General features: G+C 43.3%; 2 protein-coding genes across 3 annotated transcripts; one reads left to right on the top strand and one right to left on the bottom strand.

Annotated features, from left to right (window-relative positions):
* The first annotated feature begins 472 nt into the window (after positions 1–472).
* Positions 473–71366, top strand: Cdhr3 (cadherin related family member 3). Its single transcript, XM_090332225.1, has 19 exons — positions 473–567; positions 18169–18374; positions 22910–23075; positions 24722–24819; positions 32577–32671; positions 33880–33984; positions 39550–39698; positions 42180–42369; positions 49058–49229; positions 51739–51841; positions 52800–52898; positions 54348–54574; positions 57105–57276; positions 59519–59769; positions 61976–62157; positions 64587–64600; positions 66589–66620; positions 68585–68633; positions 70126–71366. Exons 1-19 carry the CDS (start codon positions 510–512, stop codon positions 70446–70448), a joined length of 2691 nt encoding a protein of 896 aa, XP_090188351.1. The 5' UTR covers positions 473–509; the 3' UTR covers positions 70449–71366.
* A 42717-nt stretch (positions 71367–114083) lies between these two features.
* Sypl1 (synaptophysin like 1) lies at positions 114084–135718 on the bottom strand. Of its 2 annotated transcripts, none has more exons than XM_090332971.1 (6): positions 135613–135718; positions 135143–135214; positions 125043–125167; positions 123335–123542; positions 115908–116093; positions 114084–114342 (listed from the first exon to the last, which is right to left on the bottom strand). In XM_090332971.1, the coding sequence occupies exons 1-6, from the start codon at positions 135661–135663 to the stop codon at positions 114211–114213; spliced, it is 774 nt and encodes a 257-aa protein (XP_090189097.1). In that variant the 5' UTR covers positions 135664–135718; the 3' UTR covers positions 114084–114210. The 2 variants fall into 2 exon arrangements, with proteins under 2 accessions (XP_090189097.1, XP_090189098.1); XM_090332972.1 differs by having other exon boundaries at positions 135622–135715.
* Between the last annotated feature and the right edge of the window lie 8461 nt (positions 135719–144179).

A 144179-nucleotide genomic window follows, 5' to 3' on the forward strand; every position in this document is an offset into this window, starting at 1 on the left:
TTACAATCGTCTCAGGGTTCTTTGGCCCCCTCCCCTTTTTGTCAGTCATGGCGCTTGAAACCCAGGGTCTGAGTGCTGTCCCTGAACACTTTTGTCAAGGCTAGCGTTCTACCACTTTGAGCCACAGCTCCACTTTCAGTTTTCTGGTGGTTAACTGGAGATAAGAGTCTCAAGCACTTTTCTGTCTAGGCTGGCTTTGAACTGAGATCTTCAACTCTCAGCTTCCTGAGTAGCTAGGATTACAAGCATAGGCCACCAGCGCCTGGCTTCTTCGCTCTTCTGATTTCTCTTCTGGAGCTCTCTGAGGAGACATGTGGTGTGACTCAGGCTGCTTGACTGGCCTCTACCGTACCATGCCATCATCCAAGCAAGTGATCAAGCAACAAACAATCCTGTGCTGTTTGGAGTCTCCCTTAGTTACCTCTGTTTGATTTCTTGCATGGCAACAAAGCCAGACTGGGGAAGCTAGTGAGTGGTGCCTAGAATAAGTTGCTGGATTCAGATCCTGGATGCCATCAAGCATGTGGGGATCAGTCCTTCTCTTGGCTCTCCTGGGGGCCACAGCAGGTGGGAACTTTGCTTTGGGACCTTGCTGGGTCTACTTGGCTTGCAGGATATTCATGTAGGAAAATGTCCCCAAAGAGCACATTGCCTCTGAGACTGGGCTTATCTGCAATGATGAATGAGATGGATAGAGAAAAGAGATGGTCAGGAAACACAGTGAAGTCTATATTGTGCAAACGACACTTTCCCACTTGGCTTCACTGGCCTGTGCAGAAAGCACTTCTCAGATCTAGGCTTAGATAAATGCCTTTCAAGTTAAGCATTGTGAGAGTGTTGCATCAGCTTTTATGATGACTTGTGGCCCTTCACTAAAGCCTGTGTCTAAGGATAAGTTGACCCCATCATCTATTGGGAAAACTGAGGAACTGAGCATTGCCTTAAGCAAAGCCAAAGCCATCTGATAGAAGGGCCAAAGCTGCTACTTGATGCTTCTAACCCTCCCTCCTCCTTATTCAAGAGATTCAAGAAACTTGGATGATTTTTTAAAAAAATATTGTCATCTTGGATTATTGAAATGAAGCTTTTAAAATTAAATTTTGCTTTTTTAAATAGGGAGTATATGCATAATGTATGGAATTCAATCAGGTTAATTTGCAGGTTGATTTAGGGATAATTTAACTCTTCGATTAGTTATGGAGTAACTTCAAGGAGTATGTGGGACACAGTAGATCCTTAATAAGTGGTAGTGATTATTATTCATGATGTTTGTCCTTACTAATTGAAGAGTGAGATCTTCATTTGTTTTCAGGAGTATTTTAAGGTTTCCTTCCTACAGATCTTGCACATTCTCATCATGGTTATTTCTAGTTCTTTCACATGTTTTTTGTATTTATTTATTTATTTTGCCAGTCTTGGAGCTTGAACTCAGGGCCTGAGCACAGTCTTTGAGCTTCTTTTGCTCAAGTCTAGCACTCTACCACTAAGCCACATTCCAGCCTGACCTCCTCTTCCTCCTCTTCTTCCTCCTCCTCTTCCTCCTTCTCCTCCTTCTTCCATTCACAAATGAATATTTTCTTCCCCTATATCTTCTATTAATTTTATTTTATTATGTATGTATGTTTGTTTGTGTCAGTACTAGAACTTGAATTCTGGACCCTGTGCTATCTCTTGGCTTTTTCTGTCAAGGCGGGTGCTCTACTATTTGGGCGATACACCTCTACTTCGAGATTTTTGCTGCTCAAATAGAGATACAATTCTTCCAGACTTTTTTGCCTGGGCTGGCTTTGAATCACAATTCTCAGATCTCAGCCTAGAATAGCTAGGATTACAGGACTGAGCCACCAGTATCTGGTTTTTCCTTTCATCTTTTACATTCTGTTGTTGAATGTTTGGAAGTCTATTAATGTTTCTTACAGTTTATAATTGTTTTCCAGCTAGGTATCATGTATTTTCCAGATTTGGAATGAATGAACAATTGCATTACCCTTTTCCTATTTTCTCTTTCCTGCTTCTTTCTCTTACGTAATTGCCAGGCTGATACCTCCAGACTTGCTAAATATCAATAAGAGTATGCATTCCTGTCTCATTTCTCACTAAGCAGGAGGCTAGCTTCTGGTATGAGAAATGTTTTAGATGCCAAGGAGACCGTTTTTATTCTTATTTTGTTTAAAACATCTATTTCTAAATTAAAGTGGATTTTGAAGTCAATGCTTTTTCAAGATCTTTGCAAGTGAGCACTTGCTTTTCCTCTTTGATCTTGCTAAGAAGGTAGAGAAATCACTAGGTCTCCTCACGCTGATCTCTCCTCATCTGGGCATTGAGATTCTGTGGAGGCAGGTGCATCTGTGAGCCTGTAGCAGCCAGACTCCTGCTGAGAGTAAACATTTGCAGTCTTCCCTGAAATTTGGGCTTTTAAGGGCATCATCATTTGAGTTAACAAGTGACATTTATCATCATCGAGAAAAGAGTGAGGTTAGGCAGAGCTCAGGGTCTCATACATGGACACTGTCATTTAAAACTTGGAACACAAGGTTTGCAGAAAATATATGGGTTTCTCCTAGAAAAGTACATTTGAGTCCCTCCCTACACTTGCACAGGACAAATCCTAGATTTGGGGAGAATATCTGGGATGTAGACTGTTTCATCACTCATCTTATGTGAGTCTGAAAACCTGATTGATCATGATTCTTTTTCTTTTTTCCTGGTGCATTTTTTTCAGGGCCTCCTGCTTATGAGGTAAGCACTCTACAACTTCAGCTATCACCCCAGGCCTTTTGCCTTGAATTTGTTTTTATTTTAGGTAGGGTTTTGCTTCTTCCCAACACCCAGGCAACCTTAGACTTTGGTCTTCCTGCTTCTTGTGTACTGAAACTATAGAAATGCACTCCCATCCCTGGCTCATCCTTTGTGATAGAGTCCTTCGTGATAGAGCTAACTTTTGCTCAGACTACCTTCAAACCTTGGTTCTCCTATTTCGACCTCCCGGATAGTATGTGTCATTTAACTGTAGTTCAAAGCCAGCCCAGGCAAGAGAGTCTGAGAGAATTTTATCTCCAGTTAAGAAACAAAATAATAGAAGTGGAGGTGTGGATCAAGAAGTAAAGTGCCAACCTTTTGTGAAAAAGTCAGGTGACAATTGAAGGCCCTGAGCTCAAGCCCAGGACTGGCAAAAAATTTCAAGAAATAAGAAGTGAGTCATATGCTAGTAGTGCATGCCTATAATCCTAGCTCCTCAGGTGGTTACGATCTGAAGGACTGAAGTTAGAAGCCAGCCCAAGTAAAGTTTGAAAAGTTTGTGAGATTTTCTCCATATTCCAAATAGACAACAAAAAAGCCTGACTGGAGGCATGGCTCAAATGGTAGAGTACTCACCCAGCAAGGAAGCTGAACAAGGTTGAGGCCCTGAATTTAAACCTTGGTACTGACAAAGAAAGAAGGACAGAAAGAACAGAGAAAAAGAGAAGGAGTGGGAGAGGAGAGAAAGAAAACAAGGAAAGAAAGAAAGGAAGGAAAGAAAAAGAAAGAAATAAAGGAAGGAAGGAAAAAAGAAAGAAATAAAGAAAGGAAGGAAGGAAAGAAGAAAGGAAGGAAGGAAGGAAAGAAGAAAGGAAGGAAGGAAGGACCTACCATTGTGAAGAATGAATGTCATTATCATGGCAGGGCGTTTGTTATAAAAGCTAAGCCTTTTTTTTTATAAGCCTATGTTTTATAAGCCTATGTTTTACTGATTGTTCTATTTTTAGCAGGTAGACCCTAGTCGTTTTGAATTATTGTTCTTGCCATTACTACCACTATTTCTTTAATAGCAAAGGAGTTGGAGAAAATGGGAAGAAAGATCCTGGCCTGGCTTTCTTTCTTGACAGTATCTGCAGTGCATCTGCCTTAAAGTTTTTGAATTCATTTGCACAGTTGTGGCACATGTGAGCTGGAAAGCCGGGCCACCAGAAGAGTAGAGCGTTTTTACAGGAAAGGTGTGTCCTATAATCGCCTGGCTTTCCCCATACTAGCAAATTGCTCTGAAGACACTGGATCTATCCACTCCTAAAAATCCTCCCTCACTTGCCTTTCAAAACATGACCATTTGAGAATCACTGTGAAAAACCCCTCCAGATTACAGGGGGTCAGGTGGTTTGAGTAAGAAGGCCAGTACTTCCCCAGAACTCATCTTTCAGATCCAGGTCATATTAAAGATGTCAGTGCCACAGAAGCAACTGATGCAGACCCTACAAAATAAGCCAAGTGTGGGCTTCATGCAGTATTTTGGGAGTGGTACTAGTCTCCCCCATTCCTCACAAGTTGGTAGTCAATGTCATTTTGGTCATCTCTGGTTGAGAAGGTAGAAAACCCTTGTGTTCTTAGCAAACCTCTTATACCTAGGCTCCCAACAAGCTCATATTCTTGCACAGTTTGTGTTAGCTTCTAATCTCCTCTTCCAGATTTAGCATTTGACTTGAAGGTCTGATTTCCTCTCAGCCCTAGAGCCATGCTACAGCAGTGCTGCCAGGTCAGGGATGTACATATGTCTCACAGGTGCATGGCACATGGCCAATCAACTGCCTGTACTGGGAGTGAGCACCTATGTGGTAAGGCAGGGCCCACCTCACCCACACCGAGTGTGTGATCTCAGGTACGTGTGATCTCAGACAGCAAACTCTACATCCCAAGCTCCCATCTGAACCAGGTACTGATGGCTCATGCCCAGCATCCTAGCAACTCATGGAGGTGAGATCCAGAGGATTATGGTTTGATGCCAGCCGGGTAGAAAAGTCCACAAGAATCCATCTCAAAAATAACCAGCAAAAAGCAGAGTTGGAGTTATAGCTCAAGTGACAGAGCTCCAACTGAACAAACAAGCTGAGCAAGGGAGAGATCCTGAGTTCAAAACCCCATTCTTAGCCAGACGTGGTGGCTCACGCCTATAATCCTAGCTTCTGAGGAGGCTGAGATCTAAGGATCGCAGTTGAAAGCTAGCCCAGGCACTAAAGTATGTGAGACTCTTATCTCCATGTAACCACTAGAAAACCGGAAGTGGTGCTGTGGCTCAACGGGTAGGGTGGTGGTAGCCTTGAGCTGAAGAACTCAGAGATAGTGCCTAGGCCCAGAGTTAAAAAAAAAAAAAAAGACAACACCATAACATTCTTGCCACTCCTTCTACCCCCCCACCAAAAAAAAAAAAAAAAAAAGAAAAAGGGCTGCCATCTGGAGGGAAGCACCTGGCACAATGTCTGGTGAGTAGGTGTTTGATAAATGCTAGTGCTTACTTGTTTTAATCTGTTCATCTGGGCTGCGCACTACCTTACCCCCAGGCTATTTCTGAGAATAAAACAACCCAGTAGTTCATATCGTTTCTTTCTGACTAGGCATAGGTCACTGAGGAGGGTGGGAGGGCCAGGGGAGTGTGTGGGTAGGAGGGTGGAGGGGCACAGCCAACCTGTCATGGGACTATGGTTGTACTTGACCTGATGAGCAGTGGGGACACAGCTGGAGGGAATGGAAGAGACCTAGGGAAAAGAGACCCTGAGGGAATTAAGCTGATGGAAAAGAACCAACTACTTCGCACCGGTATCTTACCCGTTTAATCCTAGCTAAAGATGCTGAGATCTGAGGACCGAGGTTTGAAGACAGTCTAGGCAGACAAAACTGTGAGATGCTTATCTCCAATTAACTGGCAAAAAGCTGGAACTGGAAGAGTGCTCCAGTGGTAGAGTGCCAGTCTTGAGAAAAAAACAAAAAGCCAAGCAAGAAAATAAGGCCCTGAATTTAAGCCCCAGTGTTAACACAAAAAAGAAAAGAAAAGAAAGAAAGGAAAGAAAGATAAAAGAGAAAGAAAAGAAAGGAAATGGACCAACCAAATCAATCAACTGCTTTGCTCAGTTGGAAAACTCTTTTTGGAAGTATTTTGTCTCTCAGTGCCCCAAGCACATTCTTCCTCCTAGTTTTTTATATTTTTTGACAGTCCCCAGGCTTGTACTCATGGCCTGAGCACAGTCTTTGGGCTTTGCGAGGCTAGAGCTCTGCCACTTGAGCCACAGTACCACTTCTGGCTTTTTCTATATATGTGGTACCAAGGAATGGAATTCGGGTCTTTGTGCATGCTAGGTAAGCACTCTACTACTAGGCCAAACTCCCGGCCCTCTCCTAGTTTTTATTGTATATAATGCTATAATGTGAAAGTCAATTTTAATAGATTAAAAGATCCATTCCTATTCACGTCATTCTAAACCTCAGCAGTTTGGACATCTGCATCCTTGCACAATCCTGTCTATAAAACTTGATAATTCTGAGGGTAATTATAACTTAGGCATTTAGTCTCTAGACTGAAAACTGTGTCTACCAATGGGCTAATATTCTATTTCCTTGAATTTTTAGTTATCCCTCTGCATTCTCTCCCCACTGATTTTTTTTTTTCCAGTCCTGGGGCTTAAACTCAGGGTCTTGAGCTTTTTCAAGGCAAGTGCTCTACCATTTGAGTCACAGCACCACTTCTGTCTTTTTTTTTTTTTTAATGTGGTAACAAAGAGATGGGACTCAGGGCTTCATTTATGTTAGGCAAGTACTCAAATGCTAGGCCACACTCTTGGCCTTGAATTTTTCTTTTGTTAATGGCATCTTATGTGCCGGGGTCAGCCGGCAGCAAACCAGGGTTTGCGGATTGGGATTCCTGAAATAGGGGCAAGGACTAGGAAAAAATAGAAGAGAGACAAACAGATGGAGTTCGGGAGGACTACAGCCCAAGTCAGCAGTCCAAGAAGACTGTGAGCTCCAGACTGCTGCCTAAGACTGTCCCGTTTATTTTAAGTTCCGACCTTAAATACTCTTCTTAAAACTAGGGAGTTGCCAGAGGCTACATTCATACAAAATAGTAAACAAATCACATATAGGATAATTGAGAAAGGATTAACATTGCTTAAAGTCATCATGATAAGAACTGATTGACATAGCTTAAAGTCATCATGATAAGATCAGATTGACATTGCTTAAAGTCATCATGATAAGAACTGATTGACATAGCTTAAAGTCATCCTGATAAGAGTTACTTCCTTGTGTATACCGTTGTGTAGGTCCAAGGTCAGGTCCAAGGTCATTGACCCCACAGTCGGTCCCCAACATCTCCCCCGTCTTTCTTTTAAAAGATGCGACTTGCTTGTCTTAGGTTGGGTGGATCGCTGACTCTGCCTTACCCGTCATGGGGAACTTCTTCAGATCAAGCTGAAGGCCCTGTCTTAGGTTGGTCAGAGAGCGTCCCCTCTTATCCCATCCTTGACTGCGATTCCTCTCGGGGGGGAATTCATCCATCTGGGGCTTAGATCTGCGGAGTTGTTCGATTGGTGACTGTTGCAGATGTGACCATTGGACGGCTACTGGCCATAGGTGTTGATTTGTTCCCAACCATAGCTTCAGTTGTCACTTTACTTGGAGTAGAAACAACAGCAGTTGGCTTGATATTGGCTGTTGGTGGATCTGAAGTGCTGGCAATTCCTCATTCTTCAGAAGCTGCAGTCGTTTTCAACGTGATCAGTCTCTGCTGTTCTGGGACCTTACTAGTAGGCTCTTGAGGCTCTTTTTTCGGCTCTAAGTGCCTCCCTTGATGCTCTCGGAGTTCTCTCTCCAATCTACTGATTCGACCTTCTAAATGGGACTTAAGAGCTGTCATACAAGCATCAAGTTCATTTTTTTTTTTTTGCTGATCTAACATTCCATTCTCCCCCCTCTTTAAAACAATGCAATAATTCAAACCTAAATGATTTTCTTGATTAAACCTTGAACATGTTCACTCACTCATTCACACACATTCATACTCAAAGATTTTAAAGTGCACAAAATTAATATTGGCCATTCATTTTCCGGAAGTTTGTGTCAAGAGAGCTTTGCCAATTTTACTCTTGCAGGTGAGAACCAGGTTCAAAACAAAACTTTAGAAAAATCATAAGGATCCATATTTAAAACTGGTACCAATTTCAAAGACAAAACTGGACAAGAAAAAATATGTAACATGAACAAGACAAAGAAACAGAGACTTTTACACTTAACACAAAAACATGAATTCAGGTCTTTTCCGCATTACTGGATGCATTACTGGAGGGTTGGGGGTGAAGGTCCAGTGGGTCGCTGCTTGGATGACCACTGTCACTCTCCACAATCCGAACATAGCGTTCGGGCAGCCAGCGGGCATCATTTTCTTCCTGTGAGAAAACACATACATGCCCTCTACCCCAGGTTAGAACAGGATCTGGTCCGTGCCAAGCACCAGTTAGGGGATCCTTCCATTTTACTAAGGCAAAAGCACGCTGCTCTCTTTTTTCCCAGAATCGCTGAGCAGCAGATAAATTATTTGAATCCAGATTCAAAAAATTTAAAACAAATAAAGCATGATTAAGTATATTCACAGGGGTAGCGGGATATGACTCTCCTTTCTGTATTTTAGCAATTTGATGTTTTAATAATCCATTAGCTCTCTCCACGATGCCTTGACCTTGAGGATTGTAAGGAATGCCTGTAATATGAGTGATATTATAAGAATGGCAGAAGGACTGAAATGCTTGGCCTGCATAGCCAGGGCCATTATCTGTTTTTATTTGCGAGGGAATCCCCATCACAGCAAAACATCGAATGCAGTGAGAAATACAATGTTTAGTAGCTTCCCCAGCAAGGGGGGTGGCTAGGATAAAATTAGAATAAGTATCTACAGTAACATGAACATATTTTAATCGGCCAAATGATGGAACATGTGTGACATCCATCTGCCAAATGTGATTAGAAAGCAGTCCTCGTGGATTTATACCTAAATGAGGAGCTGGTGAGAAGGGCACACAGTTGGAGCAAGTTTTAACTATTTGACGTGCCGCTTCTCTAGATAATTTAAACTGTCGGCGCAAGGCTCGGCTGTTTTGATGATGGATGGCATGTGACTGCTTAGCAAGTTCGACTTGAGTTAAATAAACTCTGGTGCCAGAATCAGTAACTGCGTTACCCTCACTTAAAGGGCCAGGAAGATTAGTGTGAGCTCGAATGAAGCCAAAAAAACAGGGGTGGTTGCGAGAACAAAGCAAAGTTTGTACTTGGCGAAATTGGGTCTGGATATTGGAGTTAGTAGTTCCAGTAAAGGGAACAGTTTCTATGACTTGAAGAGCACGAATTACATATTGGCTGTCTGAGTATAAGTTAAAGGGCTCGTCTTGTAACAGGACGAGTGCTTGTAAAACAGCCTCTAACTCTACCTCTTGGGCAGAGGAAAAACCCGTAACCCAAGATTGAGTTTTCCCATTAATGGTCAAAGCAGCCGTTCCATTAGAGGATCCGTCTGTAAATACTAAAGCGGCAGAAGATAAAGGCGAGGCCCGTACTATGGAAGGAAATAGGAACGTATGACACGCAGCAAATTGGAGGAGTTTGTTAGATGGGTAGTGATGCAAAATTTTTCCCGTATAATTGGCCCAAGCAATGGCCCAAGAATCGCAATGGGCGAATAGCCAATCTTGTTGTTGTGAATTATATGGGACACAGATAAAATGAGGTTCCTGACCTAAATATTTACGGGAATCCACTCGGCACATATGTATCAGATTAGCTACCAATTCGTAGTAGGGGGTCAGCACTTTGCCAGGTGTTGATGGTAGATAAAGCCATAAAAGTGGGCCATCCTGCCACAATACAGCAGTTGGGGAGTGAGAAGTAGCTAAAATGTAAACTCCCCATGGTTTAGAGTAGTCACAATAGTTCACTTGTTGCTGGGAAATTGCCTTTTCTACGATTTGGATGGCCCTCTCGGCGTCGGGATTTAAATTGCGCAAGGATGTAGGGTTGGTATCTCCTTTTAAGAGATCAAAGAGGGGTTTTAACTCTCCAGTGGACAGCTTTAAATAAGGCCGAAGCCAATTTATATCTCCTAAAAATTGCTGAAAATCATGAAGAGTTCTTAGTGTGAAGTTTTTAATTGTATTTTTTGGCTTTTAAAATAGTGTGGGCCTAATATATGGCCTAAATACGTAAAAGGGGGATGTTCCTGAACCTTTTCAGCTGCTATTATAAGGCCAAAGCGGCTCAGATCTTGCTTTAGTTGTCCAAAGGCTTGTCGTACGACGGTAGGGTCAGAACAAGCCAACAAGATGTCGTCCATATAATGAACAATATAAACAGAAGAGAATTTTTCACGGGTGGAAGAAATGGCTCTAGCTACAAAACTTTGACATAAAGTTGGGCTATTTGCCATGCCCTGTGGGAGCACAAGCCAATGATATCGCTTCATGGGTTCTTTAAAATTAACAGAGGGGACGCTGAAGGCAAAGCGCTTACAGTCTTGAGGCGCCAGGGGTATAGTATAGAAACAATCCTTCAAATCTATAATAATCTTATAAGTATCCTTTGGGATTGCCATGGGGAAAGGCAAGCCGGGCTGTAAGGCTCCCATCAGTTCCATAGTTGCATTTATCTTTCTCAGATCCTGTAACAGCCTCCATTTACCTGACTTTTTCTTTATAACAAAAATTGGAGAATTCCATGGAGAGTTAGAAGGGGCCACATGTCCCAAGTCTATCTGTTCCTGTACCAGCTGCTGAACTGCAATGATCTTTTCTAGAGAAAGAGGCCACTGTTCGACCCATACCGGTTCTTCCGAGAGCCAATTTATGGGATCAGCATGAGGGGCAGGACAAACAAACAACAGCCCCCGTTAAAGAATACCCTAATCCTTGTCTCGTAGGGTGAGACTGGGGTTGGAGTGGCTCTAGCTCCCCCTGTGCTGCTCGGCCTAGTCCCCTAAAGGGGAGGAGGCCTTGATCAAGTAACTGCTTAGTGACCGCAGCACTAGGACTAAACATATACACTCCTATTTTTTCCATGATATCACGACCCCATAAATTAATTGGCAGATGATCCAGGACAAATGGCTGAAAATGACCGGAGTGCCCTTCCTCATCTCTCCAAACAAGGATCGCACTGCTCTGCTGTGGGTCAGTTGCTTGCCCAATCCCTTGTAGGGAAGTCATAGAGGTTGTCAGGGGCCATTGGGCTGGCCAATGCTTTTTAGATATTACAGACACATCCGCTCCTGTGTCTAATATTCCTTTAAAGGGTTTTTCTTGTATAAATATAGTCATCTCAGGCCTCTCTTGTTTTATGCTTTGTACCCAATAGATATCAGAGGATCCAAATCCTCTCTGTCCGCATGGGGCAGAAGAATTAGCAGTCTCCCCATGAGATAAAGGGACAAGTATTAGTTGTGCTAATTTTTGACCGGCTGGGATTGATACTACGTGTTTCGGGGCAGAGGCCATAACTTTGATTTCTCCAGTGAAATCCTGGTCAATTTTGCCAGGTGTAATCTGTATCCCTTTAAGGGCTGAGCTACTTCGCCCTAACAGCAATCCAGCCACTCCCGGGGGAAGGGGGCCGAAGACTCCCGTGGGGAGAGCTTGTGTCCCCATCTCTGGGGTCAATACTGAGCAGGTGGAGGAACAGAGGTCCAATCCTGCGCTGCCTGGGGTGGCACGGAAGAGGCTGGAGACTGATTTTGGGGGGTTGTTAGAAGATTTACTTGTGGCCGAGAAGAGGGAGGGACTGCCCCATGGTTTTGCGGGGCCAGAGGCTGGCCCCTTCTCCAGTTTCCCGAAAACGGGCGGCCATTGCGATCTGTTCTTGACCTGCAATCTTTAGCCCAGTGCTTCCCTTTACCACAGCGTGGACATGTGCCAGGTAATTTTTCTCTCTTTAACCTGGCCTGGCGTGGGCATTGCGTCATCCAATGTCCTATTTGTCCACAAGAGAAGCAACGCCCTGGGGGTCTAGCAGCCCGGGCCTCTGGCCTCTGGCCTCTATATTTTAGAAATTCAGTAGCAGTCTTTCCTTGAGGAGCGGCGGCTAAAGTAAGGCCTTGTACATGGGAGGGTCCAATATCAGCACATAGTGAAATAAAGTCCGTGATTCCTCCCTTATTCCTATGGGGTCTGATAGCCGCCTGACAGGCGGCGTTGGCATTTTCATAGGCTATGTGTCTAACTATAATATTCCTTGCGTTCTCATCTTGTACTAGGTGGTCTGCAGTCTCCATTAATCGAGACAAAAATTCTAGATAAGGTTCATTCGGTCCCTGTTTAACTTCTACTAAATTTTTTGTACGATTGGAATTACGTAACCTTTTCCAAGCCTCTTTCGCCGCAGCATTTATTTGTAAATAGGCTTCCTTTGCATAACCCAATTGATCTTCGGTGTTTTTATAGATTCCCTCTCGTAACAACTGATCAAAAGTGTAAGGCAGGTTCTTAGACCTATTTGTTTCAATTTTAGCCCGACACTGTGCAGTGAACTCTGTCTCCCATAATAAGTACTCTCCCGCACTAAGGCATGCTCTGGCAAGCCGCTTCCAGTCATTTGGGCATACAATACCAGCACACGCGGCCTCTAATATTACTTGAGTAAAAGGGGCAGTTGGCCCATATTGGGAGCAGGCACTCTTTAAATCCTGCAATAGTTTAACAGTAACAGGTTGATGGTATACTTGTTCATCCTGATCAACTAAACTAGGGAAGCATCGAGGCTCTGAAATATCTTCCCTCTCTCTAGCAGCCTGAGCCAGGTTTAATTGCGATGCACTGTGCCTGGTTGTAGTGCCTGTTAAAAGGGACTTGTTGCTAGGGCCTTTAGGCCTGAAAGGTTGGAAAAGGGATTGAGGCTGTAAGGCTGCAGCCGGAGGCGGTGGGTGTGAGGGATAGGATTTAGAATCAGAAACCATAGTGGCCTGAGGGTAATATCTCCTTCCTACTTCTGGAGGGGCTCTCTGCTCTATCCCCATTTTAGATAGTAGATGTAGCATTTCTTCTAACCTCTTTTCTATTGTAGCTATCCGGTCCTCCATCGGCTCATCATAACTTTCCTCCCTCATATTAAAATTTGAATTCTGATACTCAATATCTACTGGTTGTTGTTCCCTTTTCAAGATCTCACTTAGACTCTCTTGGGCTGCGGCATATGGCTCAGTTTCAGGTTTTTCAGAAGGGTCCTTTAATTCATAAAGTTCCCTTAATTCAAATTCAGCATTCTCATGTTCAGGATCTATGCCTTCACTTACTAAATTATATACATCAATAGCCTCTACTGGGGTCTTTTCGGGGCCATATACATTATAATAATCTTTAATTCTTTTTCCTATCCCCTGCCAGGCTTTTTGGAATTCCTCCTCTATAGACCTCGGGCATGCCTCCTCGAGAAACTGTAGGAAGCTCTGAAGTGCCCCTTTTTCCACCCACATTCCGTGGGCTTCAAGTAGGCCTGTTAAGATCGGTAAATATGACATATAGCTATTAACTTGACCCATAATTTTTTCTCCTGACTATACACTCTCCTAATAGTCCTACGACGTGTTACTCACCACAGGGGGGGGGTCCTTCACCTTGTCCCAGATTTTCAGGTCCCTGTTCGGGCGCCAGTTGCCGGGGTCAGCCGGCAGCAAACCAGGGTTCGCGGATTGGGATTCCTGAAATAGGGGCAAGGACTAGGAAAAAATAGAAGAGAGACAAACAGATGGAGTTCGGGAGGACTACAGCCCAAGTCAGCAGTCCAAGAAGACTGTGAGCTCCAGACTGCTGCCTAAGACTGTCCCGTTTATTTTAAGTTCCGACCTTAAATACTCTTCTTAAAACTAGGGAGTTGCCAGAGGCTACATTCATACAAAATAGTAAACAAATCACATATAGGATAATTGAGAAAGGATTAACATTGCTTAAAGTCATCATGATAAGAACTGATTGACATAGCTTAAAGTCATCATGATAAGATCAGATTGACATTGCTTAAAGTCATCATGATAAGAACTGATTGACATAGCTTAAAGTCATCCTGATAAGAGTTACTTCCTTGTGTATACCGTTGTGTAGGTCCAAGGTCAGGTCCAAGGTCATTGACCCCACAGTCGGTCCCCAACACTTATGAAATCAGCCTTTCCCTGTGACTGGCTTGTAGAAATTCCACACCATTCAGTAGATGAACCATTCTACTGTCCTGCTCACCTTTGTCCCTCCTTGTTCCCAGTGGCTGATGGTGGTCAGGGCAGGCAAGCTGGCTGTGAAACACAAATCTTGGCTTTGTTATTTACTGTAACGTGAGGACAGTAATACACATCTGAGTTGGTGTTTTGAGGAGCAAATGAAAAAAAATCTTACATTATAGGAATGTGGGAGAAAATGGTAATTATATTAATTTTCTAGGGCATAAATTGAGTGCTTAAAACAATCATTCATTTATTCTCTCTCTAAAAAATCAAGGTGTCAGGATTAATTTTTTTCCTTGGCGGTACTGGTACTCGAACTCAGGACTGTATTCTTTTGCTTGGTTCTTTCAGCTCATAGCTGGCTCTCTAACCCTTGAGTTGCACCTCCAATTTTATTTCAATTTGTTTTATTTTATGCCAATAGTGGGGCTTAGAACTCAGAGCCCTGTACTGTTGCTTAACTTTTTTTTTATTGTAATTACTAAAAGGGTTACATGATATTTGCCAGATAGAAGGTGCATTAATTCACATACATTGATACCCTTTCACATGTCTTGGTACCCATTTCCCTCCCCCCCCACACCCCCCACCCGTCTTGGTTTTCCCCCCTTCCCTATCAAATTTCAAATATCCAAATACAAATAAATTCAATATATCAGATAACAAAGTGAGATACTATACCAATATGAGATAACCAAGGGACAGCAAAGGAGATGAGAAACAACATAGTACATTAAGGACAACAATCATTCATTATATGGCTTTTGTTTCAATATCCTGGAGGTCCTTTCAATTAGCTTCACATTATATGGCCTTATGTATCAAGATTTTGCTCTATTGCAGATCTCTGCTAATAGAGCCCAAGGTTTCTACTGATTATGACGAATGAGGGAAACCATTGAGCCTAAGTTCCTTTGAGTCTGGCTTACTTCACTTAATATGATTTTTTCTAAGTCTTTCCATTTCCTAACAAATGGGGCGATGTCCTTTTTTTCTGACAGCAGCATAGAATTCCATTGTGTACAAATACCACAACTTGTTGATCCACTCATCAACTGAGGGACATCTAGGTTGGTTCCATATCTTTGCTATGGTGAAAAATGCTACAATGACCATTGTTGTGCTAGTGGATTTAGTATGTCCTTGTTTCTGGATGGTTGGGTAAATGCCAAGTAGTGGAATTGCTGGGTCATAGGGGAGCTCTATGTTTAGCCTTTTGAGGCACTGCCACACTGCTTTCCATAGTGGTTGAACGAGTTTGCACTCCCACCAACAGCGTAGTAGTGATCCCTCCTGGCCACATCCCCTCCAGCATCTGTTGTCATTCGTTTTCCTGATCCTGGCCATTCTAACTGGAGTGAGGTGGAATCTTAGAGTTGTTTTGATTTGCATTTCTTTTATGACCAGAGATGTTGAGCATTTCTTCATGTGTCTATAGGCCATTTTTGTTTCTTCTTCAGAGAAGACTCTCTTTAAGTCTTTGGCCCATTTTTTAATGGGATGGTTGTTACTTTGGAGGTTAGTTTTGGAGTGATTCAATTTTTTGAGTTGTTGATATATTTTAGATATGAGGCCTTTGTCCGTTGTTTGGTTGGTGAAGATCTTCTCCCACTCTGTAGGCTTCCTGATTAATTTACTATCTATGTCCTTTGCCATACAAAAGCTCTGCAGTTTAATGCAGTCCCACTTATCCAGCCTTTCTCTGATTTGTTGTGATTCTTGGTCCTTATTAAGAAAGTTTCGACCTGTGCCAAGGAGGCCTAGTGTATCTCCTATTCCTTCCTGTAAAGTTTTCAGTGTGTCAGCTTTTACCTCCAGGTCTTTGATCCATTTGGAGTTAATTCTAGTGCAAGGTGACAAAGAAGGATCCAGCTTTAGTTTTCTACAGGTGCTTAACCAGTTCTGCCAGCACAACTTGTTGAAGAGGCTGTCTTTCTTCCATTCTATTTTTTTGGCTCCCTTGTCAAAGATTAGGTGGCCATAGGTCTGTGGTTTAATATCTGGGTCCTCAGTTCTATTCCATTGGTCTTCAGGCCTGTACCTGTGCCAGTACCAAGCTGTTTTGAGAATTATAGCTCTGTAATAGAGTCTAAAGTTTGGAATTGAAATTCCTCCAGCGCTGTTCTTTCTGCTAAGAAGTGTTTTTGCTCTACGGGGTCTTTAATTATTCCATATGAAATTTTGGATTGCCTCTTCTATTTCTTTAAAGAATGACATTGGGATGTTGATGGGTATTGCATTGAATTTGTAGATAGCTCTTGGCAAGATTGTCATTTTCACAATGTTGATTCTTTCAATCCAGGAGCATGGGGGGTTTTTCCATTTCCTTAGTTCTGCTTTAATTTCCTTTTTTAGGGTTTTAAAGTTTTCGTCAAAAAGGTCCTTTACATTCTTAGTTAAGCTAATTCCTAGGTACTTTATTTTCTTTGAGGCTATTGTGAAAGGAGTTTCTTTCCTGATTATTGCCTCGTTCCTCTCACTGTTGGTGTAAAGGAAGGCAGTTGATTTTTGAGGGTTGATTTTATAGCCTGCTACTCTTCCAAAGCTTTGAATCAGCTCAAGGAGCTTGGGAGTAGAGTCTATAGGATTCTTTAAATACAGAATCATGTCATCTGCAAAGAGGGGTAGTTTTATTTCCTCTTTCCCTACTTGGATTCCCTTTATGCTTGCTTCTTGCCTTATTGCACTGGCTAGGAATTCTAGTACTATGTTAAAGAGGAGTGGAGAGAGTGGGCATCCTTGTCTCGTTCCTGATTTTAGAGGGAATGGCTTTAGATTTTCACCATTAAGTGTAATACTTGTTGCTTAACTTTTTTACTCAATGCTGGTGTTCTACCACTTGAATCACACCTGGAGGATTTGTTTGCCCAAGGCTGGCTCTAAATCAAGATCCTCAGATCTCAGCCTCCAGTGTAGCTAAGATTACAGGTGTGACTCGCCAGCTGGTGATTCTTCCTTGACTCTAATGCATCTTTCCAATCTCTGCCTCATTTTTTTCTCTTTTTTTTTGGGGGGGGTGGTCATGGTACTTGAACTCTGGGCCTGGGTGTTGTCCCTGAGCTCTTCAGCTCAAGACTATCACCCTACCCCTTGAGCCACAGCGTCACTTCTCATTGTCTGGTGGTTAACTGGCGATAAGAGTCTCATGGACTTTAGTGCCCAGACTGGCTTTGAACGGTAATCCTCTGATCTCAGCCTCCTGAATAGCTAGGATTACACCATGCCCAGCTCTCTGCCTCATTTTTGCAGCCTTCTTTCCTTGATGCATGTCTCTGAGTCCACCCTTCCTACAAAGATTGTAGTCACTGAATTTAGGACCCACTGAGATCTAATTGACTTCCTCTCAGTTAAGTATACATCTCTGTACCTAGACTCTAGTTTCAAAATAAGTGCGGGGTGGATGCAAATCTTTGGGAGATATTCTCTATTCAGCTCACAATACAAGTGGGGGATTCTGGTTGCTGTTTTCATTACTGAGTCTAGAAGAGCATCCTGAGGTCTAGGTCTTTACTGGAAAAAAAAAGAACACCTACATACATTGTCTTCATTTGTCAAATTCCCCATCTATAATGCAGCCCAAGGCAACTCATATGTCTTCCTGAACTGCTTTTCTCACCTGGTTGACCCTGTCGTCCTGATGCCCAACAGCCTAGCATCCAACAATAGCATTGTCCTTGACAATGGATGTGGAGAGATCCACCATGATTTTGGAGTTCTCTAGTCAGTTGCACTTAGTTATCAGGTGACCCATGAATTAAACATTGGTACAGAGGAGTTTACTACCTTTAGAAACTTCTGTGCCCTTACAAGAGAGAGGACACCATTCCCTAACTACAACCACAGCCCTGCAGTATGGGCTTCCAAGGTCAGAGGCACAGCGTTTCTCTTGCTCTCTCTCTTTGTTGGAGAGAAAGGAGGAGGGAAGTGGGCAGGCAGAGGAAAGCAGCAGCTTTGTTTACAGAATGACAGCAGCAGATTTCATGGGTGCTTGGTGAGGTTGTTTCCTTGGCTCCGAGGTCACATGACGACATCTAGCACTGGGCAAAAGCATGTGGTCCTGAGGAGTGACCACAGCCATTATTTCCAGGAACTGAAGCCACAGACCAAGTTGCTAAGTTTCCTGTTCCCAACAACAACAACAAACCTTTGTGTTTCTGTATGTTTGCATCTTTTTAAATCCACAGGAGAAGCACTCCACCTTATCCACTTACCTGCCACCAGCAACGTGGCAGAGAATTCTCCCCCTGGGACTTTGGTGCACAAATTCTCTGTGAGTCTGTCGGTGTCCGGATCACCTGTGCTGCCAACATTTCCCCTGATAATCAACTCGAATCCCTTCACTGAGGCTGAGGTGTTCACAGTAAACAGCATGGCAGGCACTGACTTTGAGGTAAGAGGCCTCTTACGTGCTCTCCTCACCGTGTGCGGCCTGCAGACAGGAAGGCCCAGGGCTCACACCTGCCTGCCTTGCTTCTGTTCCCCTCTGTTCAACTTCCTCTCTGGTAAGATTCACTAGCTCTGTTTGGGGGCCCCCTTGTCTTTGAACATTCTTTCTCTACTTGAGACAGTCTCCATGACATTGCTACAAATGACAGGCTTCTTATTCCCCCATGCAAAGAGCCTGCACCTTAAACCAGGTGTAGGTGAATGTTGCCTAATGAAGTGCTTGGGATGGGGTAGGCTGGGTACTGATTGTCAAAGTCCAGCCCTGAAGGTTGGAGGTATGGCTCAGATGGTAGAGCTCCAGCCAATAAGTGAAAGCATCAGATACTGAGTTTGAGTCCTGGTCTTGGACCAAGAGAAAAAAACAAAACAAAACAAAAACAAAAACTCTCAAGCTCTGGTGGCCTTCTATCTACTGACTCTGCTTTTTCTATGATTCTGTGATATTTTAGAAGGAAATCTAAGAATTGGCATATTTAAGATGCAAGATGTATGCCCTTTTATAAAAATATAAACCTCTAAGAAAATGAAAAACTACACCTCTAAGTCTAGTTTTCCCTTCTACTCTGTGATGTTCCCTCTGCAATGTTTTCACACCCAATAATTGATACTGAAGAGCCCTGTCCATTTTCTAGTTTACTGAGTCCTTCCCCAAGTCCATCCCTCCCTGTGGCACAGCCGTCCTGCCCTTGCACCTTAAAAGTCTTCCAAGGATGCCTTTGGGCCCGGGTGTCAGGACTTACTTGGACTTTGGGATTCTCCTCCATCTCCTTCCTCCATGGCCTGGGCTCCCCCCTCCCCTGCCCTCTGCCCTGCAATTTTCATCCACCATGCTTGCAATCCTCATAGGACCCAGTGGACTCAGGCTGGCCTGGTCTGGCTGAGGGTCATACCCAGCTCATCAGTAGCATCACTGGGGAGGCTTTCGAAGTCTGTGTGGGAAGGAATGTGGCCGGTAGGAAGGACTCCCGATCAGCTGCTCTGGGCCCTCTGCCACGCAGGGAATGTATGACTAACATTTTCCACCTCTGCGTCTAGTGCTGCGGGTTCTGGGCCTTATCTGCCCTGTGTACCTACCCTGTTGTCACCTGGCTTGCCTGTTCAGCTGCTGCCTGTCTGCTCCTGAAGCCTTGTCAATAGCTCTCACTTACAGAGCACATCATATATGCCAGGGACTGTGGATGGTGCTTTACCTGTGTCTGCTCCCATAATCCTCAAATCCATCTACTGATTCTACTGTTTAGTATCTCCTCTTTTTCACAGATGAGGAATATGACACATAGAGAAATTAGGAATTCAAAATTGTTCTAGGTTGCGCAGCAAGAAGGTAGCTGAGCTAAGACTAAAACCTAAGCAGTCTGGCTCCAGAGCTCTCATTATTATTTTTTTAAATAGCTTTGTTGAGATGTTAATTCACATGGCATATTATTTGCCCATTTAAATTATAGATCAGTGGTTTTTAGTATAAAGTCATGCAACCATCGCCACAATCTAATTTTACAAAAATGTCACTACCCCAATATGAAACCATGTCACCATTAGCTGCCATTCTATTCTCAGACGTCACTCTGTATCCTCCTGATTCCTGGCCCAACCCCTAAGTAACCACAATCTGCTTTCCATTTTTATGGGCTTTCTATCCTGGACATTTTGTATGAGTATAATTGTCTAGAATGTGGTATGTGATGACTGGCTTTTACTACACATGAAGTCTCAAGGATCACTCATGTAACATATACCAGAAATTCATTCCTTTGTATAGCTGAATACTACTCCATTATAAGCATGCCACGTTTTGTATATCCATTCATTAATTGGCAGACATAAGGTTGTTTCCACTCGAGAGATCTCAACCTCTGTGGTCTGTTGCCTTCAATGATGATGATAAATCTCCTTCAAATCTGAAGCACATAACATTACCACCATTTAAAATAGTACTTCGTGCTGTTGGATAGGACTAAGAGACAACAAGTCTAACTATGTGGTCCAAGATTATATAGTCATAAAAGATGAAGGAAGAATTTAGCAATCAGTTTCTCCAATTCCTAATATCAGGCCATTTCTTCCCGGCACCTACCTTTCCAACTCTCATGTGACTTAAGCAGGCCATGACTCGTTCAAGTCCAAGAACTCTTGTCTTATCCTAACTTTTTGAGACAGACAAATTTCTTAACCTTTCAACTAATCTAAGCTCAAGTAAGCAATGAGTTTTCCAAGTCCCAAGCCCTTATAGCACATGGCTGAAAGGTGGCAGCTTTGAGATCTGATTCCAAGAATCCTTGTCTGTGTCCCCATCCTGTGCTGGCTCACTGTTGCCCAGCAAGAGAGATAGACCATGGGTGGGGCACAGAAGCTCATGACTGCAATCCCAGCTACTCAGGAGGTAGATATCTGGAGGACAGTGATTCAAGGCCAGCCCAGGCAAAAAGTTAGCATGATCCCATGCTATGGGATAAGCTGGATGTGATGCTGAGTCCCTTGTGTCAAGTTCCTGCACCTGAGGATCATGGTCTAGGCCAGTCATGAGAAACCCAATATGAAAAACAAGAAGGTTGAAGGCATGGCTCAAGTGGTAGAGTATCTGCCTAGCAAATGTGAGGCCTTGAGTTCAAAACCAAGAGAGTGAGTGTGAGAGAGAGAGACAGAAACAGAGACAGAGAGGCTGAGAGAGACAAAAGCAGACAGAGACTGCTGTGGCAGGTGACTGATTCTGAGTAAAGTTCATTGAGAGCCAAGTTAGAAAAGGCTGCATGGAGGAGGTGGTAGGTATCATTTTTGATTTCTCCAGACCTAGACTAGTTGGGAGAAGAGAAGGCAGTTGGGAGTGAACACATGCAGTGGAGGGAGAGCTTGTTGACAGGTTCAAACCTCAGTACTGGCAGAAACAGTATGGGGAGGAGGAGAGAAGGAGAATCTGTTCTGAATCACATGATGCTGATCCTGGCTAAAATATACTATAACAGAATACCACAGAGTGGATGGTTTATGAAGAAAAGAAATGTGTCCCCCCACTGACCAAAGGCTGTGAAGTCCAATACCAAGATGTTTGGTGAGGGTTTCCTTGCAAAAACAATCACATGACAAGAACACACAGGAGAGCAAAAGCAGGGACCACGTCACAACCTAGAAGCAGAACTTACTTTTATTACAACTGACTGTTTAGCTGGGCATGGTGGCTTATACCTGTGATTCTAGCTACTCTGAAGGCTGGGATCTGAGGACTGCAGTTCAAAATCAGCCTGGGCAGGAAAAAAATCTGTGAGTCTCTTATCTCCAATTAATTAGCAAAAAAGCTAGAAGTGAAGCCATGGCTCAATCGATAGATTGCTAGCCTTGAACAAACAGACAAAGCTCAAGGGCAGTGCCTAGGCTCTGTGTTTGAGTCCCAGGACTGGCACAAAGAACAATGAAACCTCAGTTCTCAAAATAAGCACATCAGTCCATTCATGAGACCTTCTGATGACTCACATCCTTACAATGTCACAGTGGCAATCACATTCCAACCCTGGGGTTCTGGGTTAGTCATATCTTGAAGGACTCTGGGCCTTCTGGAGTTTCAGAGGCTAAAGTGGAGGTAGAAGTCTGCCTGGCCACAAGGGATCCTGCTGGTATCTTCTCTAGATTCTGCTAGTCCTCCCACCTCTCTCAGGGTTCCTTACATCTCTGTAAAACCCTTATGGTTCAGGAGGCAAAGTTCCTGGCAACAGAAAAATGCAGGGAAAAGGCACCAAAAAGGTGAACAGGCATGTTATGAAGTTAATATTCCTTGTTTGTGCACATGTTTATTTCTTCTTGGGAGCAGCCTTTGGAAAATTAGAGTGTGAAATGCAACTGTGATTTCAGGGAAGCACAGCACCCTTTCTTTTTCTTTTATTCTTTTTCTTCTGTCTTTTTGGTGCTCGTCCTGGGACTTGATTGCAGGGTCTAGGCACTGCTCTGAGCTCTTTTGCTTAAGGCTAGAACTGTATTACTTGAGTCACAGCTCTGCTTTCAACATTTTTGGCAATTCATTGGAAATAAAAGTCTCATGGACTTTTCATGCCCAGGCTGGCTTCGAACCTCAGCTCTCAGCTTCCTGAGTCGCTAAGGTTTACATGGGTGATCCACACATACCTGGAAGAATCATTTCTTAAGAAAAGCCAAGCATATTCGGGGTACCTAAGTGTTCTGCATCAAGGGGCCAGCACCCAAGTTGTGGTAGATTTTGAACATTCCAGGCTTTCTGTCTCTGGTCAATTACAGGGGATGTCTCCTGAATATTTTCCTTTCCTATTAAAGGCAGAATCCCACATGGGAGTCTCTTTTGTGAAGTGTCATTGGGCTTCTCTTGGAAGGGCTAAGACAAAATAACTCCTGACTGAAAGAAAAATCATCTCCACAAGGCTGGCTCAGGCTTTCCTAGGAAGGTCCCTTTGCAAATCACATGCATACCAAATAGCTCGCCATTCATTCGGTTGCTAAGAATTTTGCATTTTGTTATAGGTTGTCACCACTGGGAAGGCACAACTAGATTTCGAGACAGGACCACAAACATTTGATTTGCAGATTTATGTGAAGGATGACGCTGGTGTCACCGACCTGCAGGTCCTGACTGTTCAGATAACAGATGTGAATGAGCCACCTCAGTTCCAAGGCAGCTTGGCAAAAGGTAAAACACACGACACAGGGACACAGAGAGGCAGGGACAATGGAGCCCAGACGGTGGCATCAGGGAGGACCCTGGGGGGACACAGCAGAACAGCACAAGTAAATAAACAAGCAGCTGTTTCCTTGGAAAAGGCAGCTGCTTAATGAGCAGGGGATAAATGAAATGGCCTCGGGCTCAGCCCAGCAATCATGCCATCCAACCCTTCACAAAAGCCCCCACATCTGTGGCTCCCTCCATCCCCTCCCAGTTCTAGGAGAACACGGAGAGCCAGGGAACTCACGTGGATCATTCTAGACCTCAGTGTGGCATGTGGACTCTCCCTTGGGTATCTGCCACAGCTTAGGGACAATATAAAGAACTGGCACCAAGGGGCACTACTTAGAGCAACCTTCCTGGCTTTGAACACCAACTGTGTAGTGACAATCTCCAAGATTTGTTTCAGTACAGGTGTTCCCCTAAATTCCTCACCCAGACACTCACCTATTCTAGCCAAGATCACCTGGATGTTAAACGTCTTCTCCAACTTAGGGTGCCCCAGACCAAACTCTGGACACCCCCTGCCCATCTCCCACTCCACCACTCTCTACAGTGTCTTTCAGTTTAGTCAACAGCAACTCCAAGCTCAAGCTCAGGCCCAAGATGGTCTGGGTCTGAGTTCTAATTTTACCACTTAGAAGCCGCAAAAAGAACTTCGTAATTTGTTTAGGCTTCAGCTTCCTCACTTCTAAAGTGCTAATTGCACTAAAAGAATAATGTTGATATCCCAGCATGATTATGTCAGGTGTTGATGGCTTACACCTAGCTATTCAGGAGACTGAGATTTGAGGATCAGGTTCAAAGCCAGCCCAAGTCTTGTGAGGCTGTTATCTTCAATTAATCAACAAAAAGCTGGAAGTGGAGCTATGGCTCAAAGTTGGTAGGTGGACTAGCCTTGTGTGGAAACAGCTGAGGGACAGCAACACACAGCCCCTGAGTTCAAGCTCTAGGACTAGTATACATCCACCCAAACTCATAATAGTTACAATATCTTCTATAACACTATTGGCTTACTATGAATGTAAAAAGAGAAAATATATATTGAGTCCTCATCACACGGCCCCCTACAAAGAAAATTCTATCAAGAATGTGGCGGCCCATCAGGCAAGGTTGCTTGCACCTGCCTCCCTTACACCATCACCAAGAACTGTGGTGCAGTTTTGGCCCCTTCCCTGAGCCTCCGTGCGTTTCTCTGGCCATCTTTCCTCTGTTCTGTGCTTGTGATGAGCCCTTCATTGCAGGCGGCCCTCCCTGCTGGGATGCTAGGTATACTTCAAAAGGTTACCTTGGCAGGACTTGGGAGCAAATCGTGCTTTAATGTGATCCTGGATCATGGAGAAGCTAAGGCACTGTGGCTGCATCCTAACTCTCACCTATCCTCACCCAAACAACAGCCCCCTCTTCCTTATCCAGGTCACACTCCATGGAGAAAAATGACACCTTTGTACTTCACTGATTGCCATAAATGGATCTGTTCCCACAAGTAGGCTGCAGCTTTGACTCCAGGCCTTTGTTGACCCCTGCCCCATGGTGGAGTTCAGCTGCCTTGGACCCGGTTTTCCCTCTCTAATGAATGTTCCTTATGTATTTCCTTTTGGTTGCTGGCCCAGGTTTAGAGCTCTATGTAGCAGAAAGAGAAAATCCTGGGTTCATTTACCAGCTTGAGGCCTTTGATCCAGAAGACACAATTCGGAACCTGCCACTTAGTGTAAGTCTTCCTGGCAAACAGCAGAAGGATTTGTTTATGTGGGCCTTGACACAGGAGTCTGGTGTCCAAGGCAGGTAGGTGTGGGTGGTGGCAGCTGGGGCTAAACTTTGTTCCCTTCTGGAGCAGATGCTGGGATAGCTGGAATGGGTCAGGAGTTTGGAAGACAAATGCTCCAGCCTAGTGTCATGGCCCTGTGTGATCTCAGACAAACTCTTCATCTCTCTGAGCATCTTTTTCTTCATGAGTAACACAGAAAGAGTAATAGCACAGGATTATGAATACTAGATAATATATGTAAAGCCACTTAGTACAGGGCCAGGCCTACCAAAACTGCTCCATGTTTTAAATTTTTAAGCTGGTAAAAAAGAAATTGACCTGTACTGTTTTAAAAGGAAGTATGAAGAATACACCCAAAGCCAGACACTAACATAACCTTGACAAGAGTCAAAGCCAAATTGCTTAGAGCCAAATTAAAGTGAGAGAAAAAAAGGAAAAATGAAAAAATAAAAAAAGAGAGTCCTGGGCCGGGAATTTGGCCTAGTGGTTAAAGTGCTTGCCTAGCATGCACGAAGACCCGGGTTCGATTCCTTGGTACCACATACATAGAAAAAGCTGGAAGTGGTGCTGAGGCTCAAGTGGTAGAGCTCTAGCCTTGAGAAAGTCCAAGGACAGTGCTCAGGCCCTGAGCTCAAGCCCAGGACTGGCAAAAAAAAAAAAAAAAAAAAAAAGAAAAAGAAAAAAAGAAAAAAGAAAGTCCTAGGGAGCTGGTCTGATAGTTCACATCTGTAATCCTACTAAAGAGGCTGCGAGGAAGAGACTCTTAGTTAAAGGCCAGCCCATTCCAGCCAGAAAGTTTATGAGACTTCATCTCAACCAATAAAAAGCTGGGCATGATGGTACACACCTGTCATCCCTGTTGCTTAGGAAGCATTGATAGGAAGATGGTGGTACAGACCAGCCCAAGCAAAAAAGTGAGATCTATTAAAAAAAAAAAATAAGGGCACTTTTAGAAAGGGGATGGGACTGGGGGCATGGGATGGCTCAAAACGTAGGCTTGAAGGGTTTTGCCTACCTAGCAGTGCAAAACCCTGAGTTCAAACCCCAGTACTACAAGAAAAAAAAAGGGGAGAGCTAGCTGAAGGAACAGTTTGAGACAGCTGGTGCCTCTTCTGTCCCCTGTAAGGTTGACTTTTCTTAATGGAGCTCCCAGGAGCAATTGAATACCGCCCCCCTGAACCCCCACTCTGCCGTGAAGTCTCTTTGTTGCTTGGCTTGGATGCCCACAATCCTCAACTGCCCTGCGCATGCCCTGTGAACACGCTGAGGCTAGGCAGCTCTATCTGGAGGGGTAAAAGAAGCAAATTCCACCCCATCAATGTAGAGCCAACAGCTCTGCTGCTCACAGGCCTTACCCAGAAGGTGCTGATTCAGCACCCTTTTTCCTTTTTTCCTTTTCTTTTTCTTTTGGTCAGTCATAAGACTTGAACTCTGGGCCTGGACGCTGTCCCTGAGTTCTTCAGCTCAAGGCTACCACCCTACCCCTTGAGCTACAGCGCCACTTCCGGTTTTCTGGTGGTTAATTGGGAAACAAGAATCTCAGGGACTTTTATGCCTGAGCTGGCTTTGAACTGTGATCCTCAGATCTCAGTCTCCTGAGTAGCCTGGCTTCCTTTTATCCTTTTAAAAAAAAATGTAAAAGGATATGGTTGGGAAGAGGTGACGCTGCCCAAGATACCTTGTACATAAAACAGACACGGCTGATTGAATCCCCCTCGTATAAACTATTTGAAGACAATAATTTAAAAAAAAAATAAAAGAATGTAGTTGTACATCATTTAGACCAATATTGTTCAGTGTTAGACCTGGCTTGTGAAACACTCTCAGCTCATTTCTGGTCTGACCCTCCTCCTATCCACCACAAGACTGGTAGCTAGTGTGTGATGCCCAGGCTGAGGCCTAGCTCGAGCTCCTCCTCCGTGGGTCCTTTGAGAAGTGGATGTAGGTGGATTAGGGACTCAAAAGCCAGAACTGGAGGTGTGGCCCCAGTACAGGCACAAAGTAATAACACTACTACGAATAGTACTACTACTAATGGTAATAATGATGATGACGATAGGCTCAAGCATAAAGAAGAGTTACATCTCCAGCATTTCTTTTTTTCTCCCTGAAGAAAATCTACCTCCCTTTACCCATCCCCTGCCCTCCCTCTTCTGGCCTGGCTTTCCGCTGGCCCTGTGACTGGAGCAGAGCCTCCCTGGAGACCAGACATTAATAGGTTTCTCAGCTGGAGGCAAAGTGATCTAGTGCAGCCATCCTTCCATTAAGGGACTTTCTCTGGCCCTTCTATTAAGGAAGGGCTTTGCATAAAATGAGGTATGCTTTGTCTTCACCAGGGCAGATAAAGGATTAAATTAAAAGAGTAATAATCTAGCTAGCTGCAAGGCTAGTGGGAAGACAATGCAGAAGGCATGCTTGGGTCATCTTTGTGGCTCCAAGAACTGGCAGCTGTAGTCTTTTGATCTGTCTGAGAGTAAATGATCATTATATGCCAAACCTGGGCTTTGGCAAGGTCCTGGATGGATAGGACCTTTGGCTGGTCCATAGTTGAGAGGGGAACTGAGGATCTTTACCTGGGCCAGGTATCTGCAGCGAGAACCAAGATTTCTTGGCCATCTCCTGCTCTTTTCTTTTTAACTTGTTCTGGAAATTCTGCTATTGACCACCTTTTCCTTCTTGAGTAACAGCACCCCCACAACAAATATCCCTGGATCCTGCTTTCTCAGCCTTCCTTGTGTCTGCCTATCAACTCCAGTCACAACTAAAAATCCTGACAAAAGGCATCCATTTTCAGGTTCTTCTTAAGAGGCTCATAGAAAGAAAAGGAGGAAAAGGCAGGGTTCAGATGATCCCCATGCCAACATCATGGCTGCCTCTGGTGGGAATAGTTAGGAGAGACACTCAGCTGAGGGTCATTTTCCTGAAGAGCAGCAAAACTTGAGTCTTGTACTATAGGATCCAGGCTGTCCATGACAAAGAAATGTGACACTATCACATCTGTAGGGTTGTATGTTAAGAAAAGGTTTTGGGCCCAGGCACACCTATGATCCTAGCTACTCAAAGGGCTGAATGCTGAGGATCATAGCTCAAAGCCAGCTAGGGCAGGAAAGTCCACAAAACTCTTATCTCCACTTAAGCTCCAGAAAACCAGAAGTGAGCTGTGGCTCAAGTGGGTAGAAAACCAACCTTGAGCAGAAAAAGTTTAAGGGGCAGACAACACCCTGGCCCTGAGTTCAAGCTACAGTACTGGCATACATACCAAAAGAAAAAAAAAAAAGCATTTGGCTTTTGTCCACATGTTTCTTTAAAACATTTAAGCAGTTGTCTATAACCCACTTATTTTACCTTACAGCCATACAACTCAGGAAGGATCTGGGTTAGGATTAGCTGTAGGCAGTAGATTTTCTTCCTCCAAGGCTTCCTTCTCTCTTCTCTCCTCTACCTGTCACTGGGGGGTGGGGGGGGAGAAACTTGCAGCAGGACTGTGGCTTTGCATGGTATGGACCTTACCACCCCCCAGCTGGAAGACCCAGGGACATGCTAGGGGCCTCTGGGATGCTTGTCTGGGGTCCTATGCACACAACTTAGACAGCCTCTGGCATTCTCTGGACTTGGGCAGAATCAAGACTCCCTTGCCTTGGGAAACTTGCTGTATTGTGTCCTGGGAGTTGACTGCTCTGTTAGTAGCTGGGAGACTGAATCACTTGGGTGACCCTGACTGCAGTAGGAGGCCACCCAAATGTGGCATGCCCCCCACCCCATGTTCCCCCTCCTTCCCCCAACTGACACTCCTAGAAACTGGGCCAGCTTCCTCTCAACATCCCCTCTTCCCTACACAGAAGGCACATAGTTAGTGAATGAGGCTAGAAGTGGGGGCTCCTTGACTTCCTAAAGAAGCCTTTGTGTCCAGGAGCCACAAAGGGGTCGGGAACAAGGAGCCTGGGAGGTGGGGAAGCGCCTGGTCAGCGGGGGATGGGGAGCTTGTCTGACAAGCATCTGGGAACTGAATTGATCTGATGACTCAGGACTTTCCTCAGCCAGGACTGGGGCAGAGAGGGGGCTGCGGGTGCTTTTCATTCTATTTAATTTCTGTTTTCCAAGAATGAATATCAAGGGAGCAGATTTGATTAAACAAGCCTGTAGAAAGGGGGAGAGAATGCCAGGCTTTACAGAACGCTTTACTGAGTCGCTGGCAAATGGCCCACATGACACAATATTTTTAGTCTATGAATATTAGCTCTTTTCTAAGTACGTAACTGCCATTCCTATGAACAAAGCATGGAGGTTCAGGGGGAAAAAAAGGAAATGAACCTACTGCTAATTAAAAAAAAAAAAAGATTCAAGGTTCCAGGAAACCAGGCTCTTCCTAGAAATTGAAAATGCCAGTGAGCCTAGTTCTTTGTACCATTTCTATCTACTGCTGTCTCCTCTTCTCGCCCCTCCCCTTCTCTCCTTCCCTCCCATTCTTCTCCCCTCCCCTTCTTTCCTCTCCTCTCAGTTCCTCAGAATTTGTTGAGATTATAGACCAAACTGGAAGCTTCTGATCCAAATCAAGCATTACCACATATAGAGTTTTACAAAAGGTTGGGCCTGATGTCTTTTGTTGTTTCAAGATTCTTCTAAGGTAAAATGTCTTGCGTGGATGGGGAAAGAACAAGAAGGAAACCTCAAATATTTGTGAAGTTTTACAACGAATATTTATTGAGAACTTAGTATTTGATTCCCCCCTCCCTCCATTGTGCACTGAGAATGTGGCCGTGAAAATGAAGGCTGTTCCTTTAGGATCTTACTTTTCTTTTTCTTTTTCAGACTACATAGCTCAGGCTAGTCTTGAACTCACAGCCCTCCTATCTCTGCCTCCCAAATGGTGAGATTACAGGCATCTTCCTTCCTTCCTTCCTTCCTTCCTTCCTTCCTTCCTTCCTTCCTTCCTTCCTTCCTTGTTTTGAAGATCAAACCTAAGGTCTTGCACATGCTAAACAAATGTTCTCCCTGAGCTACCCCCTCCCAGGGTTTTACATTTGAACTGGAAAGTAGCTGACGTTTATTGTGGATTCACTGAGGCGTAGGTCCTGTGGAAGCACTTTATACAACCACCCAGAGCTGGTAAGTGATGGAACCCGGTTTTGAATCCAGAAAGTCTGGGTCCAGAGTCACTAAATTTGATTTCTATCCCAATCTTTGATTCATGTGTTCCAGATGGGTCTGAGTCTTCCTTCTCTTTTCCCATTACACCCCATCTCTCTCCCTCTGGAACCCATCTTTCCCTGCCATCTTTTTTCATGCCCTTGGTTGACCATAGTCCTCAGAGTGGCAAGACCTTATGCTGCTTGGGACCAACCTGAGTGACTACTAGGAGAGCTAGCGCCTAGAACTTTTCAAAACACATGTGGAAAGATAACCTGATTCGGGGGCATAGAATCAATGTGCCTCATAGGTCTCTAAAACCTTTCTTCCAACACATTCTGCTTGGGCATCAGATTTATAGATGTGTGAGGACTTCCTACAGGGAAGGATCAGCTCAAAGATATAAGATTGCTCTGTGTGTGGGCAACTGCAGGCCCAGGCAATTGCTCCCCAGGCTGGAAATCCAAGAGTCTGTAAGGAACTTGGAATGTAAACACTATGTGTTGGAATCCTGCCAAGTTGTTTATACGATTTGAGGGGGCTAGGAGAAGGATATATCTTGGCACTGCCCAAATATTTCTTCTTCAAAAGGAGCAGGAAACAGCTAAATGACCCAACCAGAAGGATTTAGTAAAAATAAACCTATAGAATAAAATGCTATGCCATTTAACGACCTACGCTGTAAAATAAGATTTAAGACTATGGGCAAATGTTCAAGATACAAATGAAAGGAGCAAGTTTTTATCATCTTCATTAGAACATCATCTTAAGAATCTGGAGGATATATCTTTTCTTTTCCCAGAAAAGAAAGATGGCTGTTCACTAGAATGATGAGAGGGCGCAAGTGGCATATACTTTCCTGTCTTCCTCAATTTTTGCATAAAAAGTATATACATGACAACCAGAGAGAGAGGATTAAATAACATTTAGAAAGTAAACATTTTTAAAGAGGTTTAAACACCTTATGTTGGTCCTCAAAGAGACCCTTTATCTATTTTCTATATCTTCTCTTCTGGTACTAAGGACTCTACAGCAATCACACAGCAAACTGGTGGGTTGGAGAACTTGTTCCACGATATCTCTTTGATTCTAGACTTCAGGGGCTGTGGCTCTACTTCCAAAACTTCCACTGATTATCTGATTCAAAGATCTAAGTCCTTGAGGATAAATCATCCCTCATCCTCCTAGAAAATAATGAAACCTTCTAACCTTAAAGCCATCTAGGAAGAAATGGATGGAAACATCCAAGTCCCAAATGTTGCAGTAGTCCTTCAGATTTTACAGTGAGCATTTTCATTTAATTCCCTGACAAAACCGAGGAAACATTGGTGGGGTGGTCCCTAAGGATAGGCACGGAAGGGAATTATCCTAGATTGTGGCAAATAGTAGATATTTACATTAGAACCCAGCTCTTCCTACCCAAGACCTCCCCTCAGTTTTCTTGACCCCATGGTAGAGTTGTGGAAGGAGGAAGCAAGCTTTTTTCTTCTTTGTACTAGACTTGGGCTCAGATCCTGAGCACTATCTCTGAGACTAACACTCAAGGAGTGACTTGAGCCACAGCTTTTTGGTGGTTAATTAGAGATAAGGGTCTCATGAACTTTCTTGCCCAGGTTGATTTCGAACTATAATCCTCCCTTCTCAGCCTCCTGAGTAGCAAGGATTATAGGCATGAACCATGGTACCTAGCTGAAGGAAGCAATCTTGCTGAACACTCTCAGCTGTCGTTCTCCTATACGCTGGCTCTTTGTGGGCTGTACACACTGAGCACTAGAAGCCAAGAACAGCAAGATTCCTATGTACCCAAAGCTGTGGGAAGGACTTGCTCGGTGGCCACATAAAATAGCATTGGTAGTCGTGGCATGTATTCCAGAAGACAGCTATTGAGGTAAGACTGCAGATGCTCAAGATGCATCCAGTTCAGTGCTGTGCTAATGTGGGGTAGTATGGTCTAATCAAAATCTGTTAAAAACTGACTTGAGTCAAAGCTTGAATTTGTTTGGGAGCAGACCTGAGACACGAGGGATGAGGAGGCTGGATTCAGGCAGTGCCTGCCCAGGCCATGCAAGGGCACTGGGAGCAGCTGAAACATGACCCAATGACTCTACACAGGGCCAGATGTTTAGACTAGTGGGTCTGAAGGCTTTTTGATTCAGTAGTCATTAAGCCTGCACAGTGTCTGTTTGTATACTTTCTCCTGACTCATTGAAGATGTTCCATGAGCTAGGCATGGGTAGCTCATGCCTGTAATCCTAGATGCTCAGGAGGCTGAGATCTGAGGATTGTAGTTCCAAGATAGCCTGGACAGGAACATTTATGAGAATCTTATCTCCAATTAAGCACCAAAAAGCCCAACATGGAGTTATGGCTCAAGTGGTAGAGTGTTAGCTTTGAGCAACAAATTCAGGGTGAGCGTCCAGGCTCTGAATTCAAGCCCAGGACTGACACACAGCCACCAGAAAAATACCAGTTCCATAAGCCAAGAATAAAAGATGGAATCCAAACAAATACATCTGGGATAAGGTGAAGGGATGCACTGACAATTTTGTTGTTCCCTCCCCTTTCTTTTAAAGTACTTCCTGATCTCTACCTCAAACAACTTTGGAATGTCTGCTAATGGCACCCTCTTCTCCACAACAGAACTGGATTTCGAAGCAGGACACAAGAGGTACCCTTGCTGATGGCCTTTTCTGACAGCCCTTGCCCTTTAGGGAAGGGACATGAAGTGTGCGAGAGGGGCTGGAGGGCAGCTGGGGTCCTGGGCGGCCTGCTGTCATGCTGAGCTCAGTGACCAGTGAATCCAGGGAGAACAGGGAAGAGTCAGTTATTTGGACAGCATCATTCTGTCCTAAACTGTTCTGTCCAGTTCACAAGAAACACAGTTTGGCAGCCGAGAATTTAGCCTAGTGGTAGAGTGCTTGCTTAGCATGCACGAAGACCCAGGTTCGATTCTTCAGTACCACATACATAGAAAAAGCTGGAAGTGGTGCTGTGGCTCAAGTCGTAGAGCTCTAGCCTTGAGAAAGTCCAAGGACAGTGCTTAGACCCTGATCTCAAGCCCAGGACTGGCAAAAAAAGAAAAAGAAACACAGTGTGAACAGTGTGGCCTCATATCAGGAGGACTGCTCACGCCCTGTGGGTTAGGGGAGGCAGAGGCTGGAAAGATCCTGGGGGGTGTGAGGAGACAGTGGGACTAGCAGGCCTCTGATAACAGGCCAGGCTTGGAGATAAAAGCCATAGATGGGCCTAGGGTGAGTCAGTACTAGTCCACAACTAGGGGAGTTAGGGAATTGGGATGTAGCTCAGTGGTAGAACAGTTTCCTACCATATCTGAAACTCTAGGTTCTGTCTCCAGCACTATATTTTTTTTGAAAAAAGCACATGCTGGTATCTCACACTTGTCATGCTAGTTACTCAGAAGGCTGAGATCTAAAGATCACAGTCTGAAGCCAACAGAGGTAGGAAAGTCAGTGAGACTCATCCCCAATGAACCAACAAAAAGCTAGAAGTAGAACTGAAATGGTAGCACCAGCTTTGAGTGAAAAAGCCTAATGAAAAGTGAGGCCCCGAGTTCAAGTCCCAGAACACACACACACACACACACACACACACACACACACACACACACACACACACACGTGCTTCCTTTGGAGTAGGTGAGACAGACACTTTCAGGATGCTGAGAGGTCCATGACGTAGAAAGCATGGCTGGCCGTGAAGAACTACTCCAGGCTGAGACACGAGGGAGTGGGCTGGGTGGTGGGTGGGCACAGCAGCTCTATGAGGGCCTAAATGGGAATAGACTAAAGGGGGATTTGCCTCACTCCCCCGACCCCATTTGAGGCTGTCTCAGCAAAGCTTGGTTTTCCCCAACAGTTTCCCCCTGGTGGCCGGAGTGAGGGACAGCGGAGGCCTCAAAGCCTCCACAGTGCTGCAGGTGACCATCGTGAACATGAATGATGAGATCCCCCGCTTTACCAGGTAGGCCTGAGGGCCCACAGGGGGCCCTTGGCTCCAGCCCAAAGGAGACACAGAGGTATGTGACCTTCCGTGTTTTTCTCTTTGGACCTCTGGAATTCCATGTTCCACCTTTGCCCCCCTGGTTACTGTACCCCCCACATTCTCACACACCATGGGATTGTGGGATTGTGGATGTGGTGGGGGAGGGGGGACGCCCATGCTTCTGGAGTGTGGCTTGCCACAGTTATCTGTGTGAATACAGAGCAGGGAGCTGCATAATGAAGTGATCCATGTTAATAATAGCAGAATCCTCAAGTGTACCCCTTCAGTCAAGACTCCATAAAAGCCACTCTTAGCAGCCAGTCATCTTCACATTGAACAGAGGTCTGAATGGAGCCCAAGGCTGCTGCAGGAGGCAGAGTGTACCTGAGTTCCTTCCTGCCCTTGTGGATGGAGAAGGACATCTGGGAGGGGGCAGGGGTGTGTGCATGTGAGCTGCACAGGCAGCAGAGGTGAGAAGGGTGAGTGCAGGCTGTGGGAGAAGGCTGGCACTGCCCCAGGTCCAGAGGGAGAGGCCAGCCTGCTGTTGATGGGGATTAGCGAAGGGAAGATGGAATTCTGTGCTAGCAAAGGACTCCCCCTCCCCCAACAGCCTGGCTTTCTGATGTCTGCTGTCCCAAGTCCTGAGACAGATGCAGGAGCCAGCCACAAGGAAAATGGCACAATTGCTTTTGTGGGTTGACACATTAATGGCTGCAAATAAATTCCACATGGGATACTCAACTCACAAAAATCCTTTTGGATACAATTATTTGTTGTCGATTTAAAAAGAAAAAAATTATTGTAAAAGCTATTGGACTGAGCCAGGTATGGTGATCCATGTCTATAATCCCAGCAGTTAGGGAAGCTGAAGTAGGAGGATCACAAGTTCCAGGCCAGCCTGAGCTACACAGTGAGCACTTCATCTAAAAAAAAAACCTCTCCCCAAACCCCAAAACAGTAACAAGAATAGAGCCATTATGCCTGGAAGGAGGTAGACCACTTGCTAAATATTCTAAGGTTGGGAAGTACTAAGGCTATCTCACTCCCAGGCTAACCTAGTGCCACTCTGCAAACACAACAGGACTGAGCAGCTTCTGGATGTTCACACTGTCCACTGCCCATTACTGGGTGGAGGCAAAAGGCAGATAAACTCTCACATAGCACTTCTCTTCTGCTTACTGCAGGGTGAGGCTCGGGAGAGCACCCTGTTTCTACTGCCATGTTGTTCTAGAAGCTCACACTAGGCAGTGAACAGTAGTTGTGCATCCCCGCCCAGACTCACATGCAGGTACTGGCCCACGCAGCTCTGTGAATTCATCAGTAACACTGCTCTCCCTACCCCCCACCCAAGGAAGATGCTGGCTATGGGTCTGGAGCTGCCCAAATTCTTGTTGCCCAGTCTGGCAGGTGGAGAAGCAGAAAAATAGGGTTGCAAAGGAGGAAAATAAGTCCTCCCCCCCGGGGAGAGGCAGGACTTGGAAACCATCTGGCTTCAGCTCTGTCTTTCAAAATGCAGTAAATTGACCTTCACAGAAAGGAAACAAGACCTTGGCTGGTTTTGGAATCACGCAGAGGTCAGCCTAGAAGTCCTGGGGTCTCACATTTGGTTTGCAATAGGAATCTATTAGGAACTGTCATCATACTGAGACTTGGCCTGTGGGACTGTCTGTGTTCGTGTCTCTGTGTGTTATGTCTGACTCAAAAAAAAAAAAAAGTTTGACTCTATTTCAGTGTTCCATAGAGGGTGGCCAGGGTGTGTCTGTAGGAGCCTTCACTCTGGAAAGGGGATTTGGGGCAGGATGCTTCATGACTTTGTCCAGGCTGTCCTGTTTTAGGCAGTCTTCTCCTTCAGCCATCCACGGTTTCCAAGGATCCCCCATTGTCAGATTAGGTGCTGCATTACCAGCTTGCATAATTTCCTTGGCATTCTCATCTTCCACTCCCTCTCCTCCCCCACCCCCAAATCAGTGCTAACACCAACCCGAAATTATTTAATTCAGGATCAGAAAGTTAAATTCTTGAACCAATTCAAGCTTACTGATTGTGGCAGAGCAATAGAAGATGTAGAAACAGCCATTCTCTCTTTGCTACTGCTTAAGCCTCTGCGTCCACACATTGCATAGCCAGTGCCATTTCAGTGGCTGAAATGTCTCACTCATTTATCCCTGGGTGGTGACAGATGTCTGAGTGCTTTGTGGAGGTTTGTCACTTACAGTGGGAATCTGTCATTATTATAGGTGAGTGCATTATGATAAACAGTTCCTGACACATTTACCCTTTGTGTGAGATGCTGTTTGATATTTTCTCAGAGCACTTTACTTCAGGTGTTAGCAGCTAGGTCTTTCTCATTTCCTTTGCATTTGCTCAGAGCCCTCTTTCCCCTGGTGCCTGGCAGTGCCGGCACACTTTAGGCCCTTACTGAATACTCACTCATAGGGATATAGTCATCTTAGCCACTTAGTACCATTGTCCATGAGAATGACCATTGGCTCCCCATTTAGCCTTCACCTGGGCTCTGATCAGGGATGATGGAGAAAACAGGAGCTCGAGGGTATAGGAATGTGAGTGAAATCAGCTTCATTAAGTGTACTTTGGGAGTAATCTTAATTTGGTCAGACTTTTATGTCTGAAATATATATAGACACACATACATATATATACATATGTATAGTGTGTGTGTGTGTGTGTGTGTGTGTGTGTGTGTGTACACCAGTATTGATTGAGACTTGAACTTTAACTGAGCTCTGGCTCTTAGCTTTTTAACTCAAGGCTGGATCTCTATCACTTGAGTCATAGCTCCATTTCTAGCATTTTGGTGGTTAATTGGAGATCAGTGACCTTTCTACCTTGGAACCTCAGTCCTCAGATTTCAGCCTCCTGAGTAGGTAGGATTGTAAGTGTGAGCCATCGGCTCCCAGCTACTGAACACTACTTTACTTCATCCTGCATCTTGGATCCTCAAATCAAAAAGATCAAAGATTTTCTCTTTTACCAGACTTATCAGGGCAGCCAAAGGGAGCTTGGGTGAGCTGAGGAGTGCTGTCATCACCGGTGGCCTGAGCAGTCCCCTTCCCAGGTTCCTGGCCTCCTGGAGCATACAGTACACACAGACCACAGAAGCCCTCAGAGCAGAACCCAACAGCACTTCACTGACTGAGCCAGATTGCTCTGCGATAGGCAGTCTTGTGTTCTGTTGATGGTTAGCAGTGCTGCTGGCATTGTCTGTGTCCCAAGAGCGTGATCTCTCCCCAACCAAGAACATGCCCAGATATTACCCCTCCCATACACGCATGTATACACACACACACACACACACACACACACACACACACACACTGGGAAGTACTTCCTAGAAGGAGGAGAAGAAGGTAGAAGGACAGGATTTGTTCCCCACATGTCCTCTGTCTATGTGAGGGAAGCGGATGTCTCTAGTTGTCAGCTATGGCATTAATATATAAGATTGTGCAAATCCCCGGACATCTTGTGAACACACCGATCTTCTTCTGGGGTCTGGGGTCAGTGAGCAGGCCTGGGGCCTGCATTTTAAGGGCTTCCTGGTACACTGGTGCTGGTTGGACTGGCAGTCACTGGGAGAACCAGAGCAAGGCTTTATGTAGGTAACAAGGCATGTTTATGATTCCTTTGTTGTACGTTAACAGTCCACTCCCAAGGACAAAAGCATTAGAAATGGCTCTCACTGAATGGTCCCAGGCCTTGCCTGGCCCTTCAAAGTCATAAGAAACAGGGCTGCCTGTCCCTTTCCTCTGACTCTGGTTAGGGTATCTGTTGCTCCTGCCTCTTAGACTCCATCCATCCTGAAGCCATCATGGTCAGTGTCATAGCCCCCCTGAGGCAAGGATGTAGCAGGACAGTGGAAAGACAAAGAGTTTGCTCAGTAGGAGAGCAACAAAGCCCAGAGCGCTGGAGTGACCCTCTGTGCTGACTAAGGTTACCTGTCCCTTGCCAGGCACTTGTGACTCACAACTGTAATCCTAGCTACTTAGGAGGCTGTGATCTGAGGATCATCATTCAAAGCCATCCTGGGAAGTCTGTGAGGTGCTTATTTCCAGTTAACCACTGAAACCCAGGAAGTAGAGTTGTGGCTCAAGTAGTAGAGTGCCAGCTTTGAGTGAAAAGGCTAAAGGATAGCACCCAGGCCCCATTATCAGCACCAAGATAAATAGATAGGTAGGTAGGTAGATAGATAGCCATAGAGCACATCCAACTGGTACCCCTAACATGTAGGGAGCAGCCTGCTGGCATGGAACTGAGCATTTTATTCTGTTTTTCTCAGTTGTGGGGCTTGAATTCAAGGCTTGGGTGCTGTCCCTGAGTCTCTTTGTGCTTAAGGCTAGTGCTCTACCAATTCAGCCCAAACTCCATGTCTGTTTTTTGAATGGTTAATTGGAGATAAGAGTCTCATAGGGACTTTTCTACCTGGGCTGGTTTTGAACTGCAGTCATCAGATCTCAGCCTCCTGAGTAGCTGGGATTACAGGTGTAAGCCACCAGCACCTGGCTTGGCATGGAACAGAGTGAGAATCCAGATGTAGCCTTCCTCTGCATGCTCCTGACTGGAGCTCTCTAGCTATTGGTTAGGAATGTGGTGACAGAGCTATGGGAACAATCCAAGCCCCAGCACAAATGCAGCCATTTGGATTCCTTAAAGAAACACCCAGGTGGGAAATGCCAGCTTAGGCTACTGGGAAGTGAGAGATAACTATTGGCCATCACGCAAAAGATTTTGCTCAGCTAAGGGACTTTCTGCAAAACAATATTTTAGAAACAAGTCCCTTTGCTACATTCACACTTACTGTGGTTCGCCACAGGTATAGACTCACACCTTCCAGCCTTCATGGTCTTCTCTATAGCACTGGAGGCCTGAGGAAGGTGAGCCAGTGGGTGATTGGGAGTTATCTGGTCTCACATTCACCTTATCTGCCACAGACAGGGCATAGGGGTTGGGCTGCACAGTTCAGAGCCTGATCTCAAGGTTAATGCAAATAGGAAAGGTGCATAGTCCTCTATCCTCAGGCAAAACATAAATAAATAAATGACAAGGAAGAAATGAAAAGTGAGCAAAACTGCTAGGATAGAGAATGTCTCTGGCTCCTGCTGGATTTGTGGGGTGGGGTCCAGGCACGAGGGAGGAAGCCTGCAGTTTTGGACATGAAATCCAGGTGGATTTCTTTTTTTTTTTTAAAGAGATTTTACAAAAATTTGGAGAAGGAGAAAAGATAGCTAGATATGCCAACTCTCTTATTTTGAGCGATGCTATTGCCACGGCCCGTCTGAAACGGCACGAGGCAGGCATGTGTGGAGAGAGAAGCTGGTGCCCTGGCACTTTCTTTTTAGCCACAAGATGGTGATCTCTGGCACCACAAAAGCCAGTCCTCCCTCCTCTTGGCGCTGGTCTCCGTCAGGAATGTGAATGCAACTTCCACAGCTCAGTGCTATATTTAATACTCACCAAAATACCCACCACCCAGATCGCACCCTCCCCTACCCCTGCCAATTAGCAATGTCTGCTGTGTTTCTGTTTCAGCACAAGGAGAGTTTACTCCCTTCTCGAGGAACTGAGCCCAGGAACCATTGTGGCCAATATCACAGCGGAGGATCCCGATGATGCGGGCTTTCCTGGCCGCCTCCTCTACAGCATCACTACTGTGTGCAACTACTTTGTGATAAACCAGTGTGAGTCACACACAGCATCCTTACATGCACCCTCCAATCCACACAATTGGATTGTTTTGACGGTGGGGGCCGTCTGTCTGTCTAGGCTCATCCTCGGTTACCAGGGAAACAGGCAGTTCATGTGGTATTGCAGAGGCTGAACAGGAGCCATGGAGGATGGCTTGGGTCATTCTTCACCTTTGTAGAGGTAGAGAGGTTTCTGTTCTCAATCACCATTAGGATCATAGTTGAGACCCTTGTAATCTGACTATACCTATAAAAGGCAGATTAAACCAGGTGCTGTGGTTGATGCCTATAATCTCAGCTACATAGGAGGCAGAGAACAAGAGGATAGTGGTTCAAAGCCAACTTGAGTAGGAAGTCTACAAAACTGCATCTCAACCAATAAAAGGCAGGCCTGGTGGTTCATGTCATTGCATTTACATAAAAAAGACAAATAGAAAGATCATAATCCAGGCTGGCCCTGAGCAAAAACTTGAGACCACACACACACACACACACACACACACACACACACACACACACACACGGGAGATAGCTGAATTGGTAGAACACTTGCCTAGCAAGTTCAAGGCTGTGAGTTCAAACTCTAGTACCACTCAAAAGAAACCAAAAATAGATTAACAAAAGCATGCAAATTTATGAGTTTTATGTGACCCAGAGTCTTCAGAAATGAAGATTCAAGATACACTGAAGACTGGGCATAGTGACCCACTCCTATAATTCCAGCTACACAGATGGCAGAGTAAGGAGGATTGTGGTCTATTAAAGCAAAAAGAGCTAAGAGCTAGGGGAGTATTCAATAAGTAAAGCACTTGCTAACAGTCCTGAGTTCAAAACTGAGAGAGAAAGAGAGAGAAGCACATTTGATATTATATTTGTTGAATTATGGAGCACAGGAGTGTAATCTAGCTGTGTTTCGTGTCCAGGATGGGGATGCTGCTTTCCTCTGGGCATAGACAGGGTGTTCCTACTTTCAGATACCCCTAAATCTTTGGAAGAGAGGATCTATAGCATTGCTGAAACTAAATGAAGATAAATATATAATAGCAAAATTTCTAGTGGTCATATTTGAAAAAGAAAAGAGAGATTATAATTATGACACAAAACATTATCATTTCAACATATAATCCATATTTAAGAGATACTGAGATGGTTCACATTGTTTTGTTTGGTACCAAGTCTTGGCAATTTCTTGTGCATTTCATGCTTAAGGCACATCTCTATTCAGACTGGCCCTGTTTCAAGTGTTAAAACAGCGGACAGTAGTGTATGGAACCATTCATCCCAGGCAGTGTGCCACATGATCCACAAGTACTCCAACAGAAGTGGAAATGGAGACCTGAGGGGAAACACAAACAGCTAAGTGACTTGTTCAAGGTCATAGGCTGGGAAGCACAGAAGCTATGCTAAACTGGCTGACTTCTGAGCCTGCGCTCTTAGCCTTGAGCACACTGGACTCCTAAAGGACGTTGCTTTACATGATTCTGTGCAGGCCAGCCCGGAACAATCCCAGAGAAACAATGTGCAGCCCCGTAGGCTTTAGGGCAAAGTATACCAACTTCCCAGTGCCTTGACCTTGAGGACTTTGCTCAGCAAATAGTAGGAATGGACAGTTGTTGGCTGAGAATTTGTTCACTTGAGCTTTTAGTGAGTCCACTTAGGGCTTTTTTTTTTTAGCATCTTATTTAACTTATTTCTGATTCTAAACAACAGAAATAAGGGTGAATCAATCAAACAAACACAAAGGAGTCACTGGGTCACAGTAATAGCAAAAAAAAAAAAAAAGACAAATGAAACTAAAAAAAGAAAGAGTCATGCCAGGCATGGGTAGTTCATGCCTATACCCTTAGTTACTCAGGAGGCTAGGATTGTGAGCACTGAGGATCTAAGGATTGTGGTTCAAAGCCAGCCAGGACAGAAAAGTCCATGAGACTCTTATCTTCAATTACCCACCAGAAAACTGGAAATGGTGCTGTGACGCAAAGTAGTAGAGTGCTAGCTTTGAGTGAAAGAGCTTAGGGATAGCACCCAGGTCCTGAGTTTAAGGCCCATGCCAGACATAAAAAAAGAAAAAGAGTCATCAGGTCAGGAAAGATGAGAGCTAGCCCTGCTCCCGGGACACAGAGGCTCTGTGTCCCCCACACACTCTGCTCTTAACTCACCTGACTCTCCACGCATGATTCTTACTTACAAATTCTCCAACAGGAGAACCCAGTGCACCAAGCTGGAGACAGCTACCAACCGTGGGCAAGGCAAGTGGCCCAGCCCTGAAGACTAGGGTGAAAACACTCTAGGGGGATCCTATCAAATACTTCAGTAAATGTCAAATATAGGAGGAACTCAGTATGAATTTTCTAAAAGGATCTGCCTCTGCCAGTTCTAGGTTTAGGATGGTCTTCCCAGTTTTTCCTAAGTTTCTTTGTACCTTTGACTCTTCATTTGTTTGCAAAAGATCACATTCTCTCCTTTGCCGTTTAGTGACTGGTTCAATTCAAGTGGCTCAGCGGATAGACCGAGATGCAGGTGAATTAAGACAGAATCCATCCATCTCTCTGGAGGTTCTGGTAAGGGACAGACCTTCTGGGGGCCAGGAGAACCGTATTCAGATAACCTTTATTGTGGAAGACACCAACGACAACCCCGCTACATGCACAAAGTTCAGCTTCAGGTAATCATATTTTGAAACTGCTGCTGGACCCCGTACTTCTTGGGTGGTCCTTGGTCCTTTGGCTTGTCCTTTGTCTCAAGAAGAACGGAAGAAATATGGGAATTGACAAAATGGCCTCACTGAGTAGGCACTGTCCAATTTTTGTCATTTGATTTTCTTTGGATCACTTCTTTTTTTCTGATCCATGTCCTCTGTCATTTTTTTCCCTCTTTGTTCTTTTCCTTCTCTACTGTTAAGAGTTATTCTTTATTTTGCTCAGTTGGTGAAAAACTCCACAGAGACTTGTTAGGCCTCTCTGGACTGCACCTTTTCTTTATTTATTGCCACCAGCGCCAAGCTGATGCTGTTTGTTAGCAGTTCTAATAGATGCTTGAGACTTGGGATTAGTAACTGAAACTCCCAAAGAAATGCATTACTAGTAATCGGCATAAACCACACGAAGCAGCACTTATTGTAAAAATGAAACAAACCATCTAATTCATGGTGTACAACTAACTTAATTGAGTCGAAACAAAGGGGGGGGAATGTAGATACAGGTGGTAGCTCAGTCATTCTGTATATTGTCTTGTTCTTTGTCTTATAATCTATTGGTGCTTATTTTAAAATAGAAGCCTTTGTGATTCTTCTGGGTTAATATGGAGTTTTTTGAACAACAATCTTGTCTTTCTGCTAGCTATTTGGTTTTTAAAAAAAGAAAGAAAGAAAGGAACAGAGTAATGCCCTGGTTTCCAAACCAGCCAGTCACTGGTTTCCTGGAGGTTTAAGGCAATTCTTCTGTGGTAGTGGGGGTGGGCTGGGGAAGTGGAAGCCTTAGCAGTGACTTTTGTAAAGAAATTGTCCCAAAGATAGATCTCATCTCCATTGGACAGCCTTCCCTGACTGGTTTAGTCATTTTCCTCCAGGTGGCTTTAGATACAAACTCAACACATAGTATGGCCCCACAAAAGACAAAGGCCTTGATGAGCACAAGTGACTGCTGTCTGTAATCCCAACACCTCAGGAGGCTGAGATCTAAGGACTGCAGTTCAAAGCCAACATAGGCAGGAAAGTCTGTAGAACTCATATCTTTGATTAGCTATCATAAAAACTGGAAGTAGAGCTGTGGTTCAAGGTGTAGAGCACTAGCCTTGGGCACAAAAGCAGGACGACAGCATCAGGCACTGAGTTCAAGCCCCAGGAACACAACGGGAGGGGCAGGGGAAAAAGATAAAGTCCTCTAGGTAAAGATTGTCTGGATAAGCAGCAACAAAATAACACTATTGCATTTTGTTTGTTTGTGTTGTCAATCATGGGGCTTGAACATTGGGCCGAGGCACTGTCCCTGAGCTCTTCAGCTCAAGGCTAGCACTCTATCATGTTGAGTTATAGCATCACTTCCAGTTTTCTGGTGGTTAATTGGAGATAAGAGTCTCAGGACTTTCTTGCCTGAGCTGGCTTTGAACTGGGATCCTCAGATCTCAGCCTCCTGAATAGGTAGGATTACAGGTATAAGCCACCAGCACCAACTTTATTGATAATATTTTTATTGTCTGTACGTATTTCCTTATTTCTCCCACGGACATGGCCAGCATGGAGTAGGAAATAAGTGTAGCCCTGAGTCAGCAGCACACTTGTATTTGCTTCAGGACACATTCCAGGATACATTCTCTGCTCTGTCCTGTGCCCAGCAGCCTGACTGCCACAGGTACCACATGGCTCCCTTGTCCTCCAGAGTTTGTTGGCCAATTGGGAGCCCAGTAAGAGGGAGAGAGTGAGGTCTGGGTATTTATCCCCTGCCTCCCTCTGTGTCCTCTGGATGCTGAAGGGCTCAGTTGTTACGAGGCAGCTGTCTGCACACAGCACGGTTCCGGGCTGCCCTTAGCAGTGGCTGCTTCCACCATTGGTCTCTTTGGGTCTTGAGATAGTAAGGACGCTCCAGTCTCATAGCCCTGAGGTATTGTACCATCCCTTTATATTTCCACATCCCCTGTGTGCTCTTTTACTGAACTGCCCACAATTATCCTCATTTGCCACCTGTGCTCCAGCAGAGACCCTGATAAGCTCAGTCACAGGCCAGCACATGTCATAGGTTCCTATCCCAGCCTAAGCCTTCCTTAGATGAGCAGGAATGGTTGCCCAGGGTAGCCAAGCTTCTGATTTCCTCACCATTGCCACACAAATCAAGCCCACCTTCTGTAAAGAGAAATCCTGGCCCTAAAGATAGAATAGAGATGATATGTGGACTGACACATGAAAAATCCACATTTCTGCCATCACTCTTACGTAGTCCCAGGGCGCCCTGGAGACTCCCTCTTAGGTTCTATCTTCCCGCCCTTCCTGTGGCCCTGACCTGACAGGTGGAGGCGGAAGAGTGAGAAGTCAAAGTCTTGGGCATAGATTCCTGGCGTGGACTGCGCTGTCTCACGCCTCTCCCTGTGGCGTATCTCTCTGTTCATTGCCCATTTGTGGCTTCCTGGGGTGCAGAATCCCCTGAGGTGCTGTAAGGATAGTTCTCAGACTTGTGTTCTTCATTAGCAGGTGAAATTACATTTGGAAGGTCCTACAGCACCCAGGCAAGCCCATACCAAACAGGCTCTTGATCTCTCCAAATTAGTCCTAAAGGCCGATACTAAGTAACTGGACGAAGTCGTATTTATTAGTGAAGCTAATTTCTAAACTACGCTCAAGTCTCTCCTCGGGGTGACCTGTAGCCGGCCGGCCTCGGTGTGGGAGAGGTCTGCGGGGCAGGCACTGGCAGACCGCCCCCACCCCCGCCCGGAGGCCCCCGCGCACCCCCGCCGGGCAGGGCTCAGAAGCTCCTGGCCCTGCGAAACAAACGCATCCAGAAATGGCGCCGCCCCCGGCTCCCACACTGGTCCCTGAATACTGATTGCTGAAGTTTGTGCGAGCCGGCCAGGAAGCAGCGGCGGGCCGCGCGCCAGCATGGGGCCGTGGAGACCCGCGCCGAGGGGCGGAGCGCGGCCCGAAGGAGGCCGGCGCCCCCTGCTGCCCCTCCGGCGCTCCTGCAAGGTTCCCTGCCCTGGGTGACGGAGGCCCCGGCCGCTTTCCCAGGCTGGTGATGAATGAGCCCAGCGCCCCAGCGGAGGCATCAGAGGCGCCCAGACAGCATCGGCTCAGGCTGTAAATTGCCAGGCGCTTGTCTGAAAGCGCTTCGCAAGCTCTTTGTGCGCAAGGGGGCGGAGAAGGCTAGTGATTCAGAATGCAGCTGGGCACACTCACCCCCGCCTAGGGAGGAGCCCCTTGGTCAGATGGATGGGGGCCAGGGCAGCTTGCCTTTGAGTCAGGGATTGATGGATGAATGGGAGTGGCTTTCCAAGCCACACAGTTAGGGGGAAAAATAGCAAGTGTCAGGGAAGAATGATAGAACGTGCCTGGGCTGGAGATGTAGCTCAGACCACATGTCTACACGTAGGAAAGCTCTGAATTAGATTCCCAGCACACACACACACACACACACACACACACACACACACACACACACATCATCATCATCATCATCATCATCATCATCACCATCACCATCATCGCAGCCTCCCCGAGTGTGTAGAGTTGTTTTCGAGATCCAGATCCCCAAATGAATGTCATTGATTGAGTTTAAAGCTCACAGTGAATCTGACAGACATTAAGAGATTCATATCTGGTGGGGGAAACTTTTTTGGACCAGTCCTTGAAACCACTATTCTTACCCTGTAAATGAGAAAAGTACTGTATGCGTCTTGGAGAGAAAGGGATTAGAGAGTGTTTTTAAAGTACTCCTATGATCTGTATGCAGCTGGTGTTTAATAAGTGTTATCTATCCTAAGTATTTACTACATGTGGGATCAAAGCAGGAAATGCAGGTCCAGGCCTGTTGAAACACAGATGTTCTCTTTGCTAGGAGGCAAAGTGGAGATTCAGGTACCACTGCTTTCTCCTCGGCAAACAGGCCTCCCTCCCCCTCAGCTACAAGACCATTCTTTCTGTTAGAGCTTCCTCTGCAGTTGCTGAGCCTCAGACCTATTCAGCTGTCTTTAGAAGAGGCCATGGAATGTAGAAGGGGCATATTTTGGTTGCAGAGAGAAGTATACAGGATTAAAGAACTTAACCCAGGCTCTTTTAACATGGGTGTTCTGAAAACCAGATGCCAAGACAAGATTAATTATGTAAGGCTTTGAATTGGGGGAAAATACCTGCGGTAATGAACAGGAAAGAGCTGGATGGGACTGAGAGTTCAGTGGGGTTTTTGATCAGACTAGGGTGAAAATCTGGCCTGGGGGAAGAAGAGAGAGAAAAAGTGGTTGGAAATGTTCCAAATGACCATGCAGCCTAAAATCCAATTCACCAGGAAGATTGAAGGCATGGCCCAAGTGGTTTGCCTAGCAAGTACAAGGCCTTGAGTTCAAACCCCAGTACCACTAAAAACAAACAAACAGAAAAACCACCAAAAGAGTCCTGGGATCAAAGGCAGAGGTCATAGGGCAGAAAGAGCCTGTCATAGTATTTCTGCCATACCCAGTTATCAGTACTTGCTTCAGACTTGGTGCTGGATTTCAGAGCACAGCAGCCACCACCTGCTTTCAGCTACATTCCCGAGTTGAAAGTCTTCACCATTCTCATGGCAAGCACAATATATTTTTTCCATATATTTTTTATTGTAATTAATTATATTTGCCAGATAGAAGGTGCATTACTTCACATACATTGATACCCTTTCTCAGCACAAAACATTTTTGCAAGTAATTCTGCTAAGGCAAAATATGATTGAAGTAGAGAACAAAAACTAGCTACAAATTCCTCCATCGGTGTACTATTCCCTTGTGATATGACTTTGCTAGTCCTCAATCAAGAGGTGGCTCTCTATTTGAACTTGGGCTTGAGCGTGTGAATGCTTTGGCTGCTGGCACAGTCACAAACACAGGCCAACGGGGATTGCGGATGGCATGTGCATTGAGACTTCATTTCTCTTGCTACTTTGGAACACTGGGAACTCCCTATGAAGAGCCTAGACCAGCCTCTCAGAGGATAAAACACAGCAAGGAACCATCTTCCCCACACCAACCATGGGAGCCACCTTAGTTCTCTGGCCTCAGCCAAGTTGCCAGTGACCATGGAGCCTAGCCAAGCCCAACCAGGATCAAAAGGACTCCAGATAGTATGAGAAAGAAATGCCTGTTTTTTTAAACTGCTCAGTGATATAGCAAAAGCTAACTGTTATGATCTATGCCCATTTTATAGATGGAGAAACTGAAACCCAGAGGCATGATTAAGGCCCTTGATAAGTTGAAGCCTACAAGTGTTAGCCTTCCTCAGTCCCCCATACCAACCTAGACTTGAGCAGAGGCTCTGAGTTCAAGGTAGTTTTATTCATTTCTATTACTTACTAGCCATTAGGTCAATTTCAGGAGCCTAAAATTCAACCAATAAAAAAACCTCTTTTTGAAGGAATGATAGTAAATTACTTAGGAGATGCAGAATACAACTCCATTGCAAGGCAAAGTGATTTTTCTCTAATCAGACTATGAACTCCTGCAGGCATGGGGGTGAAACTGATAGTTCTCTTATGTTCATTCATTGAACAGACATTTATTGAGTGTTTAAAGGACAAAGCAAAGATCTCTGCCCTGGTGGAGTTTATATTCCAGGGGATACAGAGACAATAGACAGGAGATATAAGTAAAATATATGGCATGTTGGATAATGACAAATGCTAGGAATTCCAAATTGAAGGAGGCATGGAAGAGGAGATGATAGGAGTCCCTGATAATTTAGGTAGGGGAGCCTCACTGAGGAGATAGCATTGGGTTAGAAGCTAAAGAAAGTGAAATAAGGTAGGGCATTAGTCAAGTTCCCAACACAACAACAAATACCTGAAGCAATCAACTCATAAGGAGAGAACGTTGTGAAGGTTTCAGTCCATGCCTGGATGACCCCATTGTTTGGGCCCGGGGTAAGGCAGTGAGTGCATCATGATGGGAACATGTGGTGGAGCAGAACCACTCACTTCTTGGCCAGGAGAGAGCAAGGAAAAGGTGTTGGAGAGCCCACAATCCTCTAGAAGGTTTGTACACAATGACCTGCCTTTCTCCCATTAGGCCATACCTCTTAAAGACTGTACCATCTTGCCAAAAGTACCACCCTAGAGACCAAGGCTTTTGGGGGCTAAACTATCACAGGCAAACTTAATGGATATTTATGAAGAAAGTATTCCACAGCCAGTATAACCACCCAGAGCCAGAGGCTGGTAACAAGTGAAGGAAGCACCAGGAGGCCCTGGTGGCTGGGGGCGTGTGAACAAGGAGAAGCAGGAAGGAGATGAAGACAGGTGATGGGCAGCACACCAGGAGGGGCCGGGAGGTCAGTTAGGACCTGGAATGAAATCAACATCTCTAGGTTTAAAAAAATGGGCGGGTGTGGGGGGGATGGTAATGGGTACCAAGACATGTGAAAGGGTATCAATGTATGTGAATTAATGCACCTTCTATCTGGCAAATATCATGTAACCCTTTTACTAATTACAATAAAAAAAGGAAAAAAAATGGCTAGAAGGAGGTAAATGCAGAATCAAGGAGACCAGTAGGGAGGCTACTGTAATAACCTAGAGCTTGCTTTGAATTGAAAATGAAGTAGAAATGACTTGTCTAAGGCTTCAGTTAGAAGGAACAGTTACCCACTTGTTCAGTGAAAATACTGAGCTCCATCTTTCCTCCAGTATTAGAGTGACAGAAAGAGCAGCCAATGGGACATTGCTTCTGGACCTGAACAAGTTCTGCTTTGATGATGACAGTGAAGCACCGAACAACAAATTCAACTTCACCACACCATCTGGAGTGGGGAGCAGCCACCGATTTTTACAGGATCCAGCTGGCTCTGGGAAAATTGTGGTCAGTTTATGGTCATTGCCTCATTAAAGGGCACCAGGGGAGCTGGTCAGGCATGCACAGTGCTTTTGCCACCCCACAGAGAGACATTTCCGAGGTAGCCCCCTCTCAGAGCCACTGTAACTGACAAGCTTAATAGTGGGTTTGTGTCCCTGCCTGCTCTTTATTTCACCCATGTCCCAGAATTACTCATTAGGCATTGCTGTGCTGAGGGCACTAAGGACTGGATTCTTCCTTTTGAAGCTTGAAATGGCGTGCCTGCTTAGTGAGCCTTTATAGACGCATTAGTGCCCTTGGAATGCAGGCTCTTTTGTTTATTCGAGTGCTCATTCCTCAAACGAGGTGTGAGGGAGAAAAAGCAGGGCCAGGGTCATGAATTCATCTTGATAGATTCCACATCATAGAACCAACCAGAGACCCGAAGAGGAATGAGACAATGAGGTATGAAACTATAAAAGTATATCCAGTGCCCATGCAGAGTTGGATGGCTGGGCATGGAAGGTAGGCTTGGCAAACCATGAGAGACCCTTACAGGAAAGGAAAGGCAGGGAGAGCGTCTTGAGAATATTTGCAGCTGAGACAAGATCTGAGAGAGGAGGGAGGGCAAGCAGCACACATCCTTCTTTCCACTCTACCCCTCCTTCTCTACTGTCTCTACTAAGTCCTCCTTCAGTCCCCAAGAGAATCTTACCAATTTTATTTATAGTGTTGTATTAAAAAAAAAAACATTTCTAGTTGGATGCTAGAGTCTCATGTCTGTAATCCCAGCTACTCAAGAAATTGAGATCTGAGGATCAAAGTTCAAAGCCTCCAAATAGACATATCTGAGAGTTAAAAATATATTTTTTCTTTATTGTCCAGGTAATGTATAGAAGGGCTGCAGTCACTTCGTCAGGTAGTGGGTATATTACTTCTTGAACATTGATACCCCTTTTCATGTTTTTGTCCCCCTTGCCCTCCCCCAACCCTCTCACAATCATCTTGTTTTCCCTACTTCCCTTCCCTGCTTCAAATAAACAAATAAAGGTATATACAATGTACCAGATAACAAAGTCAGATACAGTAACCACCTGAGATTAACCATAAGAGGAAAAAAAGAGAAAAGAAATACCTGCACAAAGTACATTGAGAACAACAATCACAAAGATAAACCTCTTGTTTCCATATCCTAGAGTTCATTTTGTTTAGTCTCATCCTATATGACCATATGTACATATCTTTTGAGCCATTGTGATCCTTTACTAGGAGAGTCCTAGATGTGTACTAATTATTACAAATGAGGGAAACCATGAAGGGTATGTTCTTTTGGGTCTGGCTTACTTCACTTAATATGATTTTTTCTAAGTCTTTCCATTTCTTTACAAATGGGGTGATGTCATTCTTTCTGATGGCAGCATAGAATTATGGCATCTGGGTTGGTTCTATATCTTAGGTATGGTAAATAATGCTGCAATGGATCATTGTGCTAGTAGGTTTAGTATGTCCTTGTTTCTGGACATTTGGGTACATGCCAAAGAATGCAATTGCCCGGTCATAGGGGGGTTAGTCTTTGAGGAGTCTCCATACTTCTTTTCAGAGTGGCTGAATGAGTTTACACTCCCACCAACAGTGTAGTAGCATTCCCTTCCGGCTGCACCCCTGCCAGCATCTATTGTTATTAGGATTCTTGATAATAGCCATTTTAATTGGAGTGAGGTGGAATCTGAAAGATGTTTTGATTTGCATCTCTTTTATGGTTATTTTTCTCTTCAGAGAAGTCTCTTTAAGTCCTTAGCCCACCTTTTAATGGGATGGTTGTTCCTTTGAAAATTTGGTTTTGAGAGATTCAATTTTTTGAGCTGAAGGTGTATTTTAGATATGCAGCCCTTGTCTGTTGTATGGCTAGTGAAGATCTTCTCCCACTCTGTGGACTTTCTGAGAGACTCTTATCTCCAAATAACCTGTAAAACACTGGACTTAGAAGTGTGTCTTAAGTGGTAGAATGCTAGCCTAAGCTAAGGATGAACACAAGGCCCTTAGTTCAAGCCCCAGTACTGTTACAAAATAATAAGAAGAAAAAGAACACATTTCTCTGTTTCTCTGGTTAGGAAATTAATCTGTGTTTATTGCAGAAAATATAGAAAACAGAAGCACAACACTATGTGGAGATAAATATGGTCAACATTTAGTTTATTTCCTTCCTCTCTTTTCTGCACATCTATTGTGTATATGTATACATGTGTGCATGAATAGGCTAAGGAATAGAAAATATCCCTAAGCAAAAGGTTCAATATTGTATTTTATTTCAACACATCTGAGGTAGTGGGCTTTTGCCTTTTGGGTCAGAGTGCTGGGTGAGCATCTTTGTACAAAGATCGTCTCTGGTAAGTTCTGCTGGGTAAATTGGTGCACAGCTCCTCTAATGCATAGGTGAGTGCTTTCCAAAAGGATTGTGGCAATTTGCATATCCACTCATAGTGTTTGGAAGTACCTTTGTCAGCTCCTATAACTTCATATCTCTGTTTTAACCTAGTTGATTGGGGATCTGGATTATGAAAACCCAAGTAACCTAGCAGTTGGCAATAAATTTGTGGTGATGACCCAGGTGCAGGACATGGCCCCTCCTTACTACAAAAGCAAGTATCGTTTTGACTTATTTCATGTGCATCTCCGGTGTGCTTTTGATGGTATTGTGCTAATCTCCATCCTACTAGCTGGGCTTTAAGGTAGGAAACCCACTTTCTCTTTCTTTAGGAGGGCATGCCAGTACTGGGGCATGAGTTCAGGGGCATGAGTGTCATGAGTATGAGCTCAGGGCCTTACATTCTTGCTTGACTTTTTCTGCTAAAGGCTGGTGCTCTACCACTTGAGCCATACTTCTACTCTCTGCTTTTTTGCTAGTTAATTAGAGATGAGACTCGTAGGTTTATGTGCCTGGGCTGCTATGAACACTTGAGCACAACCCTGAGATCTCAGCCTCCTGAGTAGTTAGGATCACAGGTGTGAGCTATGAGCCCCAGAGCTCCTCTTGTTTCTTGACTGATTCACAGAGGGTCTTTAAGAGTCTCTCTGCCTCCAGTCTTACTCTTTCTAGTGCAGCTTCTCCATTTCTGTCGGTGGCTTTTCAGCCAATGCAAACGCCATCATAGCACTTAAGTGTGTCCTGTAGCTTTCAAGCTCAGGTCCAAACTCTTGCTTAGCATGCAAGAACATTCATTATCTGCTGTTTAACTCTAGCTTCAGATCCCATCCCTTCCCCAGCAGCTCCCCATCCTGCCCCACTTTTTCCAACTAGACCACGTAGCTGGGAAGATTTCTGAATGAATCATGCAGTTTTATGCTGTGATATTTTTGTGCATGCCTAGACTTGCTCTCCCAACCCCAATTTCATACAACTCCATTTGCCTCTGTCTTTGTGAAGTTCAGCTTCCAGCTCCTCCCCCAGGTACCCTAAACATCTTGAGGGCAGGACCCACCTGATCTGATCCACCTGCATCCCAAAGCCTGCCCTTGCAAGATGCTTTTTAAAATGTTCAATGAACAAATGGAAAAGTATGGGTCACAATTTAAACTTGTTTCTATTTCCATTTTTAGATACTATCTACATTTCTGTACTAACACACCCAGAAAATGAATTTCCTCTCCTCTTTGCTAGCCCATCGTATGTATTTAATGTGTCAGAAACAAAACCAGGTAAGTAATAGCCAAAACATATACCACAGCTCTCTCTGGGCTCACATCAAATGCATGTCCCACAGAGGGGAAATCTCAAGCCAGAGGCCTCCAGTGTGTTTTGCACAGCAATTCACAGTGGATTACCATTTATTGCATCTTTAAAAAAAATTGTCCTTGCTGTCATGGAACCCTTCAGGTAAAACTTGGATTTTGAAAACTGTTTATTAAGCCATGCTTCTCTGGATCCCCTGATTGCTTCTTTGTCTACTTGTCTGATTCCAGAATCCTTCCCTTTTCTATCCTACGTTTTCTCCTGGTCTCCACTGTGTTTTTTTTCCCCAGCTCATTCAGAGAATTGAAGTGTCCAAAAATAGCCAAGGTTTCCCATTTCTCTATTTCTTTCATCTAAAAACAAAATAAGGATATTTTTTTTTCTTCTTCTTCTTGGGCTCACTAGAAACTTCTCTCTCATACTCCTTTCTCTCTTTATAAACTTTGATTCTGGTAGACCCTTCTCCCACTGGGAAAATACTTGCTGCTTCCAGCTTCTGATTATCCCCATCTCTCCTCTTTGAAGGCAACACTGTCAGCACTTCTGTGTGATCCACTATATAAACATCCAAGTACAACAGACTTCCCCACAGGCTGGCACTTTGAGATATGGATACTTGTTCCATAGTTAAGAAATAGTACACTCCATGTAAAATTTTCTCTATTTTATTCTTTCTTTATGATACTCTTTATTTCTTGACATTAACCTTTAAAGCAAAGTACAAAAAGGGAGTCCAGAGAAAATTCTTTTTAATTCCTTTCACCTTACCCTATGTGAATAACACATTCAATAAGAATAGAACATCAAAAAGAAAAAGAATAGAACATCATATAAACCTGTAGCCCTCACTACAATTATTTTTGACTACCTATTCTGGGTCATATTCGTGGTGCTGGACTATAGAACTCAAAGAGAAAGTACTGTGGAAAGGAGAAAAATTTATGAGAAAAACTATAAAACAAACAAGCCAAATCTCCAGTAGCTTCACCAATGGTATTTGTGAAATAAGCCAAATAGGGCTGTATTTTAAAAGGTACTCTCTGTAGATTTCTTCATCTTGTTTCTAAGAGCCATTCGTGCTCATTGAAGAAGATGGGAAAAATACAAGAGTTATGAAGAACTGTGCTGAGAGATGGGTGTGTGTGCATGAGTGTTCCTTGCACTGTTGTTTTCCATGGCAACATGATCAGAGGCTCTGTAAAGGCCAAGAATTGTCTTTACACCTTGTGGCCCTGCTTGGACCACCAGTAGGTACTCACTAGAATTATTTGAGTCTAAGAGAAACTAAGGATAAAAAGCAAACAGAGTTTGAACAGCAACTCTTTCTGCCCATGGCTGTAAGGGCATCTGTTCACATATCAGTCCCTCTCCACCCCATGCGATCTGGACTAATCACAAGTACTTTATTCTTCCAGCTAGGACGCGGGTGGGACAGGTGCAGGCAGCTGACAACGACTACCCACAGAGCAGCATCTCATACTCCATCTCCACCGGAGGAGCCAGCTCCCAGCACCCCAGTATATTTTGGATAAATCCCAAGACAGGAGAACTCCAGCTAGTCACCAAAGCAGACTATGAGACAACCTCCATCTATGTTCTTAGAATCCAGGCCAGCAATGACGAGAACACAAGCTCAGTCACTGTGAGTGGGACACCTGGTTTCACTTAAGTCTCTATCACACTCAGGCAGCTACGCCAGTGAACAACCTCACAGGCAGTCCTTACAGAGGTGAAGAGAAAGCGTCATGATGCCCAGGACAGAAAGATTCTCATGTGTATTTAAAGCCGGAGTTTGTGGCTCACTGGGAGAAGGGTTGGGATTAGTGACCAAACACTGGGTTATCTGTTCAATCCACAAAACCACTTTGTGGGACAAGGATCCTCCTCTGGGCTTTTGCCTTCCCAGTGGGCTGTGGTGAGAGGCACACTGCCAGGAGATAGCTGTGACTCTGTAGTTCTGTATCATTTCTCAAAGAGCAGTTTGGCCATGCTGCACACACCAGATGGAACAGTTCTTACAATGATGCTGTTAGTCTGCTTTGTGTAAAGAAAGGCTGACTCGGGGCTCATATATCTGGAGGTCACATCTATGATTAGATTGGCCCCATTTGAGTGCTCACATCTCCAGCCAGGAAACAGAGTAAAGATAAGCCAGGACCCCACAGGCCCCTTGAGAACAGGTTCCCAATGACCGATGACCTCCTGTGGGTTTCCTGTGTCCCACTGGCCCTCCCTCTGGATACCAGATGGGCTTTTGAGGGGACACTCATCCAGACCACAGTCATGTCTACTACCTGGAATTGTGTTTCCAAGCCCTTGATGCCCCTGCATCTCGTGATGGGTAGAATGTCACTGAGTCATGTGGGGCCTGAGGCCCTACATTACTAACATGCTTCCCAGAGGTACTATTGCTTCCGGCCCAGCACCACACGTGGGGTAGCACATAAGGGTCACTTAAGGGCCTACCCGGTCTGTGGGGACAGTGGGAAGGATAGAGGAGGGCCCCATGATGCCTTCAATGATATAACTCTTTCTTCTTTCCCATTAGTAAAGTGAAAAGGTATAAAGGCAAATGGACTCTTGGTCGCAGCAGGCAATGCTTGGAGGCAGTGCTTGATTGGCTCCGAGTCAGGGAAACAAGTTCATTTTTCAGCTTTTATTCCAGTTGTTCCAGGGAGTCTGAGCAAAGATTGTCTCTGTTTCTGTGATCCACTGGTAGGAAGTCACCTGATTAAACCAAATACCCAGTTGTCCAGTTCTTCTGGTGACTTGCTTTTCAATTAACGGGATCATGTTTCAACTGAGGCATGAGGCTCGACCTTGCTAGTCAAGCAAAGTTAGAGATAATTGCAGTTCGTTAGGTTGGAGGTTCTTCTTTACTTTTTTTTTTTTTTTTTTTGAGGAAAATGAATGAACTCCACTTTGGGAGCTAACTAGAGTGAACATTTCAATTCATTCCTGGGCTCAGAAATAGCTGAAACCCCCACATTTTGTAGATAGAATATGACTCAAAATTGATAAGCATTTTAAAAAGTGTGATGAGCTAAATGATCACATAAGTCCTTTTCAGGACTGACATTCTATGATTTGTGCTAGCAGGCATTCTGGTCTCCATGATAATTCACCCTGCATAAAAGGCCACCACAGAAGACGAGAGTGGCCTTTCTTGTGGCAGGTCAGCTCCTGGGCCCCGTGTGGGGCTAATAACCCAAGTTACAGATGAGATCTGGCCTTCACCAGGCCCACTGGCTCTAGCCCACTGCTTCTCGGCCTTAGTTGCATAGTAGAGTCAACTGGGGAACATAAGACAAAGTACCTGTTCCTGTCTTAGAGGCTCCAATCATCTGGTCTGACATGGGTCCAAGAACATAGAGCCAACATTCAGAACCATCCCTGCGTACACCAAAGACAGAAGGTGAACTTCCCACTCACAAGGAGAGGCAGACAATGAATAATGGGTCCCTCCAAGTCCATAACTATTGCTAGAGAAGAGCTCAGTCATCTTCTGGGAACTGGTTTTGCCCAGAACCACATGTATATGGAGAGACGTGTGTGTATGCATTTTATGTACTCATATGCAATGAAGATGGCAACAACATTTGAGGTAGGACAAAACTGAATTTGAATCCTAGCTCATCTACTTATCAGCTGAACAGTCCTAGGTCAATTATCTGCTCTTTCTCAGCTGCCTTCCCTCACCTACCAAATGGAATGACCATGGTACTTCTCTCACATGGGGTTAAGTGAGACAGTCTATGAAAAGAACAGTTTGAACAGAAGCTGGCACCCAATTAACACAGTGAATTGTAGCTCTTAGAATGACAGCCTCACTGGCACCAGTGGCACATACCACTCATCCTTGGGAGGCTGAGATCAGGAGGATTAAGGTTTGAGGCCAGCCTAGGAAGAAGTACCTTCAAGACCCCATCTCAGTGGCAGAAGTTGAGCATGGTGGTACATGGAGCTGCCATCCCAGCAACAATGGGAAGCTTAAAATAGGAGGATTACAGTCCAGAGCTGGACTGGGCTGGGCAGGAAGTAGGACTCTATTTAAAAACTAACCACTGTGTGTGTGTGTGTGTGTGTGTGTGTGTGTGTGTGTGTGTGTGTGTGAGAGAGAAAGAGAGAAAGAAAGAGAGGAAGAAAGAATGATCACCTCCTCATTCGTCTAGGTTACTGTGAACATCATTGGGGAAAATGATGAAAAGCCAATGTGTACCCCAAACTCTTATTTCCTGACTATCCCTGTGGATCTGAAAGTTGGCACAAATATACAGAATTTCAAGCTGATCTGTACGGACCTTGATTCCAGCCCCCAATCTTTCCGCTACTCCATTGGCCCAGGTACACAGTACTTGATGTTATGAGAGTTGTCCAGAGAGGCCTGTGAGACCCGATTACCCAGGTCAGCTCACATGTTGAGCTAGGCACAGTATGTGCTGGGTTGGGGAGGGGTGAGGTGGAAGGACATAGTTTGGATGTAGAAGGGTGAGGAGTCCAACAGTTGTATACTGCCCTGTGCTTTTTTTTTTTTTTTGCCTGTCCTGGGACTTGAACTCAGAGCCTGGTGCTATCTCTGAGCCTCTTTGTGCTCAAGTCTAGTGCTCTACCATGTGTGCTACAGTGTCATGTCCAGATTTTTTTAGTCCTTTCTTGAAAATAAAAGTCTCCTGGGGACTTTTCTGCCTGTTCTGGCTTTGAACCCCTAACCTCAGATCTCAACCTTCTGAGTAGCTAGGATTACAGGCGTGAGCCACTGGTGCCCAGCTGGGTAGGCTTCTTGTAGTTTCCTGCCTCACCAGTTTCCCATGTCCTTTGCATGTATGGCTGTAGAAAGGCATAGAAAGTGTGAATTCCATTGATGGTGGATTCCATCCTCACCCTCAGCCTCAATTCCTGAACTATATTATAAGTGCTAAATCACATTTGTATAGTGTTTATTTTTTATTTTTATTTTTGCCAGTCCTGGGCTTGAGCTCAGGGCCTGAGCACTGTCCTTGGACTTTCTCAAGACTAGAGCTCTACCACTTGAGCCTCAGCAACACTTCTGGCTTTTTTTTCTATGTATGTGGTGCCAAGGAATCGAACCCAGGTCTTCGTGCATGCTAGGCAAGCACTCTACCATTAGGCCAAACTCCCGGCCCCTGTATAGTGTTTTAAAAATAAAATAGTCCAATTCTTCAACCACCCCTTTTCCTGAAAGCTTAGAGTGGGGGCAGGGAATCCCGGGTCTCTTAGGCTAATAATAGGTAAAATAGATTAAATGCATTTTTTTAAAACATGTCCTCAGTAATTCTCTTCTGTGCCATTCATTTTCTATCTTTAAAAATATACCATTGTGGGGAGGAAAAAAAAAAAGAGCACCCCTCAATGGAAATCAGACCAAAATAGCTCATCTAATGAAGTGCAGGGGCCAGAGATTTAAACCCAAACAAGCAAAGCAATTCCATACAGAAGAGTAAAAAAATCCATCTTGGCCTCCTGCTGAGCTCTGGCAGAGCAGGAACCTGAGCAGTAGGCAGCCTGTGAGCTGATGTGTCACAAAACCCAGGGGCAGACACTGCCTGGAGACTGCAGTTGCTGGAGATGGAAATAATCCATACTGAGAACCCTAAGGCCTTTACAGAGCATTTTGCTGCTAAGGGAGTAAAAATTGCATCATCTCCTGCTCCATTTACTGGATTGCAGTTGGTAATGAGTCTGGAGCCACCAGAGGAGTGAGCAAGAGCCAGGCGCAGGCTGACAGCCTTCCTGCCCTAGGCTCTCTGAGCTCTGAGCTGTGAGCCTAAACAGAGCAGAGTATGGTGGGAGAGGTAAGATTCAAAGGGACCTGGGGCTGCAGTCTTTGCAAAGCAAGAAGGCACTGCAACCAGTGTGACCAGCCAGCTTCCATGAAAGGCATGGAGTGAACGTGGGCTATGACATGGGAAGTAATCTTCACTATCTTCTTCCCATCCATTCGCTGGTCCAAGTGTTCCATAGGTGTTTACCAAATAAAAGCTCAAGGATTAGCTAGCAGGGGCTCCCCAGGATTATGAAACCTCTGTGGCTAGTGACATCAGGATAGCTCTCTATTGTCCTTTCCCACTCATCAATTGGGAACAAGAATTTCATGAAATTTCTGATATAGCTAACGCTTCAGTATACCTGACCCTAGGACCTTAGAAACCCAGTGTATACCTGCTGAGTGGACATTTGAAGAAAGGACCAAATCCAGTTTTCTTGTCTGTCTGTATGTCTGTCTACCCACGTATCTAATCTGTTTGTCTGTCTGTCTGTCTGTCTGTCTGTCTATCTGTCTCCTTTTGTGCTGATACTGGATCTTGAACTCAGGACCTCTTACTCTCATTTGCCTTTTTTTGCTTAAGGCTCATGGTCTACCACTTGAGCTGCACCTCTGCTTCCAGCTTTTTGGTAGTTAATTGAAGGTAAGAGTCTCATAGACTTTCCTGCTCGGGCTGTCTTTGAATCATAGTCCTCAGATCTCAGCCTCATGAATAACTAGGAAAACAGGTAAGATATTAAGCCTTTATTGTGAGCTCTCCTTCCTCCTGTTGGCTAACACCCTGCATCTAATCTCATTTAGGCAATGTCAACAATCATTTCACCTTTTCTCCCAATGCTGGCTCCAATGTTACTCACCTGCTGCTAGCATCTCGTTTTGACTATGCCGGTGGTCTTGATAAAATTTGGAACTACAAACTACTTGTCTACATAACAGATGACAACTTGTTGCCTGGCAGGAGGAGAGCAGAGGCTCTTGTTGAAACAGGGACAGTGACTTTAAGTATTAAGGTCATTCCCCATCCAAGCACAGCTGTCACCACAATTCCCAGGGTAAGAGATTGGGGGACCTGCATCCCCAGCCACCTGCCCTTGCTATTTCTGTCAAGGCTGCTTTTAGCCCAGAAAAAGTGGGGGATAAACTGAAAAGAGTCGAATCATTTAGCTGAATTTGAGTGGCTAAATTGTGTGGTAGATGAAGAGCTGAGCAAGGCCTTGGCCTTCTAGAATTATTAACTTCCTTTTCTTGTAAAGAGGGATGTATATTTATAGAAAGACCTGTGATAGGTTAAACATTAACTGCCCCTGGCATGGGAGCCAATTTTCATAAGCATGGGGTTAGATGCTATCTGCACAGCCCCTTCTCTGTTTTTCCATAAGAGCCATTGGCTATCAATGCCCACAAAGCCTGGAAGCTAGCTAGCTACCATCTGCTCTTTCCTATCTCTTCCCAAAGGTCACTATGTGTACTCCAATCTACTGACAGTGACATAATTGCATTATGCATCAATCACTTTGGTGAATAAGCCAAAAAATGGTCTCTGCGCTCACAGAACTTAGGATATAGGTCAGAGTGTCTCCAAGTTTAGTTGCTAGACCAGCAACACCAGCACTCCCTAGAAACATACTTTAAAATGTAGGTGTTTTTCTAGGTATGAGATTACATCTGTAATTCCATCTATTATTCTGGAAGTAGAGATAGGAGGATCAAAGCCTGTGTAAAAGTTAGCAAGATCCTAACTCAAAGATGAGCTAGGTATTGTGATTCTCTCCTATAGTTCCAGCTCCTCTGGGAAGCAGGGATCGGCTCAAAGTGAGAGGCAAAAGTGAGAGATCTTGTCTGAAAAGCAAAAGTTTGATAAACCAAAAAGACTGGGGACATTTGCCTAAATCACCATTACTTCCTGGGAAGGATGTTGGAACCTGGAATCTCCAAACCAGCAACTTAAGTTCTCAGAATTTCTGATGTACACTAAAGTTTGAGAGCCACTGACCTAGAAGAGGAGGCTAATTACAAACTAGTATACCAGTGAATAAATAATTACAGATTATGTTCAATGGTAGGACAAATCTAAGCAGGTGGTGCAACAGAATCAGGATCATTTCCCCTGTCCCCTCCTTTTGTCCCATTTCCTCCTCCTAGTTAAGAACTACCCACTGGTAGCCTGCCATATGAAAGTAATCAGAACCATGGAAAATTACCTGTGGAGGATAAACTTCTGCCTCCCAGAGTCTTGCCAAGGGCTAGGTAATGCTTCTCTCTCCTGTGTTTCAATCCAGTGAGTAGAGACATATGCCTTTCACACAGCTGTGACTAAAACACCTGATAGGAGAAGCTAAAAAGAGGAAGAATTTGTTTTGGCTTGTAAATTTAGTGGGTTCAGTTCATGTTCCCTGGTGTTACATGTTTGGGCAGAGCCCCATGACAGTAGAACTTTGTAACAGAGGAGGTTCTTCACCTCATGGTAGACAGGAAGTCGAGAGCCAGGAGGGTCTGGGGACCAAGCATAACCATTAAAAGCATGCCCTAGTAATCTACTTTCTGCAGTTAGTTATGCTCTACCTCCTAAAGTCTCCAGAATCTCCCCCCAAAATAGGACTGCTAGCTGTAGACCAAATAGTTGAGCACATGATCCTGTGGGAGATAGTTCATATTTGAAACAAGCTCCAAGGACTTCCAGTGTGGAAAGAGCTAGAAATCCCTATCCCACCACCACCCTGAGTAAAGAATTGCCTGCCACCTTCTTGGGGGTACTCATGACCCAATTGTGACATCTCCAAATCCCGAAATCTCCATAGCTTGTGTGTTATCTGTCTCCTACTCAGGGAAGCAGATGCTGAACTTGGTGTGATCCCAGCCCACTCATCTGGCAGTGGCAGCTGTACAGAGTGAATACTGAAAAGCCTACAAGGTGTTACAAAACAACGTTCATGGCTCGTGTCTTCTCAGTGAGAGACAATGGCTATATTAGTCCCTGGATTATGCTGTGCCATGGCAGAAAAACAACCAGTGGATGTTTTAGCTTTAGGAAAGAGAAAGACAGTGAATGAAATCAAGCCAGGAGTTGCTTTTCATTCACTAAATTGTCTGGGTTTGGACCTAGTGGATATTTGCAAAGTCTATAAATAAGGGGATGGATAGAAACAGGAAGATTGTAGCACACAGATGTCCAATTCACAATGCAAGTGCAGTAGAGATAAATACTTGACCCAAAGGAATATGGTGTGTCCAGCTCCCCTCCCCTCTCTGCCATTCAAGCCCAGAATCACCTACCAGATCCTCAGGGAAAACATCTACTCTTCATCTGCGTGGTATGTGCCATTCATCATCACTGTGGGCTCCATATTGCTCCTGAGTCTCCTGGTGACTCTGATCATCCTGTTGGCCAAAGCTATCTACAGACACTGCTCCTGCAAAGCTGGGAAGGACAAGAAACCTCTGTAAGTTGCTGGTGGGCTGGGCCTCTACCCCAGGATTTCTGGGCAGAGGAACGTGCCTGGAATGTAGGAAGACAGAAATGGAACTGCCCTTGGGCCCAGTGTACCTTCCTTGTTTCCTGTGGGACCAGGAAAGATCCCTTTAGTTTTCCCTGGCAACCTTTTCCCACCTTGATGGGATTGCAGGGTCAACAGTCTTTTAGGGACCTTGCCCTGGATAAAGGCTTGTTTGTAGAATATTGACAGGAAAGTATAGTATTAAAAGGAGCATAAAGCAAATGCAGAATTTGTTCTCAGTGACTCAGCTGGGCTTTGTATGACTATTGCCAGGGAAACAGGGTAAACCCAGGCCAAAATTCTCTCCACCCTGCTCTCACCTGTGCATGTACATGCTTCTCATAGTGAGAGCCTACATGGTGTCCTTGCCTGACTAAAGCAGAGTAGTGGCATGAGGTGACCACAATGCTGAATTGTCACCAAGTTCTCCCAGTTTCAGGGTTCTTAGCAGCTCTCACAGACCAATAATGAGGGACTAAACTTGCATTTTAGAACTAAACAAGGCATGTCCTCAGTTCTTAGCTTCATTATTTTCTATGGTTTGGGGCAAGTGAGAACCTCTGTAAGCTTCAATTTCCTTATTTGTAAGGCTAACCAATTTAATAAGTCAATGCAAAAAAAATAAGTAAAAGCACTTAGAACCACTCCTGATTCTTAAAAAAAATTTTTTTGCCAGTCCTGGGCTTGAGCTCAGGGCATGAGCATTGTCCTTGAGTTTTCTCAAGGCTAACACTTGAGCCACAGCACCACTTCTGGCTTTTTCTATGTATGTGGTACTGAGGAATCAAACCCAGGTCTTCGTGCATGTTAGGCAAGCATTCTACTACTAGGCCAAACTCCTAGCCCTATTTAAAATTTTTGTTGCATTATTTTTCAGAGTTAAGACCTAGTGAGATTAAGATTCCAAGTTTAATCCTATGTCCAGATATCTTGGGATATGGGCACCTCTAAATTCCAAGATTCCCCAATGGCAAAAATAAGGAGTGATAAGGCCCATATGCTTTTTAAAGATATTTGAAGACGAGCTGTTACTAGTCAGTTATTTTAAATCTATAGATGAAAGACTTCATTAGTAGAAGAAAGTGCATTGCAGTTTGCCATATTTATTGAGGAGGTTTGTTGCCAATGGCAACCTTGACTTCAAGGTAAGAAATCATTGAGCAGCTCCTGAAATTTAAAAGGGCATTTCGTTTGGACTCAGCTCACAAATTGACTTCTAAAAATTCTGATTGTGAAGAAGAGACATGTAAGCTTATAAGGATGGTGAGGGTGGCTGTGTCTTGTAAAGGTGGCTATGCCTTGTAATGGAATTTGGGTAGAAGATCCTGGAAGACACATGTGTATGACTCATGACTCATGTGCAGCCTATGGCTACATGATAAATATGCACCTTGAACCTGGTTGTTAAATATTGTTTTCAGCATGATCAACTTAGGGAAAGTAGCTAGAAATTCAGTCTTAGACCTGGCCTCCCTGAAAGTTAGTTGGTTATACAGCCAATATTTGTCAAAAAGTAAGTGATCAGTGACTGATTAAGAGTGAGGGAAAGAATGACACTGTACAAAAGGAAATGCACTCATTACCTGATTCATGTAATTATAATTGCTCTGGCTGAGTACTAGTAGCTCATGCCTGTAATCCTAGTGACTCAAGAAGTGACGTCTGAGAATTATGATTCAAAATCATCCCAGGCAGGAAAAGTCCACGAGACTCATCACTATTAAACTGTAAGTAGAGCTGTGGCTCAGTGATAAAATACTATTCTTGAACAAAAGAGCTCTGATACAATACCCAGGGCTCTGAGTTCAAGCCCCAGAACTGACAAAATAAATAAATAAAATGAAATAATAAATCCCTCTGTAGATCACCTTTATAATAACAATAAATAATCACAAAAGTAAGGGAGCAAATTACAGTCATAGAATATTAGAAATCATAATTCTCATGGACAGGGTTTAAATCCAGTTCTTCATGGTACAGGAAACCAAATTGAACAGCCAGTCCTGAACCTTCCCTGCCATGAGCAAAGCCCTTTACTCTGCTTTAATGAGGAGAAAAATGGGATGGGAAGAATTATCAGGCAGTCTGCCTGCCATGGTGATCATGCTCTCACCAGAGACATCATTTTCCCTGGATTTGAAATCCAGGGATTTCAAATGGCTTCAAATGTGTCAAACCCCAGAACCTCCCTAGTCCAATGACAGAGCTTCAGAGGTGCCACCTAAGCCTCTTCCTGGCCCCTTTTCAAGCCAGCCTCAAAAATCCTAAGGGACATGGATGCTCAAGGGATCTCATATTATTATGTGTGTTTCTATGCAGAATAGTTTCAGATTAATTAATTAATTAATGTGCATCCTCTTTCCCTCTGTCTATAGGGCAAAGAAAGAAGGTATGTACAGTGTCTTTTGATTGTTTGTAGGGTTTTGACTGCTATGTTGTTCTGAATAAAAGTGGCTCTAATTCAGAACCAATTAGGGCATAGGCATGTCCTGGTGGGTGCTTAGCTGCATCACTGTAGGTAGGGTAAATCAGAGGACAAAATGTTGCTGGAACATGGAAGGGTTGGGTACATGATGTCTTTGGTCCACTCTGCCCACTGTCCTGGGTCCTGCCTGCTTCCTACCCAGCTTCAATCAGATCAGCTTAAGCACCTACATCTGTTCCTCACCAAATTGGACTGGCATAAAAACTCTCCATGGGGGTGGGGGTCCAGTGGTACCTGCCTGTAATCTCAGTTACTTGGTAGTTTAGGAGTAGGAGGATCATAGTCGAAGGCCAGCTCTAGGCATAAACTCGAAACATTATTTTTTTTCTAGAAAAGACAGTATAAAAGAGCTGGTGGCCTGGCTTAAGTGGTACAGAGCTTTCCTAATAAGCACACGTACTGAATTTAATCCCAGTACAGCAAAACAAAACAAAGCAAGGCTCACTGATGTGTTATGCACAAGCAGTATCTACTTGCTGCTGCCTGAGGGGCAAAACCCTGTGCATTACTACTGAGCACATGCCTCCTCTGAAAGAACAAATGAGATTTCATTTTCGGGTTATAATGGATTTGATCAGTTTCACAGACTAGTTAGAAAGGGAGACTGAGGATAGTGAAATGGACCAGAAAGTTGGGAAACTGAATGAAGTCAATATGAGACCTTCAGGCCAAGAAGGCCTGAGTCTAGCCAGTGAATTATTGCCTCAAGATGTGAAGAGAAATATGATACAGATTTGAAAGTGTTACTTTAAAATGTTTGCCTGTGAGTCCATTCATACACATGTATGTATGTCCCTCTGATATGCTGAAAGCACAGCTAAGAAATATTTAAGTTTTAATTGTAATGGTTATTGACCATAGGAATAAGGTGATTTTTTTTTTGGTCGATTGTGGGGCTTGAACTCTAGGTCTGGACGCTATCCCTGAGTTCTTCACCTCAAGGCTACCGCCCTACCCCTTGAACCACAGAGCCACCTCCCTAAGATGATCTTAACAATGAAATCTCCACATGCTAGCTCCAAATTCAATGACTTTTTTTTTTTTAACCAGTCCTGGGGTTTGGATTCAGGGCCTGGGCACTGCCCTTAGACATTTTTTACTCAAGGCTATTCCTTTGCCACTTGAGCCACAGTGCCACTTCTGGCTTTTTCTGTGTACGTGGCTCCAGGAAATTGAGCCCAGGGCTTTGTGCATGCTAGGTGAGCATGTTCCCACTAGGCCATATTCCCCACCCAGCTCAGTTACTTTTTATAAAATGACGTAGGAAACAGATGCAAAAAAAATTTCCTGTGTTATGAATAAGTAAACAAACCTTCTTTCTCATCTCTAAAGCCATTTGAAAGTTGATTTTCTACCCAATATCCCATAATAATAATAATGTGTTTGAAAACTAAAATTGTACAGGTATGCACACACGTATGTATGTATGTATGTATGTATGTATGTATGTATGTATGTATGTATATGTGTACTGGTTTTTTTTCCTTTTATTGCCTTTATTGAGATTTAAACTCAGTATCTTGGACTTGCTCAGCTTACATTTTACACTTGAGCCATACCTCCAGCCTGACTTTTTGCTGGTTATTTTGGAGATGGAGTCTTGAAGACTTTTTGTCCAGGCTGGCTTTGATCTGTGAGCCTCCTGATCTCAGCCTCCTGAATAGCTAGGATTACAGGCCTAAGCCACTGAGACCTAGTGTATGGGTGGGTTTCTTCTGAGAAAGTGGAAAGCTGTCACCTGCCATGTTGACCGATAGAAAAATGCTTTGCTTTTTCCGTAAGACTGAGTTTGCAGTCTGTTTGGGGGAAATCCCATGGTGGAGATAGAAGTTTCAGGATCATTTGATGCCCAGGTGGCTGCCTGTTACTTCTACCTGTTTTCTTCCCTGCAGACAGGAAGAACACGAGGAGTGAGGTGATGGTGGTGAGTTTGTGGGGCTTGTGGTAACCTGGCTGGGGTTGGGGGGGCTGTCTCCCCTCAAGTCTCACAGGGCTGTTTATTATTCTGGGAGGTACAAGCATTTGGCCCAAGGCCCAGCTTACTGCACGATGAGCTCCTGATAGAATTCCTTCCCTCCACTGAACATGTCTGGGACTGTATTTGCAGAAGCACTGGGTTTCATAAATATTGAGTAGTGGTGTTGATTATCTGCACCAGCTCTCCAGCAGAGTGTGTTGGGGGAGTGGAGTTTATCCACCAGAACCGGTGCTTCCGCTCTCAATGGGATTTAATCTTTCTTTACTCTTCCACAACCTTGCAGAAAAGCTGTAAAGAAAGAGCCCTGCTTGGGGCTGAGCTTGCTCCGTGGCTTAGCCTAAATGACCTTGGGGATTGCTGGGCCTCTTTGAGGTTCAGATTTCCTCTTTTGTGAACTGGGGAGGAAAGATACCTGCCCTGAGGTAACAGGTGGGAAAATATTTGGGAATGAGGTGTCGCACAACTGAAGCTCAGAAGTAGCTGGAGCCTTCTGACTCCACCTCACCCCCTTCTACTTTCTCTTATGGAGCCTGAGGAATTCTTTGGGAAGTGACTCCCCCACACCTCCAGTTCTTCCCTCCTCCCATAATAGAACTTTGATCTACTCCAAGACATAGACATTTGGTAACTATGTGCAGTAAAGACACCAATGCCAGGCACTGAGTTCCTTCTTTAAGCAGGTCACCTTAGCCCTTCTGTGTTCGATGTAGCCTACATGTGGAACAGAGATTAGTCTCCAGAGATTCTGTCGGAGAGAAGTCCTCAGGCTTGACATTCAGAGATGGCTATAGAACGTGCGATATTGATCTATTAAACAAATTACCCCTCTCCCCCATGACTGCAAGAGGTGTCGCTGCTTAGATAATAAGATGATTCTTGTGATCCTTATTTCCTCCGGCCTCAGAGCTGGGGAGCTGTGGGAAAGAATGGAGGTGATCTTGCACATGATGAAAACGGACTTGAAAAGCTAAATAAATTCACACGCCCTTCTCAGTAGCCTGCTGAAAACCCTGGCCCAGCTGGGTACAGTGGCTCACATCTGTCATCCCAGCTAACTTGGGAGGCAGAGATGGGAAAGATTAAAGTTTGAGACCAGTCCCCTCTCATCACTAAATCAGGCTTGGTAGTACAATCTGTAATTGCAGCTACACAGAAGGCAAAGTAGGAGGATTGTGGTTTAAGGCCAATCTCAGCAACCCCCACCCCAAAGAGAGACCCTATCTGAACAATAACAAGCATAAAAAAGGTTGGTTGGGGGATAGGGGAGTAGCATGGGCTCAAGTGGTAGAGTATAAATACAAGATCCTGAGTTCTAATCCCAGAACTGCTGAAAATTAAAAATCCCTGACCTTGAGCCTGTAAAGGGCATGCTGTGAAGGAAGGGGGTGCCCATGGGGTCAAGGATAGATTTCCCATAGAAATCAGGACCTGGAAGGGAGTTCAGAGATGGCACCATGTGGCTTAGGTGAGGGCAGACAGTGGTAAGCATGTCGGAGCTTGCATGGGAGTTTCTGGGGACTCACCTGGGTCTTTACAGACTTTGCAAGTCTGTCTGCCTATGACTTCACCAAGGCAGTGCAGGCCTTTACCTGGCATCATAACTTAGAGATCACTTCCTTGGGGGGAGGCTTTCTTAACCCCTGTTCTGGGTTGATTGTCTTACCTGTGACTCATGGCGTCCACCATCCCCTATCACAGCCTTGTGACTGTGTGACAGCCCTGTGCGTCACTGGCAAGTGTTGTGCAAGCAGTCATCACCCCCTGCCCTGTTCACTACGGTGCCCCAGTATCTGGCATTGAACAAATCTTGTTGGGAAGCTTTGGGAAGCACCTCAGACTAGGGGGGATGGGAAGTCCCGCCTGGGTGGGGCCACTGCAGCATTGTACTTGAAGTGGTTTCTTCTCCTCAGGAAATGGTCAAGACCAGCACCATCTTTGATGGAGAAGCTGTAGATCCAGGTAAGGCCATGGCAGTAGCACCTGCAGAATGCTTTTCAGAGCCCTTGAGGCCCTGTCCAGGCTCTTGCTTTTCACTGGGTTTGCCGTGGCATTCGACCATGTTGCCTGTGGTAAAGGGTTGGCCCTTCTGAAGCTAAACTAAAACTTGAGATGAGCTCTGGACACAGCTGGCATGCAGATGTGCAGGGGCCGATCCTGGGTGTCACCTCATAGGCCTTCCACCTGCAGCTCCCCCTGAAGGACTACCCTTCTTTCTTGCCTTCTTGCCTATTTACAAACTGGTGAAGTGGTGAATTCTAGAACTCGATTTTTTTTTCCTGCTCCTTGGTACTTTCTGGGCTAGTGTCTCTGCAAGGGACACTAGGATGTCATATCAGGAGTAAAAGGAATGGCAAGTTTGGCTTCTATTTTCCCCCCCTTAGGCCAGGGCCAAGAATTTCTTCTTGGTCAGCACGATGAACATAAGGTAAAGCTGGCCTCCAGAGCTCTCATTACCCCCCCAACCCCCGGAATCAGCTCCAAATTGAGCTCCTTCACACACATCCCTCCACTTACAAAGGCTCAATTATAGACAGGAATAAAGGGAAGGAAACCAAATTCAGAGGCAAGTGTGCTGGCTCTCTGCCACCCTCATAAGCAAACCGCTCTGGTCTGGAAAGGAGGATGGCTCCTCTCCAGTGAGAAGCTGCTGCTGTTGGAATTAAATTTCCCTCTATTATTAGGTACTTGTTACCATAATGCGCCCACATTAGCATAAGTGCTGCTGGGATCCTGAGCCCAGAGGCCGCCTCAATCCTTATGGAAGTGGCAGGAGCCTGGGCCTTGGCCCTCAAACCCAGCTCCCAAAACAAAAACCAGGGGAAGACTTTGGTAGGTTTTGTGTGCTTGAAAGAAGAAAAAAAGACAACATGAGCCAACTGGCTTAATGTGAACAAACACATCAATTAATGTCTGCTGGCTCTGACACAATAAAAAGGGTTTCCTCCCCTCCTCTCCAGCCGGGCCAGGGCTGTGTGTCTGTGTGTCGGCAAATTTCTGCCAAACTAACATAAATAAAAATCAAAGGCTTTCCCTCCTTACTTGTGAATTCCTTCTTATGGCAAGGATTCAAGGATCTTTTCAAACAAACAAGATAAATCAGAACCTAAAGATCAAATCTAATCTAGACAATGGCCACAAGGAGTTCAAGTTTTCACGTTGAACTCATCTCGTATGTGAGATACCTTTGAGCAACCCCCCATCCCCCATTTTTCTCATTCTAGAGGTATGTCAGGTGCTGCCTCTGAGGCCTGAGCTGCACAGCCTGGGAGGGGCAGACTGGGAAAAAGATTCTGCAGCACCTGAAATTCACACTCCTTCCAGAGCACTGCAGCATTGCCTGGCAGTCAGAATATAGCAGGGGTGGGGGTGGGGGAGGAGGTGAAGAAGGCAGACTTGTTTGAATTCTTTGATGTAGATGATTGTTGTATTCTTTCTACCACCCCCCCCCCAGTGACTGGGGGAATATATGAATTCAACTCCAAGACCGGAGCCAGAAAATGGAAAGATCCACTTACCCAACTGCCCAACTGGACAGAGCTTAGCCCCTGGGGAGCTGCCGCTGGCTCCTGGAGAATTACTGCTGGGGACGTGCCCGGCCCACAAAGGAGAACCCATGACCTAGGAGATGGGCAGAGGGGCAAAGCACAGACAGAGGATACTGAACCAGGTTTCCGAAGTGGAGATGGCAAGCTGGGCATCCCAAAGAACAGAGACTCAGCCCTTGCAAGCAGGGCGAACCCCCAAACTACACAAAGGAATATTAATGGCATATAGTGTCTGGGCCCACTGTGCAGGCCAGGGGAGGGGCTTATGTCCCTGGGGTGCATCATCTTAAAATTTAGGGGGACAGGAGTGGGCATGGTACAGGTAGCAGGGGTTCAGACATCAAGGGGACCAAATGGAATGCTTGATCAAGATGTCCCTCTCTCGATGCCTCCCTCCCTCCCTCTTTTTCTGCCTCCCTCCCTCCTTTTCTCCGCCCCCCCATCTCTTCTTTACTTCCTTTCCTTTTTTTCTTTTTGGTACCTGTACTGAGGCTTGAACTTAGGGCTGGGGCACTGTCCCTTAGCTTTTTTTGCTCAAGGTTGGCTCTCTACCACTTGAGCCACGGCTCCATTTCCAGCATTTTTTCCACAATTAATTGGAGGTAAGAGTCTCATGGACATTCCAGTCTGGACTGGCTTCAAATCACAGTTCTCAGATCTTAGCTTCCTAAGTGAAGAGGATTACAGGTAGAAGACACAATACGATGCAGTTTGACTTTTTCTGAGATAGCACAAGAGAAATTTCTCTTGGGGTTTAGGTCAACAAGGGATATTAACTTTTGGATGTGGACCTCCTGTGCTCCTTCTTTGCACTGGCTGTTCAGAAACTCTCTTCAGCCCACCTTATGACCACGATGAAAGATTTACTTTTACATCTGCATTCAACCAATATTCCTAGTCTTATTTGATCCTCTCCCAGATTTCCCTTATAAATATGGGGAAAATGCCACATACCTTTGTGTGTCACCTTAAATCTTTTTTCAAAAGCATAGAGGCAAAAACAAAAAAAGAATAGAAGTAAAAAACATGACTAACTAATGAGTTGTTCAGCTGGGAAGAAAAAGACATGGTATACACTTTCTTTTATTTCATGTTTTACTGAAACAAAACTTATGTTCAATAAAGCAAGTAGATCTAAGGTGTTCAAGCCGTTAGGTAGTCTTCTCACCTCCCAGAGACCACTAGTCTGATCTTTATCTTTGCCTTTTTTGAATTTCACACCTCATTGTGGAGGTGATCAGCTTTCTCCAGTGCTGTACCTGATGTCCTTGAGTAATTATACCACAATCAATCCATTCTGCACCCTCGCCCTTTCACTATAACGCCTTGCAGTGCTTTGAGCTCTCTTATATGGTTTTTTGTCATTTTTCTGGAACATGAACACTAGGCTTCTGAGCATGTACCTGAGAGAGGCATTGCTGGAGCAATGGCTTTGTCCAAAGACCTTCAAGATGGTGGCTCCAGTTTACACTGAGCATCCAGGATACACTCAGAATCCAAGATGGAAGTTCCGGTCCTTTGGGATTATCAGTCCTTTAGGTATTAGCCATTCTGGTTAAAATGAGCCGAAACACTACCATGCTTCCAGCTTTCCATTTCAATTGGAGGCCCTGCATGACTCTCAGTGGAGACGCATGGGAAGTTCTACCCTGTCCAACATCTCAAACTTGTCCCTGCCTGAGGCAGGCATAGCACTGAACTGAGAGTGAAAACTTTCCAGTGTGGGCCTAGCACAACCCCATGAACTTCAATTTACCTTCTATCCTACTCTCCAGCTGTGAGGGCCCTGACCTCTGAATCACAAGAAATGACCAGGCAGGATCTTATCAGAGAGGGTCTCCTTCCTGTAGGGGAGGCCAGTGACACCCCCTCTCTGCCCCCCCCAGTCCCGCAGTAGCCTGGAGCAGGGGTAGCAGATTCACCCCACAAATGAAGGCTCCCAGAGAACCCTGAAGTTTACCAAGTGCCTGAGTTAGTGTGACTTCTCCCAAAAGAAATATTTGTAAAAGGCCCTGGCCTGGCCTAGACTGGGCAGGATTTATTCATAAGGGGTGGTTGCAGGGAACTCCCTGCCAGGGTTTTTGGCAGAGGCAAGCTGAACTGTTCCGTGGTGGGGGTGAAAGTGGGTGATGTGGTTGATTACCCATTTAAGACTTTTCATGTCCATGGGGCCCTGGTTGAAACGACTTCCTCAAAAATGCTCAGCTTCTTTCTGTGCAAGTAAAATGAGGCTCTGTAAAGGCTGATGGGAGTCTTAACAACTGTTCATAGCCCTTGCAGGTGATTAGAAAAGTGTCTAGCAGTGTCCTGCCATTGCCTATGAGGATAGTGCTGGGGCTGAATGGCCAGGAGGAACTTCCCTAAGGGCACACTCGGCTGAGCATTCACCCCAGGCATGGTGACAGCAGGGGAAGCTGAGTGTCCTCCAGGCCCACTGTGGGATGGGCCCACAGAGACCTGAGGAATGGGGCTAAGGAGGAAGCAGGAGGCCTCCAAAACAGCCCTCCTCCACCCTGACCTGTGCTTTTGCTTATTTGGCAATCTGTGACAAGGAAATCCAGAAGACTGACGTCTACCACAGAGACCATGTGGTTTCTGATGTTTATCAGGTTGAAAAGAAGAAAAGAAAAAGAGTTATCTGAATGAAATGAAGCTAGCAACCAAGATAGACCTGGTGTTTTCCCACATTTCTTCCAAGACCTTTAACTATGTAGGAGTTGTTTGTTGTCAGTGTTCATGTTCCTTAATCTGCTACATTGCATCAGGGCAAGCCAGATGCTGGCGACTCGCGCCTAGAATCCTAGCTACTCAGGAGGGTGACATCTGAGGATCATGGTTTGAAAGCCAACTCAGGCAGGTTAGTCTGTGAGACTCTTATTTCTAATTGGTCACCAAAAAGCCAGAAACAGAGCTGTGATTCAAGTGGTAGAGCTCTAGTGCTGAGAGAAGAAGCTCAGAGACAGAACCCAGGCTGAGTTCAAGCCCCAATACTAGCGCGCGCGCGCACACACACACACACACACACACACACACACACACACACACACACGAGTATGTTAATGGTGGTAAATGACCTTGAGCAAAGTAAACAGGGTCAGAGGTGAGAGAGGGGGAGATGACCACCTTAAATGGATCCACTGGGGGTGAGAGTCAACAGCAAAAGTGTGAGAAGGAGCCTTGCAGATACCTGGGTAGAGCCTTTTGGAGAGAGAGCACCAGGACAGGAGCCCATGGAGGACTGGTGAAGAGGATGAAGGCTAGGAGCGCTGACTACTGGGAGGGTGCATGGGGAGGCGGCACATGTCTGTGTGTGTGGAGTGCTGGGGATGTGTGGCTTTCAGCATGTGTGTGGGAAGTGGGCCGCACACAGTGTATGGAATCACGGGCCCCCACTGTGTAGCTTGTGCTCTGAGTGTGGTGAGGAGCCATCACAAGCTTCTGAGCAGAATTTGGCATTCTGAAGCATTCCTGACTGCCAGTGTAAGACTTAAGGAAGATAGTGGACAGAGTAGAAAGAAAGGTATCAGTGAGGTAGCTGTTAGATGAATCTAGATAGGACATGGCTTGGGCCAGCAGTAAAGGTGGAGGTGATGGAAACCTTTCACCCCACCTCCACCCTCTTTGAGGCAGGGTCTCAGATAAGACAGACATTTCCTTATTCCAGCCTCTGCAGCAGGGTTTAGACACTCACTCGAGCATCTGGTTGCTATTGGTGAAGAGAACTTCCTGCCAAGATTCCCACCAATGCTCCTAAGGAAACAAGCACAAGCTCTGATTCATGCCTTTCTGGTCAAATGCCTGCCACCAGGAGACCCGAGCTACAGGAAACAACTCCAACTTTTGCCTATGATCTCTCAGAATGTAAATTCTTTGGAAATTTATATGTTTGAGGAGACAAGTATATCCTAGGAAACTGAAGCCTTGCATTAGAGTCGTTTGGAGACATGCCCTCCTCACAATGGTGCATAACCATCATTCCTGGTTTGGTGTTTGGAAAACATCCCTGGAGTCTTGAGATCAAAGCAAAGAGTGCTCACAAGCCTTTTCTTCTTGCTATGTGATATGTGCTGGGTGAAGCTGGCTGGAGCATGGCGTGAGCACCCTGCTGCCCTCCTGAGCCCAGCATATGGTGGAAGGCTTTACTTTTTTGCAGAACAGCCCATGGCTGCCACAGCGCCTCCAGAAACCGCACAGCTGAGGGAGGAAAGCTGGTTAATGTGATTTACAGTTGGAGCTCACAAGAGCCTCACTCCCACCCTGCCCATTTCATGTGTTCATCCACAGTCAGTACACTCCAGCTGGCATGCTAAGGGTCTTTTTTTTTTAAGTAAGAGGTTTTTTTCTTTATTGTGATTTAATCTGCAAACCATAGAACTCAGTGGGTTTTCATATACCACAGAGTTGTACAAGCATCACCACAACATAATTCCTCAAGTATTTTCATCACCCCAAATAAAGCTCACATCCACAAATAGCCATTCTCTGACCCAGATACTGGTACCTGCTAACATTTATTTTCTGCCCCTATGGATTTACCAATTCTAGACAGTTCATATAAATGTAACTGTATAGAATTTGTTCTTTAATGTCTTGTTTACTTCATTTAGCATGTTTCCAAGATCCATTCACATTGTACATGTATCAGTATTTGATTCCTTTTTAAAGCTGCATAATAGCTCATAGCCCAGATATACCACATTTTGTTTAGCCATTTTTTGATTGATGGATATTGATTTGGATTGTTTTTAGCTTTTGGCTATGATGATGATGATGATGATGATGATGATGATGATGATGATGATAATCCTACAATGAATAAATCTTCAACAGACAGGTAAACACACAGAAGTTCTTGTGTGGAAATATGTTTTCTTATCTCTTGGGTATACATAGGAATGGGGTTACTGGGTCTCGTAGTACATGAGAAGCTGCCAGACTACCTCCCACAATGGCTGAATCCTTCTACATTCCCACTAGCAGTGCACGAAGGTCTCATACGCTTTATTTTATAGACATATCAGTCACCACCCACTCGAGGCTGTGGAATGGAGCATTCAGTCCTTCCCAGGTCCCATCCACTTGGTTTGAGGGGGCTGAGAATGGTCTAGATCATTCGGTGTGGCTGAGATCCACTGTGACAGCTTTCCTTACACCTGAGCAATCTACAAATAGGTCTCTGTAAACCTCTGCCTCACTTGAGCTGGGCCCTCTCCCCACACGATCAGTAGTCTTCCACAGACACTGCTGAGTGTCCTAAAACTTGAGGATTATCTCCATTTACACATGAGAAAAATGAAATTTGGAGAGATTAGGACATGTATTCTAGGATGGGCCAAGAGGCCAACATACATGCATCTCCTCTTTGTCTATGTGGGACTTAGCGATGGCCTTTGATTTGTATTCTGGTGGGAAAGGATATCACTTGTTTGGACACCCTCCCCCCCCACATACACACATCAATCGATCTCTGAATGAATACTCTCTGACCCACAGTCCATAGGGCTTCTCATAGCTATAGAAATCAAGCCTTCACAGATACACAACAACACATACTGCTTACAACAACCCATACTGTTTAGATCATCTTCTACAAAAAACAAAGCATGTTTGAAATAGCCACTGGCCTCCCATAGTCCCTCCAAGCCCAGCACACTGCTTTGGGCAATGTGAAGTGCAAAGCATCTTTCTTTCTCTATCTGTTGCTCAACAGAGTAAATCTCATCTTTGTTGTGAGTATTCAAGCATCCCCCAAGGCCAAGAGGGTGATTACATCAGGCCTTTTCCTCAAGGCTGATAGGGCTGCAGTTACTCGTGTTGACCAGCAGGAGCACTGTCCACTTAACCTGTGTGAGTGGTCCAGCAGGGGAAAAATCCAGCTCTGCCTTCTTACCACCTTTGCCCAGCCTTTCCAGTGTGCCTGGCCTCAGTGCCTACATGGTGCAGCTGCAGGAAGTCCAAGGTCAAGATTTGGGCTTGTGGCCCTCCCCACAAAACCCACAGCAGCAATGTGGTAGCTGGAAACCAGACAGTGTCATACCAAACCTTTTGGAGAAGTATATGGCCAGCTCCACCCACGAGTGGCCTATTCCCGGAAGGCCCCAGGACAGCTTTCATAGCAGCTTGCCAAGAAACCTCTGGCTATTGGCCAAGGCAGCTCCCAGGCTGGCTCTGAACAAGTTCACTACTGACACAAGTAGAAAGGCTATGGTGTTTGGCATCTCTGAAGACACCCTTGAATTTTGTCTCCTGGCATGTCCCTTGCCCCAGGTTCAGGAGAATGACAGCGACAAAGAAAGAAAAAAAACAAAACAACAACCTTTGTTTGGCTGAATGTCAGTGAGCCTGTGTGAGTGTGAGTGTCACTGCAAGTAGTCATTAAAACCACTTTACATGTATCCAAAGCCTGCTAAGTGCCAGGCCACCTGGGGTCCTTTGCATTCATTTGGATGTCTAATGGAAGCATCTATGCGCATTAGCTCATTCACACAGGAAAAATTGAGGCTCCCAAAGGGCAAGTGACCCGCCAAAGGTCTCACAGCTAGTAGGCGCAATAGAAAGCAGGATCTGAAAACAAGTCTGACTTCTGATCTTCTCTATGTATGCCTAGGGTAGGGTCTGAAAAGGAGAGAGAGAGCTTATCCTGTCAGGATTTCCCCCTCCCCTCCTGCTGCCTTCTCTTCTTCCTGCTTTGTGAGAAGAGGTGAGGCTGAGGGCAAGAAGCAGAAGGGAAGAAGGAGGACCTTACAAACTAGTTTATTTAGGAGCAGTAGTATGGGGGCTTTGTAACTCATGAGGGCTGAAGGAAGGTCCTGGAATAGGGACTTTGACACTGAGAAGCTCATCAGTGTCACTGGGCACCAGGAGAGAGAGATAAAAAGAAAGAGGGAGGGAGAGTGGAAGGACAGGAGGAAGAGAGAGACAAGAGGGGGGAGGGAGGAAGAGAGAGAAGGTGAAAAGGGAGGCAGGGGGTGGGAGAGAAGGGGGAAGAAGGTGGGCAGAAGCAGAGGCAGGGGAGGGGGTTAGTGCCAGAACTCTGAGATTCCCTGCAGGGGGGACCCCTGCCTGGTGGGGGAAGGGGACTAGCAGGAGCAAACCGCGGCCTTCATTCTGTCAAGCAGGGCCAACAAAGGGCAGTCAAATCACAGGATTTCTCAAGAAATAAAAATTCCTAGCACACCCCTGGGTCCTCTGGGAGAGAAACTGACAACGTGTTGATTGAAAACAGTCTGAGCTGGTGGCTCTTGCAGGGGAAGGCCTCGCTCTCATGAGCTCACAGCGACAGCTAGTGGTCGTCTGAGACACCTGTCATCTCATCGGAAATGGTGCCAAGGATAAGGCCACAGGCCCCATTAGGTTCCTGAACAGACATTTTCTCCTTTCCTTTTGCTGTCAGAGCCTACATCCTGCAAATGCATCTGCCTTCTCCTCTTCATGGGACAAGATAGAGTTGTATGTGACCAATTGACTGCATCATGGAGATTTTTCTGAAGTAGTTGTAGCAACGACTTATTCCTGTCATTGGTTAAATATAACTAAAAATATTTAATGATGTTATCTTTATTTTTTTTTTTTTTGCCAGTCCTGTGCTTGAGCTCAGGGCCTGAGCACTGTCCTTGGACTTTCTCAAGGCTAGAGCTCTGCCACTTGAGCCTCAGCACCACTTCCAGCTTTTTTCTATGTATGTGGTACTGAGGAATCGAACCCGGGTCTTCATGCATGCTAGGCAAGCACTTTAACCACTAGGCCAAACTCCCGGCCCTAATGATGTTATCTTTAGATGACTCATACAAATGATTTTACCAGTGAGAGATTTTATTTTGTTGGATTATGTGTTCAGACTACACTTCTATAGTAGGTCAGAGACCTCAGATTCTATAGTGATCCTGATCAACAAGTCTGATTAACTCAAGGCCTTGAGTTCAAATCCCAGTACTACCACCAAATGAAAGTTGCACACACTAGTGTGTTGAGATTTTGTTGGTCTTTTTTTCACCCCTCACTCCATTTAAGTTCTGACTCATGACGTGTCTGAGGGTTCTGTAGAGGAAGAGTATGTTTTGAATAACTGATACTCCAAAACCATTTCTTCACAGAAAGCTCTTGGCTTCTGTTGGAACAGTAAGTAGCCATGGGAGGAGTCAAAGAATTTAGTCCTCAGAAAGAGCTGATAGAGTATTCTAGACTGTGAAGGGATTGGTCAGACTTGGAAGACTTTTATCAGGAGTTATCATCTTTAACAACTCAATTCGATTGATGGCTGGGGGCGCGGGTGGGTGGGGCAATTTGTGGTGAAATAGTATTTATGGGTTGACACGCCTAAGATGGAACTTTATCTTAAAGAAAACATGAGCTTTTGTGAGCCTATCCTTTTGGGAAGGAAACTACTATTCCCTGGCTAAATTTCATTCAAATTATGTTGTTGTGTGAACTGGGTTCCTTTTGTTGCAAATAGAGATTTGCAGACTTACCATGAGGCCACATGTGAAAATAAAAGGTCTTGCCTTGATTGCTTTCTCTCTAATAGCAAAAACTGCATCACTGAAGACCAGGCTCTTTGTCTCTTTGATCTTGAAGAGAAGATGCACAGAAAGAAGTTAAACCGTGAAGATGTTGAAGACAAAGAAAAGCAGAGCGCCTGCCAACCAGGAAAGGTCCCAAGGAAGTTTGGCCTAGTGGTAGAGTGCTTGCCTAGCATGCACGAAAGCCTGGGTTTGATTCCTCGGTACCACATACATAGAAAAAAGCTGGAAGTGGTGTTGTGGCTCAAGTGGTAGAGCTCTAGCCTTGAGAAAACCCAAAGGCAGTGCTCAGGCTCTGAGTTCAAGCCCCACAACTGGAAAAAAAAATTCACCACCTGTGTGGTGTCAGGATTAATAAGGTGTCTAGGAGAGAGCAATGTGACTGTCAAGATCATCGGTCACAGCAGTGCTCAGATCCAACCAGAGGCTCCATGCAACCTGCAGGAACTCTTCCTGTGTCACTTAGCCCCACTGACTGAATGTCTGTTCTGGTGTACACACTGTGGTCCCTGTTAGGGTCTAGTCCCCCAATATTAGGGTCCGTGATCAAAGGAATGAGTCTGACACAAAAGCAGAAGTTAAACAGAGTTTTATTCCGCGCCTAGCATCGAGAATCATACTGACCGGTCAGGGCCATCTCTAAGATGTGAGTGAGAGAGCAACCCTGCCTAATCTTACAGGCTGCTTTTATAGACCATCAGCCATGTGGTTGGGCTGGCCATACACAGGTGGCCAATGGAATTCAACATAGTTGATTGATGGCTGGGGCAACCAGTGACACCTTTGCTGTTTGAACTGACCTATCATCTCGGTGGGCTTCTGGCGCACTGCTCTGACGACAAAGGAAAGGGAGGGAGTTTCCTGGCAGGCCAAGGGGGGGTAAGGTGGGGAGGAATTGGGGAAGTCCCTTTTAGTCCAATCAGTCCTTTATGTGCAAGTCTTCCTGGGACAATGGATCATGACGTGATGCCCAGGGCCCACATGCCAGATTCTGACTATTCAAGGCCATCGAAAAGGAGACAGAACCTCTGTGGAATGAAAGGTTTTTGCCCTGTTTATCTGTTTATCTCCAGAATCTGAAAGAACCTGCTTATTTGAGATATAGCATACTGGGTATGGGTATGATAGGTGTTTATAGCTCAGCATCATAGGTCTGTGCATTGAGGTTTGGTTCCCAGAATGGCACCATTGAGAGATGGTGGAACATTAGAAAGTACACCACAGGGAAGTTTTTAGGTCGCTGGAGGTGTGGTTCCCCAGGCTCTTCTTCTTTTTTAATTTTTTTAAGGCTTCTTGCCAGGAGGTGAGTAGTTTGTGTGGCCATGTGCTCCTCACTATTGTTTCCTGGCAGACCCACCAGAAAATCCCAAAATGGATCTTCTCAGTCTTGTATAAGACCCCCTCCTCCATGTAAGCCAGGATAACTTATCCTTATAAATTACCACTTACCTTTAGCCTACCTCTTATAATGACACACACACACACACACACACACACACACACACACACACACACACACAAAACCAACTAACACAGCCATGCTAAGAGTACTCCCTCACCAGGATGAAGGCCAACATTCAATTACTATGCTAGTGAAGACTGAAGGAGAGCTTGGGCATGGGGGATTGCATGCTGAGAACAGGGCTGAGTGTGAGAGGAACAGGAGCTCTGAGATGTATCAGGGAGAGACATACATAGAAGCAAGTTTCTGGCCAGAAATAGGAAGCTGAATATAGTTCATAACTACAGAGCCTCAATTTCTTTTACTCTGACCCAATAGAGACTGAGCCACTAACAGTCTTTTAATACCTTTTCCTGTTAGAACAAAATTGAGTAAGTCTTATTAACAAGTGTTGAACACTTGTATCTACGTATAAATGAAGTGAGTTCTACCCTTCAATTTTTCTATTATGTGTCTCATCAAATTCCTTTGTAAGTTCATTTGAGATAAATTCCTCTTATATGAAACCAGAAGGGCTCTGCCTAACCCAGCAGCATACATCCGCATACAAGATTTTTTTTGCAAACTTTTAAAGGGTTTAAATTATATCCCTACTTAGAGCATTCACTTAGCTACTCTTCCAGCCCATGTCCTGTTTTTTGTTGTTGTTTTTTTTCCTTTTTGCCAGTCCTGGGGGCTGAACTCAGGGCTTGAGCACTGTCCTTAGGCTTTCCTCAAGGCTAGAGCTCTACCACTTGAGCCTCAGCACCACTTTTGGCTTTTCTATGTATGTGATACTGAGAAATCAATTCTGGGTCTTCATGCATGCTAGGCAAGCACTGTACCACCAAGCCAAACTCCCAACCCCCATGTCTTGTTTCACGGATAAGTGTTATGCTCCTTCTATATTTGAACAGAGCTTGTCCCCTCTGAAATTCATGAAATCTGATTGCTTTTTGGGGCAGTGTTGGGAGATGGGAACCTCCTGGAAGATATTTGGGTCAGAGAGGCAAAGACCTCACAAATGGACTAATCTCTGACTTCTAGGAATGCTTTGACTGTTAGGGGAGTATGGCTCCTTTTTCGCTCCTCCAGATGTGTCCACTTTCCCTTGTTTGCCACCATCAGTGGTAGCACTATGAGGCCTTTACTAGAAGCCAGGAGCATTCTAGTACCCTACTTTGAACTTTCCACCTTCCAGAACCTCTTTCCTTTGTAAATGATCCAGTCTCAGAATTCTATTACAAGAGAACATGAACTAAGACAGGCCTCACCTGCGCTCTCTTGTTTTCATAAGTTTTCACACCTCCTGGAAAACCCACATGGGCACACTCTCCTCGCTGTGTTCTAACTCTTCTCTCCAACACACATGCTGGGGATTCTCCCAGTCCACACAAAGTACCCTCTCAGCATTCTGTCTGACAACCATTGTTGTAACAATATATATCGTCAGCTACAACAACAGGTACATGTTCCACCTGGAGCTCAATGTGCTATCACATGTGCAAATGATGCTGCCAGCCAGTGTGCAGGAGGATTAGGTTCAGGGCCTCACAGCTGGGTGTACCAGCATGGATCTGGGTCATTTGTCGATTCAAAGCTGTATGGATTACTGGTGGACAGAACTGAGTCGACCTCTTCTGCATAGTTGTTTGTTAGGAATGTGTTGTTGCTTGGTGATACTTGGCGCCTCTACCCATTCTGTGACTCCACAGTCCCTGGGCCTGAGAGGATGGCTCCAAGTCCAGGCTCAGAAGAAACAATCTGGGCTTACCCAGGTTTTTAGTAACTCAGTGACCTAAGGAGCTGCGCACAGAATCCATTAAGGCTAATATCTGGGAGGTGACAGCCCAAGCAGACCCAGGCCTGCAGGATCCTTGTCATTTGTTCATTGTGAGCTGCTATGCATGTGCTTTACAGTGTGCAAGGGTCTGTAGCCGGCATCTCATTTAATCCTTGTAATAGAGCTATAGGTTGGGCATAGTTGAGATAGAGAAAATTCTCCCAGGAGCTTTAAAACTATAAAGATCTTTGCTGTGCTAGGTCATTCCACTAATTGGAAGCAGCGCTGGTACTGGGATCTGGAAGCTTCATCCTCCCTGCCTCCCTTGTCCTGCTTGCTGCAGGAATGCCCCAAGCTTTCTTGGAGAGACAAGTAAGTTGAGAGCCCAGCAAGCAGACTTTTTTGCTAGGTGCTTCAGCCTGAATCCCCATTATCTGTGTGGTTCAGAAACAGTGCTTGGTCCAGGAAGGAGGACAAGGCCAAGCAGAGTGACCGCATCAGCACACTGTTGCCCTAAGAGCCCCAGTCTCTGTAAGTCCACTACAGGGAATCTTCCTCTGATGAGAACTCTTCAGCCCTGAGAACCATGCTGTTCCTTGACCTGTCCTGTTTTTCTCAGAATCTGCCAAAGTGCTGGACCTTGGCTAGGGTGGATTTGAAAGCCTGGTCTCTAGGTTAAGTCCATTAGGAGTGTGGAGCATGATCCATTGCTGGGTTTGGTGGATGTGGGGCTTGAGGTGAGGGTCTGCCTCTCCCTTGACCTAAGCCTAGTGCTCAGCGGGTGTTTCATGAGGGAGGGGACACTGCATGAAGAGGTGGGGCTGGAAGGGAGGCACGTGGCCTTCCCGTGCTCTGTTCCAGGCAGTCAGCGTCAGGTGGCTGTGCCCAGAGTTTTCTTTGGGGGTTCTTTTAGGTGGATGGGTGCTGTTTACAGGTCCCAATGTTTTGGGAAACATTGCCTATATATTTGCCCAGAAACACATCTGCTCTGCTACACTGCAAACAACATCTTTGCTGAGTTACTAGGTTTGAGTTAGTATGCAGGATGGAAGGGAGGGGTTGCGGCACCTGAAGGAGTTAGAGAGGCATTGAAAATGTATGAAGATCTGCATTCCAGATGTTTGTTTCACCTAAATAAAATCAGCAGAGTAAGATAATAAACCAACCAGACCAGAACACTGCAACAGCTCTCCCCCTCCCCCCAACAAAACAAAACGAAATAAAGCAAAAATGCCCTGAGATCTGGAAGAAAAACTCTGGTGTCTGGTCAGTTTGTCTTTTCTGGCATTAGAAGTCACCACTACTCTGATTAATCTGATGGTAGGTGCATTATGGCTCCTGGATCCCAGGACTGTCCCTGGAGTGGGACAGTCGTGATGAAGGTAATTAGCACACATATTACAGACCCCTCCAAGTTTTGAGCATCTTGGGGAAGTTGCACACAGAGGGCCAATGACAATTGGCTTGTTGGTCTGGAAGCTATGTCCGAGACAGAACTCACTGCCTGAGGGGCACTCAGCCATCCATCCCAGATTGGCATGGCAGATGGCATCAGAGAGAGACCTGGGAGGTCTCTGCATTGCCCAGACAGCTAGATAGCAGACTCCTTCCAAGCAGGGACTGCCCTATGATTCCTTTCCTGTGCATCTGGAGAGTTTTTGTCCCTGTCTCCCACTCCCCTGGCTGTCCAGGGAGTTCACAGCATCCTAGACTATGCACGTGTCCCTCCTCTGTCTGTAGCCAACCAGTCCAGTGTCATTCTGGACTGGGGGAGGGCAAGTCCCCCACTGGAACCCAGACCCACATTGCAGGCTCAACTCATCCCCACTCTGGGAATGAAGGAGCAGGAAATACAGGCTCACTTGTCTCTTGCTTGCTTTTGGTGTTTTGAATCCCATCCATCAACCAATGTCTATTCCTTAACTTATACCCTGTAATAATTATGGAATTTCTTCCAAGGTGCCTGGATACCTAACGTGGGCAATCCTGGCAGGCTGCTGGATCAATAACTCACTGTGATGATGAATATACCGTGACTGTGTTATCAAGCCCAGAGATTTGAGTCCCAGGGACAGGTGGGGATCCTGTAGGACCGCTGGGCCAAGGGAGAGTGTTCTGTGGAAGACTTCTGCCCAGAATGGGGCCAGAACTGCTTCTGTTAGTGTCCAAAACACAGTCCTCATTTTCCTCTTCTAACATCTAGGCCCATCCCTGTGTACCTCAACCCTCAGCCCATCACTACCTGCTTAACTGCTTGGGAAGGGCCATTTTCTGCCTTGCTGGAATGCTGTTCTGATGCCGCTGGCATCGGAAGATAAAGTGTCACATTAAGTGAGCTCTTCCAAACATTTGCAAGCAATTTGTACAGTGGGGAAAAGAAGCCTCTTTGCTGTTTGACGAAGTGAAGAGGAAACCAGGCCTTTCATGGATTGCGGTTAAGTTGAAGCCAGGTGGTAAAGTTAGGAGAATGTGTTAAGAAGATACTCATGGCGTTTCTTCCAGTTCAGCATAAGTTCACAGATGTACTCAGGCCTTTGTGCCTGCAATCGTGATCTCTGGAATTGGGATTTTTCACTCAGCACAATTTGCCGAACGTCTATTACCAAGCCAAACATCTGATTTTTACAAAGTTCCGAGGGAACATTAAGTCAAAGGCAATCGAGAGTGCAGAGATTGGAGGCCTGGACCATCTTCATCTCTCATTGTGTCATTGCCCCCAACATCACTGTGAGGATGACATCCGACTAGTAGTCCTTGGGGCTGATCAGCAAGGAAACCCATAAGGGCACAGGGTGGGTTGGAAAAGGTGAGATGAGACAATTCAGGAGGGCTGAAGGTATAACAATGTCTTCCTCAGGATTCATCAAAGCAGTGCCTATCAACTTTGGACCAAGATCCACCATAAGAAATATGTATTAGCTAGGTACGGGTGGCTCATACCTGTAATCCTAGCTTCTTAAGGAGTCTGAGATCCAAAGACCCATGTTTGAAGTCAGCCCAGGCAGAAAAGACCAAGAGACTCTTGTCTCCAGTTAAAGCAAAAAACTGGAAATGGAGCTGTGGTTCAAGGAATTGAGTACCAGCCTTTGGTGTAAAAGCCCAGGGACAGCACCCAGGCCCTGAATTCAAGTCCCAGTATTGGCACAAAGAAAGAAATATGCCTTATATCCCAATTCAGCATGCATATAGATACATGAGTAATTGTGGGAAAATACACATATCTGATGAAATGTTGTGGCCTTACCACCTTTAATGATGTGTGATGAATCTTGTCCTAGTCTATATGATCCAAAATTATTTCCATCAGTTTTATAGCTCGCTAATGGATGGCAGATGTCCATTTGGGAATAAAATAAAACAAAACAGAAACTGGTAAAAGAGGGAAGGAAGGAGGAAGGGAGCATGCAGAAAGAAGTTACAATGGAATCTCAATTTAACTGTTCAGAGAACAGTTTATACACTCAGGTACATTTTTCTTGTATTTTATTGTTGGGATTATGTATAGAGTACATTTTTTATAAAGCGAATCCATCTACTGTTATCTGCATTTAAGACTATCCAACATTCTGCTCTTGGGTTGTTGAAAGCCAAGTTTGGCTTGCTGCCGATTTTTATGTAGCCTATGAACTAAGATGATTTTAAATTAAACAACAAAAAAAACCTCAAAGGAGAATGAAATTATTTCACAGCACATGAAAATCATATGAAATGCAAATGTCTTTGTCTATGCATATTGGCTCACTGTTACACTTGTCATGTATCGGTGATGCTTTTGTGCTATAAATAATCACAATGGCTCAGTGGTTGTTGGATTTGACGTTCACAAATCTTAACATATTCTTCTACTTTGTCTTACACAGAAAGAGTTGGTGGACCCTTGGCTTAAAGCATGATATTTCTTATGCTGAAATGAAATTATCTCAAAATAAACCATTTTTCTGATATGAGGTCTTTGAAGGGTTGGCTAAGTAAGAATGGTTGGCTTTCTGGAAACTTCTCTCTGGTTTGCAGGAGCATCTGTCGGTGCTACTGTGTGGTCAGCTCATTTAAGCACAAGAATAGGCAAGCAGTCTATCAACAGCTGTCCAGAGGCCCCCAGTGGTGCAGGGGATGAGGCAGGCAGGGGCCCAGAGCAGGGACCCAGAGCTCTTCCAATCCACCAGCATTGGGCCATGTCTTGCTAGGAACACTTTTTTGTTATCATTTTCCCTTTCTATAGGCTTATAGGAACTGGTTGGTACTTTTAAGCAAAGTGCAGGGCAAAGTCAATTTTTGAAATACTAACAAACACCCTTTCTTTTCCCCTGATTTTTTTTTTTTTTTTTTTTTTTTTTTTTTTTGGTTGGCCTGGGCTTGAGCTCAGGGCCTGAGCATTGTCCTTGCCTCAGCACCACTTCCGGCTTTTTTCTATGTATGTGGTACCGAGGAATAGAGCCCGGGTCTTCATGCATGCTAGGCAAGCACTTTAACCACTAGGCCAAACTCCCGGCCCCCCCTGATTTTTTTTTCTTTGTCCTCTTCTCAAATTTCCTTTCATCGAAATGAAGGAACTAGGCTGCTCTGGGCAGAAGTTTCAGGAGAAGGGGCTGAAGTGCCAAGAGCCAGTGTGGCTTCAACTTTAGGAAAAGAGAGGACTTGAGGGACTATCATCAGAAATTGCTTCCAGGGGAACATCAAAGTAGAAGAAATGGCTCTCCAACCTGCTTCTCTAGGGTGAAGGGAGCAGGAAACAAGTTCTTTGCTAAATGACTCTTGGGAGTGGTAGACTCAGCTCCTGGAGACCAGGAACCATCTGTAGACTCATGGCACCCTGGCCTGACTACTGCACAGAGCTGCCCAAGCTCCAGCCTTGGTCTGCCACCATTTGACCTGCCCTAGGAATTCACTGACCCCCACATCCCCAGAGTAGAATCAGGCCAAGCTATAGAGGCAGAGGCTGGGCTTTCAGTGAGCAATATCTGACACATCCTAGCTTTGCACAGTTTTCATCACAAGATTAGCACAGGGCAGCCAGGCTGGCAGTAGCCCCTGGGATTAAGGAGTGATGTTTGTACATATACTTGAGGCTGTGTGGGGAGATGAGTAGAGGATGAGAAAGGAGGCTAGAGAGCCAAATGGCAAAGCAAAAGAAGGACAGAAGCTACCTACCCATCACATAAAATTCATGTGCCCAGGCCCTGTGTTCTGTGACTGATTTCTGTGATTTGAGCGTGTGACTCAATGTCTGTATCCCTGGGAGATGTTGTAACCTGACATGGGCCTTTCCTGTTCCAGCTGTGATACTGAACCTGGGAGAGAGTCCAGATTTTTCTGTTCCATTCCTGTTTTTGTTTCTTCCTAAGAGGGCAACACAAGGGAGGAGGGGAATCCTTGGGGAGGTGCAGCACTTTCTGATCACCCCACAACTCTGCAGAATCCCTCGAGACGTTTCTAACTTGAAAAGTTAGAGGATTTCTGCAGCCTCCCTCTTTCTTAGGGACAGTGACATTTCCAGCCCTCTTTTTTCTTTTGAGGGTTTGACAGCCTGACCTGGGTGTCACAGAAGTCAGCCTGACAGGCTTCAACTCAATCACAGCACATGGCTTGATCTCTTTTATTTTCTCCCATATTCTTGAAGTCAGGACAGCTTCAATTTGAAATGGAAATTCATGCAAATACTATGTAAATTAGGTCATTCCCAGATTAACTGAGGGAAAAATCTGGTTGCTTTAGCAGACACCATCTGTTCCTTCTTTATTCTTTCCATATCTGAGCCCCACCCTCCCTTTTCCTAAGCAACTTTGAAACTTGTTTTCCTGGGGCTGAGAAGAGTGATCTTTCAAGGGAAACAAACAAATCACTTATTGGTTTCCAGGTGGGCCTACTAGAAGCTCAGATGAGAGGCTGGGAGAGTCTCGGGTCAACTCAAGTTAATGGGATGAAAACCATGCTGTCACACCCCACATGTGGGTAAGCCCCTGTTAGCACATTCCTTTCCCTCTTTTCTTTGGCTTGGCCTAAAGTCTTCTCAAGGCACCCAGAAGCTCTCTCACTCCCTCTTGTGGCAGTAAGAATGGGAAGGTTTGTGGTGTGCCATCTCCCCCACATTTGGAGGAACTTTGGGATTCCTCTGTCCCTGTGAGAGGGAAGGGTCAATGCCAAGTCCCTCCCCCTTGCTGTGGCCCACTCCTGTTCAGGGGCAGTGACAGCTTCGGTCTTGCCTGCACGGGGAAGCCCAGGAGCCTAGGATTTCTGTAAACAGGGAGAGACTTCCACTGCATGCCTCACAAAGACTCTGTGGTGGAGAGAACTTCTGACTCCTTCCTTCAACAACATTTCCTCTTTTAAGGGAAGGAAAGTGAGAAAACTTTTACAAGTTATTATTTACAATCGGATTGGGGATATCGGATTTGTAATTACAATAGCATGAGTCTACAAAAGTTTTAACTCCTGAGAATTCCTTTAAATTAACATCGAATATCCCATTAATTGGACTTATTCTACCTGCCATTAGGAACAATTCATTACTCCTGCATCTTGCTGTGAAACAGAACCACAGCTTATCCATGGCAAGTCACTTCTCACTGGAGTAATGCATATATTTGTCACTGTTAGCCATTGAGATATTGATGCTGTTTGTTACTGCTGCAAAACGTACTAAGAGCAGACTTATGTACTCTCTATAATCTTCATGAATTGTTCCATAAAGCTGCCTCAACTTAAAATAAAAATCTAATGTACTCTATGATAGTTTTTCAAGCTTGGGCCAAATGAAAATAAAAGCATAAAAGCATCTTCATAAAAAAAAATAAAAGCATCCTCATAAAAAAAAAAATTGCGGGGCTGGGAGTTTGGCCTAGTGGTTAAAGTGCTTGCCTAGCATGCATGAAGACCCGGGTTCGATTCCTTGGTACCACATACATAGAAAAAAGCCGGAAGTGGTGCTGAGGCTCAAGTGGTAGAGCTCTAGCCTTGAGAAAGTCCAAGGACATTGCTCAGGCCCTGAGCTCAAGCCCAGGACTGGCCAAAAACCACACTTGTGACTGCACAAACCACACTTTCATAGATGGCTTCAAAATCAGACCTCTAGCCAAGGACAAGGCCCTAAAACACGACTACAAGAAGTCTGGGGTGGCTGGATCTCAGTAAGCAACTGGGATGTATTAGAGAGTCAGGGCAAAGTAGGGGGAAGGGTGGAAGTTAGGGGCAGGTAGTAAGCAGCTTGAGCAAAGCTGGATCCAGAGAAGATGCAGTTCTAGGACAGTAACACTAGATGGCACCATGACATTCTTTACACCATTGACCACATATGCTAGGTGGAGAAGACAAATTTTCTCTCCTTTTCAAAATGGCTCTGTTGGGCTATCAATGTCCTGCTGGCTGTAAGCAATCGTAAACCACAGACTTTTATACGTGGAAGAACTCTGGAAATCTCTTAATCCAAGAGATCATGTATGGCCTCCAGGACTCTGGAGTTCTCTGAATTATAAAATGTACTCTTCAAGGGAAAGTGTCCAAAGTTTTCACTTCAAGTGACATATGAGCCAAAGAGGGCAAAAATTTTCTGAGGCAAAACTTTAGTGAAGGACCGATAAGCATACACAAGCATTCTCTTCTGTCTTCTTCAGACTGAACAACTGACATACCTTTATGTCTGTATAATGTGGATCTCAAAGATGCTGCATGCTGATGACTTACATGTATCTATAACCCTAGCCATCCAAGATGTGAGGATTAGAGGTTTGAAGCCAGTCAGACAGATGAATTTGAGAAACTCCTATCTTCAATTAACTTGCAAAAAAAAGTCTGGAACTGGAGGTGTGGTTCAAGTGGTAGAGTGCTAGCTGTGAGTAAAAAAAAGAAAACCTGAGCAAGCTGGGTGCAGTGGCTCACGCCTGTAATCCTAGCTACTCAGGAGGCTGAGATCTGAGGATCAAGTTTCAAAGCCAGCCCAGGCACAAAAGGACCTGAGACTCTTATCTCCAGAAAATGGGAAATGGGGCTTGGCTAAAGGGTAGGATGGTAGCCTTGAGCTGAAGAGCTCAGGGACAGCAGCAACCAGGCCTACTTCAAGCCCCACAACCCACAAAAAAAAAAAAAAAAAAAAAAAAAAAAAAAAAGCCAAGCAAGTGCTCCAGTCCCTGAATTCAAGCCCTAGTACTGGTATAAACAAAAATACAGTTGTATTTAATCATTAAACTTAGTTACTAAATCCACAATCACTTTGATCATTATATAGTTTCTGCTACAGTAGGTCTCTCTATATATCTAATATAATGGGTAGGAAGATAAGCCTGTCAAATGGCTTGAGCAAAATGGGAAACTTTATACTCAAAATAATTGGAGCCATTGTCTGTGGTGAGGGGAAGAGGAAGAGGTAGTGTGAAATCTGTTTCCCCATAGGTGAAGAAAGGTTAAGTATCCACAGAAAACTCAGTGGGACAGGAAGCCAGCCCACTGGGGCAGCCAGCGAGCAAGGAAGGCAGAAGTGAAGCCTGGGAGCTGCTCAAGTAGAACCACAGGAGACCAAATCTAGCTCTTCTGATGAGGGAACATGCAAATGCATCTTCTAAAAGAGACAGAAAAAAAGAGACAGAAAAGCCCCTAAAACATGATTCTGCTGTCCACTGGTGCTTTATCATATCTATTAAACCTCAGAATATGCCAATGTTACCTGTCTCCTGCTTTTGCAGCCTGACTTGCCCTTACTCCTTCCTGGGAACCAGGCGCAGAACCCAAGCGCCAGCCCCGGGTGGTTGGACCTCAGGTTCACTGTTCCCTGAGGATTCTCAAAAACCAAACCACAGCAGAAAGTGAACACTGAGGCTGGGATTCCTGCAAAGACCTACCTACTCCCTGCTTTTCTTCACTTCACTGACCAAGGGTAGCTTCCAGACATGGGCTCACAGGCTAGAGCTCTTGAATATTTATCAAGTGCCTTCTGGCAGACGTGGGAGACTGAGAGCAGGAAAATCAGGCCCTGCCCCGTGTCTGTGGAGCCTTCCCAGGAGCTGGCCAGACTGCAAGCTTCAAGCTGCCTGGTTCCCACCCTGCCCTCCCTGCAACAGGCCGGTGTGGACCCGGCCGATGCCAGAAAGATGTCTTCTTGTGGCCATTCTCCATGCTGATTTCCATCTCAAGGCCAAGCTTGACTGTGGCTCCATTGTCCGTGATGCTCTGGGCTGACCAACTCAGCCTGGAGCCCCACCCAAGCAGGCTACCACAGGGCTACAATGCCCTGCTTTGTGGCCCTGGCGTGGGGATCTGTCATGAGCTAGGAGATGGTCCCTGGCAGATCCTGGCATGTGGTAAGCAGACAGCTGGATTCTGAAATCTTTCCAGCTATGCTGCCTCTACCTCTACTTGGAGCCCCCGGCCTTGTGCTGCATGCAGGGCATGCAGGAGTGGGAGGGATAGGGAGAGTTAGTTTGTGCTTTGTGTGGTTGCCTGGAGACAGAGATGAGCATCAGATGATAGCATGCTCTAGCACTAGTTTATAGAAACGGTATCACTAAGACTGTGCAGAGCCTTTGCTCAGGGGTCCTCCGGTCTCAGGGGAGAGGGTGGCATATTTGGGTCCTATCTGCCCTCCCCTTGGGGCATAGGATATACAGTAGCAGCTTTGCAGGTGAGATATGCAGCCAGAAGAAAACAGAAGTATCTCTCTGACTTGAGGTAGTGAATTTCTTAAAGAAGAGATACCTATGGGGTGGGGTGGGGGAGGTGGGGGGGAGGGAGTGTGGCCTTGCAGCGAAGCGAAGTGCTTGCCTAGCATGTATGAAGTCCTGGGTTCAATTCCTTGGTGCCACATATACAGAAAAAGCTGGAAGTAGTACTGTGGTTCAAGTGGTAGAGTGCTAGCCTTGAGAAAGCCCAAGGACAGTGTCCAGGCCCTGTGTTCAAGCCCCAGGACTGGCAGAAGAGAGAAAGAGAGAGAGAGAGAGAGAGAGAGAGAGAGAGAGAGAGAGAGAGAGAGAGAGAGAGAGAGAGAGAGACCCACAGATCACAAATCATAAAATAAAAGATTTGAAATTTCAACTACATTGCATTTGAGACCTTGGTTCACTGTAGGTGTTTCAAAGATAAAGAAATAGACTTGAAAAAAATCAATATGTATAACATGTAACGTGACAAAAGACTAGGACATGAATATATGGATTCATATATACATATATATACCTGGTGGGAAATGACAGGCAGAAAAAGGGAAAATAAAATATGAATGGACATTTTACAGAAGGGAAAACAGAGGGCCAGTGGACCCTCTGGACATGACAATCCAGTCAGTGTCCAAGAAAAAGCAAACCATCCCAGCACCATGGCTCATGCCTGTAATCCTAGGTACTCAGGAGGCTGAGATCTGAGGATTTCGGTTCAAAGCCAGCCCGAGAATTAAAAGGTCGGTGAGACTCTTATCTCCAATTAACCACTAGAAGACCAGAAGTGGCACTGTGGCTCAAGGGGTAGGGCGGTAGCCTTGAGCTGAAGAGCTCAGGGACAGTGCCCAGGCACAGAGTTCAAGTCTTATGACCAACAAAAAGAAAAGAAAAAGAAAAAGAAAATCAGTGTCCTGGTGAGACATTTCTATTGACCTATCACCCTTCTGGGCACGCATCTGAGTTCTCAGGGTGCCTGCCTCTCTGGACTAGGTCTAAAACACCCTTGGGTGTCAGCCTTCCTCTGTGGCTGGGACTGACCATCCAGACCAGCTGGCCCTCAGTCTTCTTAGTTTTCTCCAGACAACTGGGCTGTAATGGTAGATTTTTTGAACAGGAAATCAATCCACTTGGTCTCATGTACCCAAAGCTGGGTTCCCCTGGGTTGTGGATAGACTGTTTAAAACACGGCTAATATAGCTGACAACCAGTGTCTTATAGACCAAGGCCCAATTGGTGACTGATTGGAGATAAAAGTCTCATTGACATTCTTGCTCTGGCTTGCTTGAGAGACTCTCTCAGGACCCCCTCTTCCTCTGGCATTGCTCAAGTTGCATGTGCAAGTTGTGGGGGAGTGAGGGGAAGGGGCACTGTCCAGAGGAGGCATGTTGCATCTGAGCAGCTGCTAGCACCTGTGAACTGCTCACTCAGGTTCTTCTGGTGCTTGTCCTGTAGAGCTTATTGTTGAATTTGAGAAACTTGGCTCATGTCAAGTCCTTTTAAGACATTTCAAAGGAAGAAACTGGGAACAAAAATAGATAAGTATAACATACAAGTGACAAAGAATTTTTCCTGCTTGGTTTATAAGCACCTTAACAGTCATCTGAGAGTGTACCCTGAAATCAATGAACCTATGCCTGTACCAGAAGCTAGACTTCTTAACATATGCTGGTCCCTTTGGTTTCGTGCGACTGAAGAGTAGCGACAGTCATGGCTGGAGCAGTTGTGTCCCCATTTTGTGTTCTATTCAGTTTGGGTTCTCTGTCTGCTGCCATCCCCCCTCCCACATACATCCCAAGCCTTTATAAAAACAGCAACAGAGCAGGTAGGTCTCTTGTCAACTTGGTGTCTGAAGAGATTTTGTTATTTTTCCTGCACTTCTCCCTTTGTTTCTGTCTTTCTTTCACAGGAAAAAAAAATCAAGCTTTCACCATGTATTAGTCTTTTATTTTATTTTTGATCCTGGTCTTAGTGCTTGAATTCAGGGCTTGTATGTGATCTGTGGGTTTTGTGCTCCAAGCTAGCGCTCTACCATTCGAGCCATAGCTCCACTTCTAACTTTTGGGTGATTAATTGGAGATAAGAGTCTCACAGACATTCTTTCCCTGGCTAGCTTTGAACTGTGATCCTCAAATGTCAGCCTCCTAAGTGGCTAGGGTTATAGGTGTGAGCCACTAGTGTTTGGCCTGAGCTAGCCTTTTTGTGTATGTGTGTGTGCCTGAGCACTGTCCTTGGGCTTTCTCAAGGCTAGAGCTCTACCATTTGAGCTGCAGCACCACTTCTGGCTTTTTCTGTGTATGTGGTACCAAGGAATCAAACCTAGGGCTTCGTGTATACTAGGCAAGCATTCCACCACTAGGCCATACTCCCACTCCCTTAAATGTCTTTTATTACTATTTTTAATTAATTGTACAAAAGAATTACACTGGATAGTTCCATATACACCAGTTGTAGGCATAGAGGATACATCAACCCACAAAATAGTCCCAAGTCCTCGTCTTTATGATGGCTGTATTTCTAAGATAAGAAAACGTGAAATATATAATACAGTGAACATGACAAAGAAAAGAACAAGCCATTTTTACTAACCACACACTTGTAAGGAACTCGGATGGAGTAATCATTTACAGGCAAGGCCTTGCTTTCAGCTGACTCATTTCAATTGCATCATAGCTCACGTAGTAAATGACATTCTTATACCCAAGTAATAAAAGAGGATACTTGCAAGTAAGGGGTAAGTAACTTCCTAAGACTACCCAGCTGCTAAAAAATGGAATCAGGGCCAGGAGTGTGGCCTAGTGCTAGAGTGCTTGCCTAGCGTGCATGAAGCCCTAGGTTCAATTCCTCAGTTCTACATACACAGAAAAAGTGGGAAGTAGTGCTGTGGCTCATGAGGGTAGAGCACTAGCCTTGAGAAAGCTCAAGGACAGTACCCAGACCCTGAGTGCAAGCCCCAGGACAGGCAAAAAAAGAATATATATATATATGTATATATATATATATATATTAGATTTAATCGAATCTCCTAGGACTCTGAGATCCTTCTTCTTCATCTCTGTAGTAGAATTTGAATGTCCCCGTCAGTACTCATGCTGAAATTCAGTCACCATTGTGAAGGATTAAAAGGTGGACTCTTACGTCAATGATGGTATTTAGAAGTCCATGTAACATAAAAGAGACAAGAGGAACTTGAGTGGCTCTGAAGTGACCACTGTCCCCCTTCTGTGTCAGTTTTTCCTGTCCTGCTTGTCCACATCTGACCTGGTCCTGCCAATGCTGTCTGCCTGGTAGTAGCCTTTTAGTCCAATTATTGCCCCTGCCAGGCATGTGATCACAGTGTCACACTGTTGTCTTGCCCCAACTCAGTCCCTAGCCTAACATAAAGAACTGGGTCAGAGGTGCTAGGGCATCTTTTAGTTTAGTACTTAAAGAAGCCACCTTCTCCCTGATACCCCTGTACACTGCTCTCCCAAAGCAGGGTCAACAGCAAGGGCATGGGGTGGTTCTATTCATGTTCCTTCTCTGCCCATAGTACTGGAGGCAGAATCTGGGAGAGAAACATGACCTTGTGTATATATGTACACAAATGTCTTATTGACGCTTAAAGATAGGAGGCCAACACTGGGTGTCAGTGACTCACGCCTGTAATCCTAGCTACTCAGGTGTCTGAGATCTGAGGATCATAATTCAAAGTCAACTTGGGCAGGAAAGTATGTGAAAACTCTCATCTCCAGTTAATCATCAAAAAGCTGGAAGTCGGGGGCTGGGAGTTTGGCCTAGTGGTACAGTGCTTGCCTTGCATGCGCGAAAACCCAGGTTCGATTCCTTGGTACCGCATACATAGAAAAAAGCTGGAAGTGGTGCTGAGGCTCAAGTGGTAGAGCTCTAACCTTGAGAAAGTCCAAGGACAGTGCTCAGGCCCTGAGCTCAAGCCCAGGACTGGAAAAAAAAAAAAAAAAGCTAGAAGTGGAGCTGTGGCCCAAGTGGTAGAACGCTAGTCTTGAGCACAAACGCTCAGGGACAGTGTCCAGGCCCTGAGTTCAAGTCCCAAGACTAGCACACACACACACACACACACACACACACACACACACACACACACACACACACACACTTGCTCTTTATTGGCTTATAGTGGGAAGATCACCAAGTGAACTCTATAAGAATGAGCATCTACCATTTCAATACTAAACTGTAGAACAAGCGGCCCTACCCCTCTCAGATTCAGATTCCCGCCTCTGGAATCTGGGTGAGGATCCCAGGAAATAATGCCTCTGAGTGTACTCTCTTCTCCAGTGGCATGCATCGCCATCATCTTTGTAATGACCAAAACTCAGGGCTCCTACTGGAAGGGAACATTGGCATGGGGCTTGTTTAGATTTAGGGCAAGAAGGAGGTTAAAATTCCTGCCTACCAGAACTGGCTATATACATTAAAAACAAAAACCCTTTGCTCAGTTCTAGAGAAAAATGTCGAGTCGTCAGTCTGTTCCACAGATTTCTGTGCTGACCCTTCCCTTTGCTCCCCCAATTCCCTCCCACAAGTGAAACTTTGAGGAGTCTGGAGGCGCTGAGGAGCTGGGAGGAGGAACCCAAGAATCTTTGGGATCTGGACTGCAGAGTCAGGTTCACGCCATGCTGTGCTTGAACAGCACCCCACTGCACACGTGGCCCTGTAGGGCAAGGCAGCAGCGGGAGCAGAAGGTCTCTCACCAGGAGGAGTGCAGAACCAGCAGCTGCACCACGCGCCCTCCACGGTGACAGATGTGACCCTAAAACCAACAAGGTCCCTGGCCCAACAAGTTCAACTTCCCTAGAGGAGTGATCAAGGATTTCAGTTGCCTGGATAAAGAGAACTCTCAGTGACTGGGCCCCTCCTGCTCACCATATGCTGCTTCCTTGCATCAGCTCTGTCAAATATTAGCCACAATTTACACCCAAGAAAGCGAGCCTCACAGACAGCAGGCAGTGCAGCTCACATTGGAACCCAGATTTGTTAGACTTCAAATCATAGGCTCTGACAAGGCTCATTATTAACCAGGCCATAAATACTTCCTAAGTATTTGTCCTGGTCCCAGAACTGCTTGGGGTATGAAAAGCACGGGAAATCGGGGCCAGGAATGAAGGGGTGGGGGGCAAACCTGGAGAAGATTTGAGTAGGGCAAGCTTCGTTCTCCAGTCTCTCATCATCCTCTCTCACCAGAGAGGACAGCAGTGGGGATGACCATGGCCTTGCAGCAGCTTACAATGAGAGAGAACAAAGCTCAAGTGGGGCTGAAGGATTGTGCAGAAGACTTTGTGAGTCATCCCAGCTCAGACCCTTAGTGGTTGCAGGGCCCTGGGCTGCCCTCATAAGGATGTAGTTAGAATCTCTGCCAGGAAGTAAATTCCCTACCCAGAGCTCTTTCTATCATCATTGAGCCCTCAAGGGTGGGGTAAGGGAGTTCTGGCCAGCTAAGGACAGGCCCCAGGGCACAGGGCCAGGGCTCCACCTCTCCTCCAGAATCTTGAGAGCCTGCCTTGGTCAAACACACTGGTCTAGTGAGCAGCTGTTTCCATTCTCCTTGCAGCCTCCACTCTGGGCCCGAGGCCAGCATTGAACGCTTTCCCCATCCTTTTCCTTTCTGTAAAAGGAAAACTTCCCAGGGGCACCAGCAGCCCATAGTCTGCCACAGTGCATTGTGTGTGTTAGCAGGCATGGCGTAAGTCAGTGGCCGATAGTCACGAGTCCCCAGGCCAGCTGTCGTGGTGGAGCTCTCTCCCGGCAGTCTCGTCACCTAGAGTCATTATTCCTTAAAAGGAGCAGCTTGTTGGCTGTCCTACACATCCAGGGGTGAGGTACTTCCTGTTGGAGTGTCCTAGAAGAGGGTCCCACTAGTCACAGTGTCCCCAAACCCCCTTAAAATGGGTACAGCTAGGCTGGGAATCTGTCTTAGAGGCAGAGTGCCTGCCTAGCATGCATGAAGCCCTAGGTTCCATTCCTCAGTACCATATAAAAAGAAAAGGCTGGAAGTGGTGTTGTGGCTCAGATGGTACAGTGGTAGCCTTCCGCAAAAGAAGCTCAGGGACAGTGTCCAGGACCTCAGTTCAAGCCCCAGGACTGGAAAAAAAAAATGGGTGCGGCTCAAGAATGACTTAGAAACAACTAAGCTATGTCTGAGGCTGAGTCTAAGCCAGGGGAGTGATGACTTCACTCACCTGTGTTTCCCAGACTCCTCTGCCAGCCTCCAGTGTTTTCAGTCTTCCTTGACATCCAGGGTTTGAGATGAATGGAGAAACTTCTCAGAATGATGCTTGCTCATCTCTGGACAACTTCTCCCAAATGGAGTGCCCCACCCTGAGGGCACATTGTTCCATAAAACACAAAGAGCATTCATCTGTAAGCCTCTTGCTTTCTTTTTCTTTTAAATGAGGGAAGGAATGGATAACTGGGGATTGAATTTAGGTATAGAGTTTGCTAGGCAAGTGCTCTGCCACTTCAGTCCTTTTGCTTTTAGTTTGCTTTTCAGACAGGGTCTTAGACTTGTGCCCAGGCCAGGATCAGATAGAATTCCCACTTCTATCTCTTGAGTAGCTGGATGCTATATAGCATCACACCCAGCTTTTCCTTTAGGAAAGGAGGCATGGCAGACATATAATTATGGGATCACCCATTCTGCTCATATCTGAACTACCCAAAAGCAGCTAGCCTGACAGAACGTAGACCTGTCCTACACAGGGCACAGTGAAAGCCCCATCTTGAAGATGAAATGCTGCAGTGATGAGATATCTCCCTTTAGTATGTTCTCTACATAAAATATATGGTAAGGCACATGGCTTGCGGCCATCTCTACCATCACCACCACCACCGCTGGTGCTCTAGGAGCTGGTGCTTTCACCTCTACAGCCACGGGAAGTGCAGACGCCATGCACGGAACGTGGGGCAGAGCCATAGGACCACAGCAGGGACAGAAGTAGAGCCTGGAGCAGGGCTCGAGGGGCTCAAAGTCTCTGCAGAGGTGGAAAGATAAGCATTTTCTGCAACGAGTGGCTCTGGACCAGGCCCTGGTCTGCCTGCCCAGCCCGCCCAACCTGTGGCTTTGCAGTCTGTATCGGGAGCAGCAGCCCGAGGGCACTTGGAGAGGAAGGGAGCAGCGCTCGTTCCCACAGCCAGACAGGCCCAAGTTCTGAGGCCAGTACCCAGCCTGTCTTTAGTGGAGTTTGGGGGCTGTAATCAGAACCGATGTCAGCTATACTTGCAGAATCCTGTGGTCATTGTCAACAGGAAGAAAGAATGAAAGAATCTCTGAAGCTGGTGTCATTTGATGATGTAGCTGTGGATTTCAGCTGGGAGGAGTGGCAAGACCTGGACGTTGCTCAGAGGACCCTGTATAGAGATGAAATGCTGGAGACCTGCAGCAACCCGGTGTTCTTGGGGCATTGTGTGTATAAACCTGAATTGATTGTCAAGCTGGAGCAAGATGAAGAACCATGGGTAGGAGAAACTTCAGAGAAGAATTTCACAGAAGCCTAATTTATCTGCGGACCAAATGCTTTTACCTAAGCCAAACAAGAAATCTAATAACAGATGCTGGAGGACATGTGGCCAGGAGGGATCACTACTACACTGTTGGAGGGAGTGCAAACTCATTCAACTCCTATGGAAAGCAGGATGGCGATTCCTCAAAAGACCAAACATAGAGCTCCCCTATGACCCAGCAATTCCACTACTTGCATTTACCCAATCGTCCAGAAACAAGGACAGACTAAATCCACCAGCACAACAATATTCATTGCAGCACTATTTACCAGAGCAAAGATACGGAACCAACCCAGATGCCTCTCAGTTGATGAGAGGTTGATGAGAGGTGACAGTTCCATGAATGTAACTTCTCCAGACATTTCAAGAAGAAAGATGTCGAGTAAAAGAGAGAGAATTAACATTCCTTAGTGCCCCTAATGCATGTGCCTGTATCTGAGACTTTAGTAGAAAAACAAGTATAAAAAGGTATGGTGGCTATTAGATCCAAACAGTACAAGAGCAAGGACTCAATATATGCGTGCTCAATGCTTCGGACATGGTATTGGAAATATAAACACAAGTACCTAGACTTAAAAATTTATGATTCTAAAGAAATAATGTTTTGTTACATAGATTAATATGTATCTATTACAAACAAAACCTCAGTCTTATTCTAATTATGTTCTAAAATTGAAGTTCCTGTGATTGTATATAGAGATTCCTTTCTTGAATACTTGTTTGTTAAATACATCATTTGAAATATGATGTAAAATGAATGTTAATAAATTCTTTAATAAAAAGAAAAAAATATATGGTACTACATCCCCAAAGTGTAGAATGAAGATAGAGAAATAGCAGGGGTCTCATTTATTTTGCTCTGAGTGGCCCACCAGGGATATTTATAAGCTCTAAAAAACTACGGCTTCCTATTCACATTCCTCTTAGTTTTATCTTGAAAAGTTAATGTATGTAACTGTAACCCCTCTGTATATCACCTTTACAATAACTATTAAATTTATTTATTTATTTATTTGTGGGGTGGTGAAGGAAAGAAAGACCTATGCTAGAGACTGTGCTTCTTATTCTTTTGTTTGTTTTGCAATAGGGATGTTTTTTATTATAAATTATATGGTGTTCTTGATGGTTCTTTATATTTAAAGCTATGTTATTTTGTGCAAGTGCCTGTATCTGAATTTTTTTATCTGAGATCAGAGATTAACATCTTTTAGTTATTCAATTAATGTGACATATAGGTAACATATTAAAACAACATATATCATAATTAGTGAAACTTTTCATCAATTCAAAAATAGCCTGGAACACAACACAACGTTGGATGGATCTTATTTTTTGATCCAATCTGCTATTCTTTTTTTTTCTTTTTCCAGTCCTGGGCTTGAGCTCAGGGCCTGAGCACACTGTCCTTGGACTTTCTCAAGGCTAGAGCTCTACCACTTGAGCCTCAGCACCACTTCCGGCTTTTTTCTATATGTGGTACGGAGGAATCGAACCAGGGTCTTCATGCATGCTAGGCAAGCACTTTAACTACTAGGCCAAACTCCCGGCCCTCTGCTATTCTTTTGATTGGAGAATTGAGTCCTTTAATGGCTAGGGTTATTATAGAGAAATGTGTCCTATTTCCTGCCTTTTTTGTTTCTTCTATTTTGTTTTTTTTCTTCTTCCTGTGTTTATTAAATTGATCTTCTAGTGATTTTTGTCTGATGTGTTTCTTTGGTACTGATGTTTCTTTTGGTACTGTGTTTCTTTGGTTCAGATTATATTCCTCCCCTTAGAATTCTTTGTAAAGCTGGTTTAGTGATCACTAATTCCTCTAATTTTTGTTTGCCATGGAAGGGTTTGGTTTCACCATCTATGTAAATGATAACTTCACTGGATTTGTCAGTCTGGGGTGGCAGCTGCTGATCTTCAGTGCTTAGATTATATCATTCCAGGCTCTCCTTGCATTGAGGATTTGTGTGGAGAGGTCCGCTATGATTCTCATTTTCTTTCCATTGTAGTACAGCTCCCTCTTTAATTTTGTGGCATTTAAAATCAGTCCCTTTTTTGAGATAAGATATCACTGTGTAGGGCTGGGAGTTTGGCCTAGTGGTTAAAGTGCTTGCCTAGCATGCATGAAGACCCGGGTTCGATTCCTCGGTACCATATATAGAAAAAAAGCCGGAAGTGGTGCTGAGGCTCAAGTGGTAGAGCTCTAGCCTTGAGAAAGTCCAAGGACAGTGCTCACGCCCTGAGCTCAAGCCCAGGACTGGCAAATAAAAAAAAATTCAAGATATCACTGTGTAGCATGAGCAGGCTTCAAATTCGAGATCTTTCTGCCTCAGCCTCCTGAGTACTGGATTCCAGATGTGTACCACCAAACCCAGTCTCTTTTTATTTTCTTAATAATTTGTGACTATTTCCCCAGAGAATTGCTTGTATTAAAATGTAAAAACACCCCATTTTGTGCAAATAAGATGGGAAAGGAAATTGATCTGTCCTCAGAAAAGGAAGACAAAGGAACAGGGCTTGGTGTGAGACTTCCACGAAGGCCTATCAAGGAGGAACGTGAGCTAAGGAAAGAGATTGGGAGCTGAGGCTATGGCCAACCTTTCTGTGAGCATGCTGCAAGCTGGCTCTGTGCCTCTCAATACCTTCCCAGGGGACGGCAGCTCAGCTACAGGCTAAAGAGCCAAAACTCGGTGAGATCATATCCTAGCTCTGCTGTGTGACTCTGGGCCAAGTTAATCAACATCTCTTACACGTGTGTTTTTTTCATCTGTCAAAGGGGGATAATAAAATGTACCTCAGCCAGGTGCTGGTAATTCATACTTTTAATCCTAGCTACACAGGAAGCTGTGATCTGAGGATCAAGGTTTGAAGCTAGCCCCAGCAAGGTCTATGCGACTCTTAGCTCCAATTCAATAGCAAGTAACTAGGACTGGAACTTGGACTTAAGTGGTAGAACACCAGCCTTGAGCAAAAAAGTTAAGAGAGAATGCCCCTGGCCTGAGGATTGGTACTCAGTACTGGTGTAACTGTATTGGTAAAACAAAATGATCAAAATAAAAACCTACTTCAGTGTTATAAAGGTTAACTAAGGAAATAGATGTGAAGTACTTCACACAGTATCTTCATGTATCGAGTTCTTTATCAGTGAAAGTTCTGTTTTCTACATGTATTGTTGTCTGGAGGTCAGAAATGTTTAGGAAAGGAGCTAGAAATGTGGACTATGTAATATCAAATCGTTATCAGCAATAAGGAAGATGAGAAGCTCTTGAGCAGAAATTAGGAGATCCCTCTCTCATTTGAATCCTAGTGAACAATGTTTTGTAGTATGAGTATGACCTTGCAGAAGTCAAAGTACTTTCCACAGTGACACAGGATCACCTCCTCCACTTGGGGCCTTATGCTGCATGTAGGTGGCTTGATGCTATTCTCTAAGTACAAGGTTTCTCTTGCCTACTTTCATCCTGTCCCCCTATATCACCTGAATGTAAAAGTATGTCAAGAATGTAAAAGTCTTTAATGAACAAGTAAATAATGGTTCAAATTCACTTGTATCTATTTTCCAATAAAGCAAACACTTGAAGTGCTGTAATGTTATTATGGGTCAATGGGACCTGCCAATCTTCAAGGCTACCACCAGCCATAAAACCAAAGTCTTGTCAAGGTTTTTTTTTTTGGTTTTTTTTTTTTGCCGGTTACATGATATTTGCCAGATAGAAGGTGCATTAATTCACATACATTGACACCCTTTCACATGTCTTGGTACCCATTACCCTCCCCACTTCTGGCTTTTTTCTATGTATATGGTACTGAAGAATCGAACCTGGGTCTGTGTGCATTCTAGGCAAGTACTCTACCACTAGGCTAAACTCCCGGCCAAGGTTATCTTTTAATGACACATATACAACATGGCTTTCCTGTAATTGTCAAAATTGAGCAAATGAACCAGGGGCCTGGCTCAAGTGGGTGCTGGTGGTTCACGTCTGTAATTCTAGCTACTTAGGAGGCTAGAGCTCTAGAGTATCACAGCTTGAAGCCAGCCAAGGAAGAACAGTCTTCAAGACTTTATATAACCATCAAATATGTAATAACCAGAAAAAATCCAGGCTATAAGTCATGGGATAGAGTGTTACTTGAGCACAGAGAGTGTGTGTGTTGGGGAAGGTGGGCTGTGATTTGTGCAGGGAAGTTCACTGTAACGTCAATCCAAATGACTGAATAGCCATCCACAGGAGAATGGTAGACATATTTATATAATGAAATGTTACAACTATTAAAAAAGCAAACCTGAAATACAACAAGGAGACCCTCATAAATATAATGTTGAGAAAGGGAAAAAAGCACACAAAAAGAAATTTACATAAAGTTCAAGAATCAGCAAAATCACTCTAGATCACCAATGTTAGAACAGAGTTTCTCTTTACAGTAAAAACTTGGAAGGATTGGGGGAGGGTGGGAGGGAAATGGGGACCATGTCCTAAGAAAGGGTATCAATGTTTGTGAAGTTTATGTACCTTCTATCTGGTAAATATAATGTAATCCTTCTATTAATCACAATAAAAAAATGACTCATGAAAAAAAAAAAACTTGGAAGGAGCACAAAGAACTTTCTGGGTGTTTCCATGAGTGTATGAATAAACATTTACAAGGATGTACACTTGGGATTATTTGTTTTGTTTTGTTTTTGCTTGCCCAAGGACTTGAACTGAAGGCTTGGGCTCTGTCCCTGAGCTTTTTTGTTCAAGGCTAGTTTTCTACTACTTGAACCATAGTTGCACTTCTGGAATTTTAGTGATTAATTGCCTGGGCTGTCTTTGAACCACAGTTCTCAGATCCCAGCCTCCTGAGATCAGATTATAGGCATTAGTCTCTGGTACCTAGTGAACTGTGCATTTTAAGGTTTATTGGAAATATGAAAAAGAGAAGTTGTACAAATGTGAAACAATCAGGTTAGATAGAGGCTGTTCTACCTGGAGGTATGGCCTCTACAAAGTCCTGTGACCTTTCTTCTTAAAGATCTGTGAGCTTCAGGACTGAGACACAGAAGTGGTGATTCACATTCAGAACTCAGCACTATCAATAGACAGCCATTGTCGCTATGTCAAGCAATAGTTACAGAATAGTTTTATAGAAACTATTAAGCCAGATTTGCCCCTCCAAACATTCTATTCCTCAATATGCCTTCACGTCCCTCCCTCTAGTCACTCAAATAGCCACTCATAACCTTTTCTTCCTGAACTCCACACCCAGTCACCAAGCTCTGGTGGCTCTGGTCCTAAATCGCCTCAGCATTTATTCTATATCTCTTGCTGAAATCAAACTATGTTTTCCTCCTAGATTATACCTGCCTCCTACTTGGTCTTTCCGACTTCCCTGATGTTTCTTGCTTTGAATTAACCCCTGACAGAAATAAAAATAAAAGGCAAAGGGTTACACTAGAATGTTCTGTTAGATCAGAGGGTCAGGGTAGGCCACTCAGAGACAATATATGTTCACAAGTCTACCGTTTGCCACCCAGTCAATAACAAGTTCCCAGTGCCTGCTACCACCCACGTGGTTTTCCAGGTCTTTGCATGTACTGCTTCCTTCACCTGAAGTGTTCAAAGCAAGGGTTAAGAACTGTAAGAAGGGTCTGAGATTTTACCTGACTGCAGGCTACTAAATTAATCTGCCAGTTTGTATGGATGTTACTGGAAGATATGAAATTTCTGCGTCAGGAGAAGAGCAGTTCCTTATTCCTTGAAATAGTAGCAATCAGATATGTGTGTGTGTGCATATGCATGTGTGTGTGTGTGTGTGTGTGTGTGTGCGCGTGTGTGTGTATGTGTGTGTGTGTGTGTGTGTGTGTGCATCTGATTCCAGATTGCCCAACTCCATTGATCAGTGAGACACATGAGATCTAAATAAGAGAATAGCATAAACAATGAAGAAAAGAGTAGTGGAGAAAAGCTCCTTGGACTGATGGCAATGTTTACTGGGCTTCAAACTGGCTGAGGTCTTTGAATTAGCTGATAGGAGCCCCACACCACACAGTTTCTGCCACTACACAGACTGCTCAGTGTTGATGGGCAGATATTAAAGTCAACAGATAAACTGCGAGACTGCTCTTAATCCGTAGTAGAGGTGTGGTGGCATGGCTGAACCATTGAAGCAATATTCAGGTAAGGTAGGAATTCACCAGAAAAACAAACATCTGTTTTGAAAAAAGCAGTGTATTTGGGAGACAGGAACCTCTTGAGGTTCAGATCTGTACAAAACAATGCGTGGTAACTGATGAGGAAGGAGAGGATCTTAGGCAGGTTGCCAGGATGAGGTCACATGTCTTCCAGCTACTGTTGGGAAGGGAGGGCTGCTGGGTGGAATGCTGGGAGAATGTTCTCTAGGGTGGGGCTGGCTGTGGTACTTACCAACCCTGTACAAAACAAAAGGGGCAAATGTCTCAGCACCTTTTGTCATAGCCAGAATCCACTGGGGTTCTTCTAGTGAGAACATGCCCCCATGTCACTTGGCCTGCTCATCCCGCCAGGTTGGTAAGATTCCATAACTGAAGCCACCATTGTGCTGCTACCCACATACCAAGCAACCCATGAACCCCTGAAGGCCAGCAACAACTGTTTTGGATTTCTAACCGAACCCTAACACATAACCACCTGTCTTATGGCTGGACTTTGTCTTTGAAGGGATCTTTGGATCCAGGAACCAGCACAATTTAGGGGTGGAAGTCAGGGACGTGACTGGGTCATGTAACTGCTCTACCAATTGGGGCTCTACCACCTCTCTTCAACTTCACCCAAACTAGGCCAGGGGCCTTTTTCTATGTCCCCCTAGCAGCCCTTGCTAATCCTTGTCCAGAGCCCAACTTTTTACATCAAGAGCCCTCACTGACTTGTTTCTTCGAAGCTGGGCTGAGAACTCCCCAGTAGGAACTGTTCTTTGGGGGTGTCACATACAAGGTGTGCTGGTGGGCCCGCAGGAATGGCTAGTGCTGGCCTTTGCTTCTTAGACACAAAGTGGACCCAATTTCAGAAAAGAAAGGCTCATTTTAAAACAGTACTGTTTCATTCAACCTTTCAAATTAAAAGATAACGTCTTTTCTTGTAAAGCTGAGCAGAATTAGGGAGAGTATGACATTTTGCACCTGTAGATCCTCTAATCTGCCCCCCCCCCGCCCCCACCACATAACATGTCCTTCTGAATATCTGTCTGACAAGTGGGGGATGAGTGGAGGCCCATTCTAACCTGCATCCCACCTCCTGTAAGCCCTTTGCTTTGTACATTTCACCCAAGGAGTTAAGACTGAGGCAGGACAGATCAGGAAAATGCAACAGCCCTAGGAAAGTCAGAGACAAGTACCGTATCAACGAATAGCTTGAGTAAAAGCATAGAAGCACCACTTTTTTCCCCGAGCCTTGCATTCTTTCAGAAGCTGTGGCATTTCATAATAGAAAAAAAACAACACAAATTCAAAGATCGATACCTGTCTTGAAAGGAGTGTGTGTGACGGAATCCATCCTTATCTAATGAAATCCATTAAAGACTCAAGTTTGGAGGAAAGTCCAGAAATCAGTGACCTAAGTGGCAGTCCAACCCTGAGGTCTCTGGTCCAGTTGATGAACCATTCATTGTAGCAGTGGGGCTAACAGAAGCTACCAGCTGTTAGAACAAAGGTTTACCCTAAGATGAATTTGCACCCAAAAAACCCCCTACAGTGCATCTTGTTTTCTCACTAAAGCTCCTACCATTGCAACTTGTCCTGGAGTTCCTATTTTTCTACCAAAATTAAGGACCCAGGACAAAATTCATGAGAAAGTGTTTTGGTTTCTGAAGGCAATTATCACCAACCCTTACTTGCCCCTGGTGACGGGACCACCTGTTGCTCTCTTTTGAGGAGTGAGCTTTCTTAGGGGGAGAAGAGGGAGAGAAGGGTATATGCTGCTAATGCTCTCTGCTAGAGTGAAGTTTTGCATAACGAGTAAACAGAAGATTCCAAAAGCTCTTGCCTCAGAGACAAGACATTTCTACATGCTCATGGTAGCATGGAGAAATTCTCCTGGTCTCTGGGGAAGTATGAAAAGGCTATGGGGAGCAGTAAGGCCTGGAGTCTCAACTCGTTAGAGATCGGCCTGGTCACGCTTGCCCATACAGCCGACTTGTGAAGGTCCGGTTTGGAACGAAGCAAAGAAGGCCTGGCAGTGCTGGGCTGGTAGAAGGCCAGGCTCTTTGTGGTCAAACACAAAGGTAAACAGTGGAGCAATAAGCTAAAGTGATCATTTATCTTTTTGCTGATGACAGGCGTGAGCTTTGGCTCAGAGCCTAAACTTCTTATCCTTGAAAAACACATTTTACAGATTGCTGGCAAAGGCAACTCACTGAGATTAAGATGCTAGACCTAACTATTTTAGATCTTCCTCCTATTCCTCCTGGAAAATACGAGATAAAGATTTGGGGGGTACATCTCCCTGCTTCTGGAAGACAATGACAGGAAGTCAGGGAGAACTGGGGAGCTGGGTTCCCAGGGGTTCACCGTCCTCCAGAGAAAACTGCCCAATGGAAAACTTCAGGCCAGCTTGCCCACAAGGCCAATTGTAATGGAATTCCTTTCAACATTAGATTCCTAACGATGCTGAAGGATTTATGTGCAAATTGCTAACTTACTTGTCAGCAAAGCTGAAGGGCAAAAGGATTTCCAGCTGACATTTAGAGAGGGCTACCTCCAAAGGTGATCAACTGGGGAAAAATGCCTTTGAAATGATAATAGGGACAAATTTGTTTCCCAGGCACCTTTTTAGGAAATATCTGTGGTATGAAGTGAGGCCCTGGATGGGTATCTCCTTTGTTCTTTTTTTTTTTTTTTTTGCCAGTCCCGGGCTTGAGCTCAGGGCCTGAGCACTGTCCTTGGACTTTCTCAAGGCTAGAGCTCTACCACTTGAGCCTCAGCACCACTTCCGGCTTTTTTCTATGTATGTGGTACCGAGGAATCGAACCCGGGTCTTCATGCATGCTAGGCAAGCACTTTAACCACTAGGCCAAACTCCCGGCCCTCTCCTTTGTTCTTTACTGACACCTAATATTTCAGTGACTGACATACCTCAGTCATCATCATGGATTTATTCTAGAATCTACCCCATAAATTAGGGGTGGATTATAAAATAGGCAGCTGCAAAGAGGGGTTCTATATTTTAATCGTGAGAACAAAGTCATAGATTTGGAGCTATATTCCTCATGAAGGACCTGACATAGGTACAGCTGACCTGGTTTGAACATTTCTGTCAGAAATGTGAAGATAAAATCACTCTAAGCTTTATGCCATTTGTAAATAGTAAGTTCACACTCCGGGTGTTAGGACAGTGGGAAGAAACCCACCGTGTGCCAGGTCAATGGTCTCCTGTTAGTTCTGGAAGCCTGGTAACTCTTGCCTGCTGACTGGGTATCTATGGGGGTTGCTAACTCAGGTGAGGAAGGTCTCTGTTCTCAAGTTCAGCAGACAAGGAATCAACACAATCATGGGTCCACAGCTATGACAGACACCAGAAAGACAGAATGAAGTTTCTTTCTATTCTTAGCATTTTTCTTAATGCCAAATAATCATCTCTGAAGCCATCTACTTCTGAGATGGATATTTATAAGCTGGATGTGCTGGACAACCCATTACAATATAAAAGTAATACCAAGCAAAAATGGACATTTAGCATAAACATTTACTTTGCAAGACTCTCATTTGTGTTTGTTTTTCCCTAGAATTGAAAGGAACCTTTTGAAACCAGATTGTTTGAACTGGACAAATGGGAAGTGTCCCTCTACTTTCTTTCTTTCCTACAGTACCCAGCCAAGGCTTTCAAAATCCTGCCGTCCTTAGAGCTGCTGGAAGCAAACAGCACCCCCTTGACAGAGTGTTGACACAACTTCTCAGGTCCTAGGGAAGCCAGGAAAGCAACTCCATGACATCAGCTGAGTCTTCTAAATGCTGGCCACATTTGGGTGGTAGGATTAAGGAAAAATGCTTTTTCTTGTTTTTTTTTTTGCCAGTCTTGGGCCTTGAGCTCAGGGCCTGGGCACTGTCCTTAGGCTTTCTCAAGGTTAGAGCTCTACCACTTGAGCCACAGCACCACTTTTGGCTTTTTTCTATGTATGTGGCACTGAGGAATCGAAACCAGGTCTTCATGCATGCTAGGCAAGCACTCTACCACTAAGCCAAACACCTGGCCCCTTTATTTGTTATTTATTTTTTGGTTCAGCTTCTCCTTTTTATTTTTAGTTTTTTTATTTTATTGCCGGGGTTACAGTTACGTTCATCAGGTAGTGGGTACATTACTTCTTGAACATTGTTACCCCTTCCCACGTTTTTTTCCCAGTTTTCCCCAACTCCCTCCCACTCATCTTATTTTTCCTTTCCCTTTCCTATTTCAAATAAACGAACATATATACAATATACCAAGTACCAAAGCCAGATGCGGTAACAATATGAGATAAAGTATACGGGGAAAAGAAATAGCTTCACATAGTACATTAAGAACAACCATCACAAAGATAAACCTCCTGTTTCTATATCCTGGAGTTCGTTTCTCTTAGCTATCCTACATGGCCATATGCACACTGGTTCAACTTCGATCTTCTGTTTCTAACAAAACAATGTTTTGACACTGGAATTTGTGTTATCACCTTAGTATTGTCATTGATATAAATACCCAGTAGTGATAATATAGGGCTTGAATGGTTAAAAAAATTAATGAGTTAAATAGAATGAATTTAGGATAATTATCCTATCTTAGTTTGAAGTATTATGAATCTCCCTAGAGAGAGACGTGAAATTGTTTTTTTATACTATTTAGGATATATTATTTGATGGGTGAGAATGACAAAGGCAGTATCCATCAAGATGCATTGTACATTATAGTGATTGAATGATAACCCCTTTGTACAATTTCTTAAAACATTTTAAAAGATAGTTTACTGAATGTTACAGTAAGTTATTACTATTTCAGATATACTCTCCTCTCTTCTAAGTCCATTCACTCTAGCTTTGGATTTTCTTTGAATGTCTTAGAATAATGCCTCAAATAATTTCCCCCAGTGTTTTTTTCCCATATATTTTTAATTGTAATTAATAGAAGGGTTACATTATATTCACCAGATAGAAGGTGCAATACTTCACATACATTTCCCTCTCCCCACCCCCCACCCCCTTTTTGTTATTTTTTAAGAGTGGATTCCAAAGTGTGTGTGTGTGTGTGTGTGTGTGTGTGTGTGTGTGTGTGTGTGAGAGAGAGAGAGAGAGAGAGAGAGAGAGAGAGAGAGAGAGAGAGAGAGAGAGAGAGAGAGAGAGAGAGAGAGAGAGAGAGAATGCGTGTGAAGTGTCCTGGGGCTTGAATTCAAGGCCTGGGCATTGTCCCTTAGCCTTTTTTGTTCAAGATTACTGCTCTACTACTTGAGCCATAGCACCATTTATGTCGTTGTGCTAGTTGTTAACTGGAGATGAGTTTCATCGTCTTTGCTGCTACAACTGACTTTGAACCTCTGTCTTCAGATCTCAAAATCTTGAGTAGCTAGGTTACAAGGCATGGGCCACTGACCCTACATAAGTGAAACTTCTGCTTTGTGGGCACACTGCCATTATTTCATGCATGGCTATTGTAACTATTTTTCATTTTTTATCTCAAAGTGGTCACCTGATGAGACCCAAGAGTGTGTCCTTAGTGTGTTCTCCTAAATGTGTTCCACTTTTTTTTTTTTTTTTAAAACAGCACCTCACTGTATTTCCTAGGTTGTCCTGGAACTTGCTGTATAGGCCAGGATGGCACTGAACTTACCTTTCTGCCTCAACTTCCAGAATGCTGAGTACAGTCTGAGCTGGAACTCAGTCCATTCATTGCTTCTTTCTTTTCTTGGTGGTACTGAGGATTGAACCTAGGGCCTCATGCTTGTTAGGCTAATGAGATAGTACTTGAGTAATGTCTCTCCACCTCTTTTACAAAAATACTCATTTAAACAAGGTGTCACTGGCTTAGGCCTATAATCCTAGCTACTCAGGAGGCTGAGATCTGAGGATTGCCGTTCAAAGTCAGCCTTGGAAGGAAAGTTCTTGAGACTATCCACCAAAACACTGGAGGTGGAGCTGTGGCTGTGAACAAACAAAAGCCCCCAGACGGCCGATGGGCCCTGAGCTCAAGCCCTAGGACCAGGATAAATAAAAGACTAGCATATAGGGAGAATTTTTTTTCCCTAGTGAAAAACAGAAACAAAGGGCAAAGTGCAGGGAAAATAGCAGCATCTCTTTAGACACAGAGTTGACAAGGACTGCACAGACCTGCCCTGTGGCTGTTTTCATAAAGGCTATGGAGGGGGGAAGGGGTGATACAGTCAAAGAACCCAAACTGGATGGGACACGAAGTGGGAACACAAAAAGAGCAGCACCATTTGGGTCATGACTGAAGCCGCTCTTCCCTAACATGCTCTTCCCGGGCAGTTAGGGTTACAGGCTTCAGGCTGGACCTAAGTAAAGTTGACTTTGTTTCTGCAGTAGGGTCTCACTGACGCTGCTGGAACTGGTCTTTGACCTCCCAAGTAGCTGGAATTACAGGCAGGTACTATCAGGCTTACCTCTATTTCCTTGCTTTTAAAAAACAAATTTACTAAGTGTATTTGATTACCTCAGACATATAAAGGGGTTTTCTCATTGAGTAAAACTAGTATTTCACTATATTTAGTTTTTTTTATATCTTCTTGTTCTTGTATTGTCTCTGAGATAATGCATGTTGATACATTTCAGTAATTCATTAATTTTCCACCTCTTGTAGTACATTGCATGACTACTGAAATATATTGACATTTCTTCTGCTGGTAACTATTTGGATTGTTCTATTTCTTTTCCCAAGAAAATATTTTATATTCATCTATTTTATAATACACAGGTGCTAATGTTTCTCTTGGTCAAACACTTAGATATGGAAGTATTGGATCTTACAGCATGAACAGTTTTACAAGATAATGACAAATGATTTTTCCAAACAGTTATACTAATTTACACCCTTACCAGCAGTGAAATTATATCAATTCACATTCCCTTCAAACTTTTGTCAGCCTTAATTTTTCTAACTATATGCAAATTGGTCTCTGTGTAGTTCTGATTTACATTCCCTTGATAATGAGTAATGCTTCATGCACATTAGCTGTATATATTTACTTCTCTATGAAATGCTTGGCTGTGTGTGTGGTACTGCAATTTGAAACCAGGGTCTCATGTTTGTTCAGCTTGTTTGCTCAACTGATGCTTTACCACTTGAAGCCATACCTCCAGGAGTTTTTGCTTGGTTACTTTGAAAATAGAGCCTAAGGTTCTGCTTGAAAGTTATAAAGGTGATTATATTATATATTAATATATTATTACATATATATTATATGTATGTTGGAATTATCTCAGTGAAAGCCTCACACTGTGCATTAATATACATTAATAAAAATAAAATAAGCCAGGCAACCAGTGGTTCATGCCTGTAATCCTAGCTACTCAGAAGGCTCAGACTTGAGGATCTCACTTCAAAGCTAGATAGGGCAGTAAAGTACTGAGACTCTAATCCAGTTAACCTCCATAAATGATGAAAGTACTGAGACTCTAACCCAGTTAACCTCCATAAATGATGAATGTATGAATGCCAGAAGTGGAGCTATGGCTAAAGTAGACTGCTAGCCTGAGTACAAAAGCTCAGGGACAGTGACAGGCCCTGAGTTAAATCCTAAATAAACCCTGAATTCAACATCTAAATGAATAAATATGTAAATAGAGAGGAAAAAAAAGCAGAAACAGTGTTCAAAGCATTTTTGTCCTTGTCAAACACTTAAAAACACTTGTAATTCTGTTTCCTGCCTCAAAAGTCAGTTCCATTTTTCACTGCTCATGCCTTAAAGAATTCTTTGTAATATATCAATCAGTGTGCATTCTTTGTTTCAATTTGTTTATTGTTTGTTGCATAAAACATACACATTCTCATACTGACATTTTTGCAACAAAAATAAGGCAATAGCAAGATGTGCTTCACATATTAACAATCATCTTGTAAGAACAGGAAGTCTGGATCCCTGTACAACAGAAAGATTATGAAGCAAAATAATGAATAAGCATTGCATTCAGAATATACCCAAATGTGAGTGAAAGACAGGACATCAGTAAAACTCACTTAGGTGCCTTTATGATGCATAATTTCTTAATCATCCATTTGTGAACTAATAAATATCAATAAACAAAATCCAAATTGCATTTATTTTCATAATATCAATGCTAAACTCAAGTAGCAACTTCATTGACCTTAAATTTTAATGTTAAAAGTAAAAAGGTAATCTTAATTTTTCTTAGCCCCCAATTAGGGTCTGCAAAAAAAAAAGTAGATGATAAATGATAAAAAGCAAATAAGAGAATGCTCACATGGAAAAACACCTAGCTGAACCATGTTCTTTCTATTTACACAATAAGCCTACGAAACCACCAGCATAATGCAAGCTAGAATCTCGTGTAACAGAAGTGCTAAAGGAACCACATATTTGTTAGAAATTTTCAAGTCCCTGCTCCTAATACACTTTTAGTACTCCCATTAAGTACAGCAGGTCATTTGCAATTAAAAAAATTATAACATGAACAATGCTCAGACATAAAGTTTGAAGTAATTTTTTTCTAAATATGATTTATGTAATCAAGATTTTCTTAAACAAAGACAGGTCTTAGGTAAATGATCTGTACAAAGTTACAGTAGTGTATATATAATATTCCAAATATTTTCTTCCTATTATGAAATGACAATGTAACTGTATTCTGAGTGAAGATATACTTTAAGGCTCAAGGTGTAAACACTTTGGAAAGCAAAAAACTAGTGAAAAAATTGTCCATTTAAAAATGTGTATCATCTCATAATAGGCCCCTGGACTTTTACATGTAGGAATCCATTTACATCTTAAATTTCAAAGAAAGGCACAGTTTTATATAAAAAGCAGCAAAATTTAAAACCCACCAATTTATTGAAAAAGCTATTACTTTTATTAGGATGAAATAATGCTACTCAAGATGTTGGCAACAGGTTTTAGTATAGACATGTTTCCCACAGTGTATGTCTCCCTTTAAATTACATCCCAGCTGGAGGTGACACACTTCCCGTGTGGGAGACCGAAGGATTTGATGGACTATGTAGGCTGGTCTCCTTGTATACAAACCAAGCATTTCCTCCCCAAAGGATCACATTCAGAAAGCCAAAGATCTATGAGAGAAAAGTATGTATGAAAATCTAATATTTACTTTGTAGTTTTTCAGTTTCCCTATAATACTAACCTTTCTCAAGCAGTACCTCATCAATTCATTTTAATACTAGATACAAAGAAGAATTTTTTTGCTGTTTTGTTAGCTGCTTTACTTACAATTATGTATACATATATGTATATACTATCAGGCTTATTATATTGTAACAACTAAAGCTACATTTAAACTATGTATTTTTATTAAAAATTTTTACTAAAACTGAGTTTTTACATCATATTTCAATGTCACGTTTTACAAACAAGTATTCAAGAAAAAAATCTCTATATGCAATCACTGGCACATAAATTTAAGAACATAACTAAAATTAAACTGAGTCCAAACCAAAGAAGAATTTTTTAAAAAGCTATTTCCAATGTGCTATTTCCAATTTGGATAGTGAACAATTCCCTCTAAAGAAATCTAAACCCTACATCGGTAACATATAGAAAAATTCCAGAATTTTTATTTTTCCATGCTTATTAACAAAAAGATGGAATTAAATTTGAGAGACCTGAAACCCTGTTTTTATTTCCTTGTAGATTTTGTTGCTTCAGAGTAAAGTGAAACAGTAGGAGTCAGGCTTCCTTCTTTCAGGGTTTTTATCTTTTTGCCAGTCAGTAGGTTATGAATTACCCTTATCCACCTTTTCTACTTCTTTTCTCCTTTCTTGCAATCTCTTCTCCTCCAATCTAACTGCAGGCATAACTTTACAACCAATCCACAAGAAATTAAGTCTTCCCAGATATAATAATAATATACTCAGTATACTAATATAGTAAACAATAAACATTTACAGTTTAAATAATAAAAATAATTAATACTTTCTATGTACCTAAACTTGCAGATTATTTAAGAAACTATATGGTAGTATTTTCACATATCATTAAGTAAGACTTACAGGCCAGGTTTTAAAGTAAAATCTAGTTCAAATCTTGTCTTGCCATTTGCCACTTAGGGGAATTAATATATAAACAACATTTTTTTTTACTCTAAATTGTATAAAGAAGTTAATTAACACCACCTTCCACATTCCTTTTAGGATGGCTGGATGAGTTAAGATAGTACAATGTCTATTAGGTGATTTCGACAAAAGTAAGCAACAACTGTTAGTGCATTTCAGGTAAATATTCTGCCTTATGGATTTTAATGAAGGATAAGACTCAATTAGGATCTGTTCAAACCTTTTCACAGGTAATAATTTTTTAAACTTTTCATCACTGTTGCAACTAGGATTGACAGCTTAGTATAAATAAAAACCAATACATACACCCAAGGATTTACTGAAAGCTACTACTTCCTTAAATTACTAGTAAAGTTGTTCTTACAGTAAAATTTTTATTTATTTTCATAAAATATAAATTATATAACAAACATTATATATGTAACTTATATATGTATATATATGCATATATAATATATGAGCCCCTCTCCTCATGCAGAGTTTGTGCCTCTTTTTCATGGCTTTCCTTTCACTTTGAATTAAACTTACTGTTTACCATAAAAATTATATAAATAATGTATACATACCACAGACACATTGAGGGATCCCATGGAAGTCACAGAGCCAAAAGAACACTTCACTTCTGAGTGACAAGGCACAAGTTCCTGAACAATAGTGGGTCCAGTGGCTATTTTAATATCTGTAAGAGCTTTAGCCCAGGCTGAAGAGCTTACCAACCACAAAAATGTGGCAATAAGAGTAACAACGAAGTCCTAGAGTAAAAGTAGGCATTAATTATTAACCAATTAACAATATTAAATTTCAAATCTATAATGAAAAAAAGAATTACATTTAATGTCCTTCATGGTAAGTTTATTTTAAAGGTCAAGCTTAGTGTAGTAAACAATGACATTTAAAGCTACTAACACCATGCCTGAGAGGCAATAGTCAACAAGACTTAAGTCTAAGAATTTTACAGTAGAAACCAAAGTTTCCCATAGCTCTCACCATAATCTTGCCTCAGCCATTTATTCTGAGAGCCAGCCCTTGGACCTTGTCATAACTGTAACTACATTCCTCATAACCTCTTTTGGTCATCCCAATCTCCTATATCACCTCTATGGCTCACTTTGTAGCATCTCAATCCCAAGTCCTTTAACACACCCCTCCCAAATATCTACAGCTTGACCCTATCACATTTTTTACTGTTTTACTCAGGGCCTCATTTCTCTTAAATTGCACTCTAAGTTATAATCTCTTGCATGTTCCTCCAACTCCATTATCCTTCTGTTTCCTCTTATTATTCTGATTTTAAATTCTAAGGAGCCAAATATAATTCTCCATGAAATGAATGATGAAATGAAACAAAACAACAACAAAAATAATCCAGTCTTCTTTCTTGTTGCCAGTACTGAAATTTGAATTCAGGGCCTTGTGCTTGCTCAGTATTGAGCCACACTCCTAGCTAAGCTTTATTTTCTTGCAATTTTGGATACAGTTTCAGACTTTTTCTGTCTACGTTGGTTTTGAATTACAATCCTCTGGATTTCATCCTCCTCAGTAGCTAGGATTACAAGTGGGAGCAACTAATGACCATGAAATTGAAAAAAAAAAAAATCTCATATTAATAAAAAGAACAAAAGAATCTCTTTTAAGATGCTTTATCTCTAGTTAACTTTCTAATTAATCTAATGATGTTTATTATTTCCAACAATATAACTGATGGTTTTAATATGTGAGATAGTTTCTTATTGAACAAACAAGATAACGAAGGGGAGAAAAATTATTCTCTCTACTTAACCTACTCTGCTGGGGAACTAAACTGTTGTCCAGCTGTGATGGTTAAGAAGATCTGAATATTGATGCATAACATACTGTTATTATTGATCTTTTTATATAAATATAAATACATATATATATACATATATATAATTTGAATTTTTGGAAACTTTAGCTGTGCTGTCAACTTTGGAAAAAGTATCCTAGTTTACCATGCTGGGTTGGCATTGCACATAAATTAATAGCCACAATGGTCTAGAAACGTTAAACAATTTTTTTCATTTGTACAGGGGTAAACACACTGTATTAAATATGTAAGATCTTATCTATGTGGGTTTGATTACAGAAACTAATAAAGTATTCTCTAAATAAAAAAAGATCTGGGGGGGAGGGAAATGGGGACCAAGACATGTGAAAGGGTATCAATGTATGGGAATTAATGCACCATCCATCTGGCAAATATCATGTAACCCTTCTATTAAATACAATAAAAAATATATGAAAAAAGATCTAAATAATACTTTATGAATTTACATAGTTTGTCTCATTTTTTTGGTATTAGTCTTCCTGTAAAATTAATGAACAAAGTGAAACTTCTATAGATTTGACATTACTCTAAGCATATGAAATATTCAAGACTATGAGCTCTTATACATTAGCAGCTCAAATTTCTCTACGCTCAGAAATGGGTTTTAGAGGGAGGGTATCAAGTGCTCATGCCTGTAATTCTAGGTACTTGGGAGGTCTGAGGATAGAGAGGGCAGAAAAAAGTTTGAAATAACCAGCAAAAACAAAGCTAAAGGGGGCCAGGAGCTTGGCCTAGTGGTAGAGTGCTTGCCTAGCATGCACGAAGACCTGGGTTCAATTCCTTGGTACCACACATAGAAAAAAGCTGGAAATGGTGCTGAGGCTCAAGTGGTAGAGTCTAGCTTTGAGAAAGTCCAAGGACAGTGCTCAGGCCCTGAATTCAAGCCCAGGACTGGCAAAACAAAAAACAAGAACAAAAAAACAATGCTGGAGGTATGGTTCAAGTGGTAGCTCACCAGCCCAGTAAGAAAAAGGCCTTGAGTTCAAACTCCTGTATCCTCCCTCTCACCAAAAAGTTTTAGGTGCTTCTCTTCAAAATGTTCATTTTTAGATATAAACTAGACAGAATTTTAATTAGTTAGTTATCCTTTATTTATTTAGGATAATCTTTTATGAAACATAGACTCTATGCTACATAGCTTTCCTATTTTGCCAAGGCAGCATTGAATAAACACAGTGATCAGAGAAGACTAAAACCAAGTTCTAATTCTCCAAACAGAGAGCAATATTCATGCTGTCTCTGATCTCTCCACTACTATTGGTCTTCTTAAAAAATGTACATTACAGAGAAAAGATAAAATATATGTAGATTTAAATTTTAGCAATAGAACATTCCTAGGAATACCTTAGTATAAATTGAAAATAATGCTTTAAAAGGTATACTGTTAATAACAGTACCTATAAATTAATGTCACAACTGGTTATATTTAAACCTTGAGCATCTTAAAAAACCAATTGTACTCATGGCTAAATTAAAAGTGGGATAAAGGGGGATAAAGGGAGATAAGTAAATAAAAGAAGGATAAAGGGAGTTAAATAATGTTGAAATAAATTATTTGCAATGATGAAAGTAGAACAATGAATCCTGTTGAAATTATTTTGGGATGACAAGTAAGGAAGAATGAGAGGACTGAATATACTGTAAACGTGTGAAAATGTAATAGTGAAATTCCACCTTGTATAACTAATATAAGATAACTAAATATTAGAAGTAGAATTCAAAATTTAACTTAGAAGATAGACTTTTGCAGGTAAGTGCCCATTTGATAACACACCAACAACAAAAAAAGCCATTATAGAGTATCTCTAAAAGCCCACAGAGTGGGAGATCTTCACTAGCCATACAACAGACAAAGGCCACATATCTAAAATATACCTATAGCTCAAAAAAATTGAATCTCTCAAAAACAAATCTTTAAAGAAACAAACATCTCATTAAAAGGTGGGCTAAAGATTTAAAGAGAGATTTCTTTGAAGAGGAAATAAGAATGGTCTCTAGACACATGAAGAAATGCTTGACATCTCTGGCTATGCAAGAAATGCAAATAAAAATAACTTTGAGATTCTACCTTAATCCAGTTAGAATGGCCATTATATAAAAAAAAAAAAATCTAGAGCCGGGAGTTTGGCCTAGTGGTAGAACGCTTGCCTAGCATGCATGAAGACTCGGGTTCGATTCCTCGGTACCCCACATACATAGCAAAAAAAAGCCAGAAGTGGTGCTGAGGCTCAAGTGGTAGAAAGTCCAAGGACAGTGCTCAGGCCCTGAGCTCAAGCCCAGGACTGGCAAAAAAAAAAAAAAAAAAAAAAAAAAATCTAATAACAGATGCTGGCTGGGATGTGGCCAAAAGGGAATGCTACTACCCTGCTGATGGGAATGTAAAGCTACCACAATGTTGGTAGCAGTGTAAACTTGTTCAAACACTCTAGAAAGCAGGATGGTGATTCCTCAAAAGATTAAACATAGAGCTCCCCCTTGACCCAGCAATTTCACTCCTTGGCATTTACCCAAATGTCCAGAAACTAAGGTGTTGGGGGCCGAGTAATGCCATTCTAATAACTTTCTGCTGAGACCTGTGGTAGGGGTAAACAAGTGGACCTCTTTATCCTGCCCACCTGTTGTGCTGATAGGCTCCCACACCCAATATAAGGAGGGGAGCTTTAGAGAGAGAGATTCCTGCCTTGATGAAGCTGCGTGGCGTTTCTGTTCGTGCTCCGGAGAAGCAAGGCTGAGTGCGAGAGGACAGTGGGCCCTCTCCTCTCGCGGCTTGGACTGGCTGGGGTGTGTTTTTCCCCATCCCTCCTCAAGAGGGACTGGGGATGAAGGACCCCGACACTAAGGCATACTAAACCTACTAGCACGACCCCGACACTAAGGCATACTAAACCTACTAGCACAATGATGTTCATTGCAGCATTATTTACTATAGCTATGGAACCAACCCAGATGCCCCTCAGTAGATGAATGGAATGGATCAAGAAGATGTGGTATTTATACACAATGGAATTCTATGCTGCCATCAGAAAGAATGACATTGCCCCATTAGTAAGGAAATGGAAAGACTTGGAAAAAATCATATTAAGTGAAGTAAGCCAGACCCAAATGAACATAGGCTCCATGGTTTCCCTCATTTATAATCTAGGATTCTAGCAGAGGAACACAATAGCGCAAAACCTATGTACATATGGTCATATAGGATGAGACTAAACAAAATGAACTCTAGGATATGGAAACAAGAGGTTTATCTTTGTGATTGTTGTTCTATGTGAAGTTATTTCTTTTCTCTTTTTTTTCCCTTACAGTTAATCTCGTGTGGTTACTGTATCTGACTTTGTTACCTGGTATATTGTATATACCTTTATTTCTTTATTTTTAAATAGGGAAGGGAGGGAAGGAAAGGGAAGGAAAGGGAAGGGGGAAAAAACAAGATGATTGAGAGGGGATGAGGGGAGGGAAAAGGGAACAAAAACATGAGAAGTGGTCTGGGACACCCACTTCTTGCAGGGCGCCCACTACTTACAGGAGTAGCTTACTCCTGAAATCCTAGGCAGCTGAGATCTGCAAATCAAGGTTCTAAGCCAGCCGGGGCACAAAAGACCCTGAGACTCTTATCTCCAATTAACCTCTAGAAAATGGGAAATGGAGCTTGGCTCAAAGGTAGGGCAGTGGCCTTGAGATGAAGAGCTCACAGCGCCCAGGTTCAAGCACCATGACTCACCAAAAGCAAAACAAAACAAAACAAAAAACTAACAAAAAACAAAACATGAGAAGGGGTATCAAGGTTCGAGAAGTAATGTAACCACTACTTGACAAATGTTAACTGTTATTCCTCTATATATTACCCTGATAATAAAAAGCGATTAAAAAGTAGAATAAATATCTCTATGCCCACTAACTAATCAATGAGATAGAACTTACTTTTTATTAATTAACTAGGTGTTCAAAGAGATTTCACTTCCCTAAGTCAGGTTAGGAGTACTATGCATCTTGATCAATATTATTCCTTCCATTATTCTTCCCTCCTGTTCCTACCTCCTCAAATTATTGAGTTCAGTTTACATTGAATATAATTATACAGACTATGTTTACCTTTTCTTCCTCCACTAATGTAATCAAAATTACTTTTGATTTCCAGAATTAAGCAACTAAATTATTGCATACTGCTATCAGACGGAAAATCCCTCTACAACTTTAAGTATACTAGACAAAACATAAGAACTCATTTCTGGATTTAATTTTATTATTATTATTTTATTTTATTTTATTTTTTGCCAGTCTGGGGCTTGAACTGTGGGCCTGAGCATTGTCCATGGGCTTTCTCAAGGCTAGTGCTCTACCACTTGCGCTGAAGTACAATTCCCGGCATTTTTCTTCGTACCAAGGAATTGAATCCAGGTCTTTGCATATGCTGGGCAAGCACTCTACCACTAGGCCAAACTCCCGGCCCACTCAATTTAATTTTAAAAAATGATGGGGGTTGATAATGCAGAAATTACCTTCTAATCATAAAGATTAAAAACAAAACAAAACAATTATATGATCAATCAAGTCCCTTAAAATAAAAACTTTAAATGTCTAAATCTAGAGACCTAACTTATTCCTGGTGAATGGCATTGCTAATTAAAGTAATTGATATCCATCATTTTTGACAGATTCTTAATAGCCAAGAAATACTTTATGAAATGTCTGTATGTTTTTATAAGCATAAGAAGCAATTAGGGCCGGGAGTTTGGCCTAGTGGTAGAGTGCTTGCCTAGTATGCACAAAGACCCAGGTTAGCTTCCTCAGTACCAGATACATAGAAAAAAGCCAGAAGTGGTGCTGTGTCTCAAGCGATAGAGCTCTATACTTGAGAAAGTTCAAGGACAGGCTCTGAGCCCAAGCCCAGGACTGGCCAAAAAAAAAAAAAAAAGCAATCTGTACTATAAAAATTACTTTCTTACTTACCATATGCAAACTTATGATCCAGGCAGCAAAAAATAAAATAAACAAGTAAATAAAACCTGTTAGCTAACAATTCATTTAATGGTCTTCCTTTTAAGTTCATAAGTCATTAGCAAATAGCAGGGTTTTCTAATAGATATAAATGCCTTTTATCTCAATGCCTATCTTTTGTTCATGTTAATAGCACTAATATTGACTTTGAAGTTTCAAAATAGCAGAGATCTAACTTAAAACCATAGCTCACCTCTGAATTTGTCATTGATAATCCAGAGCACAATCTACTCTCTAGATCTCAGAGATTATTTTACTTCTAGTCCAGTAGACTATAAGCTCTAAGCAAGCCATCAGGAAGGACTCCAAAACCTTACTTGACATGTCAAAGATTCAAAATTTGCACATAATGAATGTAAGAATTTAGATATACACTAAGGAGTTCAGCATGAAACAGCCAGACGTGATACATAAAAGGTTCAGGTACAAGAGACTTTCAAACATAAAGATAGTGAGCCAGATTTGATCTGTAGGTGATCTGCCAATCTCTTAGTGACAACTAAGTTCAGTAAGATATTACAGAGGTATAAAACAAATTTTAGGAAAGAGGAAAAAAAGGTGAAAAGTAGGAACATTATTGGTACGACCTATAATTTTTCAAGTCAAAGGCATTATTTTCTACTTGATCTTTCTGCTATTGGCAACCTAATAAACATTCTCATTTACATGGAATACAAAATGAGCTAAAGGCATCAAGCCAAATTTAGTAATGAGAGGTAGCTCAACATCCTGGCAAACACAACAATGCCAAAATATGTTCAATTGCCTTATGTCAAGAATTTTGAAGCCAAGAGTCTGTGGCTCAAGCCTGTATTCCTAGCTACTCAGGAGGCTGAGATCTGAGGATCACAGCTAGAAGAGATGTTTATCTCCAACTAACCAGCAAAAAGCCAGAAATGAAGGTGTAATTCAAGTGGTAGAGCACTAGCCTTGAATGAAAAAGCCCTAGTGTTAGTGTATGCCTGTGTGTGCGTGTGCAAGGGCACGCATGCGCGCGCACGCACGCACACACACACACACACACACACACATACACGCATACACACACACACACACACTTCAATTCCAGAAAAATTTACATTCAACTTCATACATAAGTTAGCTTAGTACATATGCAAAGCATTTTTGTATAAAAGGAAAGTGATTACTTACAATCATTGGGAGTTTACGACTATCCCGGTATATGTTCGTGTAACCAATATAAAGAAGAAGGGCAGCAATGCAGTACAAGAACACGAAGACCGCAAATGTAACATAGAATTGTGCAGAAGAAGAGTAATTGCCTATGAGGACATAACTTTTCCAATCTATATTACATACATTTACATTTGGAGGTGATTGAAACGATGCCTGATTCAACCTAATGTTAAAAAAAGATTCAAATAAGTACATGAATTATTAAACTCTCCTTGGCCAAGATAGAAACACTTAAACAGAATATTGAAATGACATTAAAAAAAACAAAAATCCCCAGATACATTAAAAACATTCTCCTCTAAAACAGAAAATTTTAAATAAAGAAAATTTAAGTATTTAATTAAACTAAAATTTTCATAATACATGCACATAAATTACAACTGGTAACTGGTTTATAGTAGACTGAATACAGATGAAATTAAATACCTGGACACTACCTTCCTGAAATAAAAAATAAAATCACATTAAAATAGATTGTAACAAACATTTACAATCAGAGTGTACTCCATTTTAAAAGAATCTATGTGACTTGCTCTAAGAGAGCCAATTATGATTAACACTTTAACCCTAGGTTAATTAGTTTCTAACTGAAAATTTACATTGCTTTAATTTTTTTCCCCATGTATAAACTGTTACACAGGAACTGTAACAGAAAAGTTAGGAAGTGGGAAGATACTCGGCAACTAACATAACTTCGTGCGTGTGCATGTGTGTGTATATACGTTCAGCACTCTACTACTTGAGCCATAGCTCCCCTCTCATAGACATTCCTCCTTGGGCTGGCTTCAAACTACTACCCTCAGATCTCAGCTTCCTTGAGTAGCTAGGATTACAGATGTGAGCCACTAGGCCTGGCTCTGACACATCTTTTAAGATTATATTTAATAACAGTGATATTTCCAATTTCCTAGACAGAAAATTAAATCTTAGAAGTTAGTAAGGGTTAAATGCTCATTTTTTGTTTCACTATAAGAAAGTGTGGTTTTATGCTAAGATATAGGATTCTTCACGTTATATAAAACCATATAAAGAATTTATTACTTAGTAATGGCAGAAATATGGGAAGTACAAAACTTCATAAATTGAGTTTGTTTCTCTGCTTACAACTTCTCACTTTAAGGTGAGATGACAGAATACAAATGTCAAGAGAATGTTGTATGGCCAAAAAAGTTTCTAAATGCTTACTTTGTTATGGTTTGAATGTATGTTCCCCAGAGGCTCTTGTGTTGAATGCTCCAGCTAGAAGCACTACTTTGGGAGATTTTGGAAACCTCAGCAAGTCGGGCCTAATGCAAGAAGTAGGTGCCTTTGAAGGTTACACCTGGTCCTTGTTCTCTCTTCTTCCTGTCTGCCATAACTTCCTCTATCACAGCCTCCCATTTTCATCATTTTCTCCTTAAATGACTGAACTCTCTCAAATTACCAGCTAAATAAAAAGTCTGCATTGAAATCTAATATTTTCTAATCACCTCCCCAAGAAAAATAGTTGGTAATCTTTTTTCAAAAAAACAGGCTACCCTGGAACTCTTGAAACTTTTGCCTGTCTGTAGTGCTAGAATTACAGATCTGTGAACCATCAGATCAACTTAATATGTAAAGATCTTAATAATTCAATATGAATGAAAAAAATTGCTAAATGGCTAAAAAGGGAGCAGAAACTCACCTGAATGGATAACCAAAAGCAGCTGTAATATTAGTTTTATTGTTAGAAAGATGAGAACAAGTCACTTGGATTTCTGTTTTGCCCTTAAAACCTCCACAGGTAGCAAAAGCAAAGATGGAAGCAATCTATATAAAGAGAGAAAGAGAAGAATCATTATTCTATCCAAAACAAGGGTCATTATTAAAAGTTGACTTATTAACAATCTAGAAATTGTTAATCATAAACTAAATGTAGAGAGTGAACTACATTTAAAGATCATTTGCATTATAAATATAAAAAATACAGAAAAAAGTTTATTTGCAAGTCTCAAGAAAAATGACTGATTTTCCTCCAGGTAAAAGAGAAATTAATATGCCAAGCTATGTAACATTTACTTATACCATAGCATATCCAATAAATATATTCATATTCAGCTTTATCTATTAGTATCAAAATCAAAAGAGAGTGAATTGGAGGTTATTTTTATTGAACCCAAGTTATCCATAAACTATTGGATTCTATTTCATAAACTTGTGCAGTCTCATTCTCTAGATATCTCCAGGTTTTCAGTAGCAGGGAACAATTTGTTTTCCTATCACACCTATGCTTTAAAAATTTGAGAAAGGGGCCGGGAGTTTGGCCTAGTGGTAGAGTGCTTGCCTAGCATGCACGAAGACCCGGGTTCAATTCCTTGGTACCACATATAGCAAAAAGCCAGAAGTGGTGCTGAGGCTCAAGTGGTAGAGTGCTAGCCTTGAGAAAGTCCAAGGACAGTGCTCAAGCCCTGAGCCCAAGCCCAGGACTGGCAAAAATAAATAAATAAATAATAAAAAATTTGAGAAAGCGAGGCTGAGATCTGAGGATTGCGGTTCAAAGCCACCCTGGGCACTAAAGTCTGTGAGACTCTTATCTCCAATTAACCATCAGAAAACCAGAACTGTGCTATGGCTCAAGGGACAGGGTGGTAGTCTTGAGCTGAAGAACTCAGGGACAGCACCCAAGCCCAGAGTTCAAGTCCCACGATCAAGAACAAAAAAACAATTAAGAAAGTCTCTCAAATGCTATCTATAGCACACACACACACACACACACACACACACACACACACACACATAATAATGGAGGCATTCTAAACACAGGTTACTTGCTTCTAGAATAGAATACAGTAAAAGAAATATCTTCTAAAATTAGCTTATAAAAAGACTAACTTCTATCTTCCTTTTAACTGTAACTCCTGAACTTACTCATTTATCTAAGGAAGCCAGCTTCAACTCTTAAGAGACTTTTATGACATGGAACCGAAGACACAACATGACTGCGCTGGTTAAGTGGAACCTCTAAGGTCAGCTGGAGTCCTTAAGATGCCTACAACCCTGGCCACCAGTCTGATTAAAACCTCAAGAGAACCTGAACCCAAACTACCCAGCTATTCTACTCCCAGATTTCTGTGCCACAGAAACTGTGAGATGATTAGTGTTGTTTTAAGTTGTCAGGTCTTCAACTCATTTGGATCATTTATTAACTAGTTACTAGTGATTGCAAAATTCAAGGACTAATTAAAAAATCAAATGAGCTACAAACTTAAATGTAAAAAGTCTTTCTGGGAACCAGGAGTGTAGCCTAGTGGTATAGTGCTGGCCTAGCATGCACAAAGCCCTGGGGTTCGATTCCTCAGTACTACATACACAGGAAAAAGCCAGAAGTGGTGTTGTAACTCAAGTGGCAGCACACTAGCCTTGAGCAAAAAATGTCCAATGTCAGGGCCCAGGTTGAGTTCAAAAAGTCTTTTGGTGGGGGGAAGGGACAGTACCTGAGTCCGAACGAGGCCTCACACTTGCTAGCCAACTATGCTGCCACTTGAGCAATGGCCACCGTTCTTTCCTGCTTTTAGTTATTTTTCAAATAAGGGTTCATATGTTTTCCCAGAGCCCTCCTGCCACTATGCATCTTATGTATCTGGGGTTATAGTCACATACTACACCTAGTTTGTTGGTTGAAGTGGGGGGGTCTCACTAAATTTTTGGCTGGGTTAGCCTTAACCCTTAGTTCTCTCAGATATTCCCATTCCAAGTAACTGAGACTATAGGTATGCACCACCATTCTTGGTTCTTAAAATGCATTTTAAAAAATTCTATGAGGGAATAATTTCTTAAGATTTTTCAGAGAGCACTTGCAACAGGAGATAGTTAATTTCAACTACAGGAAAAAGTTAAAATACAAAATTTTAAAATGTAAAACAAGTTACAAACTGGGTGAATATATTGACAATAAATGCATAAGTCTGACTATTCCTTTATGTATCAATCTATTGTACTTAAAGGTGTACATGAATGTTCATGACACTATGTCCAAGTATGGAAAAGAAAAACAACAGGAAAAGTGATGAAAATACAGCAGTGTGTGTGTGTGTATGTGCCAGTCCTGGGGCTTGAACTCAGGGCCTGGGCATTGTTCTTGAGCATCTTTTGCTCAAGACTAGGGCTCTAACTTGTGCCAGTGCCATTCTAGCCTTTTCTGTTTTATGTGGTACTGAGGAATTGAAACCCAGGGCTTCATGCATGCTAGGCAGGCACTCTACCACTAAGCCACATTCCCAGCCCTAGCAGTATATATATTCTTACAAAGTAAAGTTACATAGCAAAAAAAAGTGACAGGAATTAAAACTACTCATGCCAATATAGATGAGCTACCGAAACCCAATGCTCAACTACAGTGCGTGAAACTTTTTCAGTTTTGTTTACTGTCTTGCTCTGTAGCTCAGAGCCTTTTACTTATGAAGCCCAGAGTAGCCTCTAATTCCAACTCCTCTGCTTCTGTGGAAATGCCATCATGCCTGTCCTGAAGCCAGTTTTTACAAGCTGGCTTTTGTAATAACTTTTACTAAAGCCCTCAGCATATTCACTAGGTCTAACTCAACAAATTTCCTCTCATTTCTAATCTCATTCTAATCACCACTTCTATGGTGTGGGCACTAATGCTGCAGTGTCCAATAACATAGGCACCAGCTATTTGTGAAAACTGATTGCTTTAAATGTTCCTAAATTATGATGTACTCTAAATAGAACACATCTAAGCTTGATGTGTGGATTTTGAAGATTTAGTACAAGAAATACAATATTTCATTAATCCCTTCTGCTTTTTTGAGATAGTAATATGATATTTTAAATAAAATAATTAAAATTGGTTTCACTTTTAGTTTTTTTTTTTTTTAGTGTTAGTATAACACTTAAAATTGTTCTGTGGCTCTTAGCTTTTAGTTCTTATTTTTATTGGACAATGCTACTTTAGAATGATGTCACACTGATCTGAAATAAAGGGTTAGCAATGGAACGCTGGCTTAAGTGGATTTCCTCAATGGCCTATATTAAGAAAACAAGCTCAAACTTCTCAAATGTGGCACAAATGGTATGCAGATTCTACCCTCTCTAGATTTCTCTGCGCTGTATTCCCTGTCAGGCAATGCATGATTCGGTTATCCTGTACTAAATATTTTTAAAACAACAGTATTTATATGTTAGATATGTTCTACCTTCTGCCAGGAATGCTTTCATTTTCTAATCAAAACATCTTTCAAGCTCTTATCTAATTTCATATTTTTCCTGAACTGCTATGGACATTAACTCTATTACAGATAAAATCTACAATAGGCATTTTCTTCTGTAACCTTACCTAATCAGGAGGCTGAAATCTGAGGATTGTGGTGAGAAGGCTAGAAAGTTTATGAGGCTCTTATCTCCAATTAACCAGCAAAATGCCAGAAGTAGACCTCTGGTTCAAGTGACAGAGCACCAGCCAGCTTTAAACAAAAAAGCTAAAGGACAGTGTCCAGGTTCTAAGTTCAAGCCCCATAGTGGTGGCATGCATATACATACACTACACAAAACCAAACATCTAATTTGCTAACACAAAAATTAATGAATGAAATGGTATATTACACTGTTATTGAGTGCTTTAAAAAACAAAAAAACAAAACACTACTGCCTCTACTGCTGGGCTGTCACATCTTTACAACTGGTCTCACTTGAGATTTTCAATGCCTACCTAAAAGAATGCTTGATACACAGCAAATGACAACTAAAATACTTGTTTAATTCAGGGAAACCATTCATTTCTTTTTTCCTTTTCCTTTTTTTTTTTTTTTTTGCCAGTCCTAGGCCTTGAACTTGGGGCCTGAGCATTGTCCATGGGCTTTCTCAAGGCTAGTACTGTACCACTGGAGCCACAACACCATTTCCTGCCTCTATATATATGTGGTACCGAGGAATCGAACCCAGGCAAGCATTCTTACCACTAGACCAGACTCCAGGCCTGCAACCACTCATTTCTAATGACTTTTATTTACTGTCTTTTGATCAACTAGAAATTATATACTGGCTGCTGTCAGGAAAAGCTGGTCTACAGATATAGTACTTCACGTGGACAGTACTTTAGATATATTTGTATAGTGCTTCCAGTTGGGTTTGTGCGTGTGTACATGCATGTGTGTGTATGTGCGTGTGCACAAGCGCACACCAGTCCTAGGACTTGAACACTGTCTCTTGAGCTGCTTTTTTTTTTCTTTCAAAAAAACAACAACAACAAAAAAACCCACAGCCCCATGTCCCGCTTCTTGGTTAATTGGAGGTAAGAGTCTCATGGACTTTCCTGCTGAGGCTGGCTTTGAACCATGAACCTCAGACCTTAGCTTCCTTGAGTAGCTAGGATTTACAGGTGTGAGCCACTGGCTCTGGCTCCAGTACTTTAAAAATGTGAGATGTTTTACATAAAAAATTTTGAATGTGTGTGTGAATGTGTGAAAACTGAAAAATATGAAATCATCATACTCACATACTTTTTTTTTTTGAGCTATTAATACCAAGAGTTGAACTAGGGGCCTTGCTCGGCTTGCTTGTTACTGTTTTAGAAACCCTCCCCATGAACATTACTAATCAGTTAATACTACTGCTCTTCTCTTCCTTTCTTCCTGTCCGTCCTTCTGTCAGTCGTGGGGCTGGAGCTTGGGGCCCGAGGGGTGCTGTCCCTGAGCTCTTTTTGCTCATGACTAGCACCTTACCACTTTGAGCCACAGTGCCACTTCCAGTTTTCATGGTTAATTGGAGTGAGTTTCATAGATTTCCTGTCCAGGATGGCTTTGAACCATGATCATCAGATCTGAGTCTCCTAAGTAGTTAGGACTGCAGGTGGGAGCCACTAGTTCCTGGCTTATTACTGTTGTTCTTCAAAACATCTTGCTCATCCATTTACTTTACAAGGAAGGTTCGATTATAGAATTTGTTTGTATCCTAGTCTAAAATGAGAAATACTGGTATGCTCATTTACATTTCCTTGCATCTTTTGAAATTCAATGTTCTATTTCTTCCTAATCCATGAAAAATTACTGAAACTACTGACATGAAAGTCTATCTACAGAGAAAGTAGAAAAACGGCAGGGGCAGGGTGATAACAGGCTTCTTTTCAGATTGAAAAGGTTCCACATTCATCAAGACAGCCTCAAGTCTGATGTCTTTAAGCCCATCAAACCCAAACTGCATGACTTACCACAATACTTCCTCATTTATGCAGAGATCTGTAACCTCAGGGCTAATATATAGAAAATCATTCAATTTTCTTATGAAAAGATGAAAACACTCAAATTTCTATTTATGTAGTTTTACATTCAAATATAAAATTAAAGCTTCAAGGCAATTAATATGCCACTAAATCCATGCCAGGGCTGGGGTAACAGGCTCATTTGTCAATACAGAACTGGGTATTGAAGGTAAGACATTCCATCCATGGAAGGAGTGTTTATGTGACTGAGACAACACTGAAGATTTAGAGCATAAATTACCTAGTTATAACTAAACTAACATTAAAAAAATGAATTGATGGCCTAAAAATGTTTACAAAAAAACCTGACAATTCAGAGTTTAATGTACAAAGGAAAATGTAAGCCTTATTTACAATATAAAAGCAGATTCTACTTCAATTTATGAGAAGTTATCAGAAAGGTATTGAAATTAGATTTCAAACTATGAATGAAATTTAGTCTAACTATACAATATACCTTAAGGTACCAACACACTAATTATCATAATTGATACCTAGACTCTGATCTTTCTGAGACTCTAATCAGGGAACACTGGAATTCATCTAATTTATGTATGCTATTCACATCTTTCTTTTTATAGGACCCTCACTGCTATTCATTTACAGCATTACATTTTAGTCACCTACTTACATTTCTGCTCGCCATTTAGTTTATGAAAATGATATAACTGAAATCCTTGGAAATAGACATGAGACTATATTAGATGAGTGTTCCTGTGAGTGTAGCCTGTTTTTATTAAATCAAATGACCAGAACTTAATGCTGACATTTCAGTTCATTCTCCCTACATAATGAGCAAGACAGTCTCAAAATGAGTGTTTCAATCTTCTTTCATTTATAAACTACAATCATAGGAAATTCTAAACAATCTTTCGTACAGTTCCATGATTTTAAAATTTGGGTTGCAAGCAGTAACTGCTAGTATTTCTGCTAAAATAATTTTTTCTAACTCAGCTACTGTATGCTGAAAACATCTTTGTTATCTTATTCTTAAATACTTTTATGCTATAGAAATATTCTACAAACCTACATATATTTTAAAATCATTTTCAGACTTTAATGGTTTTTGAGTGACTTAGAATGTTCTAAATACTCAGCCCCAGGTAAATCATAAATCCAGGCTGTAAGTCATTTTTCTGTTCCATTTCTGGTCCCCAATGATGTTTACCTTCTATCAAATCAACAATTCTCAACTACATACTCCTGAGAATTCACCAAAAGTCCATAAAGGCCAAAAATATTTTCATAATGATACCACAGTATTATTTATATTTTCCAATATGTTGATATTTGCATTTATTAAGAAAATGCATTGATGGGCAAAACTCACTTAAGTGAGAATTAGTAATAGCACCAAACTGCATTTAACTGCCACACACTTGCAATTAAAAAAAAAAAAAAAAAAGCTGGGCAAAGTGATATATGGCTGCAATCCCAGTACCTGAGAGACTGAGGTAGGAAGATGAGTTAGAGGCCTGCCTGTGTGGCTACTTAGTGAGATCCTGTTTTAAAGTATTCTTGTCCCCAAAAAAACTAGTTTATTTTTAAGAGTTCTTTTTGTTGTTGTTTTTTCCTTAAAGTACTAAAATTTTGAACTCAGGGTCTCAAACCTGTTCAGGTTGCTTGCTTGGCTGGCACTCTATTACATGAGCCATATCTCAGTAGTGTAGGATTCTAGGTGTGGGTCACTGATGCTGGCTTCCAGCCCACCTATTGCTGGTTATTATGGAGACTGGGGTCTCAGACTTTTCTGTGTGGGCTGATTTCAAAACACTATCCTTCAGATCTCAGCTTCCTGAGCAGCTAGGATTACAAATATCAGCCACCAGCATCTGGCCTAAAAATGTCTTTGATGAAGCAGTAAAACTTATTTTCATTAAGCTTTGACTCAAGTCTTAATGTTTTATGTAATGAAATGGGAAGTGAAAAGACTTTTGCTTTATACTAAAATATAACAATGTCACCATAAAAAGCACTTAAGCAAGAGAGCTTGTAAGGTGAACAAGTCATTCTTTTTCTTAAAATTTCACCCATCTTTGTGTCAAATAACAATTTACTCTCATGGTATTTATCATATTATCATTTTTTATTTAGTCTTCTATAGTTTGGTCTCTGATTTCACAGAAGCTGTTTTTGCGAGAAGTCAGCAACAGACTCTTGACTACCAAAATCAAGGACACACTTCCGTCCTTATTTTACTTAACCTTTCCTTTGCACCTAACATTACTAAGCACCCTTCTCAGCCATTCCTTCTTCCTTTTGCTGGCAAGAAGTCTATCTGTGAAGCTCCAGCCATACTTGTATTTTAAACTCTAGGTCCATTTATTCAACTGCCACCAACAAGATCTAGAGATCATCTTCCTTACTTACACTTTCCAAGAAAACCATCTGCCACCTCCCTCTCCCCGTTAATCAGGTCACTACTAACCCAAGTAATCATCCTTACAATCCTGCTTAACTTACTTCTCCAAACGTATTTTAATTTCTCAACCTTTTTATTCCTACTACAATTAATTTTAGATGATTTCTAAAGCAACAGATCTCCCTTCTTTCAATTCTAACCTTTCCAATCCATTCTTTACACTGCTGACAAAATGAAAATTTCTAAAAGGCAAATGTATTATTCATTTGAACTCTGGTCTTAACTAGAAACAATCTAACATTCTACTATTCTATATGGCAAATAACTCCAGAGGGTTAAGTCATGTGAAACCCCAAATCATCCCAAACTATTCTCTCTCTTGAAGTATGTACTATTTCCAACCAACTACTCAAACAGGGCTATCTATCCAGCAACTTCAACTTTTCATATCACTAAACATTTAGATTTCCCTGGCTTGTGAAGCCACTCCTTATCCACTAAGTGAACAACCAAAAATCAAGTATTCTTTCACCTCAAAGTTCTCCCTAGTGTGATCTCACCTTCCTTCGATTTATTACTCTTCGAATATACCTTTACTATAAACTTTATCACATGGTGTTTTGATGCACTTCAATATTAAAAGTTTCTGAGGGAAAATAATTTTATTAGGCTGTATGATAGTGTTTAGCACAGTGCTTGGATATAATACTCAAATATTTGTCGAGCAAAATATTCACTATCTCATTCTTACAAAATTATCTAAGTAACAAAAAGTTGTTGAGGCCAAATATAGAATTTCTTTAAGAAGCTTAAGGATATTTTTCAAAATATGTCAGAAAAGAAATCAACTTATCACCAGTGCTTTAAAATATTAAGGAGTTTATGGTATTTTTAATTGACAAATAATAGAAGCACAAATATATACTGCCTCTATTTTAACTGCAAATCTAAATTATCAAGAAGACTAAAACTAGCAGGTATGACTTTTTCTTAACCTTTACATTTGATAAACCTTTGTTATAGAATGGGATTTTCCTCCTGCAGTTTTTGTTTTTGTAAGCGCAAATAACTTACTTTATATTTAAACCTGGACACTCGGGTATATACATAAACTCGGGAGACTTTAAAGTAGTTATATACGTGTAATCAGCACTATTTCCATTTTCAGAAAACTTTGGAGGAATGATATTTGTAGAAAATCGGGTGAAGTACTCGTCAGAGGATTTGAGGTTCTGTGGAAGCTTTGAGAAGATCCAAGTACTATTCTTCAACTTTATGTAAAAAACAAAAGAGTGAAGAAGTCCCAGATGTCCATGTTGCTGATTATAAACCCAACCTGCCTCCACACTGAACAGATATGCCAGCTGCCTATTACAAGAGCCCTGAAAACCCCCAAAACAGACACTGGCCATCAAGTTTAAAAGAAACCTGCAGCGTTTAGTGAATTCACTAACTACTCCTAGTGGGCTGAGGCCTGCTGAAGTCTAATTAATAAGTGTCCTCTGATGTTAATGATTGAGTGTCTTCGAGGGAAAGAACGAAGAGCCTGCATTCCACGCAGGATGTTGCATGCCAGTACCTAAAACAGACCCCACGTCTATTCTTGGCCTGTTATTAGATACACCGAACGGAATCTATGGGTTTCGTGCAGAGGCCTTTTCCCTGCTTCCTCGACCCACACACTATTTTTAAACTCGGAGCCAGTGAGGAACACAGAGCCGTGCGCTCTCTGCCATCACCAGACCCGGGCTGCCAGGCTTCAAGGCGGAACACACGCGTTCGCCAGCCGATCTCGGCAGGCCCCCTGGTTTCGGTTGGACCACAGCAGGAAGTCTCTCCTCTTCCTTTGCGGGAGGCCGTGGAGGGAGCCTGAGAGAAACGTGGGCTCCCACTTCCACGGGCGCAGCGGAGGTGAGGTCCGGACGGGCTGCGCCCGGGCGCGGCTCCTCCTTAGCCAAGCAGTTGGGGACCCGGCGAGGCGCAGCCGCCCGGACTCGCGACTCCATGCCGGTCTCTGCATCACCGCTCCCGGGGTCATCCAGCAAGCCCGGCCCCGCCGCCCGCTCCGTCCGGAGGCCTCCGTCCGTTCCGCTCCCAGCTCCCGCCTACCCCGCCTCGGCGCCACGCCTGGCCCGCCGGGGGCGGCCTCGCCCGCGCGGGCTGCACTCACCCACTCGAGGACCTTGATGAAGCCCAGCGGCTCCTTGAGCGGGCTGAGGTTGATCTGGAAGGCGGACATCCTCTGAGGGAAGGAGGGAAGAGTCAGGACGCGGGCGGAGGAGGGGGACCGGCACGACCGCAGCAGCCAGGCGGCGAGGAAGGGCAGGGCGGGGGGTGGGGGGCGGGCGGGAGGGCTCCGAGGCCCGGACGGAGGCGGGGACAGGGCCGGCGGGCTCGCAGTTGGAGGCGGGGACCGAGCCGGGGCGGGGCGGGACAGGGGCGGGCTCGGAAGCGGAGGTGGGGACGGGACGCCCCGGGGCGGGCTCCGAGGCGGACCCGGAGGCCGCGGGGCGGGGAAGGGGCGGGGCTGCGGCGGTTGAGCCCGGAGCAGAGCGCTGGGGTGGCGTCCAGGAAAGGCAGGCGGGGAGGGACCTGGGCGGTTCTCGGAAAAGGGAAGACTCTTCCCGCACTCGGCCGCACCTGGCTGACCTCGCTGATTCGCTGGCGAACCAAGTACAGGTTGGACGCCATGCTTCGTGCGCCGCGCCTCTTTCCCTGAAGCCCAGCCCTCGGCGCCCGTCTCCTGCGCACGCGCACTCCCCAGGTTGGCGCCTCGCTTCCGGTCTTCCGACTAGACGCTCTTGCGCTTGCGCAGCCCGCGCGCTCTCGCTGCGCACGCGCCCCAGTGCTTCTCCCGGCTTAGGTCTCTGCTGTGGGGCTACTTTGTCCAACTTCTTAGGTGACTTTAGGAGGTGTTGGCAGGTAACGCCGCAATGCAAAGCCTGTGGTGTTAGGGCTTGTAATGACATGGTGGCAAGTTATTGCAGGATAAGTCTTTTGCTCCATGTAGTGTGTACTCTACGTAGAAGAGGGAAATTAAGGTTTAAGTTATTAGAATGAACTATACAACTTATGGGTGGTGACAGGAGGGAAAAGCTCAGAGAGAGCGAAGGAAGAGGTGACATTGTCCAAAAAGAAATGTACTCATTACCTGACCTACGGAACTGACCCTTCTGTACATAAACTTGATAATAACAAATAATTTTAAAAAGTTATTAGAGTGGATTAGTCCTTGGTGACCCATCTGCCCCAATCTTTGCCTCCCTGGAGAGGAAGCTCATTTACCCCAGTCAACAGTTCCTTCTGGTGGGAGACCAAGGCAGTCGTCTTTTGCCTGGTTTTCTCAGTACCTTGAAAAGTCCTTAGCTAGCATAGTAGCCCGTTTGGTTTGTGTATATAAGATAGTTAACGCGGTGTAACACTTATCAAACAAAGAAAAAGGGACCTTAGCACAAGAGGATTCCAGTATCAGCTCCCAGGTACTTACCTGAGTACTAATGTGCCTCTGGAGTTATTCTATGGAGTGTTAGTAATCCATTCCCCCAATCGTTTGTGCAGTACTTCTCTTTTATTCTCATTAAAGCATTTCTCAAAACTTTTATTCCCATTCTGTTGAGATTTGTTGTGGGTGGACTAGTGGATAGTAGAATTGTTTTGCTTGAGTTCCTCAGTCACAAATAATCAAATTCCATTCTAATATTATTTCAAAATGAAGATGCTACAGGATTAGAAAGATATATCTTGCAACTTTTGCTTACCACTTGAGGCTCAGCACCACTTCCAGCTTTTTTTCTATGTATGTGATACCGAGGAATTGAACCGGGGTCTTCATGCATGCTAGGCAAGCACTTTAACCACTAGGCCAAACTCCTCGCCCCCCCCCCCAATTCCCATGTAGTCTTGTAGTCACAGCTACTGAGGAAGTTGAGGTAGGAGGGTGAGCTGAGCTCAGGAGTTCAAGACTAGCTTAGGGAACCTAGCAAGATCCTGTGTCCTTAAAACAAAAGCAAAAACAAAACTAAGGTAGGTTAGATTTGTAATCTATTATGGATTAGTAGACCAGTTTTTGACTCCTCTCTTTTTCAACTTACTGAAGATTTCAGAAACTGGTATTGACTGGGTCCTTACTCAACTTACAACCTGTGTTTTTTGTTGCTTCTCTGCTTCTTTATTTCCCCGGAGGCAACACTTTTATTTATAGCATAAATAAAATGGGAGGATGTATAATTTTAAGTTTTCTAATATTCACAGTTTAAAATTTAAAACAGGTGAAAAATACACAATATATACAAAATGTTTTATAATGGAATTGCTTATTTAATAATGACACACACACATATTTGTAGTGACTTCATCTTCAAAATTCACTCTTTAAGCCTCTAGTACATCTGAGTTCAGAGTAGCCACATTCCAGTATTAAAGGCTATAACTCTCCTGAGCTTGGGGAAGTAAAAGGCCTGAATTAACAAATGGATTCTTTTATTCCAGAAGTCAGGGGATACCTTTCCCCACCATTTCTGACTCACAAACGGAGAGAGACAGTGCTGGGAGAGAGTAAGGTACTCCAACCCACAAGTGTTCAAAGGTAGACCACTGCTTCCAACCTGCTTTTGGGCAAAGGTAAGTCCTCCTTCCAGATATCAGATAACAAAAAGAGACAATGAAGCCCCTGAAGGAGGGAGCTTCAGGGTTTTCCACAGCATTGTCCTTCAGTTTAAATGGCAAATTTCTAGTGTTACAGCTTGCTCTTGAGCCCAGTGGTCAGGCTATGGATGCCTGCTTTTTCTTGTGGTGTGGGCGTACCAATAATATAAATACATTCCTTTATGTATTCAAGTCAACACCATCTAACAAGAGATCCATCTTTAGGAGAAAATGAAATCAGTGCCAAGAAACCTATAAGTGTTATGTCCTTGGATCACGGCATCCAGCCAATATTGAGAGACTTATTTCTATATAATATGTAACAAATAACCCTCAAACTTAATTAGCTCATGATTTAGCTGTTCAGCAGTATAAGCTGAGCTAGCCTTCTGGTTTGTTTGATTGACAAGGTGACTCAGCTTGAGAGAATGGGCACCTTCTTTCTTCTTGGCCTGCTATCTCATCCTCCTGTGTGCTAATGTGGGCTTGTTGTCATGAATATAGCAGGGTTCATTTTGTGGCTTCTGGGGTGTCATGCTGTGTTCCCTAGAAACCTCCCAGCACTGGCAGGTGACAATGTCAGATGATGCAGAAGAGCCTCCTAGAACTGCTGGGAAAGGAGCTTCTTGTCTGCTTTTTCTCCTGCTTCTTGTTTAAGCCCATTAGTGGAAGGCCTGGTTGTTTTTTCTACTCAGGAAATCGTCAGTGCTAGAGTATATACTCCTTGAACTTTAAGTGGGTGCATTCCTTGGCACTGTGTGACTAGTTTTTAAATATAGGACAATTTAGGGTGAGCAGAACCACATCAGGTCTTGTCAAGACTTGTTCCAAGGATCTGACTAAACACACCCACATTTATGAGTATGGCCCTTCAGTGATACAACTCAGTTCTACTACTGCTAGTAAGGTGGGTTCAGGAGGGCTCTGAGAAGGAGTTGAAAAACTGATAGAGCTAGAGTGACATTTGCCAGGCAATGTGACAGATGTGATTTAAAAAAACAGAACCTTGGGCTGGGAGTTTGGCCTAGTGGTAGAGTGCTTGCCTAGCATGCACTAAGAGCTGGGTTCGATTCCTCGGTACTATATACATAGAAAAAGCCAGTTGTGGCTCAAGTGGTAGAGCTCTAGACTTTACAAAGCCCAAGGACGGTGCCTAAGCACCGAGCTCAAGCCCAGGACTGGAAAAAAAACCCCACAGAACCTTATACCAGTATTTAAACAATAGTTTTTCATTGAAAGCACATTTGTTCAAGATCTGGAAAGAATGTTTAGATGACTTTCATGTTGACTAAATCCTGATTATTTCCCCAAATCTGAGGAAACAGGCAGGAATTTTAGGTATAATATTTCCCAGAGCCATTCTGGAAATAGTACTTCTAATGCAAAAGTACCTTATCAAAGGTGGTAGTAGTATCAATCTCTATATGTGGTATGGACATTAACTATATAACTTATCATTGTTTCACTTTCTCTTTGCTGTTTACAAAACATGTGCCAGTCTGTGATGCTTGGGATTTAGCAATGTCCAGAAGGGCAGACCAGAAGCTATATTTAGACACATCATATCACTGGTTACTAAAATATTCCTTTGATTTTCTCAGTGGGAATACAAGTTTCATGTACTTTATTGGCAAGAGAAGACTCTGTAATTCATTCACAATTACTATTTTTTCCTTTTTTTAAAAAATAGGTTTTTGTTATACATACAAACAGGCCTTTTTCTTTTCTTATAATGAATAAAATAACAATAATTGTACAATATAGTGACTCAATAGATTTATCAAATTAATCTTAAAATAGTTAATCCAAAATTAAACTTTTAATTTTAAAATAATTTTGTCTCATAAAAAGGTTACCAAGTACTACAGTTTTATATATACTTAGCTCAGTTTTCCCTAATGCTAAAATCAAATATAACCATTATACATTTGTTCAAACAAAAAATTGAATGTTGCTATAAAATTATTGACTAAACTACAGATTTTTGAAGGTGTATTCAGGTCTGAAGGAAAATCACTCCTGAACAAAATCATTTTTCCATTTGTAGGAATTTGAAACAACAAAGTACATGAAAAGAATGACCTTGAACTCAGAAGCCACGTGCCTTGTGGCTACTATATATGTGTCAGTGCTATGTCATCTGGCTGGAGTTCTTTTGCTTTACTGGTTAGGAATTTCAGGTAAGTGAAGAGACTATTCTAGTGCTGGCAGACCTGGGTCCTTAAATACCCAATCCCTAGGAGCTAGGAGAACCAGAGGCCCTCAGGCTTATAGCTCTTAGAGCATGGAGCCTATTGTTCCAGGCTTTAGAAGCTAGAGCCTAATGAATGGCCCTAGGCACTCAAGTTGGAATTTTTGCTCTGTGCTTTAACTACCAGCAGCTGGGCTTTGCAGCTATTGTAATCCTTGGCTTCCAGCAGTGGTGGGCAGCAGCAGCAGCAGCAGACAACAAGCAGCAAGAAGTGCCAGCTTCTAGTGTTTCATCTCTCATAAGCCTTAGGTGCTGGGGCCCTCAGCCCTACAGTGACAGGTTTTAAGCTGTAGGGCCTTAGGCTACTGAGATCCTGAGCGCTTGGCAGGGCTAGTGTTACAGCTTTCAGGCTTGGGTGTCTTAGGCTTTGGTCCTTAGGAATTGGCTGCTCTCTGGAATTCATACAGCAAACAGGACCTGCAGTTTCTCTCATCTTCAGCTCTTCACAGTTCCATTGTCTCTCTTCTCATTATTTTTGCCCTGGCTGCTGTTTGCAACTCTTTCAGCTGCTCTCTTATTGCTGCTGTGACCACTGCTGCTGCTATTGCTTCCGTCACTACTGCTGCTCAGCCCATTTTACTAATGATAAAGATCAAAATTAGGCAGAAAGGACCACTGAAAAGAAGCTCTTTATTGGGCCTGATGGTGTGTTACAGGGAACCAGAGACGGCAGGAAGAGGGGATCTCCTAGCAAACTCACATAGTGAGCCAAACAGCCTGCTAATATGGCCAGAAAGGAGTGTGACACCGATCCTGGCAATTCTTCATGTATGTTTGTACCCATCTAATGCCTTCTGCTGGGCCACCAGGGGTATCACTTCAGGCCTAAGTGGAGATGACTGCAGGGTCACCAGAGCTGTGACAGCAGAAAGTCTAGCACCTATAGTCTGAAGCAGTCATGGCTGGAACAGTGCTTCAGGAGCTAGAGTCATGCTTTAGCAGCAAATAGTTGTGGTTGCCAAGTCACTTATAGAAATTGAAGAGTGGAAACATAAGCCATATAATGAATGATTGTTGTTCTTAAGGTACTATGTTATCTCTCATCTCTTTTGCTGTCCCTTGGTTATCGCATATTGTTACACTATCTCACTTTGTTACCTGATATATCAGATATATTTGTATTTGGTTATTTGAAATTGGATAGGGAATGGGGGAAAACAAGATGAGGGATGGGGGTGGGAGGGAGGGAAATGGGGACCAAGACATGTGAAAGGGTATCAATGTATGAGAATTAATGCACCATCTATTTGCCAAATATCATGTAACCCTTCTATTAATTACAATAAAAATATATGAAAAAAAAGAATCACTAAAAAAAAAAGAAATTGAAGAGTGTTCAGAACAATTGGCACTCGCATAACAACTAGCACTGACTGGTTACCCTTTGCTTAAGATAGCTGGGGCATGGGGAAAGGGTCTAATAGCTGGCAATAAGGGAGCCAAATGCCCAGGTCCCCCAAATCAGTCTATTGAAAGGAACAGAAAACATTAAAAAGAGGTTCTTATAATAGTATACCCTTATCAATAACAATGATGTAAAAGTATTCAACATTGTTTCATGAATTCAACATTGTTTTCATGAAGCATTGTGCTTCATGGAAAGTTTCTTTCCTCTAATCTGTATCATCAGCCCCAGCCCCTCGGGCTCTGGAGACTTGTGTCCAAACTTTGGGCTGCAACCTGTTATACATGTGATGAATCTTGGCATCTGCTCTGACAGCCCTGCCCCTCTTCTGCCATCATTACATGAACTGTGAGCTTCTAGCTTCTGCAAGGGAACATTTCAGTGGTTATCAGCACATTTCTGTTGTCAGCTCTCGGGTTTAAGCTTTGCTTCCACCTTCTGACTTCCAATGTCCCAGTTGGATGTTCAGCTCTAACAGACTTAGTACTAGTACTATTTAAAGAAATCACTTTTTTTTTTTTTTGCCAGTCCTGGGCTTGAGCTCAAGGCCTGAGCACTGTCCTTGGATTTTCTCAAGGCCAGAGCTCTACCACTCAAGCCTCAGTACCACTTCCGGCTTTTTTCTATGTATGTGGTACCAAGGAATCGAACCTGGGTTTTCATGCTTGCTAGGAAAGCACTCTACCATGAGGTCAAACTCCCGGCCCCAGAAATCACTTTTATTTATTGGTTAGGAAGCATTAGCTTTACAAAGATGATCCCATTGATAAAGGGAAATAAATATGAAAATTGAGAATTGGATTCTACAGAGCAAAGGCAATTTTTCATGCAGATCACTTGGGGCAAGATCATTTTAATCATGTCTCTAGGGATCTAATTTTAATCTATTTATGTCTGAAGTGAGCACAGTTCTTAGAACTTTTTCAAGCTTAGCTCACAATTAAACAATGAACAAATAGAGAATGTGTTCTAATTTGTAGAGGTTAATTTTACATTCATCTTAAGTACAGTAATTTGGTCTCTAAAGAGGAAAGCCTTAATGGAGACTATCCATTTTCAAATCATATAACTTGGCCTCTGCATAGTATTTTGCACTTTTTAGAGAACTTTCATGGTCATTTCCCACCCCACCTCACAACCCAGGTCCTTGAGTTAAAAGAGTATCAGAATTATGATCCACATCTTGCTAGTTCAGAAGCTGAGGCTCAGAGAGAAGAAAACATGTGAAGAAGGCTTTACAGAGGAAGTCGCAGCTCTGGAGCTTGGGAGATAGCTAAGGGATTCTCCAAGTAAGATACTACAGCAGGTAGGATGGAGTGATAAAAGGGCAAAGAAGTCTTACTGGGTTCAGATTCTTCCATTCATCTGATGCTTTGCATAAGGTGGGTAGTATTAGAGGCATGACCTAGAAGTTTAGATTTATTATCTGGAAAAAGAGAGTAACATGGCTAGATTTAGTTTAGGAAAATCACTGGCATGAGTATAGAAGGTGAACTGGAAAAGTCTTTAGTTGGTACATTCATAATTGTTAATGTCCTCCAAACCCATTGATATGGGGATCTCAGGCCCCAGGATGGTGACAACATGACAACTAAATTGACACCAGCAGTGCAATATTGCCTATAACAAAAGCACAGGGTGTGGATTCAGAAACCACTGGCTCCTGCTCTGGAGCATTAATCACTAATTTCCTATTACTTACTTCGTATATATAGTGAGGGCATGTGTGTTGACCTAGGCTTGACAACAAATCAAGATTTGAGAATGATGACAAATGTGAAGGTGTGGTAGGCTGCTCCCAGAATCATACACCAGAGTAGTGAGGACTTAGACTGTCTCAGCTATGGAAACAGCATCAATATGGAGATGGTAGGATTCAATTTTGAACTTCTATCAGATGTAATTATTCAAAGGACTTCCACATTTTATTGTCTCCCTGGATAGGATAGCAACTCCAAAGGTTTATGTAGAGTTCTCAAGTTTAATACTATATTACACTTAATACTCCCTCTTTAAATCAGGTGGGAAGCAAAACAAAATGTTCATTAGTTCTATGTGAATGGTTTGTTTGTCTTCTGCAGTCACACAGCGAACTGAGTTTCTGCCAGTGAGAGAATAGCAGTGTGATAGATTTTTCTGGACAGTAAACTAGGTTGGACAAAGTGCTTCATTTTAAACATTCTGGATAGGAAAGGCCTACAATCTGAACCCTCTGGATCTTAGACAGGCCCATAGCCCCTGCCTGGTACTGACACTGTAGCATGCACACCAGAAGCACATAAACTTCTGAGTAATATCAGATTACTGAGGGTGGCCTTTTTTTATTTTTGTTTTTTGCTGGCCCTAGGGCTTGAAATTTAAGGCATGAGTTCTGTCCCTGAGCTTCTTCTGCCCAAAGCTAGCATCCTCCACTTAAGCCACGGCTCTAGTTCCAGCATTGGTGGCGGTTAAGAGTAACGCAGACTTTCCTACCCTGGCTGGCTTCAAACCTCAATCCTCAGATCTCAGCTTCCTAAATAGCTGGGATTGCAAGGATGAGCCACTGGCACCCAGTAAGGGCGGCCAATGTTAATGGTAGATCCTCCCATTCCATGCAGCTTTATAATCTTGCCCACAGTAGAAATCTTCTAGATCTGATATAAAAAGAGGGGAAATAAAGAAGTGATTGACTAGAAGCTGTCCAGGAAAATACTAATTTTGATGAAATGATGACAATGGAAATTTGTATATGATTTCTCTAGGCATCAAAAGCAAATACTTTATATGCTAACTTGGATTCTTGGATGTTAAGAATAAGTGTATTTTTTTTTTGCCAGTCCTGGGGCTTGAACTCAGGGCATGGGCATTGTCCTTGGACACTTTTTGCTCAAGACTAGCAGTCTGCCACTTGAGCCACTGTGCCACTTC

This window comes from Megascapheus bottae, chromosome 5, assembly GCF_031878675.1.
Source record: "Megascapheus bottae isolate mThoBot1 chromosome 5, mThoBot2.hap1, whole genome shotgun sequence".
Classification (NCBI taxonomy): Eukaryota; Metazoa; Chordata; class Mammalia; order Rodentia; family Geomyidae; genus Megascapheus; species Megascapheus bottae.

Bases quoted from the DNA above. Each gene is read 5' to 3' on its own strand.
- Cdhr3 (XM_090332225.1), top strand. From the start codon at position 510: ATGCCATCAAGCATGTGGGGATCAGTCCTTCTCTTGGCTCTCCTGGGG. The intron at 42,370-49,057 runs GTAATCATATTT...TCTTTCCTCCAG, and splicing joins TGCACAAAGTTCAGCTTCAG to TATTAGAGTGACAGAAAGAG. The intron at 49,230-51,738 runs GTCAGTTTATGG...GTTTTAACCTAG, and splicing joins CTGGCTCTGGGAAAATTGTG to TTGATTGGGGATCTGGATTA.
- Sypl1 (XM_090332971.1), bottom strand. From the start codon at position 135,663: ATGGCGTCCAACCTGTACTTGGTTCGCCAGCGAATCAGCGAGGTCAGC. The intron at 125,168-135,142 runs GTGAGTGCAGCC...CTCTTTATATAG, and splicing joins TCATCAAGGTCCTCGAGTGG to ATTGCTTCCATCTTTGCTTT. The intron at 116,094-123,334 runs GTAAGTAATCAC...CTTTTACTCTAG, and splicing joins GTCGTAAACTCCCAATGATT to GACTTCGTTGTTACTCTTAT.